This window comes from Thermobia domestica, chromosome 6, assembly GCF_964235325.1.
Source record: "Thermobia domestica chromosome 6, izTheDome1.hap1.1, whole genome shotgun sequence".
Classification (NCBI taxonomy): Eukaryota; Metazoa; Arthropoda; class Insecta; order Zygentoma; family Lepismatidae; genus Thermobia; species Thermobia domestica.
The window spans coordinates 186,802,536-186,946,714 of NC_137459.1; the positions used below are offsets into that span (position 1 = coordinate 186,802,536).

The window sequence follows — 144,179 nt, forward strand, 5'->3', positions numbered from 1 at the left end:
AACATTTGAAATGAGAAGTCGAAATAACAACTTTCATATCTCTAACTTTGAGCAATCCCAAGATATATACATAATTACAATAATTACAATCCCCATCCCTATTCGTCAATTCTAGGTCAAATATTAAAAATACTCACATCCGTATATTATTTAGTACAAACGAAAATTTTACCTGCACATTTCTGCACAAACGATGTATAAACGATTTGTGGTTCAATCGAACATGTTGGGGCTAGCACTTAGAAAGCCCCCCTTTCTTTTCCTTCTGTCAACGCACCTCATAGAGCATGTACATTTCTATACAAAGACGTACAAACAAGTGCGACAGTTTGTGGTTGAATTCGACATGGTGCGAGGGCCATCAATTAGACAGCCCATAGTTTATCGTTTTGGCGGCGCCCCATTTATGTGCAAACGAAAATTTCAGCTGCACATTTACGTACAAAGACGTACAAACAAGTGCGACAGTTTGTGGTTGAATTGAACATGGTGGGAGGGCTACCATTTAGAGATCCCCCACTTTGTTTTTCTTTTAGCGGCACCCTTTAATGCGTACAAACAAAAATTTCGCCTGCATATTTCTGTACAAACGATGTAAAAACAATTGCGTCAATTTGTGATTGAACTGGACATGGTCAGGGCTACCACTTAGACAGACCCCACTTTTTGCCTTCTGGCGGCGCCCCTATTTATGTACAAACGAAAATTTGGCCTGCACATTTCTGTACAAACGATTGCGACAATTTGTGATAGAATTCAACATGGTGAGGACTACCACTTAGACAGACCCCACTTTATTTTCATTCTGGCGGCGCCCCTAATTGTGTACAACGAAAATTTCGGCTGCACATTGTTGTACAGACGTTGTAGAAACGATTACGACAATTTGTGATTGAATTCGACATGGTGGAGGGGCTACCACTTAGGCAGCCCCCACTTTTTTTGTTCTGGAACCCCCCAGTTTGTTTTCGTTCTGGCGGCGACTCTAATTATGAACAAACGAAAATTTCGCCTGCACATTTCTGTACAAAACGATGTACAAACGATTATGACTATTTGTGATTGAATTGGACATGGTGCGGGGTGCTACCACTTAGGCAGACCCCACTTTTTTTTCGTTCTGGCGGCGCCCCTAATTGTGTACAAACAAAGATTTCGCCTGCACCTTCTTGTACAAACGATGTAGAAACTATTGCGACAATTTGTGATTGAATTGGACATGGTGGGGACTACCATTTAGACAGCCCCCACTTTGTTTTCGTTCTGGTGGCGACCTTAAGTATGAACAAACGAAAATTTCGCCTGCATGTTTCTGTAAAAACCATGTACCAACGATTGCGACAATTTGTGATAGAATTGGACATGGTGGAGGGCTACCACTTAGACAGACCCCCACTTTGTTTTCGTTCTGGCGGCCCCTCCTAATTGTGTACAAATGAAAATTTCGCCTGCCGAGCCGATGGCTCATCCCAACTGAGCCGGCTCAAGTTGTTCACTCAGTTGAACCGAGTTGAGCTGGTTGACATCACTACCTGGGGTGGGCTTCTGCTTGGGATCAGTCGTGCAGGTCTCAGCCTTGATGGTAAGTACTACAGTACATACTTATATTGATACTAACGATATTTGAGGCTGTATCGTTATAAAAATCTATTGTCGTCTCGTTATCGAGACTAGACGAGATGCGAGCAATGTTCCCTCTCGTGAGCAACACTGCAAGTATTCTACATTACTGCTTATAGTTCTCATAGCTTTCGCTTTTTAGTCCAATCACTCAGTCAGGCCATGATTTCAAAACGAGATAAAACGAGCTGAACGAGAGAGCAATTTATCAAACTCGAATCGACTCGAAACTCTACCTAAAACCGTGACTTGGCTCGGAACTCGACTCCAGAAAATTACCTTTGGCTCGACTCGAAACTCGATTCGAATTCGAGTACAGTTTCGAGTTTCAGCTCGACTCGTGCCCATCCCTAAGAAGCAGTTTACAGGCTAAGTTCAAAAGAATCTTGGCCGACCTCCTGATAAACCACGTCTTTCACCAAGGTGAATTGTAGCAACCTGATACCCACATGAGGAAATATTCTGTCCAATGTGAAAACTTCCAAAAGGACCAGTACTCTTATCAGTGGAATGTGCCTTGCTAATTTTTCCCCAATATGAAAGTACCTAATTTTATTGTTTAAAATTAAAAGGCCTTTATTTCAAACAAGTCTCCATTACAATTTTGCGTATTTCACCACAACACTTATGAAAAGTCGTGTAAAAGCGCGACTTACCCTGAAAAAGAATATTTATCTTTTTTAAGTTTCTCGTGTTCCCCAAAGTACATGCCGAATTAGTGCAAGTGCCCTCCGCTCGCATTACAACGGCTACGATCTTGGTTCTAGCACATGTTTCGATTTATATATCTCAAATATTTATCTTTCAGCCTGATTCTATGTATGAATCTGAAATTTCAAATCTGAATAAGGGGCACCAAAATTCGTAGTTTATTCTCGGTGCTCATGTTGTGATTTACTAAATAATTATTAAATCTATATGTGTGTATTTCATCTCCTTCGTGGAACCGGGCGGACCTAGATTCGCCATTCGAACTCTCATCCGGATCAAATCAGATTTTTTTTTTTTTTTTTTTTTTTGGTGAAGCAAACATTTGATCTTTAGAGTATTATGAAGGAGACAACTAGACTTGTCAATATTCGTCCTAATTTTGTTTCCTTCTTCACTGTCAGGACTTCGTGAAATTACTTTCAGCGAATTTTAGATAAGCTATTCAAGTTTAACACAATTTGAGTGGGATTTGGGTTTGGATACTGATCATGATCTGAGATCCGGATTTCGGAGATTAGTATTCGCGGAGATTAGAGTTTCGGGTCCAGATCCCAGATTAGAATTTCGGATCCAGATCCGAGATCCGGATCCAGATCCGAGATTCGAAATCCGGATCCAAAGGATTCGGACCCAATCAAATCCGGATCTTCGGATCCGGCCATCACTAGTTAAACGTGTGTACCGTTAGTTATGCAACCACTCACAACAACTTTACAATTTTCCATACTGTATGTTTGATTTTGTTTCCACTACCGACAAGGTACAGAGAATTCTACTTTAATACTAAATACTCTTTCCTTTCCAGCTCATTTTGACCGATCTTTATTTGAAAACATAACCGGGAATCCACAAAGTCGTTTCGGGAAAGCCTTGAGTAATGATTCTGGAAGTACGCAGATAACTTCCTGGAGGTAATTCCACACCAAAACTGGTCACGGTCATTTATCTTTGTGCTATAGCGTGTCAAAGTTCTGTGTTGCCAAATTTCCCACGCTCATAACTCGTAAACGACGCCGTTTTCGAGTTTTCGTCCATACATTTTGTTGTGTGTTTTGATGTCTACTTTCAACTCTCAAAGGCTAACATAGTAATTACGGGACACCCTGTATAGTTTGTCACAAGGAGATACAGCTTTGTTTGCATATTCATTAAATAATAAATACATAAATAGTTTTGTAATCTCTCTTGATGTCTTTGTCTTTGCCCCATCAGTATTCATTTCTGCTCCCTCTAAGAAACCGGGCTGGCAACGGGGCTCTCAATTTGCACATCTTACACTTCAAGTTTACATATTTCTTGATTGTCTTTTACACATTCACGAACTGGAAAAGTTGCATATTTGCAGTAACTAAAACAGAGTCCGCCCCAATGCAGAGTTGTTTTGACGTACGATTAACGTCAAAATAAAGGCTTGTCTACTACGGGAACCTTATGTTATTCGAACTTTTTAGTATGGCACTAACCACACTTGAAAATGACTCTGCATACGGCCCAGTATTTTTAAATTCTAAATTCAATTTTGGTTTAGAACATACAGCAATTTGGGGCTCTTTCTATACCTGCCTTCGCCAAAATTGCGAAATGTAACAAACCGCAAAATACAAAAACTAATTTTAACTGTTTATGCCTATTATAGCAAACAAAATGCATATTTTGTATTACGTTCACGGAAACTGTTGCAGAATGTGTTCGTCTATGTAATTTGTCTTTATCAAAATTCCTGTCTAAAGTAGATTATCAGATAATCTACTTTAGACAGAAATTTTGATTAGGAATAAATATTTTTCTTGGTTCCTATAATGAAATATATTTTTTAAAATATATTATTCCCTCAATTCTTTTCTTATAAACTGAACCGTAATTAATAATATCACAACGGAATGAAGTTCTACATTGCTGATAGTTTTCATATGAGACGGACATATGGCAACACTTTGTTTGGTTTCCATAGCAACCGTGTTAATGATTACCCAGCAGCACCCGCGGTTACCTCTGTGCAGAGGAGCGCCATATTCATAAAGCTGAGGTGGACTGTAAGGAGCTTTTGAAAAATTAAAATTTTTTAGGGTAAGTCAGTAAATAATTTGTAGACATATATTTACATAAGTTAATAATAAGACTATAAGTTGATATTTAATAAAAAATTAAAATAAATCTCAGTTAAGAAGTTGCAGGAAGGGTTTCAAATAGTTACTTAGGTTTTTCAATTCATAGTTCTAAGTTTTTAAAACGATAGTGAAAAAGAAAAAGTTTACGTAATTTTTAATATCAAATTTTTGTACATACAATGTTAAGTTGGGTAATTGTTTTAAGTGACATTTCCAAACAAGAACTATGTATTGTCTTTTATTTATTTCGTCCTTTTTCATACATTTAGCACTGCATTACAATGCATATGAAATGGACACATATTTGAACACAAAAGTAAAGAGAACAACAATATTGAAAATTACACACACTAGGTTAATAATTGTGCCCTACATCTTACATTTTATTACTTGCGGTGTCTTTAGAAATCTTTGAACATATATCAAATGCTAAAAACAAGCGGGGTATGTTTAGTACAAGGGGTCCAGAAGCACGTAAAAAACACAAAATTTACAGGAGAAATGAGTGATGCAAGTACTTAGACGTAACATAACGTAACCAAATCTAACCTAACGTAACATAAACTAACGTAAGCTAACCTGAACTAACTTAAACTAACATAATATTAGTAGAAATAAGCGAAATTCTATCATTTTTTGGAAAATTATGCGGGACTCCTACACTAATATAACATAAGCTAAACTAACCTAACGTAACCTAAACTAGCCTAACCTATCTTAAACTAACCAACCCTACCATAAACTAACCGAATGTGAACAGAAATTACTAAAATTGTAACATTTTTAAGAGAAAAGAGCTGGACCCCTTCTGCTAAACATAGGCCAAACAAGCAATGACACTGGTTTATGGCATTGGTACCGGATCGCCGGACCAATTTGAAAACTGAAAAATAAAAATTTACTGCATTCGGTTATATTTTGTTGACTTACATTAAGGTACGTTACATTAGGTTAAGGGCACAAATACTACAGTACTAAAGACACAAACCAGCCAGTGCTAGTTGGCCACTAAAAAGCACGCGTGTTATCTAAATGAGTCAGGGCAGGGCGAAACTAATGGGCGCTCTAGGAGTGCGAAGGGAGCGGGCGCGTCGGCGACGGTGGATGTACGCGTAAGTGAGGGTGGCTGCAAGATTGGTTTTGACAATCGTAAATATTTCAATAGCACTTGTCACGGTTTCACGCTTACAACCTTCACTTGTTAACGTATAATATAACTTTTGTGTCTATAAGGGATCAAAAACTTACCTCTCACATGTATAAACAGGTAGAAATACGAAATGGAAAGTTTGTCTTTACCACGTAGTACTCCATAAATAAGACATGATGTAGTGAAGTGCTATGTGGATTTAGTGTACAAAGGGATCATAGAAGTGCCACAAAGCTGTGCCACATGCAAGTCATGTAGTTTTTATGCAATATAAAGTGTTTTTCCACTATTCTTCTTTATGGATGTACCCACTGTCTCTGACGTGTCTGTTACCTACGGATGCAATACCGTTTGGCCCCCCTATGGCACGTTTTAGTGGCCACCTAGTACAAGTTTGTTTGTGTTTTTTAAGTTTGTTCGTGTTTATGGAGTGTAGTTATTATGCTATATCCTCACGCCCTGTATTCATGCTCAGCCCCTCTAAAAACAATCTGCACCCATTAATGCAACTCATCTCTTAAGAAACACTTTCTAAGACAGTAAGAGTACGTTTCCTGCTAAGAGAAGTCAGAATTTCATATGCCCTCTAAACTGAGATAGCACGAGAAACAATAATAATCCTGTGATGAAAAAGTATTATTATTACTTAATAACCTCTGTGCAAAACAAACTTGATGAAGATGCTCTCTGTTGGTGGGTGGCCTAAGAAGAAAAGAAAAAAAAATTCTTAAAGACGATTCATCCTTTAACTCTTTGAGGCACGGGAGCCAGCGTTATTTGGTACCCCTTGCTGCACGAAAAGAAAGTTTATTTTGAACTTTTTTAATTTTCATTAAAATTGTACATGTAGACACTCTTAAAACACAACAAATAAATTTAATTTAATTTTTCAGTTAATAGTTTGATGAAAAAAATGAATATCAAAATGGTAAGCACAACTTCCCACCGTGCCTCAAAGAGTTCATCGTATAGGAGCACGATTTCAGAAACGATACTTTCATTAGTTCAGTCTTATTGCTATTCGTGGAAGTTGAGGAGAGTAATTTTCGCAAGAGAAATTACGACATTGGGACTAACTCTGGGTCTTCCACGGTGTTTCTGCGGAGCTCTTCCGAACGTAATGTTGGTCGTTGCCCACTGGTTGCAATGCTGTGTCACCGGTGTGAAATTTCGTAAACCAACGGCGAATAGCGTGCTCATTCGCCGTTCCTTGCCCAAGTTCACTGTTACTGTTTTTATCGGCTTGGTGTGAAAAATGTGCCAGTTTCAATTCCTAGAGAAAAATTACTTGCAGTTGTGCGTTCTCCATAGTGCACTTTCATACGACCCTGTTCAAAACACACTGTCTGTCTGGGTATCCCAGCTTGTTTTGCCATATGTATACAGAGTTTGTGACGTTAGATAGGTGATCATAGCTCATCCCTGTGTTGTGTTGTCAAGATGAGCTTCCCACCAAACGTGAATTTTATTTTTCATGTGCTCATGGTGAAAACAATCTCAAGTCTGAAATCGTATAAATCATATTTGTTTCAAATCAGTCTTGTAGCCACGGAAACAGGGAAGATACGAAAACTATTCTTCCTGCAAAAAGGGCAGGATAAACTGCTATGTAATGCTAATATATTTTAAGCAATCTAATACTGAAACAGGTCGCTGCATCAAGAGGAATAGGAATTACTTTGGTATCCGTCAGAGATGTTTTGAATGCGGATATTGGGTTCTCCAATCACAACAGGAGTTGTGGTACACTCCATGTGGTCTGAGTGACAGAGCATCGACCTAAAGAGTGATATAATGTATGGTTATTCTGGCTAACTCGTGATTAACGCATCAGCATGGTAAGCCGGAGACTCGGATTCGAATCTCGTTCCAGTCGTGAATTATTTTCACTCTTTGTATATAATATCCTTAGGAATAGTTGCAGTCGTGGTAACTTCCCTTGATCTTCTGTTGTCATACGTGGTCGATTTCGGTTCGTATTTTCTATACAGTATATGCCGTGGTTGATCTGTTTTCATGGCACTTCTTTAGACACATTATATTATTGTATGTGTGAATATAATTAAACATCTGTAGTAAAAGTTTATGAACACATGAACTGTTGTAAATATTTTAAAACCTTACGACATGAATATTAGCACTTCGTTACGTATTGGTAATTTGTACGGTTAGCACTAAAATCTTTATTGAAAGATCAGTTTTGAATGTTTTTTATTATCTTACTTTTGCTTATTTTCGCCATTGAGTTCTCTGCTGCGAACTCGAGGTAATGAGCGAAATGTTTGCTAAAACATATTATGAAACAAGAATTCTTCTGATTTCGACTAGTTTCTGGTTGTAATTTATTGGTTTATGGATTAGCGGAAGTCGTTTGATTGTCTTTCGGAATAGTCTTGAGGTATCTTTATTGAGCTTAATTTGCGTTGTTGTGTTCAGTGAGCGTTGGAACGATGGCAGTCGTTTGCTGTACTCGATGGTCTGGAGAAAGCAAAAGTTACGTTAATCCAGTATATTAGATGTTTCAAATACATTTCAGTATCTATGGCGTAAAACGTGTGAATAGTTTTATTTACTTTAATCCACAGGTATATAACTATATGATAAAAATGACCGTAAATGCGTTTAATGTTTGCGTAAACGTGCTTAACTCAATACCTCTTAAGATTTTAAAAGTTACTACGACTCGACTCGAAAGTTCATTCAGGAATTTATGAAGTTACCTGCCAATTTCAACTCACTCTATGAGGAAAAGAAATGTCGCAGCTAGAATAAAAGAACGTGTAACGGATTTTAAAATTCACTAAACGTCTTTGTCAGGATTCTCTGAATACCTTATGGAAACTAAGTACGCCATCAACAAGAGTCTTCTCTCACACCATCAACAATGTCTTTCTTCCTCGTCAATTCCAACAACGTACGGAAACGAAAAAATAATGTTACGGACAAATGTACCTTGCTTAAGATATTCGAAAATGTTCAATCCCTTCCTTCAGACTTTTTGTAAAACTACCAAATATTTACAAGCTTCAACTTATTCCCTGCTTTTAACAGATTTCTGTCATAGATTAATTTCAATTTTATATGTATGTACGTCTTCCGAGAGAGAGAATTCGAAACTTGGAAAGGAAGTTATGATTAATTTTCACAACCATATTTGTATTTTTCTTCTTGATGCTTATTTTTCATGAAATATATGAAAATATTTTACTCATTGTATTAATAGGATGCACATTTAATATGAACAAGTCTTTTTCACTTATGGAAGCACCTGCAAGTAACAATGATTCTCTTGACCGTTGACGTTTCAATGAATGTTTGGTATCATCAGTAGTACAAAGTTTTTTAAGGAAACAACGTTGCTAGATGAATTACATTGTCCCTTATATAAACGAATTAAAATATATATTTAGTACAAAAATATTAATTCAGTGTACTATAATAAAATGAACACATTACACTGACCCTTGGTGCGAGGTCAGTGTTTTTTCAGGATTTTGTGTTTTTAATTTTTTTTAATAGCTTAATAGTTTTAATTCACGTAAACTGCTGTTTCCGTTTCTGTATTTGAAAGTTTTGGTCATATTGTACCAGGGATGACTGGTTGATTCAAGGTGGTTAAAAGAAAAAGGAAAAAAAAAAAAAAAACGAAAAATGCTTTAAATCGTATGAACTTCATGGTGACGTTTCCACATATCAAGCCATCTGCATTAATTTTATCTCCTTTTCACCTTTTAATCAAGGTGTCCCATGTTCAATTCTTTCTTTCATATGTAAACCAAGTAGTGGTTCGGATGTAGCTTTAAGCGAAAGTCTTCTTACCTCGGTATTACATAAGGTTGTTCAGCCTAAACATACGAAACGAAACCAAATTGTATGCCTGAATGCCTGTTGTTTTGTAAAGAAGCCAAGGTTGCTTAAATATATTGATAGAAATTGGCAAAATTTATCAACTACCTATGTAGCTTCCAGCGTTAGCTTGGATTGGACTTTCAATCTTAATTTAATTGAATGATATCTACATACTAAATTTGTAATTTAATACCCCATATTTAGCTTACTGATTATACGTTGACCATAAAATTTTACATGGCAAGCAATAACGTGATTTTTTTCGTTATTACTTTACATTTAAAGTAATAACAGGATTTTCCCAATGTCTGAGGTGGGAGTTTCCCAATTTATACCTAGGTATATAATTCTGTATATGGCTTCAATTGTGCAACTGTTTTATCTTTTTGTCCATCTGAAATGTTTCTTGACAGTTATATTAACAGGTATATAAAGATCAGTACAACGTATTTTTATCAGGAGTCCTTCGTGAGTGAGTCAGCAGACTCATCGCATTTGTGGCCAATTAGTCCCGGTTTCGAGTCTAAATGGAGAACAATTTCTCCGGTACGTGACGTTTGGGCACTGGACGTTTGGGCGCGAGTTAAATTAAAAAGTCATTATTAGAGCAACGCACATTATGCTTTATTTGTGTGGAATTATGCTTTATTTTTTTCCAAATTATGCTTTATTGTTAATTTCAGTCATTGTTTTATATTAACCGTGTATAATGTAAAATATTTACTATACATTAAATATTCTAAATATCTTGATCTATTTATTAATACTTTATGCAGCCAGTTTCTTTCATATTTAATGAAATTTCTACTTAATGCATTGTAAAGAGATATACTTTACTCGAGTCAGTTTTTGTTTCATTTGTGTGCGCCTTAGAGGTGCATACAGAAAGGGAAAGTAAAATACAGTATATCACCAAAAAATACAGAAAGTGCTCAAGTTCAAGAGGTACACATAACAATATAGTGTAGAGTTATTTTGTACTATTCGTTGTTGACGGAAATTTTTCTTCATTTCCTTCTTTTTCTCCATATCAAAGGATTACACCGAAAAGTTTACAGAAATAAAAATTAGCTTTTCATTGTTGCATTATTATGTTCTCAATGATTTTGCTTTGTAAATATTGGTTTTAAAAAATATTAATATAGTATGTTAAACTTGCAGTTAAAATATATAACACAATTCTTGGAAAATTCTCTTTAAGTCATGCTTTATGCTTTATTTTCTAAAATTATGCTTTTAAAATTAGTTTCTTCTGGACCCTTAAATAACCACAACCATCTTCAAGGTATCAACCATATGTCTAAATTGCTATTATGCTTTTTATGCTTTTGGGTTGCTCTAATCATTATGTTAGGCGCTGAGTACTAAGTTCGAAGCAAGATATCACAAGGTGTCTACTGTAGTGGAAGTCCTTGGACTATACTGGATTTTGTTTTACATACTAGAAATACTGGAATTTCAAAATTCTAAGAACTCAATTAACAATTAAATTTTGTAAATTTAAGTTTCAACCAAAGTTAAGGGAGCTTTTTATTTGATAACTTTTCAAGCCGAAAGTAAGTAGACCAGACTAGATATGATTGACTGCATTACATATATAGTGAGCCTATTCCATTAAAAAACTTAAAGCAGGCCTTCTACTGTAGTTACGCAATAAGTGTGAATGTCAAATACATTTCTAAATGACCAATATATGTACGCTTAACTATTAATTTTCGCTTTGAAATCGTTCTTTATTTCTATCGCCACTTTCTTGAATGCAGATTAAATGCTTACAATCCGACGAAAAAAAGTGTTAAGTTTTGATTTTTATATTGGAATGTTAATAAAAAAAAAAAGTGATACCAGAAACACGGCAGTTCCTATACTCAATGTCTTAGACACCCTGTATGCGAAATATCTTTCCCTCAACTCGATTAGGATTTAGGATTTTTAGATTTCTGGGCTCTCGGCATCTAAGGCCATTTAGCCCGTCACGTTTGAGGGAGCACACTACCCGGGGGAAGGGAAGGAAGGAAGCGGCCTGGACCTATAAATTAGGAAAACCCAGAAAAACCTCATTCAGGGTGGATGGCCTGAAATAGCGTGTTACACTTTTTCGACCGAGTGCCCCCACCGGGAATCGAACCCAGGACCGCTCGCACCGAAGGCGAGAGCGTTAGCGACTACGCTACGCGGGGCCACTTCCCTCAACTCGAGTGCGCAGAAATCTTTTATTGGCAGTTCTTTATTGGACTTAAAGAAGAAAAGAATTTGGCAAACATAATACGAAAGAAAACAAATTTTAATATTCACAAGTATGTAATTATTAACTTACAAAAATTAAATCAGTATGTTTTAATTCACATTAAGAAAATTATTAACAGTTCGTCTGATTCCTTCATTTCCTAGCTTTCTTATCTAGTACAAAAATTAGATCAACATTAGATCAGAAGTACAAGAATCGTGAACAAGCGAAAAATCAATCCATGACGAGATTAGGCAACAAATGCCACAAACGCATTGAATTATTTAATTTAGATGAATAAATAAGATAGAGATAGAAAATATACAGATAAATGAGGTGAGATAAAGATAGAAGGGTAGGAAATGTATATATATCTTGATTCGCGCTTAGTTCTCAGTGCCTAGCTTACTTTATATGTCGTAAATTGTGATTTTTACTATGTACCTCGCGCCCAAACGTCTGGCGCTTAAACGGCTTTGCGCCGAAACGTCCGCGCCCAATCGTCCTGTCCCGAATTTCTCTCGGATGTAAGCCGAGAAGCGGTTTGGATTCCGCTTTAAGTTTGTGACCCCTTTCAGCATAACCCCGTTGTTGCATAATAACACCTCGGCGATACAAACTTATTTCTGTTCATATTTAATATAAATACATAGAACACATTATTTAAACTTAAAAAAGCCTGGTTTAAATTTAAAAAAAAAAAAAACTTTTTTTTTTTCAATAAAAATCATGGTTTTTGCCAACCCTGTATTATACTTATTTTATGTAGAAATGTGTAATGTTATTTGTACAGTTATGGGGTTTCTTTTAAAAAACGAGCAAGTAGTGACATTATATATAAAAATAAAAAAAGTCAGTACAAAGAAAAGCATGCTGGAGAGAAGTTCTCAAATTGGTGAGTTGTTTTCTTATTTCTACTAGGGTAATCCGTGGTGATTGAGATATTTTGTATATTTTTGTGAATATATACAAAACTACACAGGTTAGAACAAAACAAAAAAAAAAAAAGTTGCATATTGTAGTGCCCTTACCTATTTATTATGTATGAGTTTTAAGTGATATTACATGATGAGAGAGGTAAATATGAAATGTTTGTCTCGTATTTTTTGTGCCAATGGAGCATATATGAGACGACTATGAGGCAAAAGTAAGACATTGATCTCCCTCCATTCCTGAGTCACATTGAAAATTTCTATGTGAAGTAGGAGCAGGGGCATATGTGACACCTATATTTTTTTTTCCTTACAGACAGATAAACTTTACCTGGTGATATTGATGTGTGTTCCAGGGATAATACAGAAACACATACTGAGCAATAAGAGTTAAACTAACTCACTAAGACAAAGTAAAATAGACTTACTAATTCACTTGGAAATGTACTCAAAAAGTGAATACTGCTGAGATATGTAATAAATGAATTTACTCAAGGGTGCAATGAAAATACAGTTTGAAATATTTAAGAGGTTTTTATAATTCACTGGCAAGTGATATCCTTATCTTCAGTGAGATAATTGCAAACCTGACACAGTTCACAGCTCCGTTAAGGTATTGTGAAATGTTCGTTTTATTGAGTTTATGTATGGAAGTCGAACAGTTTCCAGGGTAGTTCAATTTAGTTCACACCCTTGCGATACCATGCAGGGCCACTAGCTTGCCCTGACTCTGTTAGATACCATCGTGCTTTTTAGAGGTCACCTAGGACAGGTTGTTTGTGTTATTTACAAAGTAGTTTTTATGACATATGTCTGGACATTGTATTTACATGCAAATCGTGGAAGAATTGTAATTTATAAACAGTTGCTTTGTTGATTTCATTGAAGTAGTCCATTTTACATTGTCATCTCCAGTTTGTATCCTTACACACTAGTATTGTTTGCAACAGTGAGAACTTTTCTCAAATCTCTGGGTTTGTGGTTCTAAGATTTTTTCATCTCAGCCAAGAAAAAAGCAATCATGCCTGAGTAATGCAAGAAGTCCAAAGCACATAAAAATATGTTGTAAGGTCATGCAATGAAGACAGAAGCAGATCGCAATTCCTTGTTCGCACAGAGGAGATAAGTGCTAGCAAGGGCTCCACCATCTTCATATACTGTCTTATTTAAATATCGACTGGATTTTTATTTTACTTTTTTTATATTTATGTATTTTTAAGTATCAAATTATTGTCACTTACGGATAAACATACATAAATATAAAATACATAAATAAATGGATAAACTTCATACAGGGCAAAAAGAGCTTTGAGTGTTATCATAGGAGCATCTAATGCTCTAGGTGCCTTCCTTCCAAGATTTGTTTAACAGTTGCAGGGCTAATAGTCAGACTCAATTCAATTCAGGGATACCTATTCCATCAATGTACTTACCAATGGTTTTCATCTGTGCCATAGTAACATGAAGCTCTCCAGACCTAAGAATCCATTTGTATTGGTTATTTGTTTGATTGAATCAAGTTCGCTTGACTGATCTATCAAGTCCTATATCCAATGTAATCACAACTTCCTTTGAATTGCCTTGCACCAAAAGATTTATTTTCTCCAATGACTTCATGAATGTAATTTGACTGTCTGTAGGGGACGCTGCAATGAGCACTAGCACAGATACCCATCCGAGTTCTCGGTCTCTCAGAATATGCGAGAGAGTTCTACTCTGACCAAGTGCATACGTGGTTAGCTTCAGAAGGTCCATGTTATCTGAGTCCTGATCAGGGAAACTCCTTCAAATTAGTAATTTTATAATGCTCGCCCCGGAAAGATAGTCCATACATCTATAGAAGTAACTGTCCATGTAATTTTGCTGTTTACATTTCATATGTTTCTGCATTTATTTTTACATTAAGGTTAGTTTAAAGGGACAAGTTTTGCCTATAGATGTCACTACAGTCTTCGTATCTCTCTCATGTATTTTTTACCTTTCAAGAAAATTCACGATTTCTCTTACAAATTTCAACCTAGAGACTTCAAATTTTTAGAGAGGGAACTTCATAACCTATCGAAGACAACAATCCGTGCCGATTTTTCATTTAGAATTTTCTTTATTGTTAAAATGGTTTGTTTGTTGAAAGGGATGTCTAAACCTTTAACAATATAACTGTTTCAACAATGAAGAAAATTCTAAATAAGAAATCGGCACGGATTGTTGCCTTTGATAGGTTAAGAAGTTCCTTCTCCAAAAGTTTGAAGTTTTTAGGTTGAAATTTGTAAGAGAAATTGTAAATTTTCGTAAAAGGTTTAAAAAAAAAAGATGAGAGAGAGATGAAAACTGAAGTGACGTCTATTGACAAAACTTGTCCCTTTACACCAACCTTAAGAGCAGGCATGAATGTTTAATTTTCGGGTACTTTATACGGTTCTAATTGCTGTTTTTTGAAACTCTCACACATCTTTCACATGACTTTGTTTAGCATTAAAGGTACTCTTTTCTCATCATCTTTCAGCTCCTAGTAGGTTGTCTTTACAGTTCCATGTAGAGTCCTCTTGCCATCCGGTGTATCTTCTTGGAAGTCAATATTATCTTATAATGGGGGGCCGCGGTGGCTGAATGGTAGAGCGTTCACCTCTGGTGCATGAGATCCCGGGTTCAAACCCTGCTCCCGCCAAGCGAACTTCGTGATTGACACACACTGTGTGCGTGGGTTTCCTCGAGGTTCTCCCGTTTCCTCTCACTTTCTTCGTTCCACCATTTCATTCATTGTTCATCATCACCGTCTCCTTTTGCCTAGCCGGCATAACCACGGGACGTAAATCTCAAAAATTTCATTTCATTATCTTATACTGGAGATTCTGTAAAGTTCCTCTTTTTTTCTTTCTTCTGGCGCCAATCTCCTGATATATTTGGCTACAGAGTATAATATCCTCATCTTTATTTGAAACATGTGCCGGCCTTAAGTTTGTGTTTCAACAGTTCTGGTGATACATCAAGAGCATGAATATCGGCGGGGTTTATGCTCTCATTTACCTGTCGTCTTAAAAGTTCAACAGCCCTTAGAAGAAGCTTTTCTTCAGCAATATCAGTTTGTACTAGATGGTTTGCGCTTGGTTGCTCTTTGATCACAAAAATACAAACTGATTTCGCATAGGGAAGTAGTTTTCGTTCTTGTGAAGGGGTTTCCAAGGAAAGGTTTTCTTGATTCCATTGCAACGAGCTTTCAGGCTGTTCCGGAAACCTTCTACAGACGCGTTCCATATGTCCCTTGTGTGTTGCGTTTTGATAGCAGGAGCGATGCCATTTTGCCTTTCTTGCGTCCAAGTCATATGATATTAAATCTTCTAACCGTTGTTTCACTTTCAGAAGTCACTCCATGTTGCTCCTTGATGCATTTGTATAACGACATAATTTTCCTTAGTTTTTGGGTCCGATACACCTTTTCTTGTCTCCTGTTGCCGCAAAAACATAAAGTCCATATGGTATCCGATTGACGCCGTCTCTTAACTGACTTCATAAGTGCCTTCATCCTCTCTCTCTTACAGCTTCACCACTGCGTTACCTGCAACAAAACAAAACCAATTTAGAGCACATCAGTGTAAAGTATATCAAATCAAGAACGTGAAATTAATGCATGACAAAAATATTGAAAACTAATATTTTCACTAGTATAAATAAATAAATAAATAAGCAAGAGCGGGGGGCTTGAGGTACCGCACATTTTATGAAAACATAAGCCACCATTTTGGAGTGGCCGCCAGTTTAAAAAGATGCCATTGTGAAAGTGCCACCAGAGCATTTTGATATCCTGACACATCTAGAAACACATTAAAAATGGTCCTCTGCTTTCTTCACGAAGGAGCATACGAAACACTCTATGGTTCGTGACTAAATAATAATTAAAAGTACAACTCATAGAAAATAGAATCATGTCATTGACGTGCACGAATTAATTTTATACAGTGATGCGGAAAACAGCAGAAGTAGGGGATGTTTCTTTCGAACTTTGAAAGTAATACTTAAACTCCTGGTCTTAAAAGCATGAAATTTAGTATGAAACACTTTTTGTTCCAGAGAGCACAACTCATAATTCACTCTCAGATTTAATATGAAAGTCGGGGGAAGTGTGAGCGGAGGCAAAGGCACATCTTTTGACTCATTGGACCTAACTTCTAGACGATGGGGTGTAGTAACTCTCAATCTCATAATAGAATGTATCATTCTCTTTCACGAATTCATTATGGATGACAGGAGGATCACAGTAAAATGCGGTTAATCAACTGATTTTGATCAACAATTTTTATGAAATGAAATAAACTTCGTGTTCTCCCGTGTCCTCCCGCATTATTATTTCACTATTTTATAATCACTGACTTACATTATGACTGTCCCCTTTAACCTAAAGTGCATAACAATATATATAGAGAACTCGGAGGGACAGTATGTATTTCACCACATCAAGATTTTGATGATAATAGAAAATTATCCTTTTTCAGATGCAATTTAGGGAAAATTCATGTCTGAGTAACAAATGATCTCTTTTAAAGATATCTATAAAATGTGATGAATCTATATAGTGTTTTTTTGTTTCAGGAATAGCTATACCTAGACTGGGAAAACTATTTGTAGTATCGATTTAAATGGAATCCAGTGAATGTACTATTTTCAAGTGCAAGAAAACGATTTAGCTAAGATTCAAGCGTGGGAAAATATAATTAAGGTTGACTGGATAATTCATTACGGAAGGGAATCCTTCGTCTCGTGAAGTGGCTAGCGTACACGCCTCCGGTGCATAAGATCCCGGGTTCGTTTCCAGGTGGGAGAGAGTTAAAATATGAACGCATTGCGCTGGTTCGAGTTGTAATTATAGATCCACGTCTCATGTAAGGCTCCACATACTTCGAAATAAAATGAAACCTTTCAGTTTAACGTTCCACGATTATGCCCTTTAGGTAAAGAGAGACGGACGATTAAGGTAAGTGAATTATGATGGAAAAATCAGTAGAGTGAGATGTGGGAGAAAACGAAACTACCCCGAGAAAATCCATAGACATGATGTCCAACACGAACTTACTTGATCGAGAATTGAACCAGGGCCCTACGCACCAGAGTTAAGCGCTCTACCGCTGAACCACCTACAAACAGTTCAGAAGAGCTAAGGATTTTGAATATTAATTTCCACGGAACATGGAGAACTTTCAGTTTTCTACTGAGAGAAAGAGATTTAACTAGGCCCCAACTTTGAGGAAACTCATTTAAGGGCTGCTTTGGAAAAATTAGATATTTTCAATGAACTTTTTAAGTCTGTTACTGAATTCTTTATGTCTGTGTGTATGTCTGTCTGTTATTTGCGATTGTTTTTCAATTTTGAGCCCTCCATTCGATAAAGCATCAAAAATTACCTGAGAAAATGTAATTTTTCACGTCACTCTTACCGTTTCTGGGATATTGGCCAAAAAATGGCCGATTTCCGGAGATTAAAGAGCCATATCTCGGGAACCATAAGAGATGAAATTGGTATTGATCAGTACTTAAGAGGATGGTGAACGTTTTGGTGCGAAATAATAACTGGTGGCCTCTGGCCAAACCACCACCAGCAGCCAGTGGCCACCAGCTAATATCGGTACCAAAATGTTTACCATCCTCTTAGGTATTGATTAACACCAATATCATCTATCTATGAGTTACCCTTCCCGACACATTAGCCAAAAAATAGTTTCGATTTCGGGAGATTTAAGGAAATGTAAGTCATACAGAGATCATATTGGTGTTAATCAATACCTAAGAGGATGGTAAACATTTTGGTACCAAATAGTAACCACTGGCCAACTTGCCACCGTTCCCCAGATATTGATCAAAAAGTTCGAATTTCTAGATATTTAAGGAGCCATTTCTCGAGAAGTGTAAGTCATAGAGAGATGATATTTTGCTAATGTTTGCGAGAAAGAGAAGAAGGTGCAGATAAAAGATTTATTTTACATCTAGTAACAATGACAATTATCTTTCCCGCTCCGTCTCTCCATTATTTTTAAGCTCGTTCTGGCAATGCTCTTGGAGCATTCTCAACTGGTTTATGTAATAATGATTGTCTTAGTAACTCTTCGAGAGATTACGTGAGCCGAGAAAATAGTCTTGCATGACAAAATATTAACGAAGATCACAATCGCTGTTATTGAACTGTAAATTAATTACGATAAATGCTATGGGGTACATCTTGTAAAAATCTTTGTGCTCACTTTTGCACCCATCGTCCTCTCCATTTTTAGTTCGTATTGGTATTTCAGCTCTCTCAGGAGTTACGTTCACAACTGTTTGTTACTTGCTGGATGGAACTCCTCTATAGCTATAATTAGCTACTTTTGTACTGTTCTGTAAAGAAAATATTCGAGTTCCCAGACTAAACTAGTTTCATATAACACTTCTTACAATTTTACATACGAATGAAAAACAAGGTATTTCTTGTAACGGTTTTTGCTCCTAAGTTTATTTCATGATATTTGTATGTTAACTTAATGTCTTTTATTATATATTATAATTTAAGACTTGAACAAAACGTCATTCTGTATTTAGAAATTAAAATAATTCTTGTTAAAACAAAGAAAAAATGCACAAAAGTGGTGAACATATTGCATTTTGAAACAGTGGCATATGAGTAAAATTATACATGAAAATCAGTGTGTTAAGTGACTAAGAATTTTACTCTAATGTTGAAAAAAAAAAATCTGGAATTCCAAATATTGTTTTTGTATTGTTATTTTTGTGGCAACTGTTAAAATTGTGAATATTAGGTTATGAGATTTTAGGTAATTAAGTGATGGGAATCTAAATGTAAGAAAATAATTTTAAACAAACATATTAGTCTCATGCGATCACAAGTCCTCTCGTGTCATTCAAAACCATTAGGAGAAAAACAAAGTAATTGTAGTGAATCTCAGAGTTCAGAATGATGCAATTTTTAAATATAAAAGCGTACACGAGAGAACAGAGAGGCATTCTGTTTCAGATTCAGAATCAGATCAAAACTCAAAATGATCCTGACTCAAAATATGGCTGGACGACGAAGAACTGGACACCAATCCTTTCTACTGTAAGTTGTATTTTTCATTTTCAAAACGCTGTCACTTTGGGACCTAAGTTTCAAGTTTTGGTTTCCTGTGATAAGCAAAGCGTCAATTTTAGTAGCTATCCATTTTTTTTATATTATGCGTTCATTGGATTGACATTCGTAATTATATGTAAATAAAACGCTTGGTAAAAGGGAAAACGAAAACGCTTGCCTTTTATTCTGAATTCCCTCCGATAGCTAGTTGATTTCATGACAGGCTAGTTGATTTAATACTTATTCTTTCAATAAAAACTGTTCTTAATGCGGTAATACAGTGGTTAGAGTTTTAATATATATATATATATATATATATATATATATATATATAATATACAGGGTGTTAATGAACTATACCGACAAACTGTAAGAGGTGATTCCTCAAATAAAAATTAGAGAAAAAGTTCATATGGACCCATGGCGAAAAGTGCGTATTTTCAGAGCTAGATCTGTCCAAAATCGCGAAAAAGCCAAATTTCAATAGACCCTATTTCGAATTCTAGAAACTGTAGATTGTGGTCCTTATCAGCGAAAAGAAAGCTACGCATACACAATCCAAAAGTGCATATTTCGTCAATTTTCAGTAGGTATACAGGGTATTTCCTACAGGGTGTAATTCTCAGATATGCTCTCAATAGAGTTTTCAGATATACCCTGATTTCAAGGAGGGTCCAAAGTAGGCAGGAGGTAAGCCTTGACAACAATGAACATCCAATGCTTCGGAGGGAAGTCGGAAGTGTTAGGAACGGGCAGCTCCATTTTTTTTTTTTTTTTTTTTTTTTTTTTTTTTTTTTTTTTTTGCTCGGAATAATGTGTGATGTGATGTATTTCGTCACGGTATATTTCACGGTGTCTTCACTTATAAGCGTGAAAGAAAACATTGCAGCGTGCGTTTTCCCGAGTACGAGAAACCGTGCTGCTGACGATACTTAACACTTTCGACATTGAACCAAAGGATTCTCTGCTCACTGCTATCAAGGCTTATCGTTTCCCTATTTTGGATCAATCATAAAGTCAGAGCATATCTCAAAATTCGGTTGATGGCATATCTGGGAATTTCACCCTGTATGGAATAGTCTGTTCACCCACTGAAAATTAATTAAACATACATTTTTGGATTGCGCCTGCGTGACTTCCTTTACGCTGATAAGGACACCATCTACAGTTCCTGGAATTCGAAATAGGGAGTCTAGAAATTTGGCTTTTTCGCGATTTTGGACAGCCCTAGCTCTGAAACTATGCACTTTTCGCCATAGGTCCATATGAACTTTTTCTCTTATTTTGATGTAAGGAATCGCCTCTTACAGTTTGTCGGTATAGTTAATTAACACCCTGTATATATATATATATATATATTATAAAACTCTATTCTTAGATTTTCATTACAGTAATATGGTCCAGTGAGTAATATTATTTTTTGTTCCCAACAACAGTCTGGATTTCGAAAGAGGCGTATTCCGACTGTCTTATTTCCTATTGTATTGGCAGTGGCTCTGAGCTTGCGGACCACAATTTCGTGGCATTCCGCTAGTCCTATTATTACTCTCAAAGGAAGAATTGCTTCGAGAGATTATGTGGACGCTTTAGTTGATAATGTGCATCTTATATGCTATGTGCACAAATGAGTTTGTGTATAAATTATGTAAATGAGAGCCCGAATTTTAAATAAGTCAAAAAGATAAGAGAGTGTGGGAGAGATAACTACATAGTCAAAAAAAGTTTCTTCTCTCTCAATTTAGAATAATAATATCAAATAGGGCAGTGTAATATAAATGAAAATATTTGAACTCCAGATCTCTTGTCAGTTTCTTTCTTCTTTACATAACCTTGTGAGTTTATTTTTTTTATCCCCCTTGCCCCGGGGAGAATAAATAATGAACTCACGAGGGTACAACAACTACAGAAAAGTCGAGACAACGGAAAGGTTCCTTATAAAATTTCGTATTTCTCGTTGTTGTAAACAATATGCAAATGCCGCTTAGGATGTAGACATTTGATGAAAACTAAATAGTAGAACTTCAATAGTAGAAAACTTCAATAGTAGAAATTTTATTTGGAGGAGAGAGAAAACTTAAATAATTGCGGGAGACCATAACAGTTCACACTAATTGAATCATAGCACACAAATCTCACTGGCAAATATATATATTTACGTAGTCTTAATTTTTACCATTTTACATTTCGATGATAAATCTTTTCAATTCAAACGTTTCTCATCGACAGCTTAACATTTAAATTTCCACGTATTACGTAATCATAGTTAACAGTGTTTAGAAGAAGAAAACGGAAGATGATGGCTAGACACCCTGGTGTGAAGTATTCCCATACGATAATAACAAGAGAATTGTGTGTGATTAAAATTTAAAGTTCATTACATCTATAAATGGCATCTGTTATTAATGAGAGATACTACTTCTGAGTTATTCTTCCCTCTTAAATATACGAAAAGGTGTCAGGATAGCGACAAGTTAGACAGAAATCTTACTATCTATAAAGACAGCGTTCTGTATACTTTGTCATAGTAAGAAACACTTTATTTTATTTTTTAATTTTTTTTTAAATAAACGGCACCTCAGAGAGTTGTCAGTGGTCCAGTAAGTAAAGATACAGCATTTCTCAAGCTGTGTAGAAAGATATTTGTACACACAATATTAAACCTCTTTGGTGTCGTTGCCACACTCAACTGACAAATATTTATTGAAATTTAAAATAAAAATAATTAAGTAACCAAACAATTAACTGTTTGTTCACACCGGTTTATATAACAACATGATAAAAATTTCACTGGCAGTATAGATAACAATTCGAAAATCCTAGTTCCGGTCCCTTTGGGTTATCTTAGAGCATAAACGGACTATCGGTATACACAACAATTCAAACATTGTTCTCTTATCATTGCCTTAATTAAGGTGAATCAGAGAAGCACTTACAAGTTAACATATCAAGAATATATACTCCTTCCACTTTACTTCGAATGCTGCATATTACGGACTGTTCCTTACTACCGAGCTTAACATCAATTGCTACGAGATTTGCTGTCAAATCTCTCTTGTTTCAGTGTTCGGTCGTAAACTAGCCGACTCGCTCCAGAGGTAGCGTCTGTCAAAGAAGCAGCAAACTACCGTCCCCACAACATGTGTGGTCTGTGAGCAATGACTTCTGCGAAAACCAAAGAAGTATGCCACACAAAATACATAATTGTTTCCGATACCAATCGTATTTGAGCAAATTTGCATACAGAACAGTATTATTTGATCTTCTGGCTATCAAAGGATATGATCCAATATACACAGAAGCATTAGATAGACCAGAAATACTTGAATAAAGAAAAACAATAACCCTTTGTAAGCATGGAGGTACACCACTTCCTATCATTTGCGTGGTGTTGCCTCCTACTGTAAACATAAAGAATGACCAAAAAGGTTGAAAAGACGTTTGCTCAGATGACCAAAAAAAATCAACAATTTTAGACAAACTTGAATAAACATCAGATTATAGAGAAGAACTAAATACATACTGACATTACAACAATTAGGCATCATATACCTATGACTATTAAAACATGACAATAAATAAGAGGTTATTTGTTTACAAGAAAGCATCCTCAAAATTCTAGATCCTTTTCTCCAGTCAGCAAAAACCGAGTTTTTTCCGCAAAAAATGATTCGAAATATTTCTCAAACTTGTAAAAACGCACTGCATTGTCTTGTTATTTTACCGCGTATGTGCTACCTAAGAGAGACTAGGGAGTACAAAGGATATATAGCGACAATCTGACGACTTGTATTAGTATAATCTGCTCGCTAATTACTCGATATTTCTACTCATACATATTCTTAGTGATAAAAACTTCTTCATATCTATGTCCTCTCAGATGGGCATATCAGAAGAGAGTTGGCGACAAACCCATTTCTAAGTGCTTTACATCCTAGTTCTCTGCAAAGGAAAAAAAAAAATAAAAAAAAAAGTTTATTTGCAGCTTAGTTAGTTTTTCCATCAACTGATGATATTGTAAAGGGATTTGCGTGTCTGTGCTGGCGCCCACATATTTCTTATATGAATTTTTGTCCTTATTTCCGTAAACATACCCTGTTGTATTTATTCTTAATTCAATGTTTTCCAATGCTCTTTTTATTTCTTACTATATTTAATAATTTATTTATTTTATTTATCATTGTTTATAAAATTTATTTAATGTTTAAAATTCGCTTTTTTATTTGAATGTTGTAAGCTTATGCTAAGGTGTAAGTCATTCAACATTAAAATGAAAATAAGGAATTACAACAACGTGTTCTATGATTCAAGATGGTAAATTATTTAGTTTAGAAACAAATGGTTGAGAGTAGCTTAAATATGCGTTTTCTATGCAATTTTTGATAATTCATAACTTTATTCACTGTCAAGTATCAAAGTTGAAATTTTTACTATAGTTTCTTTATATGTATATCCTGTAAAAAAAAAAAGGCATAAAAAATAAAAAAGCTCTTTTTAATTCCATGTACCAGCAGAGATATAGCGCAAAGTTGCTAAAAATTACAATATTTAAATTTAAGAAAAAAAAAATAGGAAACACTTATCACTGAGTGTAGTACCATACGTAATTATAATTAAGAAAAAATCAGCTTGGATATTTCACTCCTTCATTATAAATTTCAGCTCTTAAAAGTGGAATTTGTTAAATTTCGACTAAATTAGTGTTCAGTTGAAGGCCTTTTATGCTAAGAAACAAAATTAAACAAGAGAAAAGGCTGAAGAAAGTGATGCTGATTGCAATGTTTTACAATAATCCTGTCCTAAGATATACAAGTTTAGGTTAATGTGTGCAAAGTTACTAATTGGTACGCGCTGCTCAACAAAAATGGCCGCCACTCACAAACAGGGTAGCTAACTAACTAACTAACTCTGTAGCCTATGGAACCCGGAGGTTCAATGCCGCGTTCACAAAAGCTCTCCACTGACTTCTATCCTTAGCCAATTGGATCCAGTTTATACTTTGTATTTCTATCTCTGCGAGATTCATCTTAATATTGTCCCCCCATCTGCGCCTAGGTCTTCCGATTGGTCTTCCAGTTAAGACTTTGAAAGCGTTTCTACTTTCTTCCATTCTAACTAAATGACCTGCCCACCTAAGCCTCCTAGACTTGATGACCCTAGCAATGTTGGATAAGCCGTATAAATTATGTAGTTCCTCGTTGTGAAGTTTCTGCCATTCCCCATTCCCGTTCCTCTTGGGTCCGAAGATTCGTCTCAGGATCCTGTTCTCAAATATTTTCAGTCTATGTTCTTCCCTCAGAGTAAGCGACCATGTTTTGCAACCATATAGAACAACAGGCATGATTATCGTTTTATATATTTTAAGCTTCAAATTCCTTGACAGAATTCATGACGACAAGAGATTTTGAACCGAATAGTAACACGAATTCCCTGTATTTAGTCGACATTTAATTTCTTCGTGAATATGATGTTCATCTGTTAATATTGATCCTAGATATTTGAAAGTATCCACTTTATCAAAAGTATTATTTAATATTTTAACGCCTCCATACTTTTCAGTATTACGGTCCCGACGCACTTCTTTTTATTTAGTTTTCTCTGCATTTACTTCTAAGCCCATGTCCCTGCAAGCGTTTTTTAAGATCTCTGCATTTCTTTCAATTGTTCCCCTATCATCCCCTATTAAATATACATCATCAGCATATGCTATAACTTGGTGAATACCGTTCAACTGTAGGCCCTGGTTGCTATCTTTGATTTTCCTTATAGCGTATTCCAGAACGAAGTTAAATAATAATGGCGACAACGCATCTCCTTGCATCAGGCCATTTTCGACGTGAAAGCTCGTGGACAAAAATTTTCCTACCCGGACTTTACTTTGGGATTCATTTAAACATATCTTAATTAATCTAATTAGCTTTCTTGGTATTCCAAGTTCTGTAAGAACGTTGTATAATGTTTCTCTTCTAACCGAGTCGTAGGCCTTTCTAAAATCAATAAATAGTTAATGTATCGGGGTATTGTATTCCCACTTCTTTTCGAGTATTTGTCGAATGGTAAATATTTGGTCGATAGTTGATCGATTTCGTCTAAATCCGCACTGATAATCTCCAATAATTTCGTCTGCGTGTGGGGTCAATCTTGCTAATAGAATATTCGAAAGGATTTTATAGGATGTTGACAGAAGAGAAATGCCTCGATAATTATTACAGTCAGTTTTGTCGCTGTTCTTCTAAATTGGAACAATGATTGATTCTTTCCACTCTTGTGGCAATTTTTCCTTGTTCCAGATAAGGAGAATGAGTTTGTGTATCTTTTCCACAATTTTTCGCCTCCAGGTAAAATAACTCAGCCGGAATTTCGTCTACACCCGAAATTCCTTCTTGTGTTTAATTTGTGTTTCTTTAATTTCTTTATAGCGGTTTCTACTTCTATTGGGTTGGGTTCTGGAATACACGGTTCTGCGTTGTGTATCTCCTTTTCTCCACGCACATTAGTTTTTGGTTGCGTATTCAGCAAATCGTCAAATAAATCTTTGCATCTTTTTAAGATGCTATCCGTATCAGTGAGGAGCGTCCCTTCAGCTTTCTTTAATATATAAGTACGAGGTTGATAGCCTTTCTTAAATTCGTTGATCCCCTTATACATGTCCCGAATGTTTTTATTTTTACTATTTGGTCTAGGAATTAATTCGTGCGGTTGGTACGCACACATTGAAGCTGTAGTACAAACACAAAATACATAAATACCTTAAGAAAAATGTTGTCCATCGCTAGCCACCACTTTCGCCCATCTGTCAGGCAATGTACGGATTCCGTGGCGAAAGAAGTCCTCATCCTTGGAAGCGATCCAGTCAGAGACCCATGTTTCGATATCTTCTAAAGAAGTAAACCGCTGTCCAATCAAATCGTTGTTCATGCAATCGAACAAGTAGTAGTCCGAAGGAGCAACGTCTGGTGAATACGGCGGGTGGGGTAAAACTTCCCATCCGACATTTTCTAAATAGGTTTTGACCGGTTTTGCGACATGTGGGCGAGCGTTATCATGTTGAACAATAAGTTTATAATGTCTGTTCTCCCATTGTGGTCGTGTTCTGGCCAGAGCTTGCTTCAAACGCATTAATTGTCGTCGATAACGTTCTCCATTCATAGTTTCACCCGGTTGCAGCAGCTCATAGTACACCACACCTTTCATATCCCACCATATGCACAGAATAACCTTTGCACAGTGAATATCTCGTTTTGGTTGTGATGGACCTGGTTCACCTGGTTTCACTCAGGCCTTTTTTCGTTTAGGGTTCTCGTAATGGATCCACTTCTCATCACCCGTAATAATTCGATGCAGAAACCCCTTTCTGCTCTGTCGTTGAAGCAGCAATTCGCAAATGGTTTTTCGTCTTTCAACGTCTCTGTCTTTCAATTCATGTGGAACCCAATGTGACGTCTTTTGAATCATTCCCATGGCTTTCAAGCGTTTGGAGACTGTTGTTTGATCAACGCCTAATGCTGCTGCAAGTTGTTCCTGCGTTTGACACGAATCCTGCTCGAGCAATGCTGTCAATTCTTCGTCTTGAAATTTTTTTGGCTGTCCAGCTCGCTCTTGGTCTGCCAAGCCGAAATCACCACTTCTAAACCGTGCAAACCACTTCTGACACGTTCGCTCAGCTAGAGCATGGTCACCATACACTTCCACCAAAATACGATGACTTTCAGTCGCACTTTTCTGCATGTTAAAGTAATGCAGCAGAACACCCCGCAAAAACACTTTATCAGGCACAAATTGCGCCATGTTCAATTAACTACAAACTGGTGTTGTTGACGCTTTAATCCACTGCCCTATACTACGAACGATACGCGATGACAGGGGTTTGCAACACATGTGTGGATACACGGAACTGTGGGACGCTCCGTTCGTTGCGCCATCTCTTGTCCACCCGCACGAATTAATTCCTAGACCAAATATTATCTTCAGGTTCCTTAATTTTAGCTTTCAAAAAATCACGTTTCATTGTTCTAAAAGTTTTGGAAGTTTCCCGCCTGATGTCTGCGAAATTTTGTGTAGTTATTTCATTCGGATTTTGTAGCCAACGTAATTTTGCCTGTTTTCTCTTCTCTGCTAGTTTAATGCATCCCTGGTCGAACCCTGGTTTGTTCCTACGTATTTCCTTGTGTCCCAATTTTTCTTTTGCTGAAATTTTAATGCTATCTCTAATTTCAATCCAAGTATCCCCAACACTATTGCATTCCGAAACTATTGCATTTCTAAAACTGAGAATCTATTCGAAACTTCAATCTGGTATTCCTCTCTTACCTGGCTCTCTTCTAATTTCTTTATATTAAATCTCTCCGTTTTCGGACGTTGAATATTACCTTTATTCAATGATAATCTCTCTCGCATTATCGGGGGCCGCGGTGGCTCAGTGGTAGAGCGTTCGCCTCTGGTGCTTGGGGTCCCGGGTTCGATCCCAACCCCCGCCAAGTGAACTTTGTGGTGGACAAACACCGTGTGCGTGGGTTTTCTCGGGGTTCTTCCGTTTCCTCCCACTTTCTTCATTCCACCATTTCATTCATTATTCATCATCACCGTCTCCTTTAGCCTAACCGGCATAATCGTGGGACGTAAAACTCAAAGATTTCATTTCATTTTCTCTCGCATTATCGCTGCTACCAGGTAGTGATCAGTGTCACAATCAGCCCCTCTAAACGACCAAACATCAATTATGCTAGAAATTCCTTCTTCTATCTACTAAAACGTGATCAATTTGATTATGTATTTTTCCGTCTGGTGAGGTCCAAGTGTATTTATGAACGTCGCGATGTGGAAATTTTGTACTCTTCACGATTAGGTTTTTGGATGTTGCAAAGTTCACGAGTTTAACACCGTTGTGATTACTTTCCTTATGCAGACTTTCGTTCCCTATAATCGGTTTGAAAATATCCTCTCATCCTATGTTCGCATTGAAATCCCCTAATAGAATTTTCATATGGTATCGCGGGAGTTGGTCAAATATCCGTTCCACTTCTTCGTAAAAACTGTCTTTCATATCGTCATCCTTATCTTCTATTGGGGCATGTACATTTAAAATAATAATATCACACCACCGACCCTTAAGAATAATAAAAGGAAGTCTGTCAATAACAAATTCAGCCCGCTTAATTGCTGGTAATATTCGTTTATGAACGAAAAATCCTGTTCCTAACTGGTGATTTTTGTTTCCTTACCCATAGAAGAACGTAAAATTTCCGGAATTCACAGATCAATTTCCTTCCTACCTAACTTCCTGAACTCCTACTAGGTCCATCCTGTATTTCTCTAACTCATTCGTTACGGATTTTAACGCGCCTGCCCTGTAAAGACTTCTAATATTCCATGTTCCAAATCTCATGTCCATTTTCTTTTGCTGAGGTCGTGCCAAGTTATCAGTCCTTGTCCGAGGCTTTTGTGAATGTTTCTGAACAAATGCCTTTTTTTTACAGGATGAGGTTGTTAGCCTTATCCAAACCTTCAAGCTGGAGGACCACTCCTAGTCGTTTGTCCGCGACTGCTTATTCAGTATATTCGCAGCTAACCTCTATATCTAGAAGCCTTCTCCTCGATCCGCAGCCTGAGGACGCGCCATCCCGTGGTGACAGGAACCCACGTACACGGTCACAAACAGGCTGGAATTACAATTTCTAGAAACTAGTTTTGTGTGGCCAATATATATATATATATATATATATATATATATATATATATATATAGTAGGGGTATATTTTAAAAAATAATAAAAATGATCAAGCAACCAAAATTTTTTTATTGGATCACTTCGTATGAATTGACTCTGACACAGTCTTGCAAGATGTCATAGCTTTCCTGTTCAGTTATGGTTTGATGAGTATGGATGAACTCCAACGTCTCTCCTGGCCCGCCAATCTTCCCCCTTGAACTTTATTGAATTTCTGTGATCAATTTTAGAGCAGTGAGTCCGGTTCAGATTTCCTTCTCCGTCATCACTGACGCAACTAATTGCTGATTTTGCATTTTGATAAAGGTGTTTTCATTATTACTAATAGAGCGTATGGAACACAGTGTAAAATTATCAACTAACCTGAATAATATTCCTTCCTGTTTTTTTTTTTTTTTTTTTCCTTTTCTTTCTTTCTTCCAATCTTTCGAATGCACTGTTCGGACATTCTTCTTCAAGGTCACATAGCTTAAGTCGTTATTTTTGTAGTCTTCACATTGCTCTTGTATTTCAACAGGGACATAACGAAAAACATACTACACAGTATATTTATCTATACTTGTAGTTTATCTACCTCTTGCAATAGATATGTTAACTTAAACACATAATTAACATTTATTTATTTAACTAGTGTGCACTAAACTGAAGCCTATATTTTTGTTTTAGGAATCATTGTTTTTCTTAAAAGTGACAATCACTTCCATTGAACCGACGACTGCTTTAGTGTTTCCAGCTGGATGATCATATGTGATTCCAGTTTCTATAATTTGATTATTGTTTATATCTAGATTAAAACAGTAATAAAGCATTTTCTAATCGTTACGTTTGTTTGTATTAACATAATCTGTGATATCTCAGTCCCTCTCCGAATTAACTTTCTTAGTATTCAACAGTGGATTCTTAGTCCTTAAGTAATACGCTTCGAACACGTCATCTGACGTAAAATTTCCAGTTTTCGTATTGAGTGTTTAGAAGTTTGCAAGTGTTTTGAAACCCTGAAATCGCCTCTTTATCCTCAGGAGACTCCCCGATGTGTTCTTTTGATCTCATACTAATGTCCTGTTTTCATCATCCCTATGCAGGTGACGTCACAAGTACAATAGACCAGATAAATGCCTGTTAACTTTTTTCTTTTTTTCAAAGAAATAACTTTTGTATAGACCTAATTTCCAAATTTCCGAGGGGTTTTAAACTGACTTTCAAGCTTTTTCTTTCTTTTCCCGTAATTTGTGTGAAAAATTCGGAAAATCCAGAAAGGAAACACTCTTGGGGGAGGGGCACATTTTCATGTCTCAATTTGTGCCCATTTATATAGGTATTGAACTTATTAAGGACATATTGTTTCCATGTCTATAATCGTGGTACTGTAACCCTTTATTACAAAAGCCAATGTAGTAATTCTGTTTAGTTCCTCCTGTAGGGTTACTAATCTGTGCACTCTAATATACGTATTAACCCATGTACATCTTAATATAATAATCGTAATCAAAGCATAATACAAAAGGACCGGAATCCACTGTTAAATACTGCAAAAGGTAATTTGGAGAGAAATTGGGATTTTATTATCACCAATTATATTAATAAAAACAAAGGTAACAATTAGAAAAAGGTTTAGTACTGTTTTCCATCTAGATACAAACAATGTTCGAATTATAGACATTGAGTTTACATATGATTATCAAATTGGAAACAATGTTGACCTGGCCACGAGTCCCTTAAAATTGTCAGTTTGGCAGTAACTCACTCGATGGGGAAGGACTCGGAATAGTGAAGTCTTGAAAACACACTTTGTTGTTTGCTATTTGACATATTTTATTATTTTGTTACTTAATGTTCGCTTCAGAGCAAACTAGAACCGTGGCAAATGCAGACAATTTTGTTTCTGTTAAAGAAAACACATACACTTTTGCGCGCGCGTGCAAACACAAGCACATACACACACAAAAAATGATGGTTTTAGGAGTTACTTAGCTTAGACTATCCGAACAGTGTATCTAAAATATCGGAAGGAAAACACATTACAATTCTAAGAAATATTATTTAGGTTTATAATTAATAGTTTAATGCCTAAATTATTAAATTAATATAAATGTAAATCCCTAATTGGATATTCCAATTTTTGTTACACTCGATATGCATAATGTTCCTTTGTTAAACTATTAAAGCGTCTGTTGCTAAACATATTCATCTCAGTTCAATGCGTTCGAGTATATGCTGTTAAGTAAGGTAGTTGTTTAAGAGGCCTCGTCTCACTTTCTTAAACGAAATGCAATACAATTGATTATTTATAGCTGAGCCTCGTAGTTGATGCTTTTCCAATAGTGCTAATGAACATGAAATTGCTGTAGCAATATGCATAATTCAAAATTCATAGTCAAAATGTAATCGTAATTCAAAAGCCGCAAACACTTAAGAGGCCTCATCCCGGCGAAATTAAAATACCGCTAAGTTTACAGTAATTATGTAATATCTTCCAATAGATGAAAGATAATATTGTCTAGGGCGCTCTTGTTCCACATTTCGATTATTTTGTGTGAGGTACTGTTATCACAAGTGACCTAGTGGCTTTCCGTTTTCAACTGTTTAGAAACGCGAAAATAAATGCCGATTTTTAAAATGGCTCGAAATCGAAAGCAGATAAGTGAGTCGTGATAATGGTATCTCATGTAAAATGATATTGTCTAGGGCGCTCTTCCACATTTCGATTATCTTTTATCTATTGGAAGATATCACATAATTACTGTAAAATTAGCGGTTTTTTAATTTCGCTGGGATGAGGCCTCTTAAATGTTTGCGGCTTTTGAATTACGACTACATTTTGACTATGAATTTTGAATTATGCATATTGCTACAGCAATTTCATGTTCATTAGCACTATTGGAAAAGCATCAACTACGAGGCTCAGCTATAAATAATCAATTGTATTGCGTTTCGTTTAAGAAAGCAGTTTTTGTGAGGAGGATTTTGTAAAGTTTATGAAAATGTAGTTAACAATATTGCAAGTTCTATAAACTTTGATTTTACAAAATTAGTCTAAATATTTAGTTTAGGTTACTTGGTGGAAGAAGGGCCTATTCCACTCCTCCACAGAAATTGATTTTCATGTGTTATATAAAACCTGATACTATCTTTTGTCTGTTGTTTGAACTTCTTTCCTGTGGAATATACTAAACCTCGTCTAATTTGCTATTTAAAATTTCTAGAATTCCATGTATTACCGATGGTTTAGAGCGATTAAGTATTTGCTATCTAGCTGTAATTGGTGTTGACTACGTTAAATTATTGACTTTTAATTTTATAGCACAACAGCAATAGTGTTTCTTCTATAATACTTGTTAGGGATCTTGGACCTATTATAGATATCCCTTCTGGCTATATGGTTAGCGTACGTGCCTTAGGATTTGAAGACCCGGTTTCGATTTCCGGTGGGAGTTCACGAGCTCAAGCCCCATGTTAAGCTTTAGGTCCACGTCCCATGTAGCCTTGCTGCTGAAAAGAATGCTAAACTTCAGTTCTGCCAATCGAAACTATTATAATAGATTTTGTCTTATTTGGATTTATTTTCAAGCTATTTTGTCAGCAGTATCATAGAATGATATTTTAGTCGTTATTTAATATTTCAATAGATGCATACAATTTCTTCGGCGAGGCTGCGTGATAATCCTGTAAATCATCACCTCTGTGCATTACTGTCATGTTAATGTCTTTTACTTTGTATTGATTCGCATATACTCGTGCTGGGAGTCCTTTGTTCTGACCATTTCATTACATAACTATGTACTTCAATGTGACACCCAACATGATGCTTCATAGGTACCATTTTACTCGTTAATGTTTCTTCTCTTCCCACTTCCTTCTCTATGTGATGAAGTGGCAACGAAAGAGCTTGTAGTGTACCTTTCTTAATGTCATGTGATAATGTGTTCTAAGTACACACAACATCCGATTATTCGTGCTAACCACCGAACAAAACTGCATAAATGAACGAAAATCATGAATAATCTGAAACGTATATTGATTTGCGTCAATAATAGTTTAGTATAAAGAAGTCACAAACATGTAAAGTGTCTATACTACGGCTGTGTTTCGATTGTTGCTGTTTGTGGCACGCGTGCTACTAGTTGTATGAGGTCGGTTCACATGTATTCGAAATTTCTTGGCATTTGAATCTATCGAAAACCTTCATTGAAGTAATGTAATAATAATCCAATGCCGGGGTTCGGTTCCCGGCGGGAGGTCATGTGATTCAAATCCCACGTTAAGCTGTAGGTTCACGTCTCATATAGCCTCACTGCTAAAAGGGACGCTGAAATCAAATCAACAACAACAATAATACTCTAATGCCTTGCACGAATAATCGAATGTTTGCTGTAATTTGTTTCCTATACCCGCTTCGGAATTTCCTTATTTCAACCACGTGCTCAGCAAAACCTTCTTTGTCCGTCCTTGGTGTTTCCGTCTTTTTACTCGTTTTCACCGACACGTTTTCACATTCTGTTCCCACTTATTAAACATATTTATTTTGGGTTTGCTGTTTTTGTTTTGTTTGTTTTTTTTTTTATTTATTATTTGCATTACACCCTTGCACTCTCGCATTTTTCCACTTTTTTCTCATTTCTCTCAATTTTATGTCATATTTGTCTTAATTTTCATTCGCCTCTGAATTTTTATTTACTTGTTTATTCAATTATAATTTTTATTTATTTGTTCAATTATTTCTTCAGTACCTATAATCTACCTTTGCACTATACTTTTTATGTACTGACAATACCCAGTGTTTGTTTCATTTTCGTTTTAATTTTCTTTTGCTTTAGTTTTTCCTCTTTCGCCTTTGGGTTTCCTCACTTGCTCGATAAATATATATCTGTGCCACAACCTTTGCTGGCTATTGGAATATTCTTTGTAGGCTTGCTGGTAGCTATTTTTCTTTTTCTTGTGTTTTGGAGGCATTCTGTGAATGATATTGTCCAAAACTCTCCGGAGTTGATTCCATTGTCTTGTTTTCCAGATGTCTTTTCGTACGTACTGGATGAACCAGTATGTTCCCTTTGTTAAGAGAAGGTCGTAAAATAAATAAATAAAATTAGCTTTGAGATCTGTGATTATTTTGATTTTGAATTAGTCCAGGTAACTGACACATAGGTCATACAGCTGAGAAAGACATATGATCAGATGATTCTAATATTCTTTCTTCTTTTTTTCTCATTCCTCTTTGTTCACTATACTCCGTCGAGGAGTTTGTTCGTGGCGTGAAGTCTAAGAGTGTATATGTAGTCCCTTTAGTGTGTTTGTGTTTAACATTATCTTGTAATTGACTTATATTTTGATTTATGGTTGTCTTCCATTTCTATAACAGTTCACTGAGGACATCATGTATTTTCAGTTATGATTTTTTTTAACGCAGTGTACAATTGTATTGTTAGGACCCTAATGTTACTTTTTTTATCCCTCCCAAAGAACTTGTTCACACACAGTTATAGAATAATGAGCTGTTTACACATTCTATAGTAGTTAATCGTTGCGTTATCTGCGTTAATTTTATGTCTAGGTCATAATACAGGAGTTTACTCGGTTATCAAAGCTCTACTGTCTACATCTGCCTGTAACTTGTATTTTATACAATTATGATTTTTACCTTTTATCATCATTCTATACGTAAGTAAATGTGTTTTGTCTTTCAGTTCGTGAATAGGCTAAGATGTAATTGTTTCTAACGTACTGTTTTTATTTTTATAGTGACTACCTCGAGACGTCTCAAGAGATGCGTTCTTCTGCCTGTTTCACTTTTTACGACAACCATAATTTATATACTGTATATAGGTGTTGGTGTACCCAAGTTTGAGAAAGAATTCCTAGGCCTCGGAAGACTACACGATGAAGTGAGTATTTATAGAAAATGAGAAGATATAAGTGTGTGTGTGAATCGGTAACCTTGAAAACTTCTAATCTAGAGTCCGCTTATATTGTTGGAGTGCAAAGTCGTGTACAGCCATATTACTTGCAAATCGAAAACTGCTTAAACTGCCTGTAATACATTATTGTATCTCTTGTACTTTTTGGTCATTTTCATTATTTCAAATTTAATTATCAGTAGCTCTATATGTAATACAAGTATAAAATTACTGAACTTGTTGTCGGGAGCTACGAATGTATTGAACTTTGAAACCGCTAATGGTAATATTACTTACTGTATGTGGTAAGAACACCAGGTGCCAAGTGGTCCTACTGATACAGTGCGTCCACTTTTGATAGTAAATACTCTACTCTATCGATCGAGGTATTATTATTATTATTATTATTATTATTATTATTATATTTACTTGATAGGCGACTGATCTAGATTGCACATGCCCGTACCATTATAATCATTAACTTCTTTAACTTGGAACATCTACCGACCAATAACTGAATTTTGACCACCTACGTAATAGTATATAGGTAGGTCTTCTTTTCGCGTTATGTACAGCAGTGATGTAATTGTATGTCAATAATTATCTGCCGGTATGATTAACCAAGTTACATATAATAGGTCGTCCAATGCCGAGCTTGAGGTGTCTCGAGAAACAGAATGTGCCGTTCCGTGGCATCCCATAGGTTGAGATCCAGAGGAATTCGGGAGCCGTGGAAGATGCTGGATGTCCACATTGTAACGTACCACTCCTGTAGGCTAGGCGTATTACCGTCTTGTAAGATACTATCGCCACTGGGTAAAAAGTGCAAACAGTGGGATTTACGCAGCCTGCCAGGAGATTGTGACACCAAACATCAGCATACGCTTGTTTACAAACACCAGGAATCTAGTTTTTCCCATCGTAACTTTCTCCATAATACACCCACCATCAACGGCTTCACTGTTGATGCTACTCGCTTGTCTGTTGCGCCAGCCATGTCTTTGACGTTGCTGAACTCGAGTGAGGGACTAGCGACGGTGTCTGCTAATATTGTTTTACGGAGTATGTTTAAATTTTCCACAGTTGTATTGGATAGTCAGGTGCTTCGTTGTACTGCGCCTGTAAGTCCATACATTTCGTTAAATGTGACGCTCAGCCTTGCAGCGTCCTCTTCAGTCTTGCCGACAGTTCGTCTTTCGTTCCTATTGACGCCAGTCTTCATACCTTTCACTGCGGTTGTTCTCAAACATTCCGAGGTCTGATTTTTATGAATCACTTAATAGGCATTTATTGGCGTTTATTCATCACGACTGTACTCTCACTATTGACTGATTACTTAGACCCATAGATATGCACTAACGAATGATGACCCTGCGTCATCACGAAACTCAAGTGGCAACATGATTCAATCCATTATTCGGAACAGTGGTCAAAATTCAGTGATCACGCAATGTGTTGTCTTTCGCATCGTTCTTACGATGATACCCTATTGACTTGTTTCGGTTAGCTTGAAACCAATAGGTACTTCATTAAAGATGGTGTGTAATAGTCGGTAGAAATATCTTTCAACAGCAAAATAGCTTACATCTCGTGGACATTCTGTTAACCACTGCGTCCCACTACAGCACCACGCTAAGTTATACATGGTAAAGAAAAAAACTTTTATTTATTTATTTATTTATGACTTCTTTTACGTGGCGAAGTTAAGGCTCTGCAGCCTTCTCCGAGCACTTAACCACGTGCATACATTAGATATATTTAAAAAAAAAAAAAAAAAAAAACTCCAATATATAGAAAATATTAACAATTACAAAAGAAGAGTATTGAACCACATAAAAAAAAAAATGCTACTTAAGTAAAAAAAATGGAACAAAAACAAAAAATGAAAAATAATATACAATAGAGGAAACAAAAAATAACATGGAGAAACCTAAAATTGCATATTGCATATAGCGGTACTAGAAGTATGAACATATAAGATGTACAAATTAACATAGGTTACCTATTGGTTGTGTGTTCATATGTGGGTTATTAATAATCTGGTAAAACGAAGATGCCTCATGTGCTACCAGTATCCTTATCTTTACTTAAGAGAAGGGAATTTACAGATTTTTTAAATTTGGCAACTGTGGAAACGTTGTGTATTAATTGAGGTAAACTGTTCCAGAGGCGCGTAGTACTTACTGTGAAGGATTTTGAGTATGAATCAGAATTGTGACTGGGTATGGAGAGCAAGAAATTATCTTGTGATCTTGTGCTTCTAGTATGAAAGTCTGATAAATATAAAAATCTACGGGCTAGATACGATGGTTCTGACGTAGTATTTTGTACAATAGGGTAAGATTATGTAAATTTCTTCTTCCAACTAACGTCAGCCATGACAGTTTTTTATAAAAAGATGTGAGATGTTCCCTGTAAGTTATATTGAAAATAAATCTAATGCAGGCATTTTGTACTCTTTGCAAGCGCTTTGATTGATTTTCTGTTAGATCAGAATATACTGAGCCGCAATAGTCAAGATGTGGGAACACCAGTACCTTGACAAGTTTGATCTTCAAAGATATTGGTAAAAAATTTCTTAGTCGATTTAATGTATGTAGGGCACCAAATGCTCTCTTACAAACTCCATTTATTTGATCTGACCAGGAGAGATTTTGATTTATTATGACTCCCAAATTTTTGACAGTTGTAGAGAATGGAATAACAACCCAAGGTTGGGAGAGAATTCTTTTTTGAATGATGCTGCGTATGTACTCAATGAATGAAAGGAAGGGAGTGAGTGGATGTTGTGGAGGGCTTTCCTTTCATTCTTATGTAGAGGAAAGGTGTGTGTCTGGAAAATGTTAGATCTTGCCTGGAAAACCAGGAAAGTCAGGGAAAATGGATTTAGAAAATCAGTGGACACCCTGTAGTGGTAATCAATCCCTAATAGAATGCTAAACATTTTCGTACCGATATTAATAGATGGCCACTATACAATTGGCCAGTGGCCAGTTGGACAGTGGCCACCGGTTACTACTTGGTTCAAAAATATTTACCATCCTCTTAGGTACTGGTCAACATCAATATCATCTCTACAACTTATAGTTCCCGAGCTATGGCTCCTTAAACATTTAGAAATTGACCATTTTTTGGCCAATATCACGGGAACGGTAACTCATAGGGAGATGATTTTGGTGTTAGTCAATACCTAAGAGAATATTAAACATTTTGGTACCAATATTAATTGGTGGCCACTGGCCAAACTAGCGGCCAATTAAATAGTGGCCACCGGTTACTATTTGATACCAAAATATTTACCATCCTTTTAGATATTGATCAACACCAAAATGGTCTCTCTATGACTTACGGTTCCCAAGGTATGGCTCCTTGAATCTCTGGAAGTCGGCCATTTTTTGGCCAATATCTTGGAAACGGTAAAAGTGACGCCTAAAATTTAATCACTGTCTGTGATAGTTTGTGATTCTCTATCGAATGCAGGGTTGTTCAAAATTGAACAAATCGCAAAAAAAAACAGACGGACGGACAGACAGACAGACAGACAGACACACAGACAGACATAGAGAATTCAGTAACGAACTTTTTAAGTTCGTTGAAAATTAATACAATTGCTCTAATGCATTACAAACGATTGGAAATCTGAACATTACGTAACTTGTGTCTTTGTTTTCAACTTCAGTTCATTTACATACTGTCTTCATTCTTTTAGCTGTGTGCGCGCATATATATTGCGGAACTGACTGCTGTCAAGCGAGCTTCCAGGCATATGTTCTCTCGTGGTTAAGCGTTTAGCATTCTCGTGGTGTGAGAAACTCAGATATCATACCCAATAGGAGCTCATATGCTCCAGATCCCACTTTAAAGGAGCAGTTCGAGGTAAAAACAAGTTTGGTGCAATATAAAGGGTAACAAAAAATAAGAGACTCGTATTTTTTTTAAAAATCTTGATAGGCCGTTTCGTTCGGCTTCTATAGGCATTTGTTTTTGATGAATCACAAATGCTGACGTGGGCTACACGAGGAACTCAATGTGAGTCAGCAACCACTCCCTTGTATGCAGCTGATAAACCTTTAATAATGCAGTGGATTTAATAGATTGTGTTTTGGGTTCGTTAGCAGTCTCGCTTTGTGTTGAATTCTTGAGGGACGCTTTTGTTAGTTTTTCCTACAGTATTAGTATTTAAAAAACTAGAGAGAGAGCAGTAATTACATAGTGTTGTGCGAAGCAGTGTTTGTTCCAGATATGTTTTTGGTGGTGACACTGTCTCCCTGAGCTCTGAGAGTGTCCCCAGGAAGATATCTATAATACGTCTATAATAGTATTCGGAGGGGCACATTATTTTCACACAGTACTATTATATTATAAGTGTGTCTTCCCTGGAGCATTTTTTCTGAAAGAAACCTGGTGCAAAGTAGAAAACACGTGTTAGAACAGCGCGTGCTAACTCTGTGAATTGAGGTAGAAATGCCTAACACGCCATTTTCAATTGTAATTCTTGTACGATTAAAGCTGAGAACATAAAGGTTTTTACGTTTCCAAGTCGTAAGAAATCACCAAATCGATATAAATTATGGATCAATAAAATCGATAGGAAAAATTTTGTGTCAGATAAAAACACTCGTGTTTTTTCCAAACATTTTAGAGTCCGACTTCGAGCAGTCATATTTACTGAAAAAAAAAAAAAGATAATGCCAGGAGAATTATTTACACGCAAACCGAGAAAGAATGCTATTCCAAGTATATTATTGACAGGTTTAGAATCCGAGCCATTGAATAAGCGCCTACCTATATCCAGTTACCAACGTAAAAAATATCGTACAAGACGCAATTGATGCTTGTAGTCGAGACGAGGCATTAGAGGGTAATAGCAACGGTGTCACTCATGATTGTGACTACTGTTTTAGAAATAAATGTAAATACAACAGCTATACAATGTGAATTGGGGAGTTAAATATACCGTCTCGTAGAAGGAATCAGTGACGATGACAGTGTTCCTCAGGACATTGATTTCGTTTAATTTTTCTGTATCAAGTGACAATGATGAAATGGGTGATGGGAGTTGTTCTGGAGAGCGATGCGAATGAAACGAATTTAACCGGTAAAGTATTTTTCATATTCTGACAAACTTTACAGATGTTATTTCATTTTTGCTACATATGTCGCGCTCCTGTACATACCTTGAAGTACAAAATTATAGGGTCGGCGTTAAAAATTGGAACAAAACGTGAAAATGAACATATTTATGTTTGGGAATCGGAAGCATAATTAAAGAAAAGGTACTTAGGTGTTGTAGCAATCTCGTCCGCCATTTACATGGTATTGGTTTCAAAATTTTAGTTTGTTTTGTGAAACACTGAAGTTATGCTTTGTAGGAAAAAACTACGTTTTATAATATTATAATTTTTTTTGTGCAGCCCACCATCACATATTATCATTTTCTACATGCAGATGACATTTCTAAGTCTGTGCATCAATTCCTGGAAAGGAAATCGCACTTTAGAACGTGCCAGCGCTTCTCTCACAAACGAAATGCTTGGCACTGTTTATGGAAGCCTACTCTCGCTGCTTGACGACGTATGACGTCATTACATTTTTTTCCCTCTGTTACTCGCTAACGGCTGAACGTAGCGCGATAAAACAAACACCCTTCCTTTTATAATTTTCAACTCTACAAATGGAAATAATTTGTAAAAGATGCATTTCGAAGTCGAACTGCTCCTTTAAGAAGCTGTGGCTCTAGCTCCTATAACTATACTCCTATATATATTCCTATAACTAAACGAGCTTAACAGATAGGAGTATAAATGAGACGGCAGTCTGCTGCACATAAACATGTGAAGATCACCAAATGTTATTTTTTATCAAACGCTTGACTCCAGGAAACCTGAAAAATCTAATGAAGGCGTCAATGAAAAACGCAACGCAAATTTAATCATCGCAATCGGAGCATGTTGAAGTGTGTCATGTATCTGTGTGCATGGATCCGAAGAGTGGTGTCACTAATTCGCACAATTCTTTGTAAAGAATGACTTGCACAAGATATTTTTCGGCAATTATACCTTCAGTGCTATTATTCTGACGTTATTTGCTGGTTATCAGGTCACATTGCCTTTCACATTGATAACGCAACCGACGGCGCTGCAAAGAGTACATATATATGTGTCGAGGTGGCCTTAGTACATCATTTGCGATGGTTGAAGTTTGGTTATTTTTCCATTGACGATTTCACCAAGTTTGCAAGTTTTCTGGAACCAAGCGTTCAAGTAACAAGTTGGTGGTGTTGACTACCTATGGCAATCTGTACTTGTATGTGATATTTAGATTAAGTCTGCTATAATGTGAAGAGTGCACATTTCATTTTATTCCTTAGAGATCTGAATTCGTTTTATCTTCCTTTTCCTATCCTCTTGACTACTGTTAACAATGGAAATCATTTGCGAAACGTTTTCTATGTTATTTCTGAGTGTATATACAAGATTTCACATTAATTTAATTTTTGTGTCCTTTTATAGCTGTAGTTGTGTTCATTTGCAGGAGTGGTACAAATTAAACTGTTTTGATAATCACTTAGAGCGATCTATAGGAAGTCTGGAACAAAACTTGAGGAGATGGAAAGGATCAATGCACAGTGATTGCCAAAATTTATGGTTTAAATTCAACGATATTTATGCTATAGAAGTTAAGGAAGGCACTGAGAACTTCACAAAAGAATTTGGAGTGAAAATTAAGGGCTGGTTAGGTGGTAATAAAGAACTGTTTAAGGAATTTCAGCATCAGGTAATTTGAATGTTGGTTATATAGAGACTCAGTACTCTTTATTTAATAGGGAAATACATGTATTTAATAAGAAGTAGCGGAATAAAAGTCCTTCTGTCATAAACACCGGTGAAAATATTGTAGAGCGCCGACTTTATTGGTTGATATGGAGTTACATCACCACAAGCTCGAATAGCATCTTCCATTTTCTTTGGCAGGCTGTCATTGTAAGAGAGAATGACATTCATGTTCTGTTTGACCCATTCATTGAACAATTGGTCCTACAGAGCAGCCAAATAGGAAATGTATTAATGTCTCTTCGTAATGGCTCGTTCCAGCATGTCCCATTTTTTCTCAAGAACACTGAAGTCTGGCGAATTGACGTGCCAAGTGAGATGTAGGATTTTCATCTCCTTTTGCAAATGAACTGGGCAAATACAGCACTTCATTTTCCAAAATTTGCATCCAATCCACCCCTTACGTCCAATTGGACCCTTCAGCTAAAAGATCGACCTCAGCACTCGAAAGACACCTCTGTAACATGACACTTTCATTTTTTTTAATTTTTTACCACCTACGATTTTATCCTTTTGGCTAAAGTAGACTGATGATGATAGTAAATGATCGTGAAATTATTTTTGTACTCTCTCACCAACACTCGGAACCATGTACACGAAAGGCACATGCAGTAGCCACTAGACCAGCAGGAAGGGCTCACTCCCCGTCGTACGGCTCTTTACACACACTCTGTGCTGAAGGCTTTTTCTGCCTTCTGCACAGCTATGGAGCGACTATCTTTGGAATACAGCAGAACCTGGATTCGTCCAACCATATGATGCATAGCTGTTGCTCTGTGGTTCGTGTATGTGTGTGTGTGTGTATAGACAGCTTGGGTCATACCCTAGCTACATCACTATTATGCCTACATATGCAGATCTCGTGGAGTAGTTTGCTGGGAGAGTGACTAAGGGCCATATGCATAGTCGACCCCATAGGGATTCCCTAGGCGAACCGTACCTGTGGGACACCTCAACCTTCTCCTTAACTGTGCAATGCATAAAGCTTCCAAAGTGACCCCTTAGGTACGGATAGCACTGAGGGCTGATTGGTCTAGCCACACCTCGAGCGAGGTTAAAATTTCGTCAAAAAAAAATTGAAGGTAAAACTCCGAAGCTCAGTTCTACTATGATAAGGCATTAACGTCGTAAGCAGAAACTGCATAGATACAATGTACGCTATATATATAAAAAAATGAATTAAATGTACTGAACTTTGTTCTTGCAAAGGCGGAAAAATAACATTGTAGATCAGGAATACAGTTTTTTTTTTTTTAATTTTCAGGTAAAGTTTATTAACTCGCAAAAAGAAATAAGGAGAATATGTAGCTAGAAAACTACATATATATGAAGTTGTAGCTTTACAATATAGATCCTACTAGAAATAAATTACATATACACTGCTTTTTTTTGGGGGGGGGGGACAAAATCAGCCCATAGTATTTTCGAGAATGTATTTTCTAAACAATTTTCCAGTAAAGGTTAACCTTAGGAGAGCATAAAAGTTATGTCCATAAATACAGTATTTTTCGGGGAAAATTCCATGCAAGTAGCGTCAAACTTATCTACTTATTTCTAGAGTATTATCAACCAATTGCGTACAATTCTATAAGGCACATACATTCTTAGCTAGTACATATAGTGAAAGCCACACGTCCCGAAACCACGCGCCAAACTTTGCAAGATGCTCATTACAAGCATTTTTTTTTTCATCTATTACGGTTTATGCCAAGGTGAAGCTGGAGGGCTATAGTCAAGGTGCGTCGTAGGGAACGGGCGAATTTGAGATGGTGGTTATACATGTAAGCGAATTAGGGGCTCACACCTGCAGACGGTTCTACGAATTAGAAAATTTATAGGTAAAATACGATGTGAAGCCCTGTATTTTTCGTGAAGGAATGAGAGTGTGAATATAAGTAATTACCATCAATGACAGCGTATTGAAATGAATTTTACGTGATAATGAAAGTATTTTATGTGTAAGTGTGATCTAGAACTGTCTGCTCGAATAATGCTCAATTAGTACAAAATATATGCATCAATCTGTAGTAGGTGGTCACTAGAACCTAGTTTTGCATTATAATTGCATAATTATGAACCATACTTCTTAACACTGTTTCCATAATAACAGGTACATGTGAATTGCTTACTTTCAGCAATTAGAGCGCAAAACAGGAGGTTGATGTTTTCCACGCTTCGCTTTCCTTATGTACACACCACCATCGCTAATGTGCCTGTTCCCGCGGACAAAATCACGTGTGATCCCTCAAATTGTGCCCAGCTTGGAATCGGTAAAATGCAAACTTAGCTTATGTTGGGCACTTAGCACACATTCGCGCATGGTTTTTGCACTTATTTATTTATAACATATAAGTTTGCAAGCATATTATAAATGTGTACACATCTGGTGGACAGGTAAGAAACCAAGAAGACGTTAGATCATAAGTGGGAAAAAATGAATGGTAGCGCTCCTCAATTTTACGTATGCTCACTGGGAAATGTAGGCAAACATTAACAGGGAAAAGGATGTAAAAGACATTAGTATAACATGTTCACGGTGAAATATGTATAACTGTTGAATCAATTTTCTCCATCAGTGATGATTCCAGATTTTTTTTCTGGTGGTGGCGAATTTCAATATACTGGGGATTAAATGTGTTAGTAACGATGAAATGTATTAGTAACTGGGAATCCACATTGAGCACGATAGGTTATGAGGTCCCCAGGGAATGTTATGGTTATCGGGGAGAAATCCCACTCGGCTGATCCCTGAAATGTCACTGGTCCCCTAAAATCAATTCTTAAGCTAATCTAAAATCCCTTTCTTTGCGACTTTTCCGTCTCAGATACACGATGGAGACATGTGAATGGTACAGTTTGAAAGGCAGTTCCATTCTGAAGAGAATGATGGGCGAAACATTATCCTAGGATGAATATGGATGTCTCAGGAAATGTTTACCTGAGATCCTGAAAAAAACATGTTTTTGGTTAGGCCTAATTTTATTATTTTATGGCAGGCTTACTTTTGCACCTAGAACACTGAAATTTTGCACAAACATTCACTCCACCGAGTAGTATTTACCAGATTCTTTTCAGATCTCTGCGTTAAAACAGGGAAGATCCAGAGGGGCAAAAAGTTAGAAAAAGTGATATTTTAACCAGAAAATCCTTTCCTTGGCGATTTTCCCGCCTCAGATACATGATTGAGACATATGAATGGTACCGTTTGAAAGGTAGTTTTATTCTCAAGAGAGTGATGGACGAACCGTGATTCTAGAATGAATATAGATGTCTCAGGAAATTTTTAAACTGAGATCAGGGTCTTTTACGGTAATCTGGGGCATTGTGGGGATTATTGATAAATATTTTTCCGCCCTTACGATTCAAGATAGAAGCTTGAAACTTGGAACACATATTCAGTCCACCGGGTAATATTTATCAGATTTTTTTCAGATCTCTACGCAGGGGTGTAGCCAGCAGTTTTATGTAGGAGGGGCCCGTCGTTTTTTAGGGGGGGGGGGCAGCTACAATGTACCAAGCCAAAGAAATTGTGTTGCAGCTAGTGCTCTTGAGGCCTGGAAAAAAACGGAAAATTTTAGTTTCCTTCTGGAAAACTAAAAAGCTGGTTTTTAGATTATTATTATTATTATTATTATTATTATTATTCGTTTTTTCTCCATAAATTATATTCCAGGTAGTTTTTATTATGTTTAACCAATAACTACTGTCCCCGCCAAACGTTATGCCTTTCTGCATAACTATTTTAGTTTAAGCCCTTGTATCTTCATAAGAGTGATTTTCTTTGAAATTTCACTTAACTTATTTAAAATTTCCTGACAAAAATATTTATTTATTATTCGTCACTAAAATAATAATAATAATAATAATTTTATTAAAAGCTATATCTCATTTACTGTTTTAGGGGAACTCCACATATTTCGTAACGCTATTTTTGACCAATTTTTACCTTTTTCTCCTCCTTGTCACACTTCGTAACGCAAGGCCGAACCTCTTCAACTTTGTTACGTAACACTTTTCGATTTTTGTTTTTTCACCAATTTTGATTATTTTGGGGGTTATTACAATAAAAAAAAAAAACTATTTTTAATGGTAGAACTTTTTATTACAAAATGCTTATATTATTGTGAATATATTTGTAGCGTTTTTCGCCAAAAAATCAAAGTAGACCCGTAATAATATTTTAACCCCATAAGGTTGTTTAATTAACCAATCCTAATTCTTCAAAACTAATGTAGTTTGCCTAAGGGAATCGCACCCATCATTTTAGGTCACTGGTGATTGGCAAGAAGAAAGTACTGCGGAAGATGCAGTTAGAATAGGATCTAAAGAAATAACATCGACCTCTTCTTCCGAGATCCAGAATGCTTCGTGCATTTGAAGTTCGCCAGTGTCAACGACGCAAAGTTCTGTTCCTCGTCGAACACAGATTAGAAGTGGCTGCAAACGTGAAGGAGCAGGAACATCACGTTTGTGAACAATTTTTCGAGCATCTTCTTTGGACTTTGGACTTCAGTTTACCACTTTACAAATTCTTCTTGTCCTAAAACAGTGCGAGAATGCGAATAAATCCAAAAATTGAAAAAAAAAAAGTACGATATTAATATCTGACGAATTATAATATCTTTCGGTTTTTAATATATTTTGGTTTGCAAATCGTGGATCGTTCCGTCGCGGAAAATATTATTTCACGAAAAAGAGTTTCTTCTGTTTCACATGCGAAACCTCTGAGAAGAAAAGAGTTGGTAACGATTCGAATCAAAAGTTTTAAATAATATTCTCAAAAATAGCAATACGAGTGGGAACGCGAAGGAATTTTAAAGCGGTGGTTACTGTCACTAACAATTAACTCTGGAAAAGCGTGTGTCGTACATGTAATGCTGCGATAGCCTCAAAACGGAGTTTTGTTGTATTGCAAGACATACAGAGTTCCTCACCATTCATGCTAGTGTCTAGTGCATCTTGGAATTCCTACTGTATGATTCAATTTATATAGGCTATAGTTCACAACTTTCCAAAATAATGGAAAAATCTATCTATATATATATATATATATATATATATATATATATATATATATATATGAAAGTGACTACATTTGTAAGTTAACTCTTGAACCACCCGACTGATCACGATCAAATTTTCAACATAGATGAGTTTCGGGCATCGAATCCTCGAATTAATGTCGAATCCATAGTTTTCAGAGTGGCTGATATGAACAATGACACTTCCGATGCCATTTAAATCAAATTTTAGTCCCCATTAGTACTCCTAAGCGGGGTGGTGACGTAAAAATAATTGAAAATTACCGATTAATTGGAATCCAAACTAAAAAACCGAATAACGTTGTTTTCACCTAATTTTCCATCTGATATAAATATGTTTTTTAAACATTAGTTACAGCATACAAAAAAGGTAATGCCGGCCTACTTACAAATCAGTTTAGTACCATTGTTGTATGGTAGTATTTATAGTACCTTGTTAAAACATTTGTTTCCGAACTGTCAAATATAAATCGCAGTAAATTGTGTAATCTGCTGTGAAAAGAAAAAGTATACCATACTATTTTCCGATTGATGTAAGGAAGAGATACCATACTATTTTTCGATTGGTATGGTAAAATAGTATTTTTCCATACTATTTTACAGTAAATTATTAATTATGTGTAAACTTTGTTATTTTTAAGTGACTGAAACGAGGTAATCTTACGATGATGCTTTAAGAGTTGGTCATTTGGGGGGGCCGGGCCCCGATGGGCCCCCCTTGGCTACACCCCTGTCTCTACGTTCACACAGTGCCGTTCCAGAGGTGCCCAAAGTGTGACAAAAAAAATCTAGGAAATTTCCCTTTTCCCCTCAATTTTTCCCACTCCTGGTATATGGTATGGGAATGTAAGTGGTACCATTTGAAAGCCTGCTCTATTCTGAAAAGAATGAGGTGTGAACCATGATCCTAGAATAAATAGTGCAGTAGCTGCTTGACTGAAAGTCTAGAAAAATACCCCAAAAACCCAAGCTCTTAAAATCTGAATGGCAAAACCTATTGCATACTGGCAACTTCAAAGGCTTCAAGTAACGAAATGAGGCATATCGAAGGGGTATGGATTTATTAAAAAAATATATTTGCACTTGATATCGTGTTACTTATTCAAATTTGCTACAAACTCACTCCAACATCTATACATAGCAATTCATCTCCTTTGTGAGTCTCATATCCTTTACTTGTGTGAGTAAGGAGACATGCACAGTGGGAAGGAGATTCATGGTTATAATAGAACGATGCGCTGAGTAGAAAGCGCAGGTTCAGCTAGTCTCTATATTAAAATGCTAGGTTTATATGTTTGTCGCCAATCCTTTCGACAATGAGATCTCGAAAACCACAAGTGCTAGAAACGTGCTGTTTTCGCTGGTCGATTCCAAATTTTTTGTAGATTGTCCAGTTCTAATTGAATATTTAAAAAAAAACAAAACATGGCTGTTATTTCTTTATTACAGTTTTAGGGGTATACTAGAAGTATTGATTTTTTTTTTAAAGAAAAGCATCATATCCTACGAGTTATACATTCCAACACCACATATCTGTATGCAGAGGCTGTATATGTCTCAGGCGTTTGTTTCATGGCCAAACGATAATGAAAAACGAAGGATAATCATTCCTACAAACTAAGATGAATCTTTATTGTTTGGAGAGTGTTTTGCCCACTGAACACTACATATCACTGACATTATAATTAATTGTGTATGTAATGCATTTGCTTATCACATACTGCATATAATAAGAAACGAAACAGTGATCATACATGAATTAGAAACTCCAACAGGAAGTAGGCTCAAATCTTGTAAACAGTGCAAGAATCTGAAAAAATAATCGGAAAAAATCTCCCCTTTATGTGATACCTCTTGCCGACTTTTATCAAGACGTCTTTCACTTGTGTCTGTAAAGGTACCTGTACAGATGTGAGGAATACTCATATGTGAATGATGCGCTGTGTAGAGAGCGCAGGTTCGCTTAGTGTGAGATAAGAAATAAATTTTTAAAAACTATTTTAGAAATTGCATAATTCTTTTGTGAACATCCTGTATATACATTGATTTTGCTGTTCCTGGCCAATATAAAAATTGTAACCGATTGGATTTAAAAACAGCTTCTTATCCTATTTCAGATAGCAATAATTCTAACGGATTAGATTATATATTGATCCTCAGTTTGAGCCTCTGAGGGACGAGTATAATTGTGGATAAAATATCCATTTGCTCCTTACCCGTTTGTCGGAATGCTGAAAATATGCGTATACATTAATATGAACACGAAACACCTCCAATCAAACACAGAAAATATACATTACCTGGGCAACGAAAATTTATTGGCAATTCCAGTTTAAGAAAATAAAAACACGACACACAACGTATAGATCACTAACATTAAAATAATAATAATAATAAATATTTAACGACTTTCTATGAAATGCCCTTTTTATTGTGATTCACTTAATTCACGATCTCACTTTTCCAGAGGGGAAGGGGAGGTAGAACTCCTACTTAACGATGCAAAGATTAGCTATGGCTGATATTTACTTCCTTAAATCATACTATTTCGAATTCACAGTGCATCAGAATTGAATAACCATTGTACTATAATTTAATCTTCTGATGAGGTTTTCGACGCGCACTTAATAATGTTGTATAGAAAAAAAGAAGCCCGTCGAGGTTACTTATTTGAGGCGTATATAGATATACACACTGAAAACCCAGGGAGTGCTTTCACAGGGTGGCTAGTGCATTGCTCTTTCAACTGGGAAAGTCTTGAAGGGTTGACAGTGGTTTATTTAAATACACAGAGTGAGCAAATGGAGTTATGTGCGTACGACATATGTAAAGCATGCTTCAAGTAAAATATTCAGTCCTGGAAGCATTGACTTTGTTATCTGAGAACTGCGTTTCGTGAGACGGTTGCTGGCCATGGTTTCTCATGTACGTTAAAATAATGCTAGCTTACTGTATAAAAATGTCAAAAAATAATAAAAGAAAAAAAACATTGTTTATAAATAATTTACATATAAGAATATTTTACTTCAAATATTTCGATTAGCAATATTGTGGACTGGTGACTGTCCGTCTTTGCTACACCTGCTGCAATGAAAATAGAATTCCAATGAAAAGATGCTTTGTTCTGTTGGCTACGACGAACTAAAGAGGTTTGGCTTCTCATCTATGTTCAGCAACACATAGAAAGGGGTTTAGTAGTATTCAGAAAAACAAATGCATTAACTTATGTCTTTTAAGCCTAGAAGGAAATAAAATACATTTAAATGAACTGAAACTTTTATTTTATTTCACTTCAGCCAAGGTTGTGGTATCTTTAGTATCAGAAATACACAATGAGAATTTAGATTTTTAAACTTGCGAACCACTAACGCATTAAGCATTTTACCACAATAACTTGTAAATCAACAGAAAGGTAGTGTTTACTGACATTCATATTATAAATATTTGAGATTTAATGTCCCGCAAGTATAATGATAAATGCAAATGAACTATGATGAAATAATTGTGAAATGATAAAGTAAGGACATACGTACAAGAAGTCACACATTACAGGTTGAGTGCTCTATCACTGAGTGAGCCACTGTTTATTCTCTTAAACAGTTGATGTCGGAAGATTAGTACAACTTACCACAGTCACCAGACCTCTTCACTAGGGTTACTATATACTCATGAGTGAAAAGCAGGACAAATGTGGTCAAAAAACAGGTCATATTTAAGAAACCATTGAAGCCAAAATTTTTCCGGCGAAATTAACAAAATGATATACAAAATTATCAAATATATATATAAAAAATTAACAAACAATGGTATGTACTAAATTAAATGCAGTAATCTGACTTACAGCATAGAGCTTACTTATTTGTACTTTTCTAACGAGCCAATTTTTTTCAGCACCAAAAGGTAATTATAAACTGACTACATGTGAAATTTTTTAAATTGAACTTCGCACAAACCATCCATTATACACTCTCAATACCCAGCCTATTACGCTCTTTTGTCCACTGAGCACCCACTAAAGAAAAAAATCTTTCAACGTTTGCATTATGAGCAGGAATTGAAAAGAAAAATTCACACAATTTTAATAGTTCAGAAAAACATTCAATATTACAGTTATTGAAATAGTTTGTCCACTTTTTGTGCATTGGAGTATCAATGAATGTTTTGTCTTGCTTCTTTACTACTATGTAGTTTCTCAAATTTACAAACTGATCAAACAATTTAACATCATCAATGTTAACCCCCCTTCTGTTTACATAATTCACAGTTTCTTCAACTTCTGACCAACTTAGTTTTGAATCCAGAGTCAACCATTTAAAACATTCAAAATCTTCCATTGACTTCACTCATTTTTTGAGATACTCAAGGCAGGAAGTATAAACTTGACTTATTTGTTCAGAAAATTTATTACACATTTTCTGCAGCCCAGTTTCCTTTAACTTGTTCAGAACGTTATTGACTTTCAGAGGTATAAACTTGTGCTCTAGCCTACCTTCTAACACATTAATAACACTCTCAAGATGTAGCTTCACTAAAATGAATGAATTGTCCTCTCTTTCAATTTGTTGAATTTTCTCTTGTTATTTTGTCAGTCACTCATGTCTGTGTTTCAAGTAAGCTTCACTTAAATCGTTACTGAAAAAAGTTTTTAAGATTGGAGGAGGGTGGTCCATTGAAAGAAAATAGGATTTTAGTGCTGGGTACATTTCAAGCACCCGCTCAATGGCTGGAAAAAGATTCAACTGCCGCGTCTTGGAGTGACTCAATAACGTCTTGTAATTAATATTTACAAACTCACAGAACTCTTTAAGTGTTTCATTTCGAAGTGTATAAACAGAAAAATAGTCGAAAACTTTTAGAGTAATACTTTCAATGTCAATTGGCAATAAATCGACACCATATTGAATGCTGTTGTGTAAAATATGTGCTGGACATCCAACAGCTATCGAATTTTCATTGACCTGGCACTTCAAATTTGAGAAAACATTGTTACCTTCACTTCTTCGTATTCCACCAAAATTCGTATTGCAATTATCACCCCCCAAATGCAACACACGTACTTTCCATCCCCTTCTGAGACACATCTTTAATTAAGGAGGAAATTGTTTCGGCTTTTTCGTTTGTTACATTTCTTAAATCAATGAGTTTCGTTTGCAATCCACTTTGTTTGAAATTGAAATATTGAATAACTATAGGAAACATTTTTATGTTTCCGTGATTACTCCCATCTGTACTGACGCCAATGCAAGACACGTTCTCGGTTTCTCTCACACAATGCTCCACAGACTCAGGACAAATTACACTGTTAATAATGGCCTCGCGCTTTGTTCACGCACACAGGTTTTTCGCTACTTCACAATCTGGAAATATTTTTGCTGGTAATTTGGAAAAACAATCCATTGTATTGTAACTATTGTGATGTACAATGGTACAATAGGCTAACGTTCCTTCTGCAGCGCGTATTTTGTCGGTCAATGGCGAATTTATTTTAGAGAATTTGTCAGTTATTTTGGATGACGATGATGTACCCTATGTACTACTTTTATGCTTCGTTGTAGAAATGAGATTTTCCAGGTCCAGTGCACCTCGGTTAGCAACAGACACGTACATCCCGGCCTTGCACACTAAACATTCAGCTTCTTCATCTGTACGTCCTTTCTTGAAGCACTTGTACTTTCTCTCTAGTTCTGCAGTAAATTTGCACTTCCTCTTCCCCATTGTTTACTGTAAATGGAAACACTGCACTACAGCTTTGTGCACAAACTAAAAGAATTCAGTTTTGACGTGTACACTCAACTGACACTTTCTTGCTCATACGTGAAAACGCGACTCAATTGTCATCACAAATTCAATGTGGCCAGTTGCAGTTCCAACAAAAAATCCTCAGTATAGATGAAAACACACAGAAGCGATGTTGAAACATAAAGGTTGCTTTACATACCGTATATCCGTGAATTACGTGTTTCACTTGCGCATGGGGTATTTTGTTTGTTTTCCTGTTGTCATCAAAAATAAATTCAAGAAGTGTTTCTCCTCTTTATCTGAAATCACTAAGCTTAGTATCGAAACCAAACCAAGTTTGTTTTTCAGCACACACTGGGTGTGCTTTGCAGAGCTGGCTGCTTGCAGACTTCACTTGAAGCTAGCATGACTTCTGGGTTTACTTGAACAGGGTTGGGAATATGGTCCCTATGCCATGTACCTTACAAGACAGCATTCTTTATTTCGTGACTACATCATGTTAAAAGTATATGAACGCATTCAAGGGGTCTCTAATCGTGAAGATCTGTGAAATTAGCAATTTAATGAAACTACCCCATACTAGTAATTTCTCATTCCTTTGTCGGAAAAGTTTAAAATGTTCGAAGCTACGAGCAACCCACAACACAATTGACAATCACTCATACTAGAGATGAACATTTTTTTTTTTTTTAAATTTTTGTCTTTATCGTTAAATCTTTTGTACAAGAATGTACTAAAACGAATAGTGACGTTGAATTTAAATGGAATAAAAGTATTACCATCGAGACACTACCATGGGAGACAGGCGCCAAGATTTCAATTAACAACAAAGAAAGTCTTTCAGTCTTCAAATCTCCTTCTTTTCAGTTGTATCTAAAACGCGGAAAGCATTGAAACGGTGTCAATATGAACAACTAACCTTAAGTATGGCATATTTTCTTCAACCTGTAAAATCATCCCAATGAAAAGTCGAATGGCAATAATGATGGAATATATTGTTTCGGGGATTTCAATAAAACAAAACTAGGTTCCTCATTTATATATAATAAACTATTTGCGTTATTGACTTGACAGCGGCGTAACGCGATATATATATATATATATATATATATATATATATATATATATATATATAATATACAGAGTGTATCAGACCACCCATCCCAGGCATTTTTCTCGGCTCGTAGTGCACGTAGACATTTCAAACCAAAAAATTGAATTACCAAGTCGTATGTGAAGAATCAAATGGTGATGCTTCCATATCCAGTGGCGTAGTGGGAATACTACTACGGGGGTCAACTCCAAAATTTCAAGTGGAAAGTGATATAAATTTCGATTTTTTTGGAAGTACTATTGAAAAAGAAACAACTCTTACAGGAAACACTTTTCTTTAAATTCTATGGTTTGGTATCTACGTCTGTTATTTGTTGTAGAATTACTACTATTCGAGTCCCAGGCATTTTACTCGGTTAGTAGTGCACGTAGACACTTCAAACAAACAGATTTGGTGCAAGACAGATTGTCACGATGAAAGCAAGGAATGAAATTACGTGTTGCATGTAAGTTAGGAGATTCGAAAATACTTTTCCCGATATGTGTGAAAAAGAGCTGAAATGCCATGTGAAAGAGTTAGCTGATCGCTTAATGACATTATCACGAAAAGAATACCTGAAGCTAGTTTGACTTAGCCGAAAAACTGAAAATGAATCACAGGTGCAACAGAGATAAACAGAGCTCTGTGAAAGATGTTTACTATGAGTTTATGAAGTGACATCCCAATTTGTTTCTTAGAACTTCTGTGTCTACAAGTATATTGAGAACAAAAACTTTCAGTAAGGAAGAAATTACAACGTTTTTCTCGAATTAGTTCACACTGATGGAGAAATATTCTTTTCCACCATCACAAACATTGAACATGGATGAGACTGGTGTATCGTCGTATCACCCCAAAGTGATACGTGAAAAAGGGAAACGAGTTGTGGGCAAGTTGACGTCGGGCGAAAGAGGTCGAAATATAACGTTGATGTTCTACATGAGTGCTACTGGTCAGTTTGTACCATCCCTCTTCATATTCCCGCATCAGAGAATGAGTGAGAGATGGTTGATGCTCTACCCGAGAGCATTGCTGTAGCAGAAAGTACTGGTTGGAAAATGTGTGATACTTTTTTAACTTGGTTGCAACACTTGTGAAATTCTGTCGTCCTTTCCCTCAGAACTCAGTTCTGCTAATTGTTTATGAACATGGCAGCCATAAAGAACTGAGTGATTCAATATGCGAGGGATCACATTATTCACTGCTCAGTATTCCTTCAAATACCAATCTAAGACTCAACCCATTGACAGGTGTTTTATGAAACAGTTTAAAGGCGCATACAATTAAGCTTGTTCACTGTGGATGCGCAAGAATGCTGGAGTAAATATAACAGAATACGATGTAGCGCAACGTGTTTCAGAGGCATACAGAAAGATGTGTCGCATGGACATTGCTCTCAATTGATTTTGTGTGCACCGGAATATATTCACTGAACCCTCAGATATTCACAAACACCGACTATCTGTCCGCAAACGTGATTCGTGTTGGAAGATGTTACACTAGGCCTACCTGTGAATACCCACAACCTTCAACTTCGGCAGTGGTTTAGGAAAAGGGGGCTACTTCGTGTTCGTCGTCTGCAGCGGATCCACGTTTTCCACATATGACGCAGGAATCAGAATCATCTTCTCCATGTATACTAGTAAAGAGCTCTCTATTAGTGAAGAGTTATCATCACTACCGGAAAATCGCAAGAGACGTTTAGCGTCACGAACCAGAAGAACTGGAGGGAGTGCGATACTAATATTTTCACCATATAAGAATCAAATTGATAGAAAAGTGACTTCAGCACACGAACTACCAAAGGAAGGTCGCAAGAAGCTAATGAAGCACCACACCAACAAAGAGAAAATACGAGCAGGAAAGCACCACTGAATTCATAATTTGTGGTTAAACGTTCAACGAATTCTGGGTGTAGTGTGAATCCTGTGACGGCTAGGCTCATGAAAGTGCACCCCTATCGAATCAACAGATATCCATTACATACGTGATCACTGTCAGCTTCGTGGGTAGGTGTTATTATTGTTCCTTTAAGTGTAGAATATAATGTTTTTCAAATAAGGTAGATGCAGGTAAATACGCCATGTTAAGGGTGTTTGATTTTTTATGGCCTTAATTTTCATGAAACACAAAGAACAAGACATGTGCGTTCCAGAGTAGCCTTTTCTGCGTATAGAAAAAATGTGGCAGTGATGTTACTCAGTTTTGTGCCCACGGTAAAAGAAAAAAATGTTACAAAGTGGCGTATTTACTAACACGTGCATTTAATTACGCAAAGTCTAGCATACTACTAGAAATCTGTAATAAGTCTTGACATTGCTTACATCAACTGTATTATACAAACTCAAATATTACTACAGAAGATGGCTGAAGCAAAAATAGAACAACCAAACTTAGGGTTGCCATATTTCAAAAATGCAAATCCAGGACGCTACTAAATTACGAGAATCTTGAAATGCTTAAAATGGAAAGAAGTGTTACATACTAATTTACTTTCTTCCATTAGATAGAGTTGTTCAAGTATTATGTTATCACATTTTTAGTCATTTCACTAGACTTTCTCCCTAATTAAGCAAACGTAAGCAGATGATTTACTCCCTCCCTCCTGGTAAGCAAATTTGTTTTCCTTTCAGGATTTATTATGTTTGTGGTTTTCAGAGTTTGTTTCAGCTCATTCAAGGTATGATGTTTCCTTTCACATGTTAAACTTTTTTACATATAGAACGGTTAATTTATTGGAAATATGTTCTGGCTGAGTTTGTTATATTATATTCCTTGTAAGCAAACTGTAATATTTCCTTCTTTTCTTCTTCACTAAAACCCGGGACATTTAGTCGTCCCGAGAAATATTTTCGGGACTCCGGGACGAATGGCAACCCTAACCAAAGTAAAAGATGAAGATAAAAAGATAAAATGTAAAAACTATAATCTCCAAAGTTGAAATGAAGTTCCACACTGAAAAGTTTTAGTCCATAAGAACATATACAAACAGTGTCACTGTACTATGACTTAAAAATAATAATAATAATAATAATAATAATAATAATAAAAACTGCACTAATATTACATGGAACATGTGAGACAAATGAAAACATCTTTGTCTTCTTACAGTCAGTCCTGCACAAACCCTGGCGTATTTCGCTGCACCATGCTTGGTATTGATTTAGTAGCCATGGAGTCAGAAATACTGAAATTGCACGTACAAAACAAAGTGTTTCTAGACGGACACGAAAAAAAGCGTACATTGCTTTAAACAATCGGCAGTGTTCTGAGTTAGCACGGTACTAATAACGAATTCTTACCTCTAGTGAAATAATAACGTTCTTCCACGGAACCTTCCCGAAACAAATAGCACTGCACGTCACGTCGTAGCTGTCTCAGCGCTGCCTCCCGGAGTATTCGTCAAAATGGACTTGTACGAGACCGTGGCACATATTGGAGTCGCATTCCAGTGGATTTCGTCGGAAAGGCCCCAGCACTGAACACTTGGCGTATTTAGCTGTACTAGCGTACATACTTGCAGTTAGCTTATCTTATGTGTCCGGTTGTACCTGCCAATTTTCGAAATATGTGAAATGTAGCGATTTGTATTGTCACTTGTTTATTTCATTATTTTTACATTTATGTCGATATCTTCGGTTTGTTAATAAAGTTCACATTCCAAATAAATATTTCAGGCTTATTTTGGAACAATTTTACACCTTATTACCAAGAGCCAGCTCAATGTGTTAAAATGTCCGGGGCCTATCCCCTAAGAATGTGAACTAATATTCTCATGTTTAAGTTGCTAGATTTACTTTCGGAAAATACTTTGGACTCTTCAGTTAGGTACTAACTTGTGCAAAATAAAAAGTTGGACGCCATTAAATGCTCCACCTAAAATTAGGGGAGCCAATGCCTCCGTACATCCTCCTTCCGTTTTGTTACGCCACTACGAGTTTTATGATTCCTGATGCAGGCCTGACCATGTTTTCAAAACTTTTGTGTCCTTTTACCACAGGCTGCCAGTATGGAACAGATAATTAGGCCTGAATAAAGGTCTCAATATTGCGGTCAGAGCTACAGCATTCACTTTTCCACCAATTCTACCTGATTTCCTATATGTATGCGATGTGCATTGTTAAATCAGTGTACAAAAGCATTTTTTCTCGCTACAAGTGAGTGCTGCAACAGATCAACGAAAGATACAAAAATCGTACCAACGACAAACTACATGAAATCAGTAGGTTCCGTTCAAAAACAATATTACAGGGCTCATTCCACGTCAAATCACCCAGGCCATGTCACCCACCAATTCAGATTTTAATGAAACTTTGTGTACTTGTTAACACTACTAAGGTATGAAGACCTGTAAAATTTACCTCCCAAAATCCTGATAGTTTGTGAGAAATACGAGACCAAAGTTTCAGAATTTCAGGCATCCCGGTCGTTCTCGAGACCATCTGATATTTCGTAGAGCTTAATACAAAAATTCATATCTCAGTATCTAAGCAACGTATCACCTGGAAATTTCTACCCGAGGTTTATATAAGTCTGTAGAACTAATAAAAAAATCATCATCAAGATTGCTGTAAATTAAGGGTGATAAATGCATACTTGCACTTCAAAATAGTTAATTTTTTGTTTAAATTTCTAATTTAACATAATGTGCATTATCGCTGTGAGCCGGACCAATTACCGTGCTGCTCTTTTTTAAAAAATTGAACCTTAAGGTATGTTCTAAGAGACTAAAATAAAATTAGTGGCTTTTTGAAGGCTTCGGTTAGTAATTCTCGTTTAACCCTTCAAGGCCAACGCGCCAGCTTTTCGTGTCATCTGTAAAGTGTTATTGCCATTGATGCAAGCAAGGTATTGGCACAGTATTGCTCGATTCACTCACACGGGTCTCAAGTAATTACTAAGTTTACGTGTTGTTTGTGTTGAAATGTGTGGGGGCTCAGAGAAGCGGGATAAGCAGGCTAGAAACATTCATTCTTGAAATCTTATAGTTTTTTTTTTTTTTTCTGTTTGCCGAACTATTAATATAATCAAAGTGAATTTAATGTTAAAATTGAATTAATTTTCCAAATCTGCAGTCCATTATCTTTCAAATAGAGTAGAAATGAAGGTTATATAACAGTCAAGGGGAAGCCAGTGCCAGATCAAAGTCCTGCCAACCAAACTTAACCTAACCGTACAAGCTTTTAGTCATAATGCAAAGTTTTGTATGACTTGAAGAGTATACATTTATTTAATATATTTGTTGATATATGTATCTATAGTGTCAAAGATCTTACGTTCGTAGTTGTTAAATATACAGGGCGTCTCAAAAGTCCCCTGACACAGGGTAATTGTTATTATCATAGTTACAACAAAATGTAAGAGGAAAATCAGTTTCCAAATATGATGTTTTCAATCTAAAGTGAAGGATTTTTTAAAATCGGACTAGCCGTTGGGGCTGTGCACTCTTTATGCGCCCAATGTTAAACGAAAATGCAACGTTGACATTAATAGAGGGGCTGGGGGAGGTGGATCAATTTTGTAAAAGTATGGGGAATAGTGGACATGTTTTAAATTAAGGCTGGCCATCGACACGTTAGCGTAAAAGACAGTAACTTCATTCACTTATGTTGTGGGTCCAGGTAAATGGCAATGTTGCATTTTCATTTAACATTGGGTACATAAAGAGTGTACAGTCCAAACGGCTAGTTCGATTTAAAAATAAATAATAAAAAATCCTTCACTTTAGATTAAAAACGTCATATTTGGAGACGATTTTCCCTCTTACATGTTGTAACTCTGACAGTAACCGAGTTACCCTGTCAGGGGACTTTTGAGACATCCTGTACACAAGGACAAATGTTCGTTTCATGAGCACCCGAATAAAATACTTTCTCCATCTGAATTTCTAAACTCTCTGTTATTTTTATTGTGTAGCTTTCAGTATTTGAGACGAAGTGAGATTGACCGAATTTGCAACTGTGGGAGGGGAGTAAATTTCATTTCTTCATCTCAGAAGTTTTAGCTGTGAACGTACATGATGCATAATAAACTATCGAATCTAATACAGGAATAGTTACGGATTGAAAATCGTTTAGTTAACACGAACATGCAAGTTGTGTCTTGAACTACCAAGCTGACGTGAAAAATCTTGTCTGAGCAATGCGAGTAGGAACATGTCTAATCTTGCCTGATTCTGCATTGTGGCCGTACAGTAACTTGTTCATTTCGGTTTCAGCTGTGTTTCTGTGCAGATGTTTATGTCGTGTTGAGTGCTTAAGACTGAATACTTATTGGGGTTGCTGCAAGACAGCTTTGTTCATCCTGTCAAGTGATAATTTGGCCTACAACGATGTCGCGAAGTGAATTAGAATAGTGCAGTGTAGGAAAGGAAACTAAAAGTGAATGCCACAAAAACAGCTATACACGAGTGGTCAAATTGCATTGTATTATCAGTGCATCCGAGAAAGAATTGTTACCCCAAAGGTGTGGAATCAGTTCTGATTTGTTAACTAGTGTTTGTGAACATCATAAAACATATTACTTGAAGAAGTATGAACATTATCAGACAAGTTGTTTTGATCCATTTAATTGAAAAAAAAAAAAAAAAAAAAACACTAAAGCTTTACGAAAAATAAGTGTTGATTTTGCTAATGAAATTAATAAAAACATTGACTCTGTAAAGGCTATTCCTGGACAAAAGATTGCGGTGATTGCAGAAACAAACTTGGGATTTCCTTTGAATGCAAAGACGTGGGCGGATTTAGTGAACACGATGTATGTTTTAGAAGAATCTGTCGCAAAGAACGAAACCGTAGAGCATCTTAATGTTTCACTTATTAGGGGAGTCACCTCTAAAATTCCATGCCATTCCGTCACACAACAAGCCTGCATATGCTAAAAGAAAGCTTGACTCAGGAAGTTCTGCTCTGAAAAGTAAAATAAGCAAAGTTGTGGGAAAAGAGCTTGTCTCTAAACAAGATTCTTGTAAAATTTCAAAATATGTGAAACAAAAGGCTCATGATATAAACTTCTTGATTTAATAAAGGCCAAACTCCAAGGCAGAAACACTAGAAGAGAAAAAGTACAACTCTTTAGTGGCCTCATCTTCTAGCAGGAAACAGATTGTCGATGAATTTAATGTGAGTGAATATGCCGTCCGGCAAGCAAGGGAAGTTCTGAAGAATAAAGGAATTTTAGCTATTCCTGAATTGAGAAAGAAAAAACAGCTGAGTGAAGATACAACGTAAAGAATTTCTACGTTGATGAATATTCCAGAATTCTACCTGGAAAAACAGTGAGTATTTCAAAAAATATACACATGGAGAAGCGATTATTACTTGGGAATTTAAAAGAATTATACTCCTCATTTAAACATCAACATCTCAACATTAAAATTGGATTTTCTAAATTTTGCACGCTACGTCCTAAGTGGTGTGTATTAGCAGGTTCTGCTGGGACACATTCCGTGTGCGTGTGTACAATGCATCAAAACGTTATTCTCCTACTGCATGCATGTCATATAGAAGAGACATATCAAGACTTGATCCGTCATCTGGTTTGTTCTGTGTACAACCGGGATTGCATGCTGAGGCATTGTTCCGAGTGTCCCTCCAGTGAAAATTTGAGGCAGCTTCTGATTGCAAAATTCGAGGATTTTGATCCTGGGGAGGAAGTAACATATTACCAGTGGGTATCAACGGACAGAACAGAATTTGTGAAAAGTACTGTCATACTGGACGAGCATGTGACAATTTTGATACGAAAGGTTGTGCCACAGTCATTTATTTCCAAAGCACAGTCACATTTCTTTAAGGACAAAAAGAAAAATCTTGAGCCAGACACAGCCGTCGTTCTGATGAACTTCAGTGAAAATTATTCCTACATAATTCAAGACGAAGTTCAAGGGCATCACTGGTCTACTAATTCCTGTAGCCCTACACCCAACAGTACTATATACACGTCTTCCTGGATCTGCAGACCTGACTGTTTCTAGTTTGTGTGTGATATCAGATGACTTGGAACACGATGTCGCATTTGTTTATGAGACTCAGAAATAAATAACTTCTTTTCTGGGAAAGCAATTTCCATATGTCAAAAATGTAAATTACTTTAATGATGGATGCGCTGCACAGTACAAGAATTGTAAAGACTTCATGAACTTGTGTTACCATTATGAGGATTTCTCCTTAAGTGCATCATGGTCATTTTTTGCTACAAGCCATGGTAAATCCCCATGTGATGGTATTGGTGGGACAATTAAACGTCTGCTTACTAAAGAAAACCTTCAAAGTTGTTCTGATTTTTTTAATACGCCAGAAAAAGTTTTTACCTTCTGTAGATCTCGCATTGAACATATAAATTTCAGCTTGCTGAAAAAAGAAACTCTCATAGATACACGCAAAAGCTACAAAATCGTTTTTCTGGTGCAAAAACAATTCCTGGAACACGATCATATCATCAGTTCTCTCCTCTAAGCCAAGCCTCGATTGGGAAAAAGCGAATCAGTGCTGATCCAGATTTCAGTTCCATTTTTCATTTTACTGAAGAAAAGACATCTCGAATGAATATCGCGGACATCACTAATTCGTGTCTTGCATGTGTTTGCGATAACCATTGGGTTTTTGGGTTAGCGTTAGGTAAGGATGAAGAGGAAAATGATGTTGAAGTCAAGACGTAACCATTGTTTTTTTGGGTTAACGTTAGGTAAAGATAAAGAGGAAAATGATATTGAAGTCAAGTTTATGCACCCTTTTGGACCGGCTCCATCCTTTTACTGGCCTTCTGCAGGAAAAGACAACGTGTGCCATGTTCCGATATCCAATATTATTTGTTCTGTGTGCGCCCCCTTTACTAAATGTACTGGAAGAGTATATTATTTTTCAGATAAGGAAGTTCAGTTTGTGGAGGAACAATACAGGCTGCGTTTTGCTTAAACGAAGTAGCAAGTTCCTTCAGTCTCAAATAGTGAAATCCAATCACTGAGATTGGCATATGCTGAGGCAAGAAATTGATTTCATGCACAAGGAGTTTTGCATATTTCTTTGGTTACAAATTTTCAATTTAATGTAGTGGAAAAGTTCAATCATTATTTTTATTTCGTTTTGAAGACTAAAATGTAACTGTCGTAAATGTTGATAAAAAGAAGTACGAAATTGAGTTTTGATCTGTACTTTGTATTGGTCCTGTTGTTCCTATTTGCAAATTACGTTTATGAAAGTACGTCTTCCCAATCGAAAAATAATCCGGTAGTGCCCCTCCCCCCCCCCCCCCGATTGTCATATAACTTTCATTTCTACTCTATTTGAAAGATAATGGACAGTAGGTATGGAAAATTAATTCAATGTTAACATTAAATTCACTTTGATTATATTAATAGTTCGGCAAACAGTTTTTTAAAATAAAATTTCGAAAGTTAATGTTTCTAGCCTGGTAATCCCGCTTCTCTAAACCCCCACACACTTCAACACAAACAACACGTAAACTTAGTAATTACTTGAGACCTGTGTGTGTTAATCGAGCAATGATGTGCCAATACCTTGCTTGCATCAATGGCAATAATACTTTACAGATGACACGAAAAGCTGGCGCGTTGGCCTTGAAGGGTTAAACGAGAATTACTAACCGAAGCATTCAAAAAGCCACTAATTTTATTTTAGTCTCTTAGAACATACCTTAAGGTTCAATTTTTTAAAAAAATAGCCACAAGGTAATTGGTCCGCCTTACAGCGATAATGCGTATTACGTAAAATTAGAAATTTACACAAAAAAGTAACTATTTTGAAGTGCAATGGTGCGTTTTTCACCCTTAATTTACAGCAATCTTGATGGTGTTTTTTTATTAGCTCTACAGACTTATGTAAACTTCGGGTAGAAATTTCCAGGTGATACATTGCGTAGATACTTCAATATGAATTTTTGTATTAAGCTTTACGAAATATTAGATGGCCTCGTAAACGACCGGGATGCCTGAAATTTTGAAACTTTGGTCTCGTATTTCTCAGAAACTATTAGGATTTCGGAAGAAAAATTTTACAGGTCTTCATACCATAGTAGTGTTAACAAGTGCACGAAGTTCCATTAAAATCTGAATTGGTGGGTGACATTTCGGATTTTTTTCTAGGTGATTTGACGTGGAATGAGCTACAGATAAAATATGGACGTTATCAATATGGTTGTGTAACATGCGGAAAAAAAAAATTAGATATCAATGTCCAGCTAGGGATGCACAATGTAGGAATTGCAACAAATATAATCCTTTTGCACAGTATTGTCCAAAAGAAGGACACGAATAGGTACAAAAGAACAATCAATGAATTATCTAATGAGACATACAGATGGAAGACAAGACCTTCATCGTTACTGCATTACAAGCATTAGATGACATAGAAGCAAATACGAATGTAGAAGGTGAATAAAACTTTAATTCAATGGAGATTTTATATTAAGCTCCATTCAGGTAGCCAATACAGAGAAGAGGGGGCGCGGTGGCACAGTGGTAGAGCGTTCACCTCCGGTGCTTGGGATCCCTAGTTCGATCCCAGCTCGCGCCGTGTGAACTTTGTGTTGGACAAACACCGTGCTCGTAGGTTTTCTCGGGGTTCTCCCGTTTCCTCCCACTTTCTTCATTCCACCATTTCATTTATTTCTCATCATCACCGTTTCCTTTAGCCTAACCGGCATAACCGTGTAACGTAAAACTTAAAGATTTCATTTCATTTCCAATACAGAGAAGAAAATATTATCCACTGGTAAATTATCGAATTCAGTCAGAAAAAATAAATTCAGAGGTTATATATGAGAATCTTGAACATGAAAATCGACACCAGAGGAATCAGGTCTGTAGACGCCACACCGACAACCCGATAGAAGAAACGAAACATCTTAATGTGAGTCCGGAGATAACTTCGAGGTCAACAATAATAGAAGGAAAGGACAGAATAGGAACAATAGAAGAAATCCAAAGTAAATATGTTAAACAGGTGAGCGTAGAAAATAAAGTAACGAAAGAAAGAAACGTAGAAGGAAAACAATACAGAAAAGTAGATAGTAGAACAATAAAGATGTGTAGAGGTAAAAGAGAAGGCGAAGAGATGGAAGAATTGCTCAAGAAAGAAAAAAAGAAAAAGTAGAGGTTGAATTGAAAATAAAGACACAAAAGGAGGAATGATGGAGGAAAGTGAAGAATTAAAACAAACGGTTGATATACAAGTGAAGAAAAAGAATGAGACATAGGTGGAGAAGCAGATCAAGAATAAAAGAAGCTGTAAAAAAAAGAGAGAGAAAGGAGAAATTTTCGTATGATGGTTATTAGTGGCGAAAAAGTTCCGATATAAAACAGTTGAATGTTTGTTGATTTCACCCCTATTGCCTATTATTGCGTGTACTTGAGGGAACCAATACGATATTTTCGAATATCGAAGCTTTTGATATGTTAATGATGTTGGGTGAATGTTGGCAGAATCATAGCAAGGCGCGCGTCTGTATGGTGAACAGTTTCCCGATCGTGCTCGGCAGTCGAGAAAAGTATTTCGGCACTGTGCACTTCTCTGCTCACCACAACAAATGTCAGCAGATCAGGTGCCGTGTTCAGGAAAAACTGTCTCCCGACATCCTTGTCGCAGTCCGTATGGATCAGCAAATCTCGACAGGACGATTAGCAAGGAATGCTGCTATTAGCCATATGACGATTTGAAGGATTCTGCACAATAATGCGTTCCATTTTTACCATGTTCATCTGCATCAGAAACTTCAAGAACAAGATTTCCATAACCGTCTGGGGATTTGTCAGTAGATGAGCGCTAGTAACCCATGTTTCCACCAGAATATTCTATGGACGGATGAGGCAACCTTCAAGAGTAATGGAGATGTTAACATACACAACGCTCACTACTGGTACAGCGAGAAACCACACTGGGTACGTGAAGTTGACAATCGACATATGTGGAGTCTAAATGTCTGGTGTGGTATAGTGAGAGGCCAAATAATATTGGCCCCCATTTCTTCGAAAGTACATTAACAGGGGTAGTGTACGCAACTTTTTTGTGAGATGTTCTTTGTGAGCTCTTGGAAGACGTCCCACTAACAACTCGTGAAACGATGTGGCTACAAGAAGCCGGTTGCCCTGCTCATTTTGCGAGAGTTGCTAGACGAACTGTTGCTCGTTTATTCCCAAACAGATGGATCGGAAGAGGAGACCAGTTTCCTGGTCAGCTCGTTCTCCAGACTTGCTCCGTTCGATTATTTCTTTTGGGGACGTGCCAAAGAGCTGGTTACCAAGGGCGACCTACTACAAGGGACAACATGACTGAGAGGATCCGTGCTGTGTGCCATGGACTAAGTGCATATGAAGTGTTAAGTCAAAAATATCCCGGTATGGATTCGCACGTGTATCGCAGGTGCTGGACGATCCTTTAAAAATTTATTGAGAGTTTTCTTTAGGTCCAAGTGCGATATATTGATAAGAATGTTCAGAATTTGCTCTTCACGTTATTTATTTTATTTATTACTAGCTGAATATATCCATTCTTCGCATGGGGGCTGTATTTGGAAGTCAACGCCTGTGAGAGTATCACCATTCATTTCAGTGATCGCAAAAACTATGGATTTGACACTAATATCGGTCATTTTGGGCTATTCTTATATGTATTGGTGTCCCCCCTCCTCTGCTGACCTCCGGCCAACATACAGTGGTAGCTGAATTTGCAAGTCATCGCTAATGGAAATGTCACTATTGATCTCAGCGACCGCGAAAACTATGGACTTGACACTAATATCGGTTATTTTGGATTACTTTTTCCACGTCTCGGTATCCCCCCAGTTACCACCAGCCCACTGCCGAATAGGGTGAATTTCGTAGTTAATGCGATCGGAGTTTCACCATAGATCTCAGCGACCGTGAAAACTATGAATTCGACACTATTATCGGTCATTTCTTACTAATTCTATCTGTCCCGGTTAACGCCCTCCTGAGACCCCCCTGGTTCGAATTAAAAAAAAAAAAAAAACTTCGTCTTGGTCTGGGGCCTGGAGCAAGATATCCGTGACCAAAATTTAGTAACTCTCGGTCAACTTATCTGCTCCCCAGGCCGGTCCCAGTAAACGCCCCCCTGGTTTGAAAAAAAAAAAAACGCTTCGTCTTGATCTAGGGCCTGGACGAAGGTACCCGTGACCAAATTTTGGTAACTCTCGGTCCACTTGTCTGGTCCCCAGGCCGCACACAAACTGACAAACACACACTCAAACAAACTCTTTATTTTATTTACACTACCCCCGAAAAGTTTCCGGACAAACACAAAATAAAGAAATTTTCAAAATGTAACAAAAGAAAACCTTACAATTTGGTTACAAATGAAAGGTGAAACATTTTAGAATCCGTCGGGAGAAAAGGTTTTGGCCTATTGTGGATGAATTAAGAAAAATAAACTTAAATATCGCGCCGTTGTGATCGTGCATTACGTACGCGTGCGATACAAAACGGCCATTACATTGCAAATTGAATGTCGAACACACAATAAATGCCTCATAGGTGTCTCTTAAGCTGCTCTGTCTACTTCTCTCTCAGACCTCACTGTCGGGAGTTGTCTATTGCACGCTAGTTGTTTGTGTGTTTGTGTGTTGAAGTGAGGTGTAAAGTGTTCCCTATTAGTCAGCATAATGCGCCGTACGAAAAGGGAATTCGGCATTGAAACGAGAGCAAAAATTGTTACTTTACGTGAAGAAGGCTATACAATACAGGAAATAGCCGCAAAAGTGAAAATACCCCATTCTACAGTACATGATACCTTAAAACGATTTGCTGAAACAGGATAAAATCGCTCACGAGCAAGATCTGGACGACCTAGAGCTACTACTGCAAGGGAGGACAAGTACATTATAGTGACAAGCAAACGCAACAGGTTAAAACAGTGCCCCAAATACAATCTGAAGTGAACGAAACTCGCGAAAAGCCGATCAGCTATGAAACTGTCCGGACGCGGTTAGTTACTACGCGACTAAACGGTCGTGTAGCAACTAGGAAACCGCTCTTGCGCCCTAAAAACAAAAATAAGAGATTGTTGTAGGCAAGAAAATTTGCAAGCTGGGGGCCAGAGCAATGGAACAAGTGCTTATTTACTGACGAATCAGTTTGAGCTCTTCAGTCATAGACGCAGGGTTTTCGTGCGTCGCTCCAAGGGCGAAAGACTGCTTCCGTCGTGTATTTTGCCAACGGTAAATTACGGGGGGGTTCTGTGATGGTGTGGGGTTGCTTTGGTAAGAATCAAGTGGGGGATTTAGTGCAAATACAGGGTGCAATGCAGAAAGAACAGTACCATCAGATTTTGATCAGACACGCAGTGCCATCTGGGAAGAGGTTCGTCGGTCATGGTTTCATCATGCAGCAAGACAATGACCCAAAACACACATCCCGACTTTGTAGAGGGTATTTGTCAGCAAAAGAGCAACAGGGAGATCTCAAGAATATGATATGGCCCCCACAATCATCGGATTGTAATCCAATTGAGTTACTGTGGGATGAGCTTGATAGGGCAGTTCGAAAGATGCGCCCCTCTAGCGAGAAACATTTATTTGAGTGTCTTCGCAAAGCGTGGATAGGAATCAAGCCCGAAACTCTACAGAAACTAATACGGCGAATGCCCAAAGTCTGTAAAGCTGTTATCACAGCACGTGGAGGCTACTTTGATGAATCAAAGATTTAAATTTTTGACAAAACAATGGTCCATTTCTGTTAAATTTCTCTCAAATTTATATTGTAGGTTCCAGATAAAAATAAATTCCAGTGATATGTCTTTGTTTTTTCTCGAATACACATAAAGTATACGTAAACCTACTTTGTACGGAAACTTTTCGGGGGTAGTGTATATTAGATTTTCAGTTTATTTATTTCTACTCTTCTTGAACAATTATTTGTGCAGTGAGTTCCGAAATGCAATGAGTTTGATTTTTTTTTTTGTTTTCTTTGGATGTTGTATTGCTGGTACTTAACATCCAAAATTTTTTCATACGTAGTTTTACTTAAAACCAAAGAGTGTTTTTCTGTGTTTTTCTGTTTCAAGTTGGTTCTGATCCCGGAATTTAAACTACGTATTATTCTGCAATATTGTTCCCGTTTGTTGATACGTGCACGAGATATGTTGTAACATTTGATACTGAACGCTGTAGAGAGTTTTCAACAGCACAATTTCATAGGACATGTGTTATCTGGTGTTCTTTTGGAGTCACTGCCAAATATAAAACTGTAGTTTTGTAGCTGCAATTCAAGAACAAGTTACACACGTCGATGCCAAACCGTAGAATTTAACGAAAAATGTTTCCTGTAAAAGTTGTTTCTTTTTCAATAGTGCCTCCAAAGAAATCGAAATTGATACCACTTTCCATTTGAAATTTTGGAGCTGACCCCGCGTAGTAGTATTCCCTCTACGCCACTGGATATGGAAGTATCACCATTTGATTCTTCACATACGATTTGGTAGTTCAATTTTTTGTTTGAAATGTCTACGTGCACTACGAGCCGAGAAAAATGCCTGGGACGGGTGGTCTGATACACCCGATATATATATATTTGTATTGTCACTACTGTTATTGTAGGAATCCCCTCAGAAAAAAGATATACTGCAACAAGAGGTCAAGTGTGTGGATACGACTGCCATCGGAAACAGTTTGTCGTGAGTTTAGCCGTGAACCGCACCTACATTATTGTCTTGGAATGGTTTATTTTGTTCATCAAGTTGTTAGGATTGAAACCACAACAAGGATAAATGACTAATTAGAAACCCTTCAAAAGATCGAAGGAATTAATGAGCGTAAGCGGGAATAAGAAGGCTTCTCCATTGAGGTCTGAAAAGAGTATTTAAAACTCCGAATAACCACTGCAAGACATTACGCAAGGAGACAACAAAAAGCATTGTGCAAAACAACGTAAATATAGTGTTAGCTGTACTCGTAGTTTCATAAACATTGGAAAAGAAACAGTCCATATTTCCAGTATGTAGTATGTTATTAAGAAATACTATCAAATCAATCGATGAAGGCTTCGAACCTCAAACGTCACTTTGAAATTAAGCATGGGGATTTGAAACACAAATCTTTGCAATATTTTGAAACAAAACTGGCCAACGAAAAATCAAATATATCCTAATTTTCAGGATTTAATTTGATGGCTCTAGAGGTATCTTGTGAGATCAGTTTAAAAATAGCTAAATAGAATCTAGTTCTCATACATTTATCACTTCGTTTCGACAGGAAAATAATAGAAATGTGAAACGTCAAGTTCTCTTGATATCCGAAACTTGGAAAATGAAACTTCCAACTTTAGTGCTAAGAAAAAGTTCTATACAGTATCGCGTCGTAAAGTTTTTGCTTGCCAAGTTGCTCTCAACACTAAAATTGGAAATTTCACCTTTCAATTTCCGGATTTTGGATCTCACCGTTTGAGATCTTTTTCCTTTTTCTACCCGAACGAAGTGATAAATGAATCAAAACTTCGCTCTAATATTCACATTTATATTTTCGGTGGGATTTGATTTATATGGAGAATTATTTTTATGTGTTCTTTGAAATGAACTAAATTTAGTGGTATGATTTTAGTGATTTCTTCTGTAGATTTATTTAAATGTTCCTTACTTCGTGAAAATTCAATTTGGGAAGTATAAGTTTGATATTTAACCCCTTGCGTTCCTGTGACATCCAGGTGGATGTCATAAAATACTCCGTTGCAAAATACCAGTGACAGCCATGGGTGTCATGAAAACGTATCCTTTATTAAGTGTGGCATTAATCCTGGAGGTGATGACATTTTGTAGTGGATGCAAGGCATGAGTTAGTTCTACTGTTTTCTTCTTAGGTGACAGCACTTTACTGACAGAATAGAAAAAAAAGTAATGTTTTGTCTCAGGAGATATCAGGTCTAAGGGAGCATTCAATTAGGACACGTGTATTTGTTTTGACGATAAACAATTGACAACTTTGAGAGCAGAAAGAAGAAATAAGAAAATAAACTTATATTTGATCTCCGATCCGTGTTGCCAACTTGAAGCACCATAAAATCCCTTCAGAACATCAAAATTCCCCTTTTTCAGCCCAACATATTCCACAACATACATACATACATATACATATATATATATATATATATATATATATATATATATAAAATATGTGTATGTGTGTGTGTCTATGTGTGATCTTTCTAGTGACATCAGACGTCCGACAAAATGGGATTTGTCCCACGGGTTTGTTTCTTAGCAATAAATGAAAACCTGGTATTACAGCACGCACATAGGAAAATGACACCTGGAACGCAAGGGGTCAATAATTAATTTAGGTAATGTTGAACTTATATATGGAAATTAGTTTTTAAAAGGCAAGGGACATTTAACTATACTTAATGGATAAATCAATAAAATCAGATAAAAAATTCCAGTTCATTTCAAATAATACAGAAAAGTAGTTTTTCGTATAAATCAATGGGCTAAAAGAACAAACATGGCGTAGGTACTCGACACCGTTAAAGTAGAATTTGGAGATAGTGAACGGGCTATACCGTGAGGGTTGATCTTGCATTATGGTTTGTGAACAAGCCAACTGTACTGAATTCAATCCCCGGTCGTGATTTGGAGCCAATATTAAGGTGGATCACCATCCGGAAGTCAGTATAAGCATTAGTTCATTGCCTTAAAGGAGCAGTTCGAATTAGAAACAAGTTTTCTGCAATAGAAAGAGTAACAAAAAAATAAGAGACCCGTATTTTTTATATCTTCATAGGCTGTCTCGTTCAGCTTCTATAGGCATTTGTTTTTGATGAATCGTAAATGCTGACGTCACGCGTGGGCTATGCGAGGAACTCAATGTGGGTCAGCAACCACTCCCTTTTACGTAGCTGATAAACCTTTAATAGTGCAGTGGATTTAATAGCTTGTATTTTGGGTTCGTTAGCAGCAGGGTTTGAAAAACCCGGGTTTTTTGAAAAAGCCCAACCCACCTAGGCCCATGTGGGTTTTTCTGGTATTTTCATTTTTTTTTTTTAAATATTTCAATGTTTTGGGGGTAAAAGCGTTAAAATGTGATTTAGATTTCAACATTATCATTGTCACAATTGTCACAAAAATTTTCAATTCACTGCAGTTTTGAAAAAACGGTCGCCATTTTGAAATTTTACGTTGGATCGCTGCCAAAGTATATACAGCTAATTTAGAGTGTCTCGTACTTCTACTCTGAACATGTCAACTTAAAAGACCAAAAAATGCACTTTGTAGCGTGGATATCCGCTATTTTGAAAAAAGAATGGCCGCCATTTTGAAATTTTACTTTGGTATGTCGCCAAAATCTATACAGGAATTTTAGTGTATCTCGTGCTTGTATCCTAAAAATTTAAACTTAAAAGACCGAAAGTGATAGCCTGTAGTGTGTGGTACAGACGAAAGAACAAATGTAGATCGAATCATCCCAGGAGCCTCATTGACGTTCGCCAAATATGAACACAAAATATATTAATTTAAAACAAAGATATATAATTCGTGTTTTATAAAATAAATGTTTCAAAATAAAATTCACTATCTTCAAGCGTAAAATAAATAGTGTTATTGTTGAATTATTCAGTTGCGACGCTTTGTGCGTTGAGGTGCGGGAATTTTCCGAGTACTTCTTTCGCGACGGTTTCTTTTTCTTCGAAAATGCAGCTTTTTCTTGGTGTACATGGAAACTTCCACTATTAAGGAAGTTTGAATTCAGCATTTGAAATAGTAAGAGTTACGTAATCTTCGGAATTCCGAGCATTAAGCTTTTTAAATTTGACAAGAATTTTTACGCTATTGCTGGTGTTGATTATGCAGAATACTTATTTGAAGATTAGCAACAAATAACTGAACTGAACTGTTGTTGTTGGAAAACCAAATTTTACTGAAGAAAATACTTGTGTTGCCATCAAAGGTACTGAAACAATAATACTAATAGTTTTACTAATGCACTACATATTTACTGGTAGTACCGGCACCTATGGCCTTAAACCCGATGAGGGATAACGTTCCTCCGCGTCGCCGAGTCAGCGACCACACTTTTCACGGAAAGTATTTTCTAAAATTTAAAATTACATATCTTACTTCAAACAGGCTATAAGCATAATCTATACATTAATTTGTTCTATAATTACCTCAAGCTAAGTTTTTCTTTTTTTTTTAATTCATTCAGTGCATTCAGAAGTTTATAAAAGTATTATGTTGTTGTATACCTTAACGTGAAGGCATCTAATTCGCCCAGGAAAGTCCAAAATCTGATAAAAATAACTTTCAATGTAATAACCTTAGTTATACCAACAATATACTAACAAAAAGCTCAAAAACCCAGCTGGTTTTTTTCAAGTGGGTCCAACACACACAAAAAAAACGGTGGGTTTTTTCGGGCTGGGCCAACTTGGGCAAATCCTGGTGACAAGGGTCTTGTTTACCCCGCTCAATTCCATTTACATAGACAATCGGTGTCGTAACGCTGCAAAGTATTCTGCTGATCGGGAATGTTCTTTATGGTCTGTTCTGAATGCGCTGCAGCAACAGATGAACTTACAACCTTTTGTACCCACTGCATTCGTGCTACCAACTGGTATATAATGATGAAAACTTGAAGGGTTTCTGCTTCGTTTCATTTCATGTTTCAAACATTATTGTGTGTGTTATACTTCGAAATAACAGTGTGTTAAAATCCGATGAACCATCCTGTGCAGTGTACTGTTAATTTTTAAAGAATAAATTTTGACAACGGGATGAGAGAAAGGGAGGGAGTCAGAAGAGACAGATTTGTCTTGTGATATGTGAACACTTAACTGGAATACTTTAATCTTTTTGACTTAGAAATAACTCTCAAGACTTACAGAAGTAAGCGATTGGGTTTATTATTCAAGTAAAATATATATAAAAGCATTAACTTGTTTACATGCCTTTTGAGGCCTCTGCTGGATTAATTTGACATCTGGTGGTGATGAACACGTGATTTAAGAAAAGAAAAAAACAAGCTGTACACGTGGAAGAGTCCAGGAGATAAAAGACGCTACCAAATCGATTACATAATTGTGAAGCAACGTTTCAGAAATAGTGTACGAGACGTAAAGACATTGCCAGGAGTGGACATTGATTCGGATCACAATCTACTGGTGGCGGAAGTTCAAACCTGGTTAAAGCCGATCACAAAATGGGAGGAGAAATCGAAAATGGGACTTAGAGCGACTAAGAAATATCAAATGATGATGTGAAAGAAGAGATGGAAGAAAAATTCTGTGCAATGGGCGATGTGGTTGACAATATAGAGAATAGATGGGAAAAAGTTAAACAGATCCTACTTGACACACTCCACAATAGTATTGGTAGGGATGGAAAGAACACCGAGAAAGCCATGGATAACTGAAGCAATGCTTAAGAAGATGGAGGAACGCAGAAGGGCAAAAACACGGACGTCAATGAATACAGAAGGCTGAATAATGAATTGAGAAGAGAAACTGGCAAAGCCAAAGAAATGTACATAGAACAGATATGTAAAGAAATAATGGAACTTCTGCGGCTCGGCAGATATGATCTGATGTATCAGAAAGCGCAAGAATTAGGAGGGAGAGCTAACAAAAGTATACGAACGTTCGGAATCGAAGATCAACAAGGTAATGTAACCACTGACCATCAAAGAATCCTTAGAATTTGGGAGGAACACATAAAAGATCTGTATGATCAGAAAAACCGCCCCAAAGATATTGCGATCGAAGCAGAGGAAGACATGGATGATGATGAAAAAGGACCCAGTATATTAAAAAGTGAAGTAGTACAAGCAATCAAAGACATGCGAAGGAAAGAGGCCACTGGAGACGACGACATACCGATTGTTTGTTTTTTGGTCACATTTCTCGCGGAATACCATAAAATATTCCCTGAAGTTTGGTCACTATTTTCAAACAATCGTGATTAAAATCCGTTGATCTTTTAAAAAAATAAAATGGCTATTGGTGAAATATTGAAACACTGTCTTCCACAATGGATACCGTCATGTCCATGGGATTTCTCGGGGTACTTCCGTTTACTCCAGTCATCACATTCCATCCATTCTTCCATTATCATTCACTTGCCTTAATCATCGTCTTCCTTAGCCTAAAGGGTATACTCGTTGTATGTTACACTGAAATATTTAATTTTTTCCACAATACACAAAGGCCGGCTGGGCTGGGAGTCCCGTTCACCTTATTTCCGCGGCAAAGCGTTTCGGAGACATATGTCATTGTTCAATGTTAACGTGGCCACACACGAAAGTGACATTCAAGTGACAATAGAGTAGAATAGGATTGGCAAATAAATTTTATTAGCCTACTGACCCGGTGTGCCAAACAGGAGACAATTTGCAAGTTATAAAACGCCATTTCCCTTCAAACTTCAACCTCTCCCCAATAAGTTCCCTTATCTTGCAAAATGCGTACATTTTGACCTCATCATTCTGTCGAGCACCCAAGAAAACACCCCAGTACCAAAAATGAAACGTGTATCTCAAAAAATGGTTACTTCAAACTTTTTTTTTTTCCAGAACTGTTCAATTTTGAACTTTCAACGCTCGTAATCTGAACACGCTTGCAATCGAGGATTTCTCCGGTTGCCTAATTGTTTCATATGCAAAAAGGAGTCAGAGTAACACCCCCACGACCTTCCCTAGTAAGCGAAATGAATTAGTATTTTCCACTAATGGGTTCAGGCAACTATTCGTGTACATATGAAAGCTCAAAAACATAAATATTTTTTTTTTCAAGAAGATATAATATTTTACCTAAGCAAATTAAAGTTCATAAAAATAAAGAAAGAAAGAAAAAAGGAGAAAGAACACATAGGCCTATTACATATTTAACGTTCAAAATGATCGTCAAAATAAACTATATATTATAAGTGTGTATAATATTTACGTGGCAACAAGCACTTAACAATTGAAAAGCGCTTAGCTGTTTCTTAAAATTATTCTCCATTTCTCTTCGCTTCCTTTGGCTCTTCTACCTTCTACTTTAAGTTGGATTCATTTTTCTTTTATATGATTCATCCCGTTTCCCCATTTTAAACTTTTATTAATTATAATAGTTTTGTCACAATTCACAGGTTCCACTTTTGGACTTCAAACGCTAACAAGGAATTGCCCTACTACTGTGACTGGAACAGCACACATACAAGTTTGGCAACGAAGCATTATGGCGTCCTGCGCAAGCATGAGATTTAGCCGCTAAAACTATTTCCTTAAACTTAGAATAATATTTGGATAAAATGTAAAACATAACACGAAAAACGGTCATATAATAGCCATATTCCGTAAAGAGATACCACTTGTAAAATAATTTATTCTTAAAAGTAAAAAAATCATAAAACTGAACACAGAAGTAGCAAGATCTAACAGCAAGCGCCATCTTGCGTACTCATCTTAAAACTCATCAAGTTTTCCTCCTATATGTTACTTTTTTTGGATAATAGAATACATAAGCACAGGAAATAGTATCTTATGTTATAGCAGACGCATAACTCTATTTTATAGTGCAATACTTATAATATGTGCCCTTTCGTTACGCATTGGTTAAGCCAATGAACTAAAGCTTATACTGACTTCCGGGTGGTGATCCACCTTAACATTGCAAAATGACATTTGTCTCCGAAACAATTTGCCCCGAAACTAACGTGAACGGACTCCCAACCCAGCTGGCCTTTCTGCATTGTGGAAAAATGAAATGTTTCAGTTTAACATTCGACGATTATGCCCTTTAGACTAAGGAAGACGATGATTAAGGCAAGTGAATGATGGAAGAATTGATGGAATGAGAAGAAGGGAGGAAACTAGAATACCTCGAGAAAGCCCATGGGCATGATGGTTTCCATTGTAGAAGACGATGTTTCAATATTTCACCGCAAGCATTTTTTTTTTTTTTTTTTTAATTTTCAACTGATTTTAATGGTGATTGATAATAGTGGCCCAAACTCCAGGCAATATTTTACGGTATTCCGCGAGAAATGTGACGAAAAAACAAACAATCGGCTAGCGATGATGTATGCAAACAGCGGTTTTCTCGAGAATAAAAGTCACCTAGGTCACAGCTTTGAGCGCACATTCCCGCTAACAATTTTTTCTTTAAATTTCTGGCGCTGCGCGAGCTGTTAGGATCGCCATTTCTGCACGATTATCCACAAATAAAATACCGGCAGTATAAACTAATATTCGTATCCACTGTCAATGTCAGCCTGTAGTAGATAATTTATTTAATTTAACTTCATTTTAACAATAACATTATTTTCTTTATCCACATATAATACTACGTTGTGGTGCGCCCCAGTGCAAAATTTTTGCTGAACAGTTGATCCGGACAAAACAGCATATTCATGACACAGCCTTTTGAGAAAATATTGGTCTCACTTCTAGTCACAGAAGGGGCAGAACACTATAGATCATCACAAGTTTAATTATGAATACCACGACGTTCTTCATTGAATTTTGCACGCCTGGCAAAGTGTTTCCGAGGCAAATGTTATTGTTCAGTTTGAAGGTGGCCACACAGGAAAGTGATATTTGAATGACACCACAGTCGAATAGGGGTATAAAATACATTTTATTAGCCTATTTGCCCAGTGTGACAAATGGGAGGCAATTTGCAAGGTGTAAGACGTCATAAGCCTTAACTCTCTTCCAAATAATTGCCCTTATCTTACAAAATGCGAACATTTTGATCTTACCACTGTGTTGGGTACCTAAGGAAACCTCCGATACCAAGAATGAAGCGTCTGTCTGAAGGAATGGTACTTTAAACTTTCTGCAAAATCTGTTAATTTTGAACTTTTAACTCTCATAATTCAAAGACTCTTTCCATCGAGGATTTCTCCGGTCACCTAATTGTTTCATATATACAGGGTGGCGCAGGATCAGGGAAAATTATCCACCATTTTCTTTTTAAATAAAAACTTTATTCACAATCAGAACAGAAAGAAATGCATGTCACAAGAAAGAGTGTACTATGGAGAAATGTAATTCAAAACATGTTCAATGTGGCCGCCATTGTTGATCTGAACTGCATTTAATCGAACACTGAGGTTATTCACTACTCGACGACACATGTTTTCATCAATTTTCACTGCAAGCCTGAACAAGAAGTCGTCTGAGCTCTACCAAATTGTTGGGATGTTTCGGAAAAATCTTTTCCTTCAAATACCCCCAAAGAAAGTAATCACATGGATTAAGATCACGACTATGAGGTAGCCAAGATTGTCCAGCATGAAACCGGTCTGGAAACTGAGCAGAAATAACGCTCATGTGAAACATTTCATGTAAGAAATCCAAGACGACATTCGCAGTGGGCGGGTTGGCTCCATCTTGTATAAACCACTGCGTGTTGATGGACAAAGCAGTATCAAGCAATAGCGGGACAAAGTTATTCCGGAACATGTTTTTTCGAAGAAGAATGGCGCAATCAGTCCATGGCTGGAAATTGCAACCCACACTGTAATCTTGGGAGCGTGGTGTTATTTTCCATGATTCAATCGTGGATTTTCATTGGCCCAAAAACGCACATTTTGTTTGTTGACCACTCCGTCCAAATATAAATGCGCCTCGTCAGTAAACCAAACGTTGTGAAGGATTCTGCCCATTGCGCGAACACTAATATCTGCTGCTTGTGATCATTTGAGAGTCGTTGCAGAACGGTCATCTTGTATGGATAAAAATGGAAGTCACTCTTCAGAATTCGTTGAACCAAACGTCTTGATATGCCAAATTGCACTGCTGCCTTTCTTGTCGATTTTCCGAGACTCCTCTGCATTGCAACTCTAACCGCTTCAATATTCTGAGGCGAACACACAGGTTTCTGTCGAGAACGCTTCGGCTCCAATATTGTTCCTTCCCTCTGAAAGTTTTCATACAGTCTGTGGATGGTTTCGTTGGAGGGAGCACATCGGGTATTAAACCTCTCTCGAAACCGTCTTTGAACAACAATAGCACTTTTTGATTCATGAAACAAAAGCACGATTGTTGAGCGCTGCTCTGTGGTCAGTCTACTCTTGTCAGCCATCTTGAAAACTAGCCCTCTAGCGGCGGCTGGGTGAGTTAGGTGTCAATTTCTTCTTCAACATTTTAATTACTTACATGAAATGACGATCACGTTCATTAAAATTTTTAATCATTTTATATTCATTGTTGGTAGTAGGGCAAGTTGAACTAATTAGGTTGAAGTAAACGTTCTCTTTTTTCAGTTAGTATAATTCCACTAATATCTTTCGTAGAATTAATACTTCTGAAACAAATAATAATTTTAAAACATGTTTTCTAGGTACTATATGTGGTAAATATTCTCCAACGTTATAATACACGTTTAGCTTGTGATAGATAGCGTTACCTCTTGTCTTTATATCAGAATCATCGTATCGGGATCGTACTTGACATGGTGGTATAACTTGACCTACTGTTATAAAGACGTGAATCATTTTAATGTGCCGATTCTCGGTTCTTGAGTTATGAACGATCAAATTTTGAGTCAGATTCTCAAAGAAAAGAATAAACGGAACTCTTGGATCGAGATCAAGGCATAGTGGTGGACCTTTATTTGGTATACAAACGTGTAAAATATTTTGCTGGCTTTGGGTTCCTGATTTATGGCCACTCAAATTTTGAGCCAGGTTTCTGGGGGAAAAAAAGTCGGAACGGGGTCTAACGTAGATCTTGACTTGCTATATAAGCGTGCGAAATATATTGTGAAGACTTCCGGTTTCTAACAAGGGACATCACCCAATTGTCCGGCTCCGATTTCAATGAAATTTCTCTAGCTGATAGAGGACATATATGAAGGGTAAGGGGAAAAAAGAAGGAATGTCACAAAACTACATTTTCGAGAAAACGGCGTTTTAACATTGAAAACCGTGTAAAAAGAATAGGATTATTAAATCTTTCGCCCCTTTTTAGATGGACATTTTTACATCTAGGCATGCATGGCATATACAGTCAAATAGTACCAAGAGTCGCCAATAGATAGGACAAAGCACCCGAAAAAGCACATACATGGACATTCCTAGTTTTTTCCCCTTACCCTTCATATGTATTACTTGTGATGACAGAAATTTTTGCCATCGTGCATGTTTTCTATTTTTTATAATTTTTAAGAGTTGTGATGTGGCTATTAGAGATTATTGCAGAAGTCCCTTACTAACCTTTGTAAACGTAGCGTTAATGAAAGAACAACCATGTAGATACATATGAGGCCTAGGGGGAAGTTGTATGGTAGGTATGACCTTGGCCGCAGCCATCTTGAAATCCGCCATTTTGAATTAAGGTCAAGTTTTTAAAATGGGAATAGGGTAATATGATACATAATTTCGGGATAGAATTTAATCAGGAAGACAATGGTGAAGCTAGTTTTGAGATACACCTATTTGGGGAAAAGTTACAGGTATTTAATTGTTCACTTACTACGTGCGGAAGTCCCTTATCTCCGCTACTAACCCAGGTATTAATGATAATAAGTGGATAAACGCTTCGTTAATACATATTATGCCTAGAGGGTAGTGATACGGTAAGGGTATCCTTGACGGCAGCCATGTTGAAATGCGCCATTTTGAATTAAAGTGAAGTTTGAAAAATGAAAACCATAGAATGTGACACCACATTTTAATAGCAAATTTTCCCAAAAAGCCAATGGTATGCTTATTTTTGTTCTATAATTAACCAGTGTGAATTTAGGACTGCTTCTAATGAGCACCAAACTTCCATTATTGGATCTTTCAAATTGGCAACACTCCTAGTTTTCACCGCATGTTCAAAATTCCAACTTTCACTTTGCAGTTGTTGCCACGGCTCGTGTTTTCTAAATTTATTACATTTTTTTAAAGAGTTGTGATTTGTCAGTTCATGAATAGTGGTGGGATAAGCATCCAGCAATCTTTCTGAATTTTGAAGACTTGCCATGTAATTATTTATTTCCTATGCCATGTAATTATTTATTTCCTATGCCATGTAATTATTTATTTCCTATACCTGCCCTTCAAAACCTCGTTATTGACATGAAATGAAATGAAATCTTTGAGTTTTACGTCCCACGGTTATGCCGGTTAGGCTAAAGGAGACGGTGATGGTGAGTAATGAATGAAATGGTGGAATGAAGAAAGTGGGAGGAAACGGGAGAACCCCGAGAAAACCCACGCACACGGTGTTTGTCCACCACAAAGTTCACTTGGCAGGGGCTGGGATCGAACCCGGGACCCCAAGCACCAGAGGTGAACGCTCTACCACTGAGCCACCGCGGCGTTATTGACATGAGTCATCGCATAATGAAACAACTCCAACTTTGCATTCAGGTAATACCGAAGACGTAGCTTGTGTAGTAGATGAGACGAAAAATCAATTGAAAATTCACTTCAAAAAGGAAAACGAAATTTGATTGTTGTGTAAATCAGGGGAATTTTGTTTTGTTTTATATTTATTTCCTTATTGTATATTTATTTATTTATTTATTTATTTTCTATGGCAGTTTTTTAGCTAGTTAGACAAAAAAGTCATTCGTTTTCTAGCGATTGTTGTCGATGATTCATGATTGTAAAATTTATAATCAGTATTGATCGGGCACTCAATTAAATTACACCTCTTTATAAACAAGTTACCTGTTTTCATATTATGTTCATGGTACAAACAATGTTGTGGGAACAGTTATATAATGTCTCTGACATTTTCGCGCATTGCTGCTGTTTCTTAAATGTTGTATTTATTAAAAATATTTTATTGTTTGTCGATTGCGCACGTAGTAAGTGAACAATTAAATGCCTGTAACTTTTCCCCAAATAGGTGTATCTCAAAACTAGCTTCACCATTGTCTTCCTGATTAAATTCTATCCCGAAATTATGTATCATATTACCCTATTCCCATTTTAAAAACTTGACCTTAATTCAAAATGGCGGATTTCAAGATGGCTGCGGCCAAGGTCATACCTACCATACAACTTCCTCCTAGGCCTTATATGTATCTACATGGTTGTTCTTTCATTGACGCTACGTTTACAAAGGTTAGTAAGGGACTTCTGCAATAATCTCTAATAGCCACATCACAACTCTTAAAAAATTATAAAAAATAGAAAACATGCACGATGGCAAAAATTTCTGTCATCACAAGTAATACATATATGTCTTCTATCAGCTAGAAAAAAATTCATTGAAATCGGAGCCGGACAATTGGGTGATGTCCCTTGTAAGTTATAAACAATCATAGTTCTAAAACAATTCATTGGGCATAACATGTAGGTAAAATGTAATAAATACAGTGTGTTTCAAAACAACACCGACAACGTTTGGGAGGTGATTCCTGACACCAAGATAAGACAAAAAGTAAAGTCCAACCTGGGCACACAAACGTTTCCTTTCGGAGTTATAGGCTGCCGAAAGCGTGAAAAATGAAATTTAAAGGTCCACAGTTCCAAAACTATTTGACCTACCGTAGTCGGGTCAAGACTTCACTTAGAAACTAATATGTGCGCTATCCAAAAGTACATGTTTCAGAATTGTAAGGTACTCATGCAACAATTTTTATAGAGGGAGTTAGGTACGGTCATATAAGCTGAAGTACTCACCAAGTATCTCTCTAAAAATTGTTTTGTGTTACCTTGGTGTCAGGAATCACCTCCCAAACGTTGTCGGTGTTGTTTTGAAACACCTTGTACTGTTTACATAACAGTTAAATGTCATTCTTGTACAGAAAAAAATAAATAAATAACAAAAATCAAATCAAGGATTTTTTCCCACTATGCATATGCGTTTTTGAAAACTCACTTAATGTTTACCTTACGAGGCAACTAAAAATAAATAAATAGTAGTAATAATATAATTTACAAAATCATTAATTTGACATAGTTACACATAACTAGTGTGTGGTGTTATCATTGCTCCGCTCTGTTTCAAATAAACAATTGTAAAAGAGTTTATCGTTGATACTCGGCGTGTGCTTTCCCAATATCTATATTTTAGTTTTCGCATCTTATTGAGGAGGACATGCGAATGTTGTGTTGTGTGCTGTTTCAGCTTCTGACCGGCAACTTTCTTATTTACTATATGTCATACATAATTCATTTTAACTGATTTATGTAGAAGGGAAGTTTTGATGACAAGTCCTCAATTATTATTACTGCTCTGTTCGTTTTATATAAATGCAATTAAATGTTACTGTACGAACTTTTAAAATAGATGTTTTGTAAGATTCAAATTATGGATCCCTTCAAACAGCAATCGCACAGCGAACACCACATCACAAAATGGAAAATGCAAATGTACACTCATGTCCAAAATTATTGTCGCACATCTATAAATATGTTGTAAAAATATAACTTGATAAGGAATTCGCCCGGTATTTCTTATAATGTTAGTATGTGTATAATCGGCAAAGACATGTATGCAGCACATTTCATGTCAAAAAAGCAGTAAATAAGAACAATAAAACTTTCTTGTCCATTTAGCAATATTTTGTTTTACTCTTTCTAATTTTCGTACTTATAATTGTTTTCCTAGAAAATTGACCACAAATATACATTTTCCGATTATACACATAGTATCAGTATTAAAAGCACCCTGCAAAATCATTATTAAATTATATTCTTACAACAAGACAGTTATAGATATGGGACACTCATTTTGGACATGGGTGTACATATTGGGTTGATGCGATTAAAATGTGTAATTGACTTGTGTTACTTTCAAACAGAGGGGATATGGGATGCCTGAGGATCAGGAACATTTTCCCCCCGTCAAGAAGTGAAAGAGATGGTAGTCAGTGAGATAGACGTCAGGAGAATATGGTAGGAGATGAAGAGTTTCATACTGCAACATAAATTGATTGCACCGTCTTTTTGGACAATTGGACATCTTGACGTGCTCTTTCGAGGAATAAAACGTCAGCATATCTGTTGAACATTGGGTGCTTGGATACATTTCGTAGGGTTCAGTATTGTAACGGTCTACAGTAATGGTTACCCCTCAACTAAGAAGGACATGGTGGGATTAGCACTATGGTACTTCTCTGGGGAGAGTAGTTTCAGGAACCGGGCTGGAAGTTAATAAGAGTCCAACCACTGTCCCAACTATTTATGATTATCGTAGCAGGTTCATTTTTCATTAGAAGTGACAATTTAATGCTAAAAACTTGCATACATTTAAACGGCGATACTTATTGGCAGGTGTCAGGCCATGTAGCCACGTGAGTCCAACTTTTTCACCTTACCGATTGCGCTGTCCTGCGAACAAAAGTGGCATGATGTGCACGAAATTCGTCTGGAATTGCAAAAATACTTCCAAGGGTCCGCTTCCATGGTGTTGCTGAGGAGCTCATCGGAACATGCTGCTGGTAGGTAGCCGCAGGCTCAGTTTTCAGTGTTGTACTGACATGAAATTTTAAAACCAATGGCGTTCATTCATCGCTCCTGGCCCAGGTGCACTGTTTGTTTTTCACGGCTAGATGTGTAGTATGCTCCAATCTGAATTTCTACAGGAAAAAAAAAAGCCACATTTGTGTGTTCTCCGTGGTGTAGTTTCACGTGATACTGTTCAACAATCTGCCTCCGTATCTGTTTTATGAACATGCACGAAGTTTGTGACGTACACATGACAGCGGTCTGTTGATTATTTTAGTTGGAGAGGGTTGTTCCCCACTAGACGTATAATCTCAAACGTTTCTGTCGCACCAACCACTACAGGGATCTGCATAGAATTAAAATTTATGAAGAATCGAGCGATGGAATAATCCCATTTAAAAAATTCACGTTAAATTTTGTAGATTTCAATAGCAAATTATGCAGCTTTTTTCTCTTTTACGTTTTACTACAATTCATTGCTTTGGATTATTCAATTAAGAATAAACGGTGAATTTAACCCCCTCCTTTCTAATGTCGGGTGGGTAATCCCGATTTAAAAAATATATATGCTGCACGATAATTTTCGTAATATATATTGATGCAATTTGGTGCATATATTATGAGGTTTCACAAAATCCTAATCTCCACTCCTTGGATTACCTTGAATTGGAATCAATCGAAAGCGAGATATTGAACTTATCCCATCCTCTTCCAAGGTTTAAAAAGTATGTTCCACGTTAACTTTCAGAAATTTTGTTTGTTGCACAATATGATATATTACAACGATATTGTATATCTATTTTGTGAATTTCTTCTATTTTTATATCTTAGTTTTGGGCAACGGTGCATAAAAGTGCACAATCTGTCGTGTAGAAAAAGAAGAAAAAAAGGAATATATATAATGTTATAGATTCTAAATATAAAGAAATAAAATTTAACGTTATTAGCTGAAGATATACAGTGAAAGTCATAAGTATTCGTACACCGACTGCAAGCTATGACTAAATGCCCGTAGCTCCGACTTTGTTGGAGATAGAGCATTGAAACAAAATGCATTGCATTTTCCATTAATTTCTTTATTATGTACAATCCGCGGCAAAAAACCTGCAACATGAGCATATAAGTTTATTGTGAAATGACGAAGTCTTTTGCTCCAAAATAAGTGTGCACGGGAGGAGGCCGAGGTTTATCCTGGTGTGATTCGTTCCACTTAGACGTTATGTTCATTCCCTGTGCTATGAGGCGTAGTTTCACAATAAACTTACATCCTCATGTTGCAGGTTTTTTGCCGCGGATTGTACAAAACAAACGTTCTTTGAATGCGAAAACATAGACAAATAAAGGCAAAAGAAACAAAAATAAACATTATTTTGATGTGTCAAAATTATTCGTACACTTACAAAACGTCCAGAAAGATAGTTATTGCGCATGACTCAATACTTTGCTGGGTTCCCTTTGGCCCTAATTACAGCTAGAAGACGCTTCGGCATCGACTACACCAAACGTCGCGTATCTTCGACTGTTATAGAAGCCCATTCCTCTTCGAGTGCAGTTTGCAAAGGACGTTTACTTGTAATGCTGCGCTTGCGGAGTTTCTTTTCGAGTAAATGCCATAAATGCTCAATCGGATTGAGGTCAGGCGATTGAGGAGGAGTGGCCAGATGCTTTGGCACATTGTACAGTGACCAGAGCTTTGTATTGTGTGCCGTATGTTTGGGATCATTGTCCTGTTGAAACATAAAGTTATCTTGCAGGCCCATCTGATCAGCACTAGGACGTAGATTTTTCTTCAAGATGTCAATGTACATATGCTGATCCATAGTACCGTCGATAATTGTCAGCTTTCCCACTCCCGAAGCACTCATGCACCCCCAAACTAGCACTCCCCCACCTCCATGGTTGACGGTTGGCCGCAGATTTTTCGGGTCCATCTCTTTATTTGGCTTCCACCACACCATTTGTCTACCGTCGGAACCAAAAACATTAAATATACTCTCGTCTGAGAATATCACTTTGTCTCAGAAAGCCACATCTTTGTTCACGTAAGCTTTTGCAAAATGGAGCCGCTTCTTCCTATTCACTTCGGAAACAAAAAATTCCTTCCGAGCAACACGCCCATTATACCCTTGTTTGTTGAAAGCACGACGCACAGTGCTTTCTGAAACTGACATACCTGATTTGGCTGCTTCTGCCACCATATGCAGACCAGTGATTCTTGGGTTCTTCTTACTTTCATTCAGTAGTATACGCTCACATCGTCCAGTGATCTTCCATGGACATCCACTTCGCGGCATGTTTTTGACTGTATTTGTTTCGCAGTATCGATCTATGATTGACTGCACGGTCGAACGTGGTCTTCCGATAATACCTGATATCTCCCGTAAGGATTTGCAGTCGTTATGAAGCCTTATAATTATTTTTCTTTCTGCTTCTGTTGTCTCTGTCCCTTTTCGACTCATTATGTTTTTCGTCTTGAATCAGTCTTTGATCTTGAATGATGTTTCGCTGGTCTGTGGTTGTGTTTAGCTTTGCAAACCACCAGACGGCGTTCTAACCGTCTGAGGGCGTGAGCAACAACTCGAACAGCTGGACGATTTTGCCTTTAATTTCAGTGTACGAATATTTTTGACACATCAAAACCATGTTGATTTTGGTTTCTTTTGCCATTATCTGTCTATGTTTTCGCATTCACGGAACTTTTGCTTTGTACATAATAAAGAAATTAATGGAAAATGCAATGCCTTTTGTTTCAATGCTCTATCTCCAACAAAGTCGGAACTACAAGCATTTAATTATAGCTTGCAGTCGGTGTACGAATACTTATGACTTTCACTGTATGTTGATTTTATGTGTATAATAGGTACTCTCCGTTACCATAACAGCAGACAATTGTTTATTTAAAACGTTGCTATGACAACCATCGAAAAAAGGAAAAGTATTATTAATGAAGTTAAGTGAAAAGGAATAAAAGCTAATAGTGTTACAAGGTGACTTGTCTTATTTAATGTATTTTGACCGTGTTGATATATCTAAAAATTACACGAACTGTGGGCTGGAATGTAACATAAATATAATGTTACATTTCAGATGGTGGTTTACCGACCAGGACCTTGAGATTAGTTAAGCAGTCTCAGCATAATATTCAACACGAAGTATACTTTGCTCAGAAGTGGGAAAAGAATTTATAAAAACATAAAAATGAGTGTTTGTGGAAATGAAAATATAAATGAAGAAGGTGGTGATGTAGAGCTAACAAGTATTGAACTCTTCAACGAACGTGGCTGATCTTATAAGACAGCTTAGCCAGCAAATATCTCAGCAACAGCTAAACATAGATACCAAGCTGGAGCATATAGCACATGTGACACAACAAAAAATGGAACAACTAGCGCAACATATGAATTCAAAGTTTGAGCAAATAACTAATCAAATGGATAGTAAATTGGAACAAATAAACAAACAAATACATTCCAAATTAGAACAAACAGATTATAAGATGGAACAAATTTTACATCGATTTACTGACTTGCAAAATTCGGTGGAAGTGGTAGAAACTGTAGTGAATGAACATACTGATCAGATACGGGAATTACAAATGCTATTAAAGAGAAATTTAGTACGGCAAATGGTTATCGAGTTCCGGATGTCAACGTCGAACCTATACCATGTGTATTCAGATTAGTGGTGGAAGACAGTAATTCATCCGAAGGGTATTCCGAAAAGGACGATAGTGAAGCTAGTCTAGAGAGAGATGGTAGAAGAAATCACTCATCTCACCGCCGGAAAAACATCTACGTAAATTCCAAACATCGTAAGCATACTGGTAAAAATAGTCCTTTTCGATTTAGTGAAATCATATCCCTAACAAAATTTAGTGGAAGATCAGATGACATACCGGTCAGCACTTTCCTAGAAAAATTCGAGGAAGAGTGTGATTTAATGGGAGTAGATAAATATAAATTGTTGAAAATTTTGCCTCATGTTTTATTACCACCGTGTTCCGTATGGTTCAAAGCAATCCGAAGCAATTTACGTAATTATTTAGATTTTAAAAATGCTTTACTTTCTAATTTCGAAAATGATTTTATGTTGGCTAACAGAGATGCCTTAGTTCGAAATACACATTACAACCCAGAATTAGACAAGAGTCCCACTGATTTTGTAATATCTGTATATAATGAATTGAAGTTAATTAATCCATACCAACAGGAATCAAGAGTAATAGCATCAATTCGAATCTTGTTACCTTCTTTATCGATGTAAAGTTGCAACAAATGTTGATTTCTGCTCAATGCGTTAATATCAACCACCTTATTATGATAGTGCAAAATTTTGAACGTCAATCTATGTTGCAGGCTAATAGTAATCGGAATCAATCCAATACTAATCGCAATCAAGTTAGTTATGTATCTGTTCGCAACATTAATGTCAGGGAAGAAGGTGATCTTAATGCTAGAAATAATAATACATTCCATTGTAACGAGAATAGAACTGAACCTAATTTTACTGGTAATAGAACTGAATCTAATTTTAGGAAATACAGGAATAATAACCGAAATACATTTAGGAATCAACTGAACAATAAGTTTAATTTTAACAATAGATCCATAGGTGGCAGAAATTCTGAAAATAGAAATCAAGGTACCATGGAAGCAAATAATAGGCAGAACTGTATACAAGATTGTGGCGTACAGAGCAACTTAACCGAACCCTTTGGCAATGTAACTTAAGCTAACGTTGTGGCGTCCGACAAAACATATTCAATTGATTTTTGTTTTATTTCACTTTGGATACAGTTCCTATTTCATTTGTTATTCGTACTTTGTTTGAATTCTATACAGATAATAAAAATAATGGATACTAAGTTGCAGCAGGTTGTGGTATTAACACGAATATTGCTTACTAAAAGTTATTATGCCCGAATAAATAAAACATATTATATTCTAACCCACATAAACTTTACTGATTCTTAATATGATAATTTCTTTACTTGTATTAATTCTTATGATATTATTTTGTTTCATTTTGTGTATTGTTATAATTTCTTTGTAATTCGTACTTCTGAATTCTATGTAATTTACATTTATGCATCGATACAAATATTGTTTATCAATATTGTACTTTCGCTCAAATGGAAGAAATAAGTTATATAGTATGTCAACATATATTAAGTCCATTTGTCAATGAGTTCTCATAATATTGAACTAAAGAATATGCCTTAGGACCTGAATAATTAAATACGTTAATCGCGTTTTGAATAAGTCCTCTTTGTTGATAAGTTTATAGAAACAAAATGGAATTAATTGTTAAATGAAGAATGATATGGAATTAATATATATATATATATATATATATATATATATATATATATATCGGGTGTTGCAAAATAAGTGTTACAATTCTTGTGAGGTGATTCCTGCCACTGAGACAAGAAAAAAGTTCTCTTGAACTTTCGGCTATCGGACATAGTTTCGGATCTACAAGATGCCGAAAGCGTGGGAAAATGACTTTCGGACGCCAATAGTTCGGAAACTATCCAACGTAAAGAGGGCGGGTAAAAAAATCACTGAAGAAGTCATACCTGCTGTATTGAATTTTGCATGTTTCACAATCCTATCATGCACGCGCAAGGGATTCCCCAAACAAACGTAGGGAGTCCCGGATAATCAGCCAAATGAAAATTGGTCTAAATGGATATGAATTGATAGGGTTTCTACCAGAGATGGGCATTTTTGCTAACCCTCACTCACCCTCACCCTCAATTGACTCCCTCACCCTCAGCCACCCTCGCCCTCAGTTGACTCTTTCACAGTCACCCTCACCCTCAATCGTCTCCCTCACACACACCCTCAGTCACTGTCACCCTCAACCGACTCCCTCACCCTCACTCGATTTCCTCACCCTCAGCCAACCTCTATCAACTCCCTCACACAGTTTCTTTCATGTACTAAATAAACAATAAGGGTTAATATGATTCTCATTCAAGTGATTGAAATTTATATATTGTAATATACGTAGATATACATTATATCTACGGTATAATATTATTTATATTTCATATACTTGTATGTATATATATATATATATATATATATATAATAGATGGCCATTTTGCACTGGGATCGCTCGCGCTCGGGTTCACCAAGACAAGAAAGAATATCAAAGGGTCGCGGACATAAGCTCACTGGATATAAGCTCACTACTAATAATATAATTATAAGATAATTCATGCAATAAAGAATACAATAATGATAACTAAATACATTTATAGGTTAACTAATTTAATTGCAAAGGAAAATAAACCTGAAAAATAAAATATTTTAAAAAAGCAACTGAAAAGTGGCAAACAGAAAATATGACAAAAATGAAAACCAGATTTTGAATGTTAATATGAAGTAGATTTTGAATATTTAAAAAATAAATTGAAAACGGATTTGGACAAACAAAAGAGTACTACTTCCTTTTACTGAAGAAAGTAATCCAACCCCCTCCTCTATGCTGAAACTTTCGGTGCAGGAAATTTTGCAGCACAGAAATATTGGTAAAGGAAATTTTTGTGAAAGAGTGTCTTTTTTTTTTTTTTTTTTTACTATGGCTGAAATCAACTCAGAAATATTTCATTTTCCTTTAGAAAGAAATGAAATGAAATCTTTTAAGTTTTACGTCCCACGATTATGCCGGTTAGGCTAAAGAAGACGGATGAATAACGAATGAAATGGTGGAATGAAGAAAGTGGGAGAACCCCGAGGATACCCACGCACAAGGTAGTTGTCCACCACAAGGTTTACTTGGCGGGGGCTGTGATGGTACCCGGGACCCAAGCACCAGAGGTGAAAAATCTACCACTGTACTACCGCTCTCCCCCTTTTTAGCAAAACGTATGATGGGTATGAAGAGGTATTAAAATCTAGACTTTGACTAGTAGTAGGCCTAATTCAGTAGAAAATAGAGCTACTAATGCTATATATCAGTTGTCAGATAGAATAAAATAATAAGGATGTTGCAGGGTTTAATGTGTTAAACGTGAGTTAACTTTGAGGAACTTGTAATAAAATGCTCCAGATATTTAAATCTGGGCTTTGGCTACTTGTAGGCCTACCTTCTCAATAGAAAGTAGGCTATATAACTAACGTCATATAGGAGTTATCAGACATCAGAATAAAATATTAAGAATGTTGCAGAGTTCAAGGCTGTTATTATACTTGCAGACCAATGCTCATCAAATGAATCTCTTTCTTATTTTATTTATTAAGAACAAAACAACGACTTATTAACCAAAAGAAAAACCTTTGTGTTAGTAAATAAGAAAGAGATTTCTTTGAGTGTTAGGCTGCAAACACGACGACAGCACTAAGAAGCAAGGCCTAAGTACATCTGAGTATGATGAATTCGTATTAAAAAAAAATCACAAACCAAAATCATGAATCCCGTTAAGTAAACAGATTCTATTATATAAGTATGCATGCCTAATCATGAAAATATTTTAATGCAGTGATTAATTGTCCGACCTATAAGAAAAATTTGGTTCCAGGGCAAAAATTACGCCTACTGTCGCCCATGCTAAACACATTAAACTTGCAACATCCCTATTTTATTCTGATATCTGATAACTGCTATACAACATTAGTAGCTCTGCTTTCTACTGAATTATTAGGCCTATTTGTAATTGTGGTCAATGTCTAGATTTTAATATCCAGGGTATTTTGTTACAAGTTCCCCAAGGTCTGTCCACGTTTAATACAACGCAACTCCCCAATTTTTTTACGCCTGATAAGTGATATAAGATACTAGCTCCATTTTCCGCTTAAGAAGTAGGCAACGCCTAAATTTCAATACTCGGTGAATTTTATTAAAAGTCCCTCAAGGGAGCTTATGTTTGCTATCGGTGAGCTTTTGTCCGCCCCTGTAATATAAGACTACCGGTGAGCTTATGTCCGACGGGCGGCGGTAATTTTGTCACCGGAAAGTTGGTCACTGGTAATTTTGTCTCCAAAATATTACCATATAGGTATTTTCGTCACCGAAAATTTTGTCACAATTTCATCACCAGTGTATTTTAGAACATAATACAAGTACAATGAATGAATCGAAAAAGCTTTTGAAATTGCTTTCTTTAATTTTCAACTGAAGCAAATCGAAATATAATAATAATAATAATAATAATAATAATATTATTATTATTATTATTATTATTAAATAAATAGTTATATATTTTAGATATCGTATTTGAGATAAGAGATAAAAGCTTCCAGTAATTCTATTACAGAAATACATATCATATAGGAAATTTTGTCACGGTTATTTTTTCACCTTTCTTGATCTAAGTAGAGGCAAAGTAAATGACCTAAACAGCTTACGTTATTTTAATCAAACTTGGAAAACAATTCGGTTGATGTTGAACTCTGCAAAATTTAAGTTTCGGGTATTCGACTCAGGAGCAAGCACCAATACAAGAAAATAATGCCAGTTTCAGCAAACGTTAAAAGCAAAAAACGAGGGGAAATAATGGTTTTATATATCACTATTTACAAATATTAAGTTTCGTCAATATCAAAATTTCAGAACAGAAAATTGCAAACAAATATGGGAAGATATGCCAATCCGTTCATTTTCCCGCAAACTAGACGAAAATTTGCATCGTTCTTGTACCGTTCTCCGAGCCCAAACTCTTGGATCTTCCTCCACGTTAACAGAGTCATGTGAAAAGAGTTATCTTTTTTAGGAGCTATTGAAAGAAAAATGTTATATTTCAACTCTGATTAAACATTGGCAAATTGTTATTGGATATATATGTGAAGAAAACAAATTTATATAAAGGAAGAAAAACATAAATATTTCTAACGTTTCCTTTAAATGGATTCCAGAAAGCTGCTTCTCGATATATCTTATCGTCTTTGCTCTATGAAAATCAATATTGAAACTGGAAGTAGTAGTAAATTTCTACCAGTTCCGGTTTTGATAGAAAGTTATGGGTAGAAATGGTACATTTTCGAGAGTAGGGATGCGCACGAGACGAGTCGAGACAGGAATTCCCTGACAAAATTTGAGTCGAGATACGGCTCTTCCAATAGAGAACTATCATTTTTCGAGTCGAGACATCACTTTTACAGCACTATTTCGAGACGAGACAGCCACAAATCTTGTCTCGTGCGAATCCCTATTCGAGAGACGTTGAATCAATTTCCTAAACCCGCTTGTCGCTAGCTATTATAGTTTTTGATTTATGACCTGTAAGTAGTCGATCTCTATCACTTCCGATTTATATAGAAGATGACGGAGGGGACGGAAAATATTCTTATGACGCTAAATCTATTCCGGAAAATCCTTCTCAATATCTCGTACCGCTTTTGGTCTGATACCTGTCAACAGGCAGAGCCGTTCTATTAGACTTCCGATACTTATGCATAAGATAGTTTGGAAGTATAATAAACCCAGATAGAAGAAATATTATTCATCAATTCTATTTTCGTGCAGTTATGAATATAGAAATTTCAAGAATTCTTTGATATCAGTTATTATGCCCTGAAGAATAACGAGGACCACGGTGGCTCAGTGGTAGAGTGCTCACCTCTGGTGTATGGGGTCCTAGGTTCGATTTCCGCTCACGCCAAGTGAGCTTTGTGGTAGACAAACGCCCTGTGCGTGGGTTTTCTTGGGATTCTCACGTTTCTTTCACTTTCTTCATTACAGCATTTCGTTCATTCTCATCATCACAGTTTCCTTTAGCGTATCCGGTATAACCGTGATACGCAAAATTGAAAGATTTCGTTTCTAAATAATAACCTAATGCATTCTGCAGCGTTCTATTCTTGGCTAATACCCAATAATAGCGTACAGATTGATGATATGCTTGGAGATTGATATGCCATAAAATCGATTATTCGTGAAACAAAAAATGTACCAACTTCTTCCAGCTAGTTACTACAAGCAAGAATGATATCTGCTTCGTTCAGATAATATTCCTAATGAGACGAAACGAGACAAGAAGTAAGGTTTTCTCGTCTTGTTTCCTAAGTTTAATAGGTCTCCTCTCGTCTCCGTTTTTGAATACTTCTTTCGCTCTTGTCTCGAAATTTTATTGCTCCGTTTTGTTAATTTATGTTTAAAAATTTATGTCTTATTTTTTTCTTAATTTCAACTAAAAGTTTTCACAACCGTTCCGCGTCACGATTGTTCCACGAATAGTGTGGTACAAGAACATTTAAACCACATTTATTATTGGAGTAAATTTTGTAATGACTTGGATATTTTAAACGTAGATAAATGCTCTTCATTGCTTTCGTACCATTATTTGTGTTGTACGCATGATGCAAAAACGTAATAATGAAATTATTTCTGGGGGTATTAGACTGATAGCCCCTAAATACGCCACTGATCAAAACATATTTTTCATAATTTTTAGTCCATAAATGCAAGTTACCCTTCATAATTTTACTAAATACGTATGTTCAGTTACATGAGCAAGTTACCCTTCATAATTTTACTAAATACGTATGTTCAGTGCTGTATCTCAGTTACATGAGTTACAAGTTATCAGCCTACATAAATAAGTTCTTCATTTCTGAATTAACAGGTTTTATCCGTACATTTTCCAAAAAGTGGCCACCTCATTCTTGTTCTTTCTCTCTATTTAATTAAATTATATGGTGAGCGTGAAATGTAAAGATCTATTTTCGACGCAAGTGTTAATAAGCCGGGAACTAACTACTTACCTATCTTTCTTTTCCTCTTTTAAAAACTAATAAAATCACTTATGTTCTGTCTTGTCATTTATTTAGAATTATTATTTTCCAAGTGTACAGTGAATATTTTAAATATATTTTTTAAATATTCTATCCAGAAGAAATCACTACTGCAAGGTTTGGTCCCGCGAGATTTTAGATGGCTAAGTTTTATTCCGCGAGGATCTGGCAAGGTTATATTTAGTCCGGCAAGATTTTCTTTATGAGGTTTTGGTCCGCGAGATTTCCGCCAGGCGAGATTGTGGGCCGTAAGATTTTGGTTGCGATGTTTCATCCGCAAATCATCAACAAATCTGTTGTATTGGATGATCAACTACAAAATAGAAGTATGCACGAATGTGGATATATGGACCAATATAGCTTTCTGCGGATATATTTTTATTGATTCCGTGTAATTTGTGATCATTCCACTTTGCGACAAGGCCATTACTTTTCATGTTTCGGCCAAATTTGATTGACAGTTTGATAAGATTCCTCAGCGGAAAATAATAATTCCAGTTTGCGACCAACCGGTAATTGGTTCTTTATATAAATCAGGAGAGTAGAAGTGATACACATTACCAGGTATTTTTCTCTAAAATTATGAAGTGTTATGAATAGAGACCGGATGTTAGGCAAAATGCCTATTCTTTAATATTAAAGATATGATAAAAAAAATCGTTTTAAAGTATATATGGGGGGTTATAGTTTCGATTTAAGCCAATTTTATTTTGCCTATTTCGACCTTTACTGCCTAAATAATTGCTTTAGTGCCTAATGTTGCCTATTCTATACATTTTCTTCAAATTAAGCCTTCATTGGGAAAAAAGTAATTTATATAACTTAAATAATACACACATATATGTGTATATTAGGTGTTTGTGAACACAAGCACGAGGTACGTTGCAATATGTATACAGAGTGAACTTCAAATATATGCTCATACTTCGGGAAGTGATTAGTGATATCAAAAGAACACAAAAAGTCCTCGTGTATTTTATCTAAGTCCGTGCAGTGTACGAGTGACAGAGTGCCAATTTGTAATCTAAAATCGAATCCTGACAATTCGAACGAAACCGAAAGATGTGCGCATACTTCGAGAGGTGATTCGTTACATGAAAAGGAAACAAAATGTCCTCTTAAATGTCACCAGTCACCGCCCGAAATATGTGCACACTTTTGTCTCGTTCCAAATGTCAGGATTGGATTTTGGATTCCAAGTTCGCTCCCTTGTCACTCCTACACGACGTGGAATTCGACATCATGCAAAAGGACTTTTTGTCTTTTGATGTCATGAATCACCTCTTGACGTATGTGGACATCTTTCAGGTTCTCTCAGTATATATGGAATGCATAACAAGCTTCGTTTTTATATACTGTATACAATAAAAGAAGATATTAACAAAGAAGTATGTTTCTATATTCTTCGAACTTTATCTATGACTTGAATCTATTTTTTAATTATATTGAGTATTTATCTTCATTATTTCGAGTTACATTTTAGTGCCTATTTTACTGCCTATTTTTTAAATTTTTAGTGCCTATTTGCCTGCCTATTTTCCAGGTTTTTAGTGCCTAAACATCCGGTCTCTAGTTATGAACTACGGTACGCAGGGAAAACAAGAATAAACGTCTCTTTGTTCAAAAGTGACGCAATTGTAGATTCCTAAGAAGTTTTGTATTCTAATATATATTCTGTAAATCACGTTTTCAGTCAAAATCATGTAAAAAAAAATGTTTACCTTTCGAATACCAATATCTGGTCCAAACGATCTAGACCCTCAAAAGTACCGTAATTGCGGGCTACTTGGACCCATACCAAAAACTCGTTTAAAGTCCCATATGCAATGCAATAATGAGTGAGTTCAGAGTTAGATCCGTTAGATGGGATCATAATGCAGGCGTACACACATTGAAACTAGTTCTGTGGTAGGCTACGATTGAGCAGCATTGGTGAGAAAGGTCGTTGACGAAAAGAGTGTATTTATTGACCGCCAAACTTTTATGTGTGGACACTATTTGCAAGGAAGTGGAACCAATGCTAAGTAAACACATAAGTAGTTATTTATAGGTTAATGAAACTGACATGGTAAACTTTCTCATATGCAATAAGATGTGTGCGTAATTGCATTATTTATGAAGTGTGTACATATGACCTGGAAAACATGGATATTTTGTCCCACCACATCTTTTGTTATCTTTATCCCACCCCATCCTTTGTTACCTTTATCAATGAAAAATAAAGGTCTGTCGTCATGTCACACAAGTAAGGACTTTTCATTGTTTCCTTAAGAGTGGTCTGGAGCTTTGCGAGGATGCCGTGAAAAATGGGATAAATTTAACATAGGATTTTTTCAAGTTTGCATGATATCACGACCTACACTGCTCATTTGGAGAAAATCGTAAAGCAAGTTTATACATTTAACAATATTATGCAAATTTATGAAGTATTCATAAAGTATGTGTGTGTAATTTGCTCAAAATTATTAATATTATTTTTTAATTCCCCATAAGGAAATCAAGATTTACCACTGAACCCGACACCGCTTTTTAGAGAAAGTAATGAGAATTAGCAATTAAGGTGCATACCTTCATAATCTTTGATTCGTCTTTATTCAACCTAAAATTTTCTTATTTCTTATTAATTATTATCTACAGAGAAAATGCTAATTAAATTAAAGAGTGCACATTCTCTTAGTAATTAATGTTTAAAAAGTTCGGCATTTTTCCGTTAGATGACTCTGTTCAAAAATGCAGCAAGAGGAAGCAGGCTTGCGTTCGTCTTCCGTGACCGGCTATTTACAGTTGCTGTCCGATGCCGACACACCGCGGGTGGTGGAGGATGTCACTAAACACAGTATGAGCGGTTATTTATTGCTGGTCGAAGGAAAGTGGGTGAGAGTGACAGACCTGTAGTTGCCACATTTTTCTTTTTGTGTTATTTCTAAAGTTCTTTTTTTTTTAAAAAAAAAAGCGCTGTATTAAAACATAATACCTAAGAATTTTGTATACGAGGAAACGATTGCAAAATTGCTAATATATAAAAAAGTGATCAGTAAGGGATAATAATAATTATCATTATTTACGTATTACGTTTGTCCTACAGACTGCCTAAGTAGGTTTTAAATGAGCATATTTGATTTTTTTTTTTTTTTTAAATAACTACTGAATCCGTAATGATTTAAAGAAACAAGCGATTGGAATTGTGCAGCTCAAAAAATCATGATTATGACAAAAACACAATAACAAATTCACGCAGATGTTCATTTCTAATTTATACTTGAGCAAATTAAGCGTAATTTATTGTTAGTATATATATAGTATTAAATTAGGGTTACCTCCGAGGTGGTAAGTATTTTGTAAACTCGAGATGAGATTAGAAAAATGACAATTCTCGTCTCATTTTCGAGACTAGAATCGAGACGAGAAATAAATTTCACGAGTCTGGCAGGCAACTCTAGTTTATCCCAGTCTTAGTTCTCAAATTTTGTTTATTGATACATGAATCATAGTATAAAAATCATAAATTGATCAAATGATTGTACTAACACAATGTAGAATATTTATCATTTTTTTAAAGATACGCAAGTCATTAAACAATATACTCCAATGTTAAATATGGTTTGAATGTTATATCACTCCCTTCATGAACCTCTCGTTATGCTGAAGGATTCTGATAACTTCTAGATGAAATTAATACAAGTGAATTTTAAAACTACGGAAGACTCCCAAACCATCTGAATACAATACTCAAACTTCGAAGTAGTCGGTTACATCTACAACTGGTTGTAATAGAGGAATAGTATCAAAGAAAGAACCTGTTCATGAGTTCATATTAGATCAATATTTATCTATCTATCTATCTATACCTACATATATGTATAGATAGCGATACAGCATCGAAAACAAGAGAGCATAGATGAAAGGATAAAAATCTGAGGAAAGATACTATCAATTCGCCAATGCATATTTTTGGCAGCCATGAGAAATGTGCAGATTACTTCTACACAAGAAAACAATGTCCAAATGAAAAGTGCATTGTTCCTGAGTTGAAAGAATGTGGGCTACTTGAAAAAACTAATAATGTATTGTGCTGCCAAAATGTCTTGAGCTGTGGCAAAAATGCGAACTAAAGCTCACACCCTGACACACCTACGCGTTGAGCCAATAAGGGCTCAGCAGCTGCTAAGCGAGAGAGCCTTAGCGAAAGAGAGTGGAATTCCTTCAGCCGATAGAAGCGTCTGAAACGGAAGACTGGGTGTCAAGTCAATGTGGTATGTTTATAGTAAGGCAGCTGAGTTTACACAGCAGAAGCCTTATTCAAGATGTCGACAGTAACCCAGTAGAGCACTACTACTCTGCAGTGGCAAAGTTCCTTGGAGGGAAACGAATTAATTACTCTGCTGGTCGTTCGTATGCTGGTAGATGTGCTGGTGCAGTAGTACGTCATAATACTGGATTTGCCTTAAGCTTCACAAGAAAATGTATAACAATAGCCCCAGTGAAACCTCAAAGAAGTGCGAGACCACTAGAAAGAGGAAGATAGAAGCCAGGATTGATTCAGTGGAAAAAAGTGTCGGAAGTCTCTATTTCATGAAAAGAAACCGGATCATGATGAACATTATGGAGCGCAAGCTCAAAAACCTGATTTGCCTTCTGCAGATTTCGAGAGAGAATACAGGGAATTCTTAGATAATCTTAGGAAGTCAGATGATGAACGTAAAAGAATAGAGAGGATGACAGTAGCTCAATATCAAAGTGGCGAATGGCTGGAGCAACGTAGGAAACTTCTTACAGCTTCGTACTTCGGTCGGGTTTGTAAGATGTTACCCACAACGAGTTGCAAGTCTTTAGTTAAAGAAATTCTCTACTCTAATTTTGACTGTGACGCTATGGCGTATGGAAGAATAAATGAAGAAAGAGCGAAAAAGGATTTAGAAAGAAGGTTGGACGTTAGTATTGCTGAATGTGGACTCTTCATCGATGCTGCAGTACCTTTCCTTGGTGCAACCCCTGATGGCCTTATTGGAGAAAATAGTATCGTCGAAGTCAAGAGCCCTTCAACAGCAGCTTTCTTGACACCCGATGAAGCTACTCGTGCAAAAAAAAAGTACAATGTGGAATGTATCGAAAGATGGCCAAATTTGTGGCATTAAAAAAAGCCATAATCATTATTATCAAATTCAGGGTCAATTGCGTATTACCCAAAGAGATTATTGCATCTACGTAATGTAAACTCCTCTCGGGTTGAAAAATGAAACTATTGAGCGAGATAACACATTCTGGAAAGAAAACATGCTTCCTAAGCTTGAGCGCTTTTATATGAACTGCCTTCTTCCAGAATTAGCAGATCCTCGCCATAGTAGATCCATGCCAATTAGGGACCCTTCTTACATATTAGAAACTCAGGAAAGAAAGCAGTTGGCCCGTAAGAGACCATCAGAAACAGAGCCATCAACGTCTCAAGACTGATTTCAAGACGGTGGAAAATCTGTGGTTTGTGAATTGTAAATTTATGTAGCACAGGTAGTAGCTATTCACATTCTTATATGGCATTTTGTTAGGATGAGAATTTTATCTCTTTGAGAGGATTTTGTCTAATTTCTCAATTCCCAGGGAATTCTTACATTTTATTTTCTAATTGAGATATAGAGCATCTTATACTTTACATCTTAAAATTCCGCACTTTATGTTGCACAGTAACTTCCATTTGTAAATTTCTTGCAAGAAATCATTAAAAAAAAAAAAAAAAAAAAGTTCCCTTCTTTTATAAGTAAGGTGTTCACACACGGATAAATATTTACCGCAGGAAGTAAAGTATAACCTGCTCTATACAAACACTAAGCTTATGTTATTTAGCATTTTACAATTACAATTCAGGAGTTGCCAGCAAAACCTCCAAAACTAGGAACTACACAAGTGTGCGGAAATGAGAAAAAGCATTTTAGAGTTGTGTGGTTTTTGCCTATACAGGACAAAATATTCAGTGTTCTGACATGAAATTTTGATGGCAGAAGCACAAGATACTCTAAATTTACTGTGTAATTTCTGCGGCGATCCGATGTAGTTTCAAAATTGCCTCGATTTTTAAAAATGATCGCCGTATTTTCAGAGGCTTATACATCATGACCTGTGGTGCTTTTTTACAGAATTGCTAGTCTAATTACGTGCCTTTTTTTTCCTTCAGGTTTTGGGGTTTTGCCGGCAATCCCTTAATTGTACATTTGAAAAAAAATCCTGTATAAAGTATGTTTTATTTATATATTGCACTATACAGTATTTTCTCTATTGTTGCAGTTTCTCAGATACTTCATTTTTTTTTTAAATATGTACTGTATTTTTTGAAACCATGTGTTATCACTCAGCATGTACCATGGTATTCAAAAATATGTCGCTTGTCTTATGGACTATGCATAAGAAATGAGATTTTTTGATCACCACTGTACAATGTAGCAATGTATTAGTTATTTCCTTTTGTGTAACTGTATTTATTTGGAACAGAAATGAGTTTATACGTAATTTATATATTGATTTTCTATAAGTGCTGAGTGGTACGAGCTTTCTTAGATAACGTGGTGAGATTTGACACAGTAAAATCTGCTTGCTTTACAAGTTCGTTTGGTGCATTATTTAGTCTATTTTGTTTGCCTTTTTGCATTAAACATTATAGGCTATATCACATGTTTTGCTAACGTGTGCAATACCTCAGAATTACTAACAAATTAAATCCGAAATAAGAGTAGATACCAAATTCTATATTGGGATAGGTTATACAAAAAAGCCCTTGGATACTTATGTATAACATGAATTTTTAATGAAAATGATCATTTCATAGATGCGGTATGATTACCAATTATTCGTTCTGTTAATATTGTGATGTGTACAAATAATAGGGAATTTATTGGATTTGCTGTTTTTTAAGCGATGCTGCTCATTTTATTCAGTAAGGTTTATGTGATGATTTCAGTGTCATAAAGATTTTTAGCTGTAGATGTGAATATTTTATTGTGTTACTTTAGACGTTAATGAAAACTAAGATAACTTTCTTCTTAAAGAAAAAGAAAAGAAAGAAAAAAGAAGTAGATCCTCCCAACTAATCTTTTGTGAATTGAGAAAATGCATAGCAAAATTGGGCGGGATTCGACCCACCCACCTCCTGATTACCGGTAATCAGAAGGTACGTGGTTCGAAACCCGTTCAAGACAGAAATGTTTTAAATCTACATAAGGTTTCTATGGAAGAAAAAGGAGCACAAGAATAAAGATTTTGAAAACGATTATAAATAAATTGTAACATCTTTTAAGCTCATTCTTAGGTCCATGTCAGACAAAAAGTGAGCGAGCGATGTTGTAGATTGGTTGCTATTTTTCAAGCTTCAAATTTTGTTACTGAGAACACATACACAAACTACCTTCAGTAATCCGTGTTTTTTTTTTTTTTTTTAATGTTTTATCTGTAATGGCATAAAAGAAAATATGTAATAATATTTTGTTTTTTATTTTTTATTTATTTTTTTATTTTTATTTTTATTTTTTTATTTTTTTGTTTTTCAGGCTGAAATCATATCTTTAAAATGATTTGTCGCTCTGTTGCACGTTCCAGACCTCCAGAGTGGCATAGTTGTCACTTTGTGAATCACGCGCCTTCTCGTTTTGTCTGACATTCGCCTTAGTCCTACGATTTAGTTTCGTGATCCATTTACATGGAGTAACAGATCTATAAAGAGAAGAAAACAAGGGGTGATTTTCAGTTTACTCTTACTATTGATTTGCAAATAATATGTGATTACACAAAACGTGCACATTAGGATAGCCACATGGATCAGGATTTGAAGTAAGGATGCACAGGTTCGAATTTGAGTTACGAAAGAAGATGCTGATTTTAATTTCGGAGTCTGGAACGGTTCGATCTTGGTCGTGATCCAGGAATTCAAAGCATATTCAAAAAGTTATTTTAATAACTTGAACGTGTTTCTTTATTTTAGTAACATCGCGTTGCGAAGCCCGAATACTACTTCACTTCTACCAACCCTTTGTTGTTATATATAGTCTGGAGGAAATTCATCGAAACAAAAAAAAAAAAAAAAAAAAAAAAAAAAAATCAGTATGTCAGATCACTGGCGTAAATCCCGGGGGCATGTCCCCTCCAATCTTGGAACTGGGGGGGGGACTGTCGCCTCAATAATCCGATCCGATTTTTGGGGAGAAATGTGATGATTTGTGTCCGATCGTCACAAAGGAAAGTGAGATGAAACTGATGTCCCCCCACAATAAGCCTGAAAATCGCTTAAAAAAACAAACAAACAAACAAAAAAGGTTATGGGAACGGTCTTACCCTCCCCCCTGAATGTTGAAGACAGATTTGCGCTGCTGTGTCAATGTTTCTTGAGTGTTTCTTCCTAAATTGCGGGTGCTGAATCGGAATTTGCCTGTTATACAAATGTACACCTTGAGCATTTTCAGTAATTCAAGATGGCGCCTGTAAAAGTGATGATAATGTTTCTGGAATATTTTATCAATATGGCTACCGAATTGTTTTTTTTTGGGGGGGGGGGAGATTCCAACAAGAATGTAAAAACGTATATGAAATTGATGAAAAACAAGATATACAAAATGGAAAATTCAGATTCAGGACCCTCAAGCTAGGTACACTCATGTCTAAAATGATTGTCGCATATTTATAACTGTCTTCTTGTAAGAATAAAATTTGATAATGATTTTGGAGGCTACTTTTAATACTGATGCTATGTGTATAAGGGAAATGTATATTTGTTGTAAATTTCATAGGAAAAGAATTACAAATACGATAATTAGAATGAGTAAAACAAAATGTTGCTAAATGGACAAGAAAGTTTTATTTTTGTTTTATTGTTTTTTTGACATGAAACTTGCCACATACATGTCTTTGCCGATTATATACATACTAACATTATAAGAAATACCGGGCGAATTCGTTATCAAACTATATTCCTTCAACAATCAACAACAAATTTATAGATACGCGACAATATTTTGGACATGAGTGTACATACTTAGGTATAGTGTAATTTTGGGTTAGGTCTTGACGTTTTTTCCTGACACAACAGCTTAGTAGAACAGGCTTTCCGTGACGATTTGCAAGCATCAGAATCCCGGCCGTTTGCGCTTATAGGTCTCCTAATCCGAGGCTATACAGAGACGAGACCTACAGTTTGAAGTGGAGCCGAACCACTACTCGGGTATTCATCCAAAGCGTTGGACTTCCAGCACGGTTTAAACCTGCGACCACACACGTCGAAAGGAGACGAGAGTTTCCGGTCTCAATCCGTGGATATAACGTCGAGGTAATGATCAAATATAGTGCTGAGACGCTGTTTATTTTCTCTCGTGGCTTGTGCTTGGAAGTCCTTGGTTTGATCTTACAGAGTAGCTCGTTTTGAGAATCATAGAGCCTGGTTTTAGTTATATTTCGTTAGTACAAGTGAAGAAAAAAATATTAAAATACTAAGTATTTATTTTTCACTGAGTATAGCGAAATAGTCGACTGGTTCAAAGTATAAGTCAAGTTTGTTGGGGAAGAGAATCGTACAAGGGTAGGAGGTGAAAACGCCTCTAGAAGTGCAAAGATGTAGAAAAATGGAAGTAACTCATATTAAAAATGAATTTAATGACTATTTTCTGTTATAAGAGCTTCATAAATGTGCAAACATACTATATATGGCTTCCGAAAATGGATTCTAGAACTATATATGGTTTCGGAAAAGAAATAATCACGTCTTTCAATTGCTGTTCAATCTCAAACGAGAAGCAGCATTTGTTGGAAGAAAAATAGTTGCACCAACATGAACGAGAAAAAAAATTCTGGCGACGAGAATGAATTCAATCTTAAAATATGTAGAAATAATACGGATCGCCATTCTTTTGAGTTGATTTTGAACTTAACATCCTCTTTAGCAGCGAGGCTATATGAGACGTGGACCTACTGATTAACGTGGAATCCGAACCACATGAGCTCCCACCGGGAATCGAACCCCAGTCTCACACGCCAAATGCGCGTATGCTAACTTCTTAGCCACGAAGGAGCTCTGGCTACTCTTTTGTACATGAGTGAAATAAAGGATAAATGCACGTAGTTTATTCTTTGGTTTGGATGTGACGTACTGAACATAAGAAATATGAAATACTGACGCGGAACTCTTTGAAATTGACGATTTATTACTTTTGTTTTCCACGAGCTGTCAACAAATTGGTCAGTGAGGCATATAATTGACATGCGACATTTATTTTCAAATGTAATGTAATGTGTTTTTACATGCCTGAAGATAACGAGATAAATTGATTGCGAAATCCATTAATGAGATATTGGATTTCAAAATTATTATTATTTTCATTTTCTAACATAAAATTGGCAAAACGAAACAAATACGTATTCTCTTCTGTGTTCAAATCGAAAGCAGGAAAAAAAAATACATGCCATCTTTCCAAAGCGAGCCCAAGTAAGTTTTTTTTTTTTTTTTTTCTGCATCATCGCAGTGTAAGAAGCTTCCTGCCTTCTCTCTCTTTTGAGGGTCATGGCTCACCCCCGAAACAAGGGTTAGCAGATACTCCTCCTGTAAGGGCACCCCTGCTGCGTTCAAGAAGGGGCGGGGAGAAACAGCCAAGACATATTCCATATACCTGGAGCTTCTGCCTTCCGCCACAAGGCGCTGTTTGACAGTTCCAAAAGAACAAGAAAGCTAGAATGTAGAAACTGAATCATGCTCCAGTCCACAAAGATTGCTTGCAGATCGAAAATATGCTGATTTTTCATAACAGCTTGAAGAATGTTTACCAGCAATTCAGTCAGGGAAAATGTTACAAAAAGAAACAGAAGCTCACTTCAAGATAAGTCGTTCCACCATAGAAAGAAGATTAAAGAACAGGTCAAGGCAGAATCCGGGCCATCTGAAAGTGTTCACTGAAGAAGAATTAGCCTTCGCTAGTCATCTTGATAAAGTTTGTGATTTCGGATTCCTCGTTAATTAACTTTATTTCAGATTTATTGTGTAGTCCTATTTAGCCATGCATAGGAGAACTGTCATTGCTTTCGAAAACAATCTTCCCAGTCGAGATTGGGTGAACTTATTTTAGAAACTGCACCTCCAGTCAACGACTAGATTCGCTGCTAATATAGATAGGGCTCGTGCAGCTGTAGAAGAAAACGTAATCAGCTATTACAGTCATTATATTTGATAGTACCTCTTAACATGTTCTCTTTGTGGTTTGCAGTAAATAAAAAGTGTTGTTCTTGGAACACCTACGTCCTACTTAGTCTCAGAGCAGATTTCAATGGATTTCTGTAGGAAAATATGGGGGTGGGTTCAAGTAGCCCGAACGCGAGTCTTACTTGGACCCATTTCTTTACAAAATTCGCCTGTGCTTTGTTTTCAATATATGTAACTAAAACTGTCCTCGATATGTACAATAAAGCCTGTAGTTCCACTTAATATGGGTTATGACAATAACTTTCGAGTTTTCGTGGATGAAAACAGGCCGAAAGAACGAATTTATTGCAAAATTGGGTCCAAGTAGCCCGCATCTACGGTATTGTAATGTTTATTTATTTATTTATTTATTTTGTATATTATTGTTACGACACTCCTAAAATGACATGATTTGTTCTTTCATCTTCCCAGATATTTCTTTTAAAGTTATAGGTTTTATTTTCTAAAGTTACATTCCTTATTTTGGAAACCAACATATTGATGATAATGCTTTTAGTTTTGCGTTCCCTCTGTCATGTCTCCTTTTTTTCACCGCACAAGCATCAATTTTTAGAATTAAAAATAGTTGCTAATTGAAAATAGGGAAAGTGCACCCTGTTTGACAAGGCTTGTTATAAAATACAAGTAAAAAGATGTGTAGGTAGATAAGGTTATATCATTTCTGACAGCAGTCAGTTTTGCTTTCCGCAACCCTTTCTTTTTCGGAACCATATTATCAGTTTATCAACTAACTAACTTCGAAGATATGCATTCTCCACATTATTAGATGAACGATCTTATCTCATCTCGTAACTTGTTCCCCCCCCCCACCACCAACTTTTTGAAGATCAGTGAGGAACAATGGTGTGAATGGATCAGGAAAGATTGTATCTGCACCTCCACGACCAGGAAAAGAAACCCTGCTAATTCTCCAATACCTGAATTTGTGTATATATTTACAGCGCTGCCACATTTTTATGTAAAAAGTAATATTAATGAACGATAAGAGCTAGTTTAAAAATAAAAAAGTGAACATGTAGTATTGGGGTAGGTTAACATCTGGAGAAATTTTGAACTGCATAAGACAAATAGTTTTCATAATACTTTGGAAAGAAGTTCACCATGTTATTATATAGGGATTGATTATCTCAGCTGAAAACGTTAGACACGGCCTTAAGTAAGATGTTTAAGGCCGTGTCTAACGTTTGGAGCTGGAATCATCAATCCCTATATAATGGTGAACTTCTTTCCAAAATATTATGAAAACTATTTGTCTTATGCAGTTCAAACTTTCTCCAGATGATAACCTACCCCAATACTACATGTTCACTTTTTTATTTTTAAACTAGCTCTTATAGTTTATAATTATTATTTTTTACAAGTAAATATGGCAGCGTTGTAAGCGGGCTTTCTTTTCCTGTTCGTGGAGGTGCAGATACCTGATCCATTCACACCATTGTACCTCACTGATCTTCAAAAACTTGGTAGGGGAGGGAAAACAAGTTACGAAGTGAGATAAGATCGTTTATCTAAAAATGAGGAGAATGCATATCTTCGAAGTTATGTTAGTTGATAACCTGACCATATGGTCGCAAGAACAAAAGCTTGCGGGAGGTAAGACTGGCTGCTGTCAGAAATGAGAAAATCTTACCTACCTACACATCTTTTTACTTGTATTTTGTAACAAGTCTTCTTTTGAATTGCCTTCTCTTCAAAATTTGTTCAAGATTGGTCGAGTGGTTCAGGAGTTATAAGGTTTTATTTATTTTTATATTACCTCCTCCATCCTCTCCCCTTAGTTCTACCATCAAAGTGAATAGCCTAAAACCAGTCCAGCCTCGAACCTCATTCATGTTAGAAATTTGATCGAGATCTGTCGGGCGATTCAGATGATCTAGTCACATAGTGATTTTCAATTATATTTATATATTTATTACAAGACAGAACATAAGTGATTTTATTAATTTTTAAAAGAGGAAAAGAAAGATAGGTAAGTAGTTAGTGCCCGGCTTATAAACACTTGAGTCGGAAGTAGATCTTCACGTTTCACGCTCACCATATAATTTAATTAAATAGTAAGAGAGAACAAGAATGAGGTGGACACTTTTTTTTTGGGGGGGGGGAATTTACGGATAAAGCCTGTTAACTCAGAAACTAAGAACTTATTTATGTAGGCGGATAACTTGTAACTCATGTAACTGAGATACAGCACTAAAAAATTGTTCCATCACCATGATATTGTTCTATATGAACAATGCAATGAACATACGTATTTAGTAAAATTATGAAGGGTAACTTGCATTTATGGACTAAAAATTATGAAAAATATGTTTTGATCAGTGACATATTTAGGGGCTATGGGGCCAATACCCCCAGGAATAATTCCATTATTACGTTTTCGCATCATGCGTACAACACAAATAATGGTACGAAAGCAATGAAGAGAATTTATCTACGTTTAAAATATCCAAGTCATTACAAAATTTACTCCAATAATAAATGTGGTTTAAATGTTCTTGTACCACACTATTCGTGGAACAATCGTGACGCGGAACGGTTGTGAAAACTTTTAGTTGAAATTAAGAAAAAAATAATATATAATTTTTAAACATACATTAACAAAACGGAGCAATAAAATTTCGAGACAAGAGCGAAAGAAGTATTCAAGGATCGAGACGAGACGGGGCCTATTAAGTTTAGGAGACGAGATGAGAAAACCTTACTTTTCGTCTCGTCTCGTCTCATGAGGAGCATTATCTGAACGAAGCAGATATCATTCTTACTTGTAGTCACTAGCTGGCAGATGTTGGTGCATTTTTTACATGAATAATCGATTTTATGGCATATCAATCTCCAAGCATATCATCAATCTGTACGCTATTATTGGGTATTAGCCAAGAATAAAACCCTGTAGAATGCATTAGGTTATTATTTAGAAATGAAATGAAGTCTTTTAGATTTACATCCCGCTCTTATACCGGATACACTAAAGGAGACTGTGATGATGAGAATGAACAAAATGCTGTAATGAAGAAAGTGGGAGGAACGTGAGAACCCCAAGAAAACCCACGCACATGGCGTTTGTCCACCATGGCGCGAGCTGAAATAGAACCTGAGACAACACACACCAAAGGTGAGCACTCTACCACTGAACCACTGTGATCTCCGTTATTCTTCATGGCATAATTACTGATGTAAAAGAATTTTTGAAATTCTCAGATTCTTAATCTGTACGAAAATAAATTTGATGAATAATATTTCTTCTATCTGGATTTATTATACTTCCAAACTATCTTATGCATAAGTATCGGAAGTCTAATAGAACGGCTCTGCATGTTGACAGGTATCAGACGAAAAGTGGTAAGATATATCGAAAAGGGTTTTCCGGAATAGATTTAGCGTCCTAAGAATAGGTTCCATCTCCTCCGTCAATCTTCTATATAAATCGGAAGTAATAGAGATCGACTACTTACGGGCCATAAATCAAAAACTATAATAGCTAGCGACAAGCGGGATTAGGGAATTGATTCAACGTCTCTCGAAAATGTACAATTTCTACCAGGGTGCGAATTACCGGGGGGATGAGGGGGATTTTCCCCCTCAATCACATTTTGTTCCCCCCCCCAAAGAAGTCAGCTGAAGTATCCCCACCGGGTTGCTCGCTTTCCCCCTCAAACTATGCTTAGTATAACTCCAAATTTCACTGATTTTTGTTATTTCTTGTAAATTTAATCTTCTAGCTGTATTTCGAAATGATCGATGTAAACTGTTCAGTTTTGGTCATTTCTACTTACCACCTAATTACCCCCTATATTCAACGTTGTTTAGTAGAACTATATTATTATGACTACGGTTGTTACTTGCAACTGTACCTTCGTACCCTTCAGTTCGTCATCGTTTGTGAATTTGAATGTACTAATTGCGTATAACAAAGCCACATATAGATTTATAAATGTTCTTAGCGGTTGGCCAAGAAGAAGTAAACAAATAGCTTCTTCTACCATACTTGGCGAAGTTCGGATATATCATATTCATCCTCTATATTTGTATCGATTATCATCTTATTTTAATTTTTGTTATAACATGTTATTTCATTTTCCAGTGTACTCTTTGTTAGCACATGGTCTTCATTCCCTAGTAGGTTGTGCGTATGCAACTCAAAAGTTGCATTTAATTTGTGATAATTAGCATAGTAATCACTGCTTTTACAGTTTACGGAAATGAACTTTTGAAACTGTACTCAAAATCTGAGATATAGGTATTCTCTCGTAAGTATATGTTAACGTACACGCTGGGGGATACGCCCCTAGTGAGCAGACATGTTAATGAAGGTGATTTTTAGGTGAATAAGCGAATAATTCAAGATTTGTTTCAGCATTTGTTAATACGCCTGGTTCTCCGTGTCATTGTCCGTGTCTGTATAAGTATTTCAACTGGAGCGGTTTTTTTTTTTAAGTTAACCCTTCATTTTTCCATCTTTTCGCTGTACAGTTTGCTGTCCACGCAATTAATGTTGTCTGAAAAACTTCAGTGTAATGTTTTACTTTATTTGAATAACGTAGCCCATAGTGAAGCAACTCATCTTCAACCTAACAGTAAAGTAATTTTTAAGTGTTGACTTTCCGTGCCCATCACGGAATCGATATTTGGAGAAAAAAAGTCGTGGTGAGCACAGCTTTAGCGGGAAGTAGAAGCACAAGCTCGAAATTTGAATTGAGATATTTTAAATATTTGGCCTTCGATTTGACCTTGATGTGAGAAATCGGGACCAGCAACAACCCATTTCTTATTTGATAGGCTAATATCTAGATTTTCTTTAAAAAAAAAAAAAAATGTCCGGTTTAACTGATAATTTTAGTGGTTTTCACAAGACTGAAGTAGGTTTCTTTTCGCAACCTGTATGTATTAATGCAAAGTGGAAGCTTTCAATATGAGTGGAAAAATAAACATATGCTTGTGACCATGGCTCGAGCCAAATTATTAACTAAATAAACCTTAGAGAGCTACGGGGACAAGAGTGAGTACAACATTAAAACACGTTCAGAAAGGTTTAGTGGGGTGTGTGTATGTCAGACAATATATATGTGCATAGTTATTGTCGGTAGATTTATTAAATTAATAAATCTCTTATTTATTACAGATGTCACACACACACACACACACACACACATATATATATATATATATATATATATATATATATATATATATATATATAATATGGGGGGTAAGGCATTTATTGTCTCATTTTGTAATTTGAACCTTCAGACTGTCCTTTGGCCTAATTTTATCCCCCCCAATATAGAATATCTAATTCGCACACTGATTTCTACCCCTATCTTTCTATCAAAACCGGAACTGGTAGAAATTTACTATTACTTCCAGTTTCAATATTGATTTTCATAGAGCAAAGACGATAAGATATATCGAGAAGCAGTTTTCTGTGGAATCCATTCAACACCCCAAGAATAGGTTCCGTGTCCGTCTCCTCCAACAACCTTCTATTTAAACCGTAATTGGTAAAAATCGACCACAACCAGTTTCAAGATTAATGGCCATAAATCAAAGACGGAAATAACTAGCGACGAGAGGATTTGGGAAATCGATTCAACGTCAAGAACGTTTACCACCTCTACCCCTATCTCACTATTAAAACCGTAAATGGTAAAAATTCACTACTATTTCCGGTTTCAATATTGATTTTCATAGAATAAAAACTGTCAGAGAGCTCGAGAAATTTTCGGGAATTCAAACGACGCACAGTGGGGCGAAAACGCAAAAAGCTGGCCAAAATATGATAACTATATTCAAATTGAATGAAATTTAGTATTAAGGGGTCATTGAGGTTGCTGATTACGATTCTGCAACTAAAGTTGAAAAAAACAAAATGGCGGAATAACAAGAATGTCAACATACTTCGTAATTTTCACAATGTATCTTTAACAACATTCACTTTTTTCACATATTTTGATGAACAATTACTTGTTACTTACGTTCTTATTTATTAGAAATGTATTATTACTTAAATGACACAAATTATTGGTATTTGATTCGGTTATGATAACTGCAACGGCTTGTCACTGTAACATTAAATGAACAATAATTAACATCAACACGCTTCGTAATTGGCACGTTTTGGCTGCTACATTTTTGTCGACAGCATTAATTAATATTCAGACTACCATTCTACAAAATATGAACGTGGTGCACGAGGGTGCACATAATGTTTTCAACGCTTTAAGTTAATAAAATATATAAACAATGTGAAAATTTTGCCTGACTTGCGATTCAAATTATAAATTATTACATCATTATTATTAATTTTTCACTTCATACACTTATTCTACTTACCAATACGATATAGCAAAACTTTACAGATTTAAAAACTATGAACGCGTTCGAAAGTTACAACCGTTTCAACGGACGCGTCACAATTCTTCTATTGTTCTCTACGCACTTGACCTGCTGAAGGGTCTACTTAAGAGTGGCTCAGGTAGTCGGAATAAAGTAAAAACCCTATTTTATTTATGGATTTGGGCCCTTTTAACATCACTCTAGCCAACTACATTTAAAAAATCCTATATTACTAGTTTTCGTTTTTTAACTTTTGGCCAGCTTTTTGCGTTTTCGCCCCACTGTGCGACGTCTCAAAAATAAGCTCCCTTTCTTTCGTTAACCCTGTATTGAAATCAGAAGTGGTAGGAATAAACCGTTTTCGGTTTTAACATTGATCGCCATAAAAATAAATTGGTAGTAGATAGCGACAGTTTTAGAAAATCGATTGAGCATCTCAAGAAAAAAAACATCTTCACCTATCTCTCTCTACTGAAACCGGAAATGGTGAAACATTTTTCGACATTTCACTCAGTTGCCTTTGTTGTCAGCACCTTATGGTGAAACAATTTCACTATTTTAGTTTCAATATTGATCCCCATAGCTCCATAGAGCTCCCCCGGACCTATGTGGATAGCATACGCGTCTTTGACGCGGGAGACCCGGGTTCGATTTCCGGCAGGAACTCGTGTGGTTCGTATTCCCTCGCTGTAGTTCCATGTCTCATATAGCCTCGCTACTGAACGGTACGCTAAGCTGAAATCAAACTAAAACCAAATCCATAGCTCCATAGAGCAAAATCGATAAGTGATATCAAGAAGCATTTTTTATTATTATTAATGTTAACCCACGATTTTCTTCTGTCCCACCAGCCGAATATCACCAGGATGATATACTTCCCACATATGCTTTGCCTGATTTCCACATTTCCTTGTCTTTGTTATTAATGTTTCGGTATAATATGGCCTTTCGGCTCCATCTGACATTTCGTTTTCTAAAATAAATATTAATTAAAACATTTAAATTTACTCGTCAGTTGTGTGTGTGTTTCTAACACAGCAGCGGTCTATTTCTCAAAACTATATATATATATATATATATATATATATATATTACAAGACGAGTATTTTTTTTTTTTTTTTTTGAGAATCCATCAAATATCATGAAGTAGAAATACTAGAATAATAGTAAAAATTCATTTCTAAATACTATTGCTGACATTTTTAATTTGCCGCTTTTTAATAATATACACAAGTGTAAAATATTTGATTTTGAGAAGTATCACACTTGTATTACAAGACTAGTAGTTTTGAGACGTAGGCCCCTGTAGTCTCAAGTTTGATTTTTTTAAAAAAGGCAAAGAATTGGGTTCTCGATGCCACTCAAAACGCAGATATGTAAATAAAATATATATAGTAAAAGAATCATTCGGACCGTTCATTATTTTTACTCATTTCTAGATTTATTAGACAATTTTTATACGAATATACTTAATAGACAGTAAGTAGGGTTATGGCACTATATATCGAACACTTAAGGACATTCCTATGAATATTTAATCATTATTTTCTATCAATGAGGAACAGGGCACTGTTTTAGCGATAAAACTGTAAAGGCGTTATTTATTGGTTGAAACCAGCCCATTATGACAATTATAATTAACAATTTTGAAATTTGAAGAACATTTAAATAGCAAAGTTGTATTACTTTATGTATCGAACGGGTTGTGTTATATATCGATCAATGAGGTTTTAATTATCGAACAGGCTGTTTTATATATTGAAGAGCGGGGTTTAAATATAGAAACGGAATATTTTATTTTTAAATAATTCTAAAATATAAACTAAGATAGCAGACGCAAAAAGAAATAAATATTAAAATATTCTAAGCTACAAAATGTTTGTTTCATATCGTCACTATTCAGCACAGAGAGTAGCATCTTACGTTAATCTTTTTGGTTGCCTTTCTTCTTCTTCGGTTCTTTCCGGTATTCCTCGGAAGATATTGCATACACTTTCTTCAGCTTAAATTGTTGGGGTTTCTCCGTGGCTTCAGGAAGTTTGAGAAACTCTTTGAAAAATCGTCACTGCTACTTGAGAAAGGCGAGCATAATAATTCCGAAGCAATCTCATCTTGATGCAATATTTTGACTTGTGAATTTTTACTCCAGTTTTCGAAATGATGGCACCTAGAAGATCCTTCTTGGGTGAAGGTGCGTACATATTTAAGCGTTCAATATGCCATGTGAATTCAGGATTATCACTTTCTTACTCTTCGTTTTCTTCTTCTGAGCTTTAATCATTTGTTGTTTAGTTTTTATCAGCCAATTTAGTTTCATGTGTCACACTGTACCGGGTTTTAACACTTTTCCAATAAACATCCATATCTGAATAACCATCACTCTGTTCCTCTTCGTCACGTCTTAGTTTGTCACGGAACATATTAAGAACACGAGGAGGCATGAATTCTTCCAGATCATCAAGCACGAACTTCAGTTTTTGATGAGGAATAGGGAACTTTTGTTGAGAAAATGAAGCGGTACTCTAGTCACTCTCTTGCTGTGGCTTTCTCACTGGGATCTTCCGAATATCGTCAACACACTTGGTATAGTCCACAGCAGCAGGACTCAATGGATAAAGACCACACTTACGAAATTCGCTTTTCACAATTTCTGGTTTGACGGCATCATTACAAATTTTCTTCAATTGGGGTGCAAAATTTACTTTCGTTACCGGGAGTTTTGATTTTCTCGTCCTAAAGAGCATGCTTCAATGCTCGTTTCAAGGGTGAAAATACGCCTACATCTGCTGGTTACAGAAGATGAGTGGCATTGGGGAAAAGACAATACACCAGTATTCGATAATCGTGACAATATCCACTGACTTGAAGTGATAGATGATTCCTGTGCCGGTCAAGAAAGATAATAAAAGGAAGTGTGATTTTCTCAGTCTCCAGCCAAAACCGTTGGAGGTAAGTCAAAAATGTTGTAGTCTTCATTCAGCCACTTTCTGTTTTCTCATAGATCCATAGCTCAGGTACATTCTTCTTCATAATTTGCTTAAGTCGTATGTTGCTGTAGATAATCATGGTTTGGGCGCAAAGCTCGTCAGCGCAGAAATTGCCAAGTACTGTTATGCTCTCTTTTTCTTGAGATGTTACTGTAATTTGACGCTGTACTTCTCTCACACCAAGGTACTTTCCTGAAACCATGTGGAACAGAAAGTTTATTTTGTCTGCGTTGAGGATCCTTCTTGGGTCTTTCATTATTGCACTTAATCCCTCAGGTTCAAGATAGCTCTAAAGTTCAGCAAACCAGCCGCGAATTCTCTCTTCCAAACCCGCAGCCCTGCCCTTACTAGTAGTTTCAACCTTCTTCTGAGACAGGCAAGGGTGTTTTCCCATAAAACACCTGAATCAAATTTTCCCTGGTCTTCCATGCTTGAACGATGTGCTTCTTCCTAAAGACTGTACAATTTCCTGAACAGTGTCCAGTAAATTACTTTTCTTAAACGGAAATCTTCTCTTTACCATGTTCATTACCGATTCAAAAATTCCCTCTTCTTCTTGTGGGCTCAGGAACGGCTTCCAGCCAAGAGCAATCTCAGTCTTCTGACGCCCAGATAATTTATCGTTTAAAGTTGTGATAGGAACCTAGAAGGTTCTCGATGCCTGCCTTTGGGACATCATACCTGACCTCACGTGCTGAACAGCTTGTCAAGGCAGATAACGAATAATAGAATGGTTTCATTTTCTGACAGGTTTGATTCTGATTTTGGGGACACCTTCCTTGTTGGGTTTCTTAATTTTGCCCATTGCCAAATCCTGAGCAGTAGTTAAGGATACTCAACAAAAATGTAAACAATTATTTATGATTAACTTCAACTGGGTTACTAGTCTATACATTGAGAACAAGATCCCGGATCAGAAGTGTGAAATAATGCGATCAGCACGACGTAAGACCTCGATTAGATAGGCTCTCTTTGACGAAACATTACTAAAAATTGTAAATCTAAATATTTTTATAACGGTTTGAACCCATGAACTATCAGATACAAGGTGGATGGCTTACAATTCAGTGTAAAACTCGGTATTCAGTGCAAAATAAATCAACAACTTAGTTAAATTAATATCTAAATCGCCAATAGTCCTTCCAATTACAATAATGTTCGATACAAAAGGACACTTTTCCTTGAAGGAACCTCTTTTATCGAACGGCATTTCGATATTACGAAATGGGTCTCAAATATCGAACATTATTTTCTTTTCCCTTCAAATAAGATGATAGCTGAAAAGAAACATTATAACAAATAAATATACATATATTGATATTAACACATCGTATTATTAAAAGGATACCTTATAATCACACCATCACACAAGGGAAAAAGGATTATTACTGCGGTGCTGCACCTTACAAAAAATATAGCGATTTCTCCAATCTCCCACCAAAACCACAGACTAGGAAACTTTCCTGCGTTCGCTAATATCGAAACGTATCGACCTATTGATTTTTATAAGGCCATGTTTGGAAGGGTGTGTTCACAAATTTCAGATAGTACGCAACGTTTTTGGTTTTCTTATTTCTTAACGAAATGACCAAGGTGTTCGATATTTAGGGGGCGTTCGATATTTATTGCCATTACCCTACCAGCATTTAGTATATCGTTCGTTTTTCCTAAGACTTCTTTTTGATCTATATGTAAATTTTTCTCAGTTTATGCAACAAATAAGTGAGTTTTCTTTACGCTATACAGTTCGAAACTAATTTTAGAAGATGAACATACTTCCCTCACTTGAAAACAACATAAACAGATTTTCTGAAACTTTCGTATGTTGTTAGCTGCAGTATGCCTGTACAGGTAACTATTCACTGAGATGTTTACGTAGAATCAAGGAAATCTTTGAAGAGGGAGAAAACATACATTGCTCTTGTTATCTGCTGTCAATCTGCATTCCATCGGTTTCTTTTTGTCCGCGGACAACCCTTATTTCACGCACGTGACCTAGCGGGGGCAGAGAATAGAAGAAATCTACCTGGTTAGCTTCCTATCTGCTATTCTACACTGTTGCAAAATGCAGCCAATATCTTAAACAGCTTTTAAATGGAAGAAAATTAATTTTTAATTAGCGCGCTCTAATATTACCTTAGCAAGAAAAGCTAAAAGTGAACATGCAATATTAATACTAACAAACATTTGGCCGAATTTTGAACTTTATAAAATAAATAGTTTTCATAAAATTTTGGAAAGAAATATGCCATGTTATTATATAGGGAAATCTTATCGCATTCCGAGTGTTGGACACAGCCTTAAGAGTATGAAATTTACTTCATAACACCACATTGAGTCTAGAAGTTATGTGTAATACATTTGAGAATGGTAAGCATAATGTGGTTCTACTTTTCGATCCATCTACACATTATTTTAAGTATATAAAAGCCGGTTTTTAAGTTGCATAATATATTACCTGACCAGGATAGCAGTGTTGTTTTGAAGGGATGGCGCTGATGTTGTGTTTACATCAGTTCCAGAGCAAGCGCGGTGGGACAGGGCAGCGGAGAGTTTCACCCTGTAGTGTATTCAACGGTTTTTAAAAGTTTCAGTTTAGATGTTATACATAGCCTAACCTGTTTACGTTTAATAAAGGAAGCCATAAGTTATGTAGTGGTAGTGAACCATTCCTGCAGTAATACAGATGTATTGTGAATAGTGATATATGAATGGAAATTACCAATTTAAGAACAACATAGCACAATTGACAATTCAGTGAGCTTCTACCGTGTATTAAGCAGATTGTATAAAAATTGATTACGTTTTATTTTATTTCATTATGAAACAGGATCGACCTGTAAAACGAAGGAATGACAATGTCAATGACTAAAAGGTTAATTTAAGGTTGATAGCTTAGAGATTTGCGAAATACCATGTAACTGTAAGTTGAAATCAAATTAAGCTTAAGGCTCACGATGCTTGTAATTGTTTTAAGTGTATTTTATCGGTTGACAAATAAATTATTTTCTCGAGTTTTGGCCAGGGAAGAATTCCGATATGTTTCCACTCGAGAACTGTGAAAGTCCTCTCCGTTGGTCTATTGGCTAGTGCATGTGCTTTTACTGTACGTGGTTCGGGGTTTGATTCCCAGTGAGAGACCAAAATTTAATTTTACAATCCTTCACTTTCATTAATCACCTGTGTCCTCTAGCATAAACAACATAATCATGGGCGTTAAAATAAAGAAATTTCATTTTCTTTAGAGAAATGAATCATTTGAGGGAAAATGAGGTGAAGAAATTTTTCCTTCATTTTTTAAAGATTTATGGGATTGGATAACTTGCCTTTCGGGGTTGATTTGTAAAATTTGATTCAATACATCCTTAATTTGAATAAAAGTATTGATAAAACATCAGTGTATGGGTAGTGTAAGCGTAAGTATAACTGCTTCAGTAGATAATAAATTCACAACTTTTATTTATAAGGAAAGAAATTTCCCCTGGACTCCCTCTGAATTTCTCTCAGGTTCTAGTTATCATGTGACAAAGAATTAAATCTACTATCTGCTTTCACACAATATAAATTTAAAAATTGGGGCCTAGTGATATCTTTGTGTCTCTAGTATATAATAATACTGATACGTTGTTTTCTTTAACATTTTAATGGCATTTGTCGATTGACTTCAGAGGACTGAGTTTAGCCTATAAGCACAAGCTGTTTATAGTTAAAATATATCAGATGTACGGTCTTGTTTAATAAAACCTGCCCCTCCTCCTCTTCTATCTGAAAAGTCCTACAAGTATATTGTTATTCACATATGAAATCCAAAGACAAAGGCAATCGTCTTTATCCAGTTGTATTTTTATTTTAAGTGTAAGTATTAAAATGGGCTACACATGGTTGCAAGAGGTTGGGTGGCTTTTTTTCTTTTCTTCTTTCATTCTTTTCTTTTCTTTTCTTTTTCTTTTTCTTTTCTTTTCTTTTTTTTGTTAATACTGATCTTAGGTACAGTCCGCGGCATAAAATTTGTTACAAAAATTCTAAGTCCAAATGAATAACAAACTCTTGCCCAGTTTTCTTATGCATTCCCGCAATACATGTATCAATCGATTAGTTGCTTCTAGTATTTATTCCAACTCCTCCCCGTTCTCCACCTCTCCTTGTCTAAAGCAGTGTGTGTGACGTAGTACACACTTTCCATTCAGCTGAAAAAGAAACAGGAATCAAGTTTACAACGTTATAGCTTTAAAACAGTCTTTTCCATTCGTTTGTGTGACTTTCCTTTAATTTAGGCTCTTAAAAATATTTCAGAACAATCTTCCCAGAGCTTCATAAATATCCTTTAGTTTCATTCTTTTCTTTAATTAAAGAGTGCAAGCTAGTTAGATGCTCCCTAAGAAATCTATGGAAATTGCCAAGAGCTCTAAAATATCTACGGACAGAAACGACTTTTATTCAATGATTAATTGAATTTGTTTTCAGTAAGTGCAAGCAAATGTTTCAGGGGCGTCATTTGGGCAGGACAGGAGGGTGTAATTCCCCCTCTCTTGAGCTTCATAAATATGTATTTTTTGATCAAATGTATAGTAATACACTAATAAAAAGTGAAAATCTTATGTCGCCGGAGAATCTCTTCCTCCCCCATCCCCCGAATAAAGTCTAAAAGACACTGGTTTTAACAACAACCTATAGAGTTACGATAGCACATTGCTAAAGAGCTTACATTTGGTTTCAAGAGTCGAAGGTTTGATCTCAAGCCATATGACTTCCTGGGTGACATTGGGAGAGAGAGAGAGAGAGAGAGAGAGAGGGATTCAAGTATGGGGACAGAGAGGGATGATTTGTATACACAGATTTGGAATTGGGGAAAAATGATCGGACAGCATTCGTATTATGACGAAAATTCTGATTTTGTGAAAGATAAGAAAGGAAGTTTTCGAACTGCGAGGATCACATTAGGCAGTTGTCGAATTAATGTGGAGAACTCTTTTTAGAGCATCAGATGATTACGAAAGGAGAGAAATATCTTCAAAACTGAGGAATTAAGATATTAAAAAATCTGGTTTCGGCGACCGGTTTCGAACCACGAACCTTGTGGTCATCGAACCATGACTTTATCCATTCTGTTACGGAGAATTCTATTACTGGTTCACATACGTTTCCCTTAGCTGCGTTGAAAGCTACCTTAAGAGGATATTCCAAAAGTTGACTCGGTGGATGCGCCGTTCAGATAGGACGTAAACCTCTTGTAACTTAGTTACAATGTGCAAAATGAACTTCCTCTTCTTCAAGACACTTTTTAAAGCTTTAAAATTTGTTACTATTGTTTTAATTAAGTGACATTTGATAGAACCATCTGATAAAGTAGTGCCAAGCCTTGTGCGTCATTGTCTGTTAGGTGAATGGTTAATGTAAGTTACTTTTACGTGGATGGTTCGAGCTTCCAATCAAGACCATTCTTATTGATTATTTTATTTCAGCTACGCTCATACTGTATATTCCACAAGTTCAATTTTGAAGTAATGTAGTCACAGCTAGTTTAATTCGAAATAATTTTCCAATATTATATTTGTTACTAAATTTACATGGCACTCCTCACTGTTTGTAGCCCTGCATAAATGCAAAATTGTTTTAAAAGTATATTTTACTTTCAAGTATTATTGATTTGTTTTAAATTGTCCTTCAAATTTATTTTATAATTATTTTCTATTTCTTAATTATAACATATTTTCTATTTATATTGTATTCTATGTTACACGTTTATTATTTACATTTTATGTCTTACCTTTTGACAATTCAGAGCAGCAGGGACATACACAGGATGCAGGCATTGGCAATCCAGAGCTTTTGTCCCCACGAAATCACTACTTTTTTGTTTGTATATATATATATATATATCTAATTTTATAGATGGTGATAGCAGGGGCACATCCAGGGGAGTGTGTTTGAGGTGATCGCATCCCCCAGAATAGGGAACTTTTTATACTTTTTAATTTAAAAATAGAACATATCCTAAGTATTTTTCATCTTTGTATTATAAACGTAAATTAAAACCTAAAGTAGATAGGCCTTACTTTCTTAAGAAAGTTGTGCGTGGGTTTTTTCGGGGTTCTCCCGTTTCCTCCCACTTTCTTCATTCCACCATTTCATTCATTACTCATCATCACCGTCTCCTTTAGCCTAACCGGCATAACCGTGGGACGTAAAACTTAAAGATTTCATTTCATTTTTTTCTTAAGAAAGTTCATTCTACAGAAGAGCTCTTTCTCATTTTCTATTTTTTCTTTTCTTTCTTTCTTTCTTTTTTCTTTTCTTTTTTTGCAATCCGCTCTTACCTTGATTTGACTTCGAACGACCGCCCCTCCCAAACAATCATCCTGGATCCGTCCTTGGATGATAGACATTTTAGTAAAATATGCCCTCAATCGCTGAAATAAATACCTGTCAAGCTTTCGATCGCTGAAATAAATTTCTGTCTACGGCCCTGCAAAACAGTGACGATTTTAGGGAGTGATCAGTTAGTAATGCCTCCCTGGAGCAAAGACACTTCCCCAGAAGTCTTATCTCCGATAATTCAGAATGTGATTTGTGCATTATCACTTTTCACTCTCAGTGTCTTGAAACGCACCAAAAACGAGCTGTTCTGAAGTATTTACTGGTTCTCCCTATGACCCCATTTCAATATGGCCAACCTTGGACATATACACATCTGAAATATCACCTTTTATGTCAGTGATCCCGAAAACTATCCATTCGACACAAATATAGGATATTTTCGATTCTTTATTCCTGTCACCCTCCCATTGTCAATTCGAAGCCAACCAAGGCTTATTTTGGACTTACGCAGCATCCACAGTGTCACTTTTCATCTTTGCACATGAATTCAACACTAATTTCGTTCGTATTTGACTACTTTTACATGTCATCTTCACCTCTTGGTAGGGATTTTTTCAGTATCTCGCCCCCACAACTATGGAGGAATTTCAACCAACTAAGTATAATAATAAATTATCATCTGAAACACAACAGTACGGGTGATCTTTTTCGCAGAGGAATTCGTTAACTACTGTTTCAATATCAATGTATTGGCGTTTTTTGCTCTGCATGCTGGAGATTGCCAAAGAGCTAAACTTCATTCTGTACTATTGTGCTATGAATATAGTGGTTTAATTCACTGAATACTCGCTTAGATGATGCTCTCGTCACAGGAAAAGTGAGATACAGTTATGAAAGGAAAACGAAACGAAATATTTAAGTTTTACGTCCCACGTTATGCCGACTACGCTAATGGAGACAGTGATGGTGAGATACGAATGAAATCGTTTAATGAAGAAAGTGGGAGGAAACTGGGGAAACCCGAGAAAACTCATGCACACGGTGTTTGTCCATAATAAAGTTCATTCAGCGCGAGCTGGGATCTAACCAACAACTCCATGCACCATAGGTAAAGTTATAAAAGAATAGGCGTCTAAACAAATACGGAACACTACTATCAATGAGAGTTGTATAAGATTAGATTTTTATTTATTTCATACTAAGTGGAAATTTCAATCAATCTTGATCTTCATTACTGTTCGAAATCCGGACCAACCAGTATTCCCTACTAGGGTAAAGATTAATTGATCGCCAACAGAAATCCAAAATCCTCTGTATAACTCCACGTTCCCTTATTGCATATACACAATTAAGAGTCCAGCGTAACCTACCAGTTAATAAGTTTTCTTCTTATTATTATTATTTTTAACACCTCAAAAATATAGGCTTATAATTGAACCACTGATTGAAAAAAGGGAATAAGTACATAAAAATATTTTTTCCACTTTTAAGCTTTTCTCACCAATTGCAGTGCTACAATACAAGATTCTTCTTCTTGTCTTAGAGTTTGTCAGTTCTTTTGTTACAATTAATCAGTTATACACGTGTTGAAACAAATACAAATACGCCTCGGGAAGGTTTTTTAGCGTTTCTGAAAACTTAGGTCTGATGTACTTATTCCCTTTTGCTGGAAATGAAGTTGTGAAGGAGCTATAGACTGTGAAGTCTACCGAAAAAAATTATCACGTCCTTCCAGCAATTCTTTTCATCTAAGGCTAAGTAGTTACATTTTAGACATTGAGGAAAAATGTGAAATTAATTAAAACCCTTCAAAGTGGAGTTACGAATCTTCAATGGACACAATTTTGCTGTTGGCCTCGCTCAACGCACTCCTGTCACTGTTCAGGGTGCACGATGGAGTTTCTCCCTTTTAGGAATACTTTCTAAGACAGTACTAGTTTTTTTTTTCAGCTGTTTCAATTGAGTTGTATTTGCTAGAACTGTCGGTTAAAGGAAACAAAAGATCCTATACTCAAACACAAATCATCTCTCTAGAAGTTCCAATGGAAAACGAAACGAATCGTCGTAAACATGTTACGTTCTTGAAGAGGAAAACAGCAAAACATTGATTGCACAAACGTATAATGGTATCATTTGCTTGCAAGTTTAAAACTTATAGAAGTTGATGGCTTGTTAGGTGAGGGGTTAGTGAACAGGATTTTTGTACTGGTGGTCCAGGGTTCGAATCTCGTCCGTTCTTCTTACGTTTTGTTTCTTTAAGCTACACTGAGTTTGTTCATTCCAATTCTTTAAGCTTGAATTAAATCTAATACCAGTTAGTGAATTAAAAGTAGCTAACATTATTTTCAAATACGAGACGTTATTACATGCTTGTCACTAGCTCACAATACTCAACTTTGATATAAACTCTTGCAGCCTTCATTTAACTCATTTCTTGACGTGTTTTGTTACAAAACTCATGAATCGTGGCGAACAAAATTTCTTTACCAGATAATGGTGACTCCTTTGAAACCAAATGACAAGTATGAGAATTAAACGTATCATATCTGTAGTTTGGTGTGGAGAAGAAACCAAATAGCGAACGAAAGGTTTAAGAACAACCACGTTATTAATATAAACTATGCTAAAGATTATTGACTTATATGATTTAAAAAAATCGAAAGAAATTTTGAAAGAACGAATAATACTAACTTAGAATTTTGTAACTGGAGGCAAGGAAATCTAATTTAAACATACTAAAACATACCATTTAGCGCATATAGAGCGTGGATTTGTGCTCAAGGCGCTAGCTAATAATCTGGAGGTTCTCAAGTCGGAACCATGTGTGAATATTTTGTTTAAATTTAGAATTTTTCGTGATCATTAGTCGGCGATGACACACGTTTAATTGCCTTAAGGTATTTGGATATTTTGATCTTTCAATATTTGAATGATCAAATCTTCAATAATACTACTACTACTACTAATAATAATAGTTATTATTATTATTATTATTATTATTATTATTATTATTATTAGCAAAGTAATTCAATAACAGTTAATATCTTTAATTATTTCTCGATAACTACTCGAACTTAAGACGTCCTCGAATCTAAGTCGCACCCCGATTTCGCTGGGCTAAATTAAAGAAAAATAGTAATATGTTATGGTTTTACTATTACTAAAGCACTCTTTGATATTGGTCATTTTCGATGATTTTATGTATCCCTCTCCCCTCTCCATGTTGGGGGCACGGTATGAGAAAAATTATCCCAGGCCCGAATGTCATGTACGTTGAAAATTTGATCGAAATCTGTTGGATGGTTCAAGAGTTGTTCTATTTATTTTTATATATTAATCTCTCCTCTTATTTTCTCCTGTGTTCTACCGTCAAAGTGAAAATATTAAAACAAAAGTTTCTAGGCCCGAACGTCGTCTATGTTGAAAATTAGATCGAGATCGGATAGGTGGTTCAAGAGTTGTTAAGTTCTACTCATTTTTATAGATATCTCCCGTCCCCTCCTCCTACCCTACGTTCTACCATCAAAGGGATATGATAAAACCCACTCCAGGTCCGAACCTCATCTATGTTGATAATTTGATTAAGATCAGTTCGGTGTTTTAAGCGTGATGAAGTCACCAAGACAGCATTTTTATTTTTATTTTTTTACATAGTCCCCCCTTCTCCTCCCCTACATTGTGCCGTCAAGGCAAAAAATGAAAACATCCCAGGTCCGAACCTTATTTATATTGAAGGTTTGATTGATTGGGATCAGTCGAATTGTTCAAGAGTTATTCACCACCGAACATTGTCACTTTTATTTTTATATTTATAGCTGTTATGTATCTTCCCCCTCCTCTCCATCCTCTACGTTATTCCGTCAAAGTGAAATGGTAAAATCCATCCCTCGCGTTAATCGAGACGGGGACATATAGCCTCATTGCTGACGTCCCCATTAATCCCCCTACTCATACCCTTTAGTGTGTTTAAGTTAGAAATTTGCAACTGAAGACAAAAAAACTAAGTTATTTTTCTTTGTTTCAAAATTCTCGCATTTCTTGTATGGTAATACAAGTTAATAATCTTTGACTTGTTTTATATTAATAATCTGAGTTGTTCTTAAACCTTTGGTTTCCAATTTTGTTTTGTCTCTACACCAAACTACAGATATGACAAATTTAATTCTCATACTTTACATTTGATTTCAAAGCGGTCGCCATGAACTGCTTAAAAGCACTTTTTCCGTCACGAAACACCCAGCAGAGGGCGTACGATATCGTCTACAGCAATGAGAGGAAACTCCGCCTTGTTACGTGACGTCACATGAAGCACGTTCCGTTCAAACACCTAAGCAAAGCTATCATTTTGCTTCTGGTGTGAAAATGGCTCACTACGAAGCTTCTGTTAAAAGCAGCGTGATTGCTTTGAGCATGCGGGCATGAACTATAGCGAGGCAGGCGCGAGATATGGCGTTAACCGCGCTACAGCACGGAGGTGGTGGAGGAGATATGAGGAAACAGGAGATGTAAGACGTAAAAGAGGAAGTGGACGGCAAAGAGTTTCCTCTGCCGAAGAAGACCAGAGTGTAATTGCCCAATGCCGTGAGCACCCTTTCATGTCTGCCCGACAGTTACGAGAGGAAACCAATTTCCCAGGCGATGTTACGACTGTCCGTCGTAGACTCAAATCCTTTGGTTTGAGATTATACAGGGCAGCTGTTAAGGAGCGACTAACAGAAGACCACATGGTTGACCGTCTGGCGTTTGCACAGTTAAATATTGCACGTGTGTGGGACAAGGTCGTTTTCACACGAAAAAATATTTTCCAGTGCAAACGTCGGGCCGAAGCGTGTTTACCGCCCCCCTGGAAAAAGGTATGCCTCTGAATACGTTTCCCGTTCTGGTCGAATGGGACATGTAACTGTCCACTGTTGGGCATGGATATGCAAGGCTGCAAATTTCGGAGGAATCTACAGGATTCCTGGTCGCCTAAACGCCCACAAGTATGTGGAACATCTGGATGAAACGCTTCCGGAAATAAAAGCTCATGTAGGTGACGGCATATTATATTTGCAACAGGACAATAGCTCGATACATAATTCAAATGTGGATCAGACATGGTTGCAGAGGCAACCTGATGTCGAAATAGTTGACTGGGTTCCTCATGGAGCAGATCTGAACCCTATTGAAAATATGTGGGCCTCTGTTGCAAGAACATTGCGGGAAACCTGGTCGAACAATCCTCCACGAACATCTAATGATCTTTGGGAGCGTGTTGAAGATGCGTGGTCGATCTGTTGTATCCAACGCTATATCTCTCGCCTGGTGGATTCAATGCCACGGCGTATGGCAGCTGTAATCGAGTCCCAAGGGAACTATACACATTATTAATAAATGCTCGCCCACAACACCATCAGCCCTCTCGAGGGCTACCTAATTCGACCCACTTATTAACAAAATTTTATGAAATATATTACGCCACAACAGTGAATGTAAGTTTCTCAGTATGTTCTGCATTAATAAAGAGGCTAACGTGCGAGACTTGGTGGCCGAGTGGTATTATGCTTGCTATGTAAACCAAAACCGCCTGTAACAGTGGTTCGAATCTAGTGAAGAAGACCCCTACTTTTTATCACCAGGGATATTTGCAATACGCCTTCTGCTATGTCTGCCTTCGTACGGTCTATTATGTGGACCGCCATAAGTTTTTACTTAGTAAACAATTTATAAATATATGAACAAATACCTAGGTATATTAGAGTAACAATGGAATATAGTACTTTCGTCCGACTGACGTCGCTCTGCAAATGTTCATTGTATTACACCGGAAGATGAATTAAATAAAGACTGGAATATTTGATATAAAAATTGATACGTAATAAGTTAAAGACAAAATATGTAATTATAATCTCATATTTGCAACTAATTTCGACTACAATTAATTCTCTACCTGCTTTCATAAATAATCCAAACCAAACTTCGAGGTTTGGAATGCACAAACTAAGTGTAGCTAAGAGAAAAAAGTAACTAGAGGAGCAGAGATTCGAACCCACGACCACCAGCGTAAGAATTCCTTTTACTAACCCTTCATCTATCAAACCATGACGTGAACATGACTTTTGTAAGTTATAAATGTGTATCAAAGAAACACCATTAAGCGTATGTGCAACTACTGCTTTTCTCTTTTTCTCTTCAAAAGCGTAACATGTTTAGGACAGTTCGTTTCGTTTTCCCTTAGAGTTTCGAAAGAGATTATTTGTGTTTGAGTGTAGGATCTTTAGTTTCCCTTAACCGACACTTCTAGCAAATACAACTTAATTCACACAGCAGTTAAAAAAAAAAACTCGTACTGCCTTAGAAAGTATTCCCTTAAAGCAGAAGCTGCATCATGCATCCTGAACAGTGACGTAACTAACGGCAGTGCGTTGAGGGAGACCAGAGTAAAACGGGGCCCATTGAAAATTCGTAATTCCACTATTTTTCCTCGATGTCTAAAATGAGACTACTTTAGCTTTACATGAAAAAGAAGCTGTGGAGGGGACTGCGAAGTCTACTGAAAAGATTTATCACGTCCTTGCAGCAACAACTTTAAGTTTTCGAACAGTAATGAAGAACAAGATTGATTGAAATTTTAACTTAGAATGAAATAACTAAACATCTAATCTTATATAACTATCATTGATAGTAGTGTTCCGTATTTGTTTAGACGCCTATTCTTTTATAACTTTACCTATGGTGCATGGGGTCCTTGGTTCGATCCCAGCTCACGCCGAATGAAATTTATTATGGACAAACACCGTGTGTATGAGTGTCCTCCGGTTTCTCCCGTTTCCTCCCACTTTCTTCATTAAACAATTTCATTTATTTCTCACCATTACTCTCTCCATTAGCATAGTCGGCATATTCGTGGGACTTAACAATTAGATATTTGATTTCATTTTTCTTATATAACTGTATATCACTTTTTCTGTGACGAGAGCAACATCTAAGCGAGTATTCAGTAAATTAAACCACTAAAACCTATATTCATTGCACAATAGTGCAGATGAAGTTTAGCCCTTTGGCAATCTTCAGCATGGACAGCAAAAAAAGCCAATACATTGATATTGAAACAGTAGTTAACGAATTCCTCTGCGAAAAAGATCACCCGTACTGTTGTGTTTCAGATGATAATTTATTATTATACTTAGTTGGTTGAAATTTCTCCATAGTTGTGGGGGCGAGATACTGAAAAAATCCCTACCAAGAGGTGAAGGTGACATGTAAAAGTAGTCAAATACGAACGAAATTAGTGTCGAATTCATATGCAAAGATGAAAAGTGACACTGTGGATGCTGCGTAAGTCCAAAATAAGCCTTGGTTGGCTTCGAGTTGACAATGGGAGGGTGACAGGAATAAAGAATCGAAAATATCCTATATTTGTGTCGAATGCATAGTTTTCGGGATGACTGACATAAAAGGTGATATTTCAGATGTGTATATGTCCAAGGTTGGCCATATTGAAATGGGGCCATAGGGAGAACCAGCAAATACTTCAGAACAGCTCCTTTTTGGTACGTTTCAAGACACTGAGAGTGAAAAGTGATAATGCACAAATCGCATTCTGAATTATCGGAGATAAGACTTCTGGGGTAGTGTCGTTGCTCCAGGGAGGCATTACTAACTGATCACTCCCTAAAATCGTCACTGTTTTGCAGGGCCGTAGACAGAAATTTATTTCAGCGATCGAAAGCTTGACAGGTATTTATTTCAGCGATTGAGGGCATATTTTACTAAAATGTCTATCATCCAAGGACGGATCCAGGATGATTGTTTGGGAGGGGCGGTCGTTCGAAGTCAAATCAAGGTAAGAGCGGATTGCAAAAAAAGAAAAGAAAAAAGAAAGAAAGAAAGAAAAGAAAAAATAGAAAATGAGAAAGAGCTCTTCTGTAGAATGAACTTTCTTAAGAAAGTAAGGCCTATCTACTTTAGGTTTTAATTTACGTTTATAATACAAAGATGAAAAATACTTAGGATATGTTTTATTTTTAAAATAAAAAGTATAAAAAGTTCCCTATTCTGGGGGATGCGATCACCCCAAACACACTCCCCTGGATGTGCCCCTGCTATCACCATCTATAAAATTATATATATATATATATATATATATATATACAAACAAAAAAGTAGTGATTTCGTGGGGACAAAAGCTCTGGATTGCCAATGCCTGCATCCTGTGTATGTCCCTGCTGCTCTGAATTGTCAAAAGGTAAGACATAAAATGTAAATAATAAACGTGTAACATAGAATACAATATAAATAGAAAATATGTTATAATTAAGAAATAGAAAATAATTATAAAATAAATTTGAAGGACAATTTAAAACAAATCAATAATACTTGAAAGTAAAATATACTTTTAAAACAATTTTGCATTTATGCAGGGCTACAAACAGTGAGGAGTGCCATGTAAATTTAGTAACAAATATAATATTGGAAAATTATTTCGAATTAAACTAGCTGTGACTACATTACTTCAAAATTGAACTTGTGGAATATACAGTATGAGCGTAGCTGAAATAAAATAATCAATAAGAATGGTCTTGATTGGAAGCTCGGACCATCCACATAAAAGTAACTTACATTAACCATTCACCTAACAGACAATGACGCACAAGGCTTGGCACTACTTTATCAGATGGTTCTATCAAATGTCACTTAATTAAAACAATAGTAACAAATTTTAAAGCTTTAAAAAGTGTCTTGAAGAAGAGGAAGTTCATTTTGCACATTGTAACTAAGTTACAAGAGGTTTACGTCCTATCTGAACGGCGCATCCACCGAGTCAACTTTTGGAATATCCTCTTAAGGTAGCTTTCAACGCAGCTAAGGGAAACGTATCTGAACGAGTAATAGAATCCTCCGTAGCAGAATGGATAAAGTCATGGTTTGATGACCACAAGGTTCATGGTTCGAAACCGGTCGCCGAAACCAGATTTTTTAATATCTTAATTCCTCAGTTCTGAAGATCTTTCTCTCTTTTCGTAATCATCTGATGCTCTAAAAAGAGTTCTCCACATTAATTCGACAACTGCCTAATGTGATCCTCGCAGTTCGAAAACTTCCCTTCTTATCTTTCACAAAATCAGAATTTTCGTTATAATACGAATGCTGTCCGATCATTTTTTCCCCAATTCTAAATCTGTGTATACAAATCATCCCTCTCTGTCCCCATACTTGAATATCTCTCTCTCTCTCTGTCTCTCTCTCTCTCTCTCTCTCTCAATGTCACCCAGGAAGTCATATGGCTTGAGAACAAACCTTCGACTCTTGAAACCAAATGTAAGCTCTTTAGCAATGTGCTTTCGTAACTCTATAGGTTTGTTGTTAAAACCAGTGTCTTTCAGACTTTATTCGGGGGGGGGGGGGGGGAGGAGGAGGAGGAAGAGATTCTCCGGCGATATAAGATTTTCACTTTTTATTAGTGTATTACTATACATTTGATCAAAAAATACGTATTTATGAAGCTCAAGAGAGGGGGAATTACACCCTCCTGTCCTGCCCAAATGACGCCCCTGAAACATTTGCTTGCACTTACTGAAAAGAAATTCAATGAATCATTGAATAAAACTCGTTTCTGTCCTTAGATATTTTAGAGCTCTTGGCAATTTCCATAGATTTCTTAGGGAGCATCTTACTAGCTTGCACTCTTTAAAGAAAGAAACGAATGAAACTAAAGATTTTTATGAAGTCAGATCCGGATATTTTTGGATCCGGATCCACTTGGGTCCGGATCCGAAAATCCGGATCTGAAAACCCGGATCTTGGATCCGGATTCGAGAAACCGAATCTTGGATCCGGATCCAAAAATTCGGATCCGAAATTTTGGATTCGAAATTGCAGTGTGTTCGGGTGTTCCGAATCAGCAAAATTTTCGAAATTATTGACAGTGATTTTCATTCCTATGCTTAAAATAAGATTTTAAGACACTTTTGGTATCTGATCGTGTGACAGCCTTGCGTTCTCTTCATTTTGTTGATATTTGGTTTTCGTGCCTTAATATGTCACAATTACTCCAAATTTGATTGAGTAAAACTGTCGACTTAGGTGAGAGCAATCTCATTGTCAGATTCGATTCTAGTGGAAATACTTGACCGAAGAGGTAGTAAATCTTTTTTAAAGCGGTCGTCCTGATGTAAATTTGTCCTTTGTTTTCTGTAACACTAGTCAAATGCTGGGATGAAACCTTAGTCTCAAGCCCAAGCTTCTTAATTAGACTCATGCTGCTTACTTTTTTAATTCTTTCTGAGTTTTTGTGGTCACTGAATGAGGCCATTTCCTAGTCGTGATGGGCTAGGCCATTGCTAATGGAACAGCCCATAAAATATAGATCAAATCAAATTAAGGAGTAACTTTCTTTTCTTGCTCTTGATGGGCTTTTTTTCTTTCTTTAAAAATACGTTTCTCTGTGACCGTACCACTCCGGTTAGAATTAAGAATTGTTGTAGAGATGAAGTTCTAAATGGCAATTAATGTATCAAAATCAATGTGTTAATGTACTGTATGTGTATACAAAATACCATATGGAGCCTCGAGCAGTAACACGTATCTTTGTAATTAGTAATCCACTACTATTAACTCTGCATAGGTTGTTTAAGGAGCTATATCATTCGTGTAAACACATAGGCGGATGCAGGGGGAGTGCGAAGAGTCGTTCGTCCCTACCCAGCGCCACCATTAACAGTGTACTTTAGTAGTAATTTGTGGCAATTTCAGATCATCTAAGTAATTTTTCACTGCTAGCATCCCCAACCGCCTCCTAAGAATCCATCCACCCCTTCAGGAGTCCGTTCTGGATTCGCTCCGGTGCAAACATAATATACAACTCATTCAAGAGTACATTTTGGTAGCTTTTTAAAATTTTTATCTTAAACGATTGTCATTTCTCGTGGCTACTTATGCAATTTTGTCCACAGGCATACATGCAATTTCCAGTCATTACGCAAATACATTTATATACTTAATAGACCTCGGTTAGTTGGGGGCTTCGCCACTAGACCCCCGTTACTAGGGCCTCGCACCACAAAAGCCTCTAATCATAATCAATTTAAAAAGAAATGTCTGGGGACCCTCTGATATATCATTTGATCGGCCTATGACCTCGTACCTCGTAAACCTACAACCATACCGAATCTCAGTTCAAATATCAAATTGTATGTAATAACATTCCGATATCCCGACATACCGAATTTCAGTGCGAGTACATGGGATCTTTCCCCCCAGCCCACACATTTGCACGGTCTACGCCCTCGCACATCATACGCCTGCAAACATTTAACGAATTTTTAAGGGGCCGCGGTGGCTCAGTGGTAGAGCGTTCACCTCCAGTGCTTGTAGTCCCTGGTTCGATCAAAGCTCGCGTCGTGTGGACTTTGTGGTAGACAAACACCGTGTTCGTGGGTTTTCTCGTTTCCTCCCACTTTCTTCATTTTACTTATTTCTCATAATCACCGTCTCCTTTAGTCTAACAGGCATAAACGTGGGACGTAAAACTCAAGGTTTTCATTTCATAACGATTTTTTGTTCAAATAACAAGTTTCATTTCTCTAACATTGCAGGATTCCGAGATATAAAAGTCTTTTTTCTCCCCGCCCCTTTTCTTCCCCTCTAAGACATACATCAAAAAACGCTTAAGTACATACCTAATTATTTCAAATGTAAAGTCCAAATACCAAATTCTATGCCCCTAACCTTCAGAGGTTCCCAGATATCGACATGTTATTATAATAATTACAATCCCCACCCTCTTTCCTTTCCATCTCTTTTCTTTTCCTTTTTACTAAAACGTCAAAAAACAGTGAAACACATGTCAAATTATTTTCAATGAGAAATGCAAATATCAAATTTCAAGTCTCTAACCTTAAAGGATATAACATATTATTACAATAATTGTAATCCACACTTAATTTTCTTCTCGCCCTTTTTCTTCCCTTCTGGGCCATATATAAAAAAAACGTTGAAATACGTATCTAATTATTTTAAGTGAGAAGTCCAAATACCAAATTCCATGTTTCTAATCCTTTAAGTTTCCGAGATATAGGCATATTATTATACTAATTGCAATAATTGCAATTACCACCCGTTCTTTTACTTTCTACATCTTCCCTGCCCCTTCTAATTTAAATATCAAAAAGCACTTAAACAAGTATCAAATTATTTTCAATGAGAAACCCAAATACCAAATTTGAAGTATCTAACGTCAAGAATCATCAATATTTTCCACCCCTTTTCCCCCCTTCCTCGTCGAATTTCCCAAAGTCCTTCCTTAGTGGTATCCTACGTCACAAAGCCTATAAACTGTCCAAATTTCAAGTTTGTAGCTTAAGCGATTTGGCCTGTACGGTGATCTGTTACTCACTCACTCAGTCACTCAGGACTTTGCCCTTTTTATATAGAGAGGACAAAATCCATGGCTTTCGCATAAAATCTTAAAATCTAAGGCCGCCAGTGTCTTAGAAATGTAATAGCTTTGCTATAAACTTTAAGCAATCAACTGACTGATCTGCGTCTATATGTATTATGTAAAATACCGCTTATGATATTTATTTTGCTCGTAATAAAAAAAAAATAGAAATGATGAAAATTCAAAGACATCCATGATTTTAGCGTAATGCTGCAGGAGTTCAGATCATTGAATTAATCATAAGAGCCGACTGTATAAGATAGACTATATTAAATTCCAATGTAGTACAAAGAAAATATGCAGCATTACTATGCAGTTTTTCAACGTTATAACTCATTCCGAAAATATTATCATAGGTCTCACAAACAATCGAATTTTATTCCTAACTCGATTAATATATAACAAAAGGCAGATCTATACAACTACTGACTTGAGATGAAAGTGGCACACTCGTAGTAGCCTACGTTTAAAGATATACTAAAGACTAAATGATGTGGTGTGCGCAACAATGGTCTAACTCCGAAAAATGTGAAAATGAGATTTTGATGTAATCTTTTGTCATTTAAATTGAATTGTCTTCCCACTGAGTTAGATAAAATTCACCTAGTAAATTTTATACATATGGATATTTTAGTTCTGGGTCTCAATCTAAGGCCTAAAATATTCAAAACAGGAGTCAGAATCTGAACTTCGAAATGTCGGGTGTGGATCCAGGAACCGGATATCCGGATCCGATATTCGAAACTTCGGATCCGGATCCAAGATACAAAACTTCGGATCCGGATCCAAGATGCGAAATTTCGGATCCGGATCCAGGAACCGGATATCCGGATCCAAGATCCGAAATTCCGGATCCGGATCTTATAGGATCCGGATATCCGAGATCTGGATCCGTCTGGCCATCCCTATTATGAAGCTCTGCGAAGATTGTGTGACTTTCCTTTAATTTAGGCTCTTAAAAATATTTCAGAACAAACGAATGGAAAAGACTGTTTTAAAGCTTTAACGTTGTAAACTTGATTCCTGTTTCTTTTTCAGCTGAATGGAAAGTGTGTACTACGTCACACACACTGCTTTAGACAAGGAGAGGTGGAGAACGGGGAGGAGTTGGAATAAATACTAGAAGCAACTAATCGATTGATACATGTATTGCGGGAATGCATAAGAAAACTGGGCAAGAGTTTGTTATTCATTTGGACTTAGAATTTTTGTAACAAATTTTATGCCGCGGACTGTACCTAATATTGGGACACATGTTCTTCATGAATTGATGTAAGAAGCGGCCGCGTAATTTCTGGCCAATTGTTTCATCACTGGTATCATGAACTATGAGATAACAACACTGGAAGAAACTTCGTTTTTCTCAAACTTGATACTTTTAAAAAACTTATATGAGGGGTTTCGTTATTCAAATACATATTCATTCTAAGTTTCAGAAGCAGAATTAATCTTATAATAACGCAATGACTGTAAGAGTTACCTTGAAAATGTATTTTGTATGTTTTCTTTTCCTTTTTTTTTTTTACGTAATTCAGCGATTTTTTCTGAATTTCACTGGAGTTATAAGGAACCTTCAATTATCGGGCACCCCACTTTAATCGCTCACCCTCCGCCCCAATGCAACATTGTGAATATTTGCAGCTTAAAGGAACATGAACGTACATATTTGATTTCTTACTCTCTTGCTCATAGCGTTGCCCTCGAGACGAGATGAGAATTCAGGTTTTCTCGTCTCGTGTCGTGAATGTTTTCAAAAGTCTCGTCTCGAATCAAAATTTCCTCGTCTCGTTTTGTAAATTTTTGTAAAAAAAAAATGTGTCCTAATTTCTGTCTTAGTTTCATGTAAAATTTATCAGAATTCTTCCAGGTTACGACAGTCCACGAAAGATTGATATAACAACATTTAAATCATATTTATTTTTGAAGTAAATTGTGTAAAGACTTGCGTATCTTTAAACGTTGATAAATGATCTTTATTGGGTTCATACAATTACCTTACCAAGTTTTTATATATATTATATAGTATGGCGCTAAATTCGTTGTACAAAAGCAGAGGAGTGATTCCTGAGAGTAAAACAAACAAAAAAGTTCCGATAAACATAGGGCGAAAACCCCGTCGTTTACGTGTTATAGGTTACCAAAAACATGAAAACATGAATTTTAAAGGTCCATGGCTCCAAAACTATGGGATCTACTGTAGTCGGGTCAAGACTTTAGTTAGGAACTAGTATGTGTTCTATCCAAATATACATATTTTAGAATCCTAAGGTACTCACCCAACAATTTTTATGGAGGTAGTTGGAGAGTACTTTATATCATAAGCCCGTAGTCAAACTCTCTCTTTAAAAATTGTTGTGAAAGCACCTCAAGATTCTGAAACACGCATTTTTGGATAGGGCACATGCTAGTTCCTAAGTGAAGTCTTGATCCGACTACGGTAGGTCCCATAGTTTCGGAGCTATGGACCTTTAAAATTCATTTTTTTTTTCCTGTTTTTGGCAGCCTATAACACGTAAACGATGGGGTTTTCCCCCTATGTTTATTGGAACTTTTTTTGTTTGTTTTACTCTCAGGAATCACTCCTCTGCTTTTGTACAACGAATTTAGCGCCATACTAATATATATATATATATATATATATATATATATATATATATATATATATATAATACTAATTATTAATCATTTAACACTAAACAGTGTTTGAAATTGAGATGTAACATTTGGGTGAACTAGTCATACCTACAAAACTCGACAATTTTCTTGACTCTCCTCGATTCACTTCTCACTTTATATTTACGAAAGAAGGAGCATATACATGGATAAGCATACCCTATATTTTTGAAAACGGGAGATCATATGTCTACCGAAAGTTCTAGTGTTTCTTGTGAGTACTCTACAATTTGTTTCCTCCGATGATTTTTTGTCCCGAACTTTCCTTGAATTTGTCCCTATGCATATTTTGTAGACTTAAAAATACTAGAGACAGTCACCAGAAAATAATGAGTACACATCCTACATATCCTCTCGTCAAAAACTTCGGAACGAGTCGAATCGACCAATTTTAATTCGTTTTCTTTCCCACAGAGAGTATCTTATCCTTTGTACAATACTGAGGTCAGTTTATTCGCAAGTTAATATGGAGGATGTATGTATGTTTCCTTTTTCTTTGCTTGTTACTTAAAATGTTATGCAAATAACTTCAATAACTTTTGAAACTGTTTGTCTTTACTTGAGCATATGCATGAAGTGGTTTATTACGAACACGACAAAAAGAACTGTGATAGATTAATTACAGATAATCCGCTTACGTTAGAAACACTGCTGCTTGCATTTTAATTCCAAAACCGGCCGCCTGCACTCGTTCGCTGGTCAGGCAATAACGGAAAATTAGTACATTATATAAAATGAGTTAATATAAAGGACTCCGTTAAAAGAGAAATGCAATTGTCAATTTACGAAGCTATCGTGAAATTTAGGGTGTTTCGTGTTCATTTGGAGCTAAATGTTTTTTCAGCAGCGAGATTGTATGAGACTTATCTCATCCCGAAGGCGAGAACACTCACCACTTTTTTGCAAGGGATCAATACAAATATATGTTCCCGCAACATTAGCTGTTTCGTCAGATATGTGTTAATCTTTACTGGAATAGGAACTGATATATTCTCAATAAAAATATTGTGACAAACAACACCAAAATCGAGTTGTGGGAAACGACCGTTGTTTCAGAGTAGCTTTCGAAAGAAGACTTTATATGAATTTCCTACCTTGTAAATTCAAGAGGTTTCCTTACTCTATGATGTTTGTTAAAAAAAAAAAAAAATAAAATAATAATAATAATAATAATAAAAAGATGCCATGGAATTTGTTACTAAAACAACAAATACGAATGCCAGTCTCAAACACCACTCATGAAAATCTATGGAAAAAACATTTCTATCTCCAAAACCAGTTTGAAATGTCTCACACTCTTCAAGTGGATAAATATCACACTTTACAAATAATAGTAAGAGACGTTCTTTTGGTCCCCAACCGGCTTCATTTGTACTCAAGCAGAAAATTTACCCTAACCGCCCTCGTAAATAACACTCCAAATAAGCCATAAATGGCACGTGTTTTGTGTCGAAGTGATACGTTGTTGCCATCGCTAAACTTATATTATCAATAGATACATTATGTAATGATAATAATATTATAATACAATCATTAAAGGAAATCGATATAATAGTATGGACAGGGGCGGTCAAGGACGGATTTCTGGGGGTGGCAAAGAAAGATTGTATTTTTTCTCATCGGGCTTTTGCGGCACTGATGCCTTACATGGAGGGGGAAGGAAAAGGGCGAACCACTTAACATCTTTGGTTCGTACAAGCGTTATAGTTGTGGAACTTAAATATATCATATTGTTAATATTATGTAAGACTAAAATAAGCACATATGAAACTAATGATTGATTTCTTTTTTCTTTCCATTAAAACCTATCCAAATTGAATTCAAATTAAATGAAATATTTCAGTTTAACATCCCAGAACTATGCCTTTCAAGCTAAGGGAGACGAAAGGAGGATGCAACGAAAACAAAAGTAACGAAAAATCTAGATAAATCTGTCTTTCTGCGAAGACTACTGAAAAATCAGTAAGCAAGACAGTGAAAATTGCAACATCATTTTCTTTTGCACCGGGTGACATCCAGAAGTCCTAAACGGCAAAAGTCCTAAAAATATAGTCACTAGACCTAAATTTTAGGACTTCTGCAGCTTAGGACTTCTGCCTTTTAGGACTTCTGCCGTTTAGGACTTGTGCCGCGATATGATTTTTAGGACTTCTGCCTTTTAGGACTTGTGCCGCGATATGATTTTTAAGACTTCTGGCGTTTAGGACTTCTGCCTTTTAGGACTTGTGCCTTTTTCATTCACTTGCTTTAGTTCTGAAATTCGCCACCACCACTCGAAAATGCGACGATGCAGCAACTAGTTGGCAATAATGTTACAAACGTAGCTAATTCCAACAGTAACAGCTATATTTGTACTTCTAAGATTATTATTGTCACTATCTGTTCTGCACTTATACACGAATTACATAATACAACATATTTCATTCTAAGAATTAATTACATAATTAGTTAAGAAATTCGTTTCTTTCGAATGGAGATACGAGAATCCCAAGACAAATTCCTAAAACAAAAATAAATAAATTAAAAAATAATAAAAATGTTTAAAAAGCTTATTTTACCAGACTTCAGAAACCAAGCAAATATTCAGAATTGCAATATATACTATGCGGAGCGTATTTTATTAAGAGTAGGACAAAAATCCACCAAAGTTTACTTAATTAGGACAAAAGCTCACTAGACATTTCACGAGTGAACATTAAATACCAACTGTATACATAAAGAACGCAGTAAATTTAAAACTGAACAAAGAACATTTATGCAATACAGTGGGTGACATTCATAAGTCCTAAACGGCACAAGTCCTAAAATATAGGCACTAGACCTAAATTTTAGGTCCTGTGCCATTTTTGCAGAAATTACTACATAGTCATTTAGGGGTGTAGCCTGCAAATTTTTCTAGGGGAGCAGGCTTTTTATATATTAAAAGCAAATCAAAAGTTTATTTCCAGATTACGAAAGCTTCAATAAGACAATAAATTTATACATATTACACATGTACATAAATACATAATATTATTATATTTCCAGTTAGTTCCTTTTTGAAACCTGGACCTTGACAGAGCGTAAATTTAAAACCACAGCTTGTGGGAAATGTACGAATAAGTTAGTTATAAGAAATCGGAAACTGTTCATGGAAGTCCATTTGTTTGACTGTATTTATCTTCTGTACTCTTATATAAAAGAGTAAAGATGAGTGATTTTTTGGGCATACTACTACAAGTAGAGTCATTAAATTTTAATTATAAAATATAATTTTCTTATGAAAGCAGGACATAAGAAAGAATTTTTGGAAATAAGTATCGTAAAAAGGGTAATGCAAGATTTTTTAAAGGGTAGTGTATCTCGCAAGTTTCTGAAGCTATTATAGTAAAATGAAACTTGGCATATAAACTTTCCTGTTGGAAAAAAAAAATGAAAAAAAAAATAACACATAAAAGGGAAAGAGCAAAGGGAGCACTTTTTTATGTTCGAATTCCCCACAGGCAAAAATCTGTGAGTAAAATCTCCGTTGCGATGAGCAAGAAGCAAATATGTCAGCAAAGTAGGCTTTGGAAGTGTGGGTGAGATCCAAAGCTATCGCTAAGAGGGATCAAAAACTAAAAAAAGATTGGCTCTGGGAAACATAAACGCAACTTCTAGAGACTTAAGCATAAAAATGGCTGAGTATGGTGTAGACATTTCGCCTGAAAATGTTCAAAGGGTTCTTTGTGTTAAGGGAATAAAAGCACTCAGGCCAAGAAAGAAAGCAAAAATTACTCCAATCATTGCAAAGAAGCTCCTCGAATGGGTACGAGGCAAAGAACATTGGACTGCTGATGATTGGAGAATAGGAGTTTCAGTGATGAATCATGTGTCTTCGTGTCTGATGAATGTTCACAATATGTGCGACTAGTCTTGCAAAGGTCTAGAAAAAAACGGAAATTTTGGGTAAAAAAACAGTTTTTTTACAGTTTTTCCCGAACCTGAAAAAAACGAAACGATTGGGGAAAATTGAAATTTTCGAATGTTTCACACATTATGCTTTTAAAATGAAAACTATTTTATATTTACTACTTTACAGTTAAGGTCATTGAGTAGTTATGTTTCTTGTATTAGAATAGGGAAATTTTATGGCAATAAATATATTTACACCATTCCTTTAAAGTTAGCACCGTGATAGAATGGAGTTATAGCTACAAAAAATACTGAAATATAATCGAAGTTAGATTAAATAATATAGACGCATTTAAATTATCTTAAGTAATCTTATAAAGATACCGTTTTATGGCAGGGAAGTGTTAAAATAACAGGGCCAGAATCATTTTAGTTAATACCAGTATGTTAAAATCAAATATCTATTTTATGGAGACACGTATCTGCCTTGTGCTGTGTAAATTTTTGTAAATTTTGAACCCATTAGAAAAAAATCTTTTGTTCGTAAATATTGGCAAAACCCGGATAATGTAATTTAAAAACTATTTATTCGCCTGATGCTAATCTTATTTGCTGTAACGTGTCTGCAGCATCTATACATACAACGTATTTCGCTAGCAGGAAAAATAGTTAAAGCAACATCTTTTAATTTTACTTTCTAGTTTTCTGATAAAAATACCTCTTTATTATTTGTATATTTTTCGAACAACTCAAAAAAGAGAGAATTTTCTTTACATATACACATATACACCGCATAAGTGCGTAAATTTGAGCAGCGACAAACATATTAAAGAATTTAACATGTGAAACTAACGTCCGTTATTCTTAAAGACTAGCAGAATACCCGTTCTTCACACGGGGAGAATAGTTTCATTTTCGGTATAAGGAACATCAAAACTGTCACCAGTGAACTTAGGGACCAAATTCTAGGGGCTGAATTTGGATTTAAACGGCATCGAAAATGTCACTGTTCATCTCAGCACCCCAGAAAAGTATGGATTCGACACTGATATCGAACATTTTTATATACCCACATCTCCCCCCCACAAGTGCTGAATTTGGATGTAAATGTCATCGGAAGTGTCACTGTTCATCTCAGCAACCCGGAAAACTATGGGTTCGACACTAAGATCGATAATTTTTTAATATATATCCATACTTCCTTCCTCCAAGTTGCACCTTCAAAGTGAAATGATAAAACCATCTCAGGCCCGAACCTCATCTATGTTGAAAGTTTTTGTCGAGATCAGTCTGGTGGTTCAAGTGTTGTTAAGTTACAAATATAGTTACTTTCATTTATATATATATATATATATATATATATATATATATATATATATATATATATATATATATATATATATATATATATATATATATATAAATATATATATTAATCAATTCCGCAACCATGGTTGAGGAAGGGATGTATTAAAGTACGAACCATTGAAATAGTGCAGAAACAATAGCTGAGTTTTATATATATATATATATATATATATATATATATATATATATATATAAACGTAATGTTCTTGTATTAAATAAATTTATTTTAAATATATATTTCTCATTATTTTCAATTAAGTTGCTTTTCAAAGATTCTCTAAAATTTCAGTGACGCACTATGGGCTATAAGCCATTAACTTCTATGGCCACCCTGCTACAAACTACAGACTTAAATATTCGATAAAGCATTTCAGTTGTAAGTAGTTGCCACAATACCAATATGAACGTATTTAATTCCAACGGTAACAACTATGTTAGTAACACTAAAATTATTATTAATAATGATAACGAGTAAGGAGTAGTTAATTACGAATATGACAATTATTTGCTACAGAAAGACTTCTGTACAAGAAATATATGTGTAAAAATAATTTACTTCAAAACAACACAAGGAAAGCAAAATTTATTACGTACATAACTAAAACACAATATTATGTTGCGGTCAATGATGTGGAAATAGATAAAAAACACACATTATCAAAGATCTGGGAATCACATTTGGTAGGAAGTCAAAATTTTGTCAACATAGAAATATATCATGGAAAGAGCAAGAAAGGACAATAGGCTTTATTTATTTATTTATTTATTATTTCAGAACGATAGAATATGCATTTATACAAATAACTTGTAAGAACTAAGGTTCTGTAATATGAAACAGTATATCTAAAACTTTGACTAACAGATTGACAGTATTCTTCTTACGGACGCGATGGTAGCGCCAAAAGAGATTTTTAGGACTTCTGCCGTTTAGGACTTGTGCCGCGAAATGATTTTTAGGACTTGTGCCGCGATATGATTTTTAGGACTTGTGCATTTTAGGTCTAATGCATTTTAGGTCTAATGCATTTTAGGTCTAATGCATTTTAGGTCTTGTGCCTTTTAGGACTTCTGCCGCGTCCCCAACTGGAAGGACTTATCCCTCCCATGTAACTGCCCCTTCTCATTCAGTCACTGAGTGACGTGACTTAGTTGCGTCACTGCTTGTGAAAAGACAGGCAACCGACTAGCGATGAGGAGGGTTAGAAAATAAGTAACAGTGGTTTAAATTTGTATTAGTTAAAGTTGAACTAACCACTAATTATGATTCTATATTGGAGTGGCAAAACATGATGTGTACTGTACATTTAAGCATGCAAACAAATATCAAACTTATCAATTAAATTTAAAATACTTTAAGTTCAGTGGCGAAAAAGAATATATATATATATATAATATCGCTAAGCAGGCATATAGAAGCTAATAAGTCATTCTATTAACTTATAACATTCGTTGTAACGGATGATCTATGAGGACTTTTGAGATTGACACGTCTTACAATGTATGCTTTTCCAAGAATTGCAGAATTTTCGTTACCTTTGCACCTGTCTTGAGCCTCTATAGTTTGCTTCTGACAAAGGGAAAGTTTTCTGCATCAATAAGTAACTATTCCAAGAAACAAACTGTGTGATTCTAGCGACTGCAAAAATGTTTTTGATATGTTTCAAGTCAGATATAAATGCCTGGTTTTTGTTTCGTTACATAAAATACGTTATTATCTTTTCTATCTATATGACCACTCGAAAAAAATACTAGAAGGAAGAAAAAATGAAAATGTTCTTCAGGGAGGGAATTACATTTTTGTCACACGGAATATCCCATTCACCATCCCCATTAATTTGTTCACTGTACCAGCTAATATTTTATGACCTAATTACGTCACTCTGTGCCAACTAGGTTGCTGCT

The 144,179-nt window shown here is 36.1% G+C and overlaps 1 long non-coding RNA gene and 1 other non-coding gene across 4 annotated transcripts; one reads left to right on the forward strand and one right to left on the reverse strand.

Annotated features, from left to right (window-relative positions):
* Positions 1-4,279: 4,279 nt before the first annotated feature.
* On the forward strand, positions 4,280-89,228 carry LOC145688364 (uncharacterized). Of its 3 annotated transcripts, none has more exons than XR_014131885.1 (4): positions 4,280-4,398; positions 35,148-35,290; positions 41,837-42,079; positions 87,429-89,228. It is a non-coding gene; the product is annotated as an uncharacterized LOC145688364 (long non-coding RNA). The 3 variants fall into 3 exon arrangements; XR_014131886.1 differs by lacking the exon at positions 87,429-89,228 and adding an exon at positions 57,121-57,136; XR_014131884.1 differs by lacking the exon at positions 87,429-89,228 and adding an exon at positions 46,403-47,147.
* Positions 11,546-11,619, reverse strand: TRNAR-UCG (transfer RNA arginine (anticodon UCG)). Its single transcript has one exon. It is a non-coding gene; the product is annotated as a tRNA-Arg (tRNA).
* Positions 89,229-144,179: the final 54,951 nt, after the last annotated feature.